The sequence below is a fragment of the Monodelphis domestica genome, chromosome 4, assembly GCF_027887165.1.
Source record: "Monodelphis domestica isolate mMonDom1 chromosome 4, mMonDom1.pri, whole genome shotgun sequence".
Classification (NCBI taxonomy): domain Eukaryota; kingdom Metazoa; phylum Chordata; class Mammalia; order Didelphimorphia; family Didelphidae; genus Monodelphis; species Monodelphis domestica.
In genome coordinates, this window is record NC_077230.1 from 315,975,749 (window position 1) to 316,109,331 (window position 133,583).

The 133,583-nt window shown below is 37.2% G+C and overlaps 1 protein-coding gene and 1 long non-coding RNA gene across 5 annotated transcripts; one reads left to right on the plus strand and one right to left on the minus strand.

Moving 5' to 3' along the window:
* The first annotated feature begins 11,750 nt into the window (after positions 1 to 11,750).
* LOC103103358 (uncharacterized) lies at positions 11,751 to 119,352 on the plus strand. 2 transcript variants are annotated; one of them, XR_008911409.1, is made up of 5 exons: positions 11,751 to 11,849; positions 43,940 to 44,120; positions 59,511 to 59,714; positions 72,459 to 110,600; positions 110,995 to 119,352. It is a non-coding gene; the product is annotated as an uncharacterized LOC103103358 (long non-coding RNA). The 2 variants fall into 2 exon arrangements; XR_468224.3 differs by having other exon boundaries at positions 72,459 to 110,499.
* THSD1 (thrombospondin type 1 domain containing 1) lies at positions 45,684 to 72,893 on the minus strand. 3 transcript variants are annotated; one of them, XM_001368317.4, is made up of 5 exons: positions 72,755 to 72,893; positions 65,937 to 66,087; positions 61,440 to 62,402; positions 57,112 to 57,270; positions 45,684 to 48,023 (listed from the first exon to the last, which is right to left on the minus strand). In XM_001368317.4, exons 2-5 carry the CDS (start codon positions 65,992 to 65,994, stop codon positions 46,642 to 46,644), a joined length of 2,562 nt encoding a protein of 853 aa, XP_001368354.2. In that variant the 5' UTR covers positions 65,995 to 66,087; positions 72,755 to 72,893; the 3' UTR covers positions 45,684 to 46,641. The 3 variants fall into 3 exon arrangements, with proteins under 3 accessions (XP_001368354.2, XP_056650788.1, XP_001368389.2); XM_056794810.1 differs by lacking the exon at positions 72,755 to 72,893 and adding an exon at positions 71,600 to 72,468; XM_001368352.4 differs by lacking the exon at positions 57,112 to 57,270.
* Positions 119,353 to 133,583: the final 14,231 nt, after the last annotated feature.

Consider the following 133,583-nt stretch of genomic DNA (forward strand, 5'->3'; position numbering starts at 1 on the left):
GTTGAAGGCCCAGATCTCTTGCCTTTCTGAAAATCATGTTCCATGCCTTATAGTCATTCAGAGTGGAACTTGCAAGGTCTTGTGTGACCCTGATTGGCATTCCTTTATATCTAAATTGTCTTTTCCTGGCCTCTTGTAAGATTTTTTTCTTTTGCTTGAAAGCTTTGGAATTTGGCAATTACATTCCTGGGAGTTGTCTTTTGGGGATTTAGTGTAGAGGGTGTTCTGTGAACTCTTTCAGTGTCTGTATTGCCCTCTTGTTCTAGGATCTTTGGGCAATTTTCTTTGATTATATCTTGTATTACGATGTCCAATTTGCTGTTTATTTCTGGCTTTTCTGGTAGTCCAATTATTCTTAAATTGTCTCTTCTCCCTCTATTTTTCAAGTCTATGACCTTGTCAGTGAGATATTTTATGTTCTCTTCTAATTTCTTGGTCTTTTGGCTTTGCTTTATTAATTCTTGCTCGTTGTCTTCCAGTTGCCTAATTCTGACCTTTAAAGCCTGGTTTTCCTTTTCAGTTTGGTCAAACTGGTTTTGTAGATGCATGAATTTCTTTTGCATTATTTCCCACTTTTCCTCCCAGAAGGTTTTCATCTTTTTGATCCTTTCCGATTCAAATTCTTCATGGGTTTGTGGAGAGTTTCCATTTCCTTTGGAAGGGTTCGGAGCATTTGCTTGTGTTTCCTATTCTATCTCCTCTGTATTTTGTATTTTTGCTCCATAAAATGTGTCCAAAGTCGCCCCCTTCTTCTTGTTTTTCTTGGAGTTTTGAGGCTTTTCTGTGGCGCTTGTCATCTCTATCTGAGTGGGGAGGTCTAGCTTTTCTTATCTCTGTCTGGTGTTCAGAGGCATTAGCCCCAGGCAAATTGTCCGTTCTATGCAGTTGTTGTTTTGTCTTCCCGGGGAAGCCAGGAATTGCTGGTGTTTCTGTGTTACTGCCCTCCTCAGTTCCCTCCCGATGCTTCTCTGCTTCTCCGTTGCCTTACTTCCATGCTCTGAGCCTGGCTTGGCCGTTTCCGCGGGGTGTTTGTTTCTGTGCCTTAGCCAGCCAGAAGAGCCAGCACTCTGAGGGGGGAGGGGCCAAGGCTTCCCAGAGCTCCGAGGGCTCCTGATAGGATTAACTTTCGCTGGGTTGAACTGAGTATGCCCTGAGGCAGGGACCCTCCGTGAGACTCGGATAGAAGGATCCAGCCAAGGGGTTACAGGCTCCCCCCGTCTCTCTCTGTTTTCCTGCTGTCTGTGTTGGGTGCCCCCTCAACTGAGTCAGGTTGTTTTCAGAGGTGGCCTTCAGAATAGCCGGCCCTGAGGCTCTGAGGTTCCCTCTGCTGCCTTGGACTCAGAGCTCTGGGTTGGGGGGGGGGATGGGTACTGGGACCTTCCCTCTGCCTATCCCTTAGATCTGAGTGATCTCGGGTTCTGGCTTTGGGGGGGGGGGTGTACCTTTTGATCCAGATCCAGGAGGAGGATTCCTGGGGTCTATGCTGTTGTTCATTTTGAATTTCGGTGCCCTAGGAGCATATAGCTTGAGATTGGTAAGGACGGGTTTCCGGAGATCCAAACTCCAGCTTTCTCTAAGCCGCCATCTTGACCAGAAATTCCAAGACATCAAAAATTATCATTATGAGATATAAAATAAAGAGCACAAGTTGAAGAGGAAAAGAGATTGTACTTAAGAAAGAGTAAAATAAAGGGGGGAAATTAAATAATCAGATCAAATCTGGAAATAAAAATTAACTTCTATATCAATTAGGAACAGTGTTACAAAGAAGCCAGAGTTATTTGATCAAGGAATATAAAAACTGGGGCAGTTTAAGGAAATTTTGTAGTTTTTCTTATGGGCTACTTATGTGCTTGTATTCAGGCTATTACACATGACAATTAATAAATTTCTCATTAACTTGAAATCGTTTCTGATTTTTATGGCTTAACCAATCATGGCAGCAAGGATGGAATTATCCTGATAGACTTGAAGTGGAGCAGAACAATTGTGTGGAAAAGCAATCACTTCTAAGTTTACATCTAAAAAGCCTCCCACAGTTGCTTCTGCTCTGCCATCATTAATCAGTCAGCTTAAAATGTTCTAGGCTAGATATTATAAGCCACTGCCTATAAGGCTGAAGAAAACGTTTTTTAATAGTTTCTTTTTTTTTTAAACCTTTACCTTCAGTCTTGGAGTCAATACTGTGTATTGGCTCCAAGGCAGAAGAGCAGTAAGGGCTAGGCAGTGGGGTTTAAGTGACTTGCCCAGGGTCATACAGATTTGAACCTAGGACCTCCCATCTCTAGACTTGACTCTCAATCCACTGAGCCACCCAGCTGCCCCCAATAGTTTCTTATTCTTATTTTTCCCTGATTACATGTAAAAACAGTTTCCAACATTTTAAAAATAATTTTGAGTATCAAATTTTCTCCTTCCCTCCCTCTGAGATGGTAAGCAATCTCACAAAGACTTTACAAGTGCAATGATGTAAAAACATTTTTCCATATTAATTCTTTTGTGGAACTTGAAGGAAAAAAATTAAGAAAGTGAAAAATGTTTGCTTTGGTTTGGATTCAGATACCATCAGTTCAGGATGATTTCAGAAAAACATGGAGAGAATTATATGTGTATATATATACATATATATTCATATGTGTGTGTGTAATTACATAAATATATACATAAGTATAAAGTGAAGTGAGCAGAACCAGGATAATGTAGACATTAATAGTAATGATGTATGATGATCAGGTGTGATGATCAGCAATGCAATGTATAAGTGGAAATTTTCTTCCTTTGAATTATGTTCCCCAGAATTCCTTTTGTATCTCCCATCATCCCTTTCCCTGTGTCCTCACGTATACATTTTTACATTATTGGTTATAACTTTCTGGGACACCTCCCTCTCTCTCTTTTTTCTTTCTCGAGATCACAGCTTGAGTTAGTTAGCTCCTTTGTAACTCTAGTTTTTATTTTAATAAATATATTATAAGTATTATTATATTATTATTAGTTATTGTATTTTAACTTTAATTCTCACAGCAATGATCCAAGACTACTCCAAGAGACTCATGATGGAGAAGACCATAAATTGTTTGGGATATGGAATAACTACATATTCAGATTGAAAATAGTAAAAGCTTACATATTTGCATTGTGTGCATATCTTCTGCTGACCACTTACTCTGATTAGAGAAATTTGCTATAAAAAGAAAAAGCAGGGACATGATTATAACAGCATTATAACTGGTCCTCCAGGATAAGTCTTAAAGGCATAGAGTGATTTAATGTGTATAATTCTGTTTGACTTCAGGTTAGGATTTACAGTTGACAATTAATCATGTAATAACAATTCCACTTTACAGCCAGAGGAAGGAATAATCAGGTAAGAAACATTCCTATTCAAAAGAAAATAATCCAAAGGGATCCTACCTTCAGGTGTGCTGAGGGTAGTTACCCAGCCATTTTTTCCACCCAGATAAAGACCTCCACCTGTAAAGTTCAGGATCCCACTTCTGATTAACTTGTGGCTAAAATACCTGGAAGAGTACTGGCCAAGACAAAATCAGGAATTATATGAACACAACTACAAAACACTTTTTAAAAATATAAAGTCAGTTCTAACAACTGGAAAAACATTGATTGTTCATGGGCAGGCTGAGTCAATATAATAAAAATGACAATTCCATCAAAATTAATTTACTTATTCAGTAACATGCCAATCAATTGCCAAGTAATTTTTGATAGAGCTAGAAAAAAAATTAAATTCATATGGAAGTGCAATAGGCCAAGAATATCAAGAGAATTAATGAAAAAAATACAAAGGAAGGTAGCAATAGCTATACCAGATCTCAAAGTATATTATAGAAGCAGTAATCATCAAAACAATCTGGTACTGGCTAAGAGAGTAGTGGATCAGTGGAATATGTTAGGCACTCAACACACAGTAGTAAATGACCATGGTAAACTAGTGTTTGATAAACCCAAATATCTCATCTTTCAGAAGAACTCACTATTTGACAAAAACTTCCAGGAAAATTGGAAAACAGTATGACAGAAACTAAGCATAAACCAATATCTCATGCCATATACCAAGATAAAGTCAAAATGGACTCATGGCTTAGAAGTAAAAGATGATACCATAAACAAATCAGAGGAGTATAAAATAGTTTGCCTATGACTATGACACCTATGACTGAGAGAAGAATTTATGACCAAACAAGACATAGAAAACATTATACGATATAAAATGGATAATTTTGAATACATTAAATTTAAAAGAATTTGCATAAAAAAAGCAATGTAACTAATATTAGAAACAATGTAATTAAGATTAGGGAAACAAAAAACTAGGAAAAAATTTATAACAAGTGTTTCTGACAAGAGATTTCTCAAATATATAGAGAATTAAGTCAAATTTATAAGAATACAAAAATTTAACTGATAAATGGTCAAAGAACATGAAGAGACAGTTCTCAGATGAAGAAATTTAAACTATCTATAGCATCTGAAAAAATGCTCCCAATCACTTTAATTAGAGAAATGCAAATTAAAACAACTCTCAGATACCATTTCATACCTGTCAGTCTGACTAATATGACAAATAAGGAAAAAGATAAATGTTGGAGGGAATGTGGGGAAATTAGGACACTAATATACTGTTGATGGAGCTGTGAAATGATATAATCATTCTGGAGAGCAATTTGGATCCATGCCAATAAACCAACAAAATGCATATTGTGAAGATTGGATTTAGCTATCTCCTGACTATAACAATGAAGGTACTTAGCTCTTCCTTTATTGGAAAGATTGAATTGTAATCCAGTCTATTTTTAGATTTTTTAATCCCCAGAAGGTGATAACTCAGTATTTTAAGTAGATCTACCCATTTTAACTACAAAAAGGTGTTAAGTAACTACAAAAGGTGAACTAGCCAAAAAGGGTATTAAATAACCCAAAAGGTATAATCTAACCAAAGAAGGTATGAACTAAAGAGTGGGCAGTCCTAGAGAAAAACATCTGCTGTAATTGGTAGACGTGAAATTTAGGGGAGGTGATACAAGAGAAAAGGATCTTTAAAAAGAGGATGAAAAGCCAGAAGAAGATGATATTCAATTTGATATTCTACTTGAGGAGATCTCTGACTCACAGGACAGACTGGAAGACAGACACTTGAGGAGCGACCAGAAGACAGGCACCGAGACTGCTTTCCATTTTAGATGGTCACCATTGGTGAGTGAAAGGCTGGCTTAGTAACCCGGCCTTTCTTGGAGGTGTAGGCCTCCAAGAAAGGCCCATCATCTTGAGACTATTTTCCCTGATTTGGACCTTAGTATTTCTACCTGGCTCAGAGGAAGTTGGAGTTTCCTCTCTCTCTAATTCCTTAATGCCTTCCCTCTATTGTAAATAAAACTACCATAAATTCCATTTACTTAGTAATTTATTTTGGGATTTAGAAAATAAATTCCTGGCAACCACCAAATTAAATATTTACAGTCCAACCACAAACAAATTTTAACAATATCCTTCAGTGCCACTAATAATACCACTCCTAGGTCTATATCCCAAAGATATCAAAGATGAGGGAAACAATATGCTTGTACAAAAATTTTTATTGCAGTTCTTTTTTGTTGTGGCAAAGAAATGAAAACTGGAGGGATGTCCATCAGGGAATATCTGAACAAGTGATGATATATGATTGTAATGGAATACTATTGTGCCATAAGAAATGACAAGCAGGGTGATTTCAGAGAAACCTGGAGAGAATTATATAAATGATACAAAGTGAAGTGAGCAGAACCAGGAAAATGTTGTGTAAAAATGGAGATTCGAACCCCGGACTTCAATCCCCAGAAGTCCTTGACAGTTTCCAGAATTCCAGAAGACAGACACAGAGACTGCTTTCCATTTTAGATGTTCACCATTGGTGAGTGAAAGGCTGGCTTAGTAACCCTGCCTTTGTATAAGTATGTGTCTCTTCTTTTACAACATAAGAACATGGAAATATGTATTGAATGAAAGCACACATATAATCTATATCATGTCACCTGTCCTCTTATGGAGGAGAAAGAGGAAGGAGGTAAAGATATAGAACAAAAAATGTCAGAAAATGACTATTAAAAATTGTATCCACATGTAATTGGGGAAAATATAATAAAAGAAAAAAGAAAAAAATAATTGGGGAAAAATAATAAAAGAAAAAAATAGTGCCTATAGATCTCTAGAGTCCATAAAGGTAGTTCTTTCCTAACTTTTTTTTTCTGCAGTCTTATGGAGCTTAAGTGTATAAATCTCAAATATTTATGAATAGGATCATTTAGGCAAAGAAAAACTTATTAAATTCAGGAGAGTAAAATTTTTTAAATGGCTTTACTTTTAAAAATACAACCAAAAAATGTACATTTCCATATATAAAGCAGACCCCCCAAAAAAGATGGCATTTGAAACTGTGAATTTCTATCACATACAACTTTCTTTAAAATGTTTTAAAGTTTATGATAAATTTGACATGCTATTTTTAAACTGTCCTGTTTTTCAATACCTCCTTCTAAACCTGCTTTTGGGAAAGACTGATGTTCACAGCTATTATCTTATTCACTTTTCACTAATCAAAGTGTTGCATTTTATTTTTTACAAGAAATTAAAGAACTTTTTATAGCAGTTCTTCGAGTTTAAATCCCTGTAGTGTCCATTTGTTCCACTAGGTGGAGAAATGAGGAAAGAAACTTACCACAGCCTTGAGGGAAGATTTTACTCCAGTGCAGGGGCCAATAACACTTCTACTTGTGGGAAAATACATGATTTTTTAAATATGAGATTTAAAGAAAACATATATTACAAGGTCTAATAGATAATATTCTGTAGAAATAGTTCCAAATTGGGTATTAAAAGTTTCGTCATTAACTACCCAATCATAGAATCTCATAATTGGAAGAAGCCTCAGAAGCAATCTAGTTCAACCCAGACCTGAATTCCCTCTATAACAGGACTAATGCAGTCGTATCCACCTTCCACCTAAATAACTCTAGTTAGAAGAACTACCTCTAATTATGATCTCATTCTACTTGGTTTTAAACCGATTTTTAAAACTATTCTGATCCAAGAAACAAGACCATTTCCAGAAACATAGAATACAAAAAGGGGATTTTATATGAAAATGTGAATCTTCATTTTATGTCTTTTTTAAAAAGAGTAAAGTATATTTCACATTACTTTTTAAATTGTGTTGCTTTTCTCTTCTTTCATCTGAGCTTCTTTTTTTTTCTTTTATGCATTTAAAAAATGTTTTAATGGCCCTCCTTTTTGGCATCGCTATTTTTACTCCTGCCCCTTCCCAGTTAAAAAACTCAGAGAAAGAAAACTATTTTGAAACAACAATACGACTATCCCCTGGATCCTATTGCCCAAAGGTCAGGTATATTATATTTCACCCTTTCCTCAGGATTCTCTGGTTCTCAGTACCCTGAAGGAGCTTGAGAGTGGAGGTGTCTAGGTTTTCTACAAATGGCTTCAACTCTCTAGTCTTGTCCATGGCATTCCTTCAAATTCAGGGATGGGTCTCCTGTGTGTATCCCAGTTCCATTTGGTCAAATAACAGTTTTATTTGCTTCAAAAGTTTAATAACAAATATGCAGAAACGCTTCCCAACATATAAAGCATAAGCCTCTGCTGCTTTGTATCACCTCAGCTGTGGGGAAGGCGAAGGGGTTAGGTTTACAGTCTAGCTTGGTTACTATAGAGTACAATCCCAGTTCAAAGAAAAAAAACTCCACTCAGACTTGAGCTCCAAACACCCAGACTTCACTGCATTTTCCCTCTGTTATGGAGAGAACTGTCCTGATTTGGGAGGATTTTCCCACCTAAAGAATTACAATCACACCCAATAAAGTTAAAAAAGGTTTACTAGAGAGACTGATGAGCTCCCCAGTGGGAGTCTGACTATCTAAAGCAACAAAAAGTGGAGGTTTTATTGGTTTTTTGAGAGAGCAGATTACTTAACAAATAAGGGGGGGCAGGAGACATGTGACTTTTAGGTGACTGGGGGCAGATGGCTGGAGGTGGTAACTTCCATGACTTTGGGAAGGCTTTGAGGTTGACATGCGTCTTCAAGGATGGATAACTTTGGGGAGAGGGAGGCACCTGAGGTTGACATTGTGACTAGCAAGGGCAGGTGAGTGGGGAGAAGGGCTAGAGGTAGAAGAAGTCCTTTCTCAGGAGATATGCAGATCTCAGGAGAGGGGAACATGCAAGCCATCTTTATCCATTTATTGGTGGTCAACATGTTCTACTCTGGGGGATGTCCTACTCTGGCTAGGTCGGTTTAGACAAATCCTTCATTTGTCCCCTGAAACTTCTGGGTTTTCTGTATCTCACTCTACTTCCACACTGGCTACATTATCCTAGCTGCAATCCTGATTCCAAGGTCCAATAGGGATCACTGATAACACCTGAAACTGTGGAGAATAAACTATGTAGGACAGAAATAAATGTCTCATTTCTTGAAGCCAGGGTAAAAGGAGGAGGGCAGAGAATGAAGTCTTTCCCCTCTCATCAGTTTAGTTCATGGCACTTGCACTGTTGGTAAAACAGACCTTCTGAATGCATCAAGAAAAAGCTCAAAAAAAAAAAAAAGAGAAAGACTAGCTTAGTTTGGCCAGTTCAGAAGATGCAGCCACAGCCTTTCTGGTCCCAAAACCAATCAAAGTAAGCTAGGCCATGCACCTAGTAGGGGAGGCAGGGAGACTTCTATTCTGAGAGCGGGACAAGCCAAATAGGCAAGCTCCATTTCACATTTCCCAGACTGAAATGTGCCTTCAAGACAAGTAGGAAGAGGTGTATTTTTTTAAACACAGTCGTCTTTGAAATTAAGGTCCGTAGGGGCATCTGGGTATCTCAGTGGAGTGAGAGCCAGACCTAGAGATGGGAGGTCCTAGGTTCAAATCTGACCTCAGACACTTCCCAGCTGTGTGACCCTGGGCAAGTCACTTAACCCCCATTGCCTAGCCCTTACCACTTACCACTCTTCTGCCTTGGAACCAATACACAGTATTAGGTTTTATGTTAAATATGAGAGTTCTAAAGTAATATTGTGGTTGCCAATTTTAAAAATTAACTCTTAAGTCATGAGTCTGTTAGCTGCTCTTAACAATTTAGCTTAATAGAGATATAGTAAAAGAAAGAAATGTAGGAAGGAAATAGAAAGTATTGCCTACCCAATAATTTCTGTCTAGCTCACCACTCAGCAAGGGCTCCCAAGTCCCGATCTCCATGTGAAGTTGTGGGTAGTCTCTTAAGCCAGGAGTCTCCGTGGTGTCTTCAGCAAAGGTTCCACCAATGCAGCCTCCTCTAGGAAAGGAAGGTCTCTCTGGAACTAATCTCTCCAAAATCCAGGAAAGGAAGGCCAGCTATTCACCCAGCAAGCTGACACAGGATCCAGGGAAAGAGTGTTCTCCTTCAGTTCAGCTCACAGATGCAATCTCCAAAGACAAACTCCAAAGGAGAAGAAGTTCAAAGAAGTCCAAAGAAGAAGCTTGAAAAGGAAGTTCAGGACTTTATAGTCCTTTTTCCACATCACTTCCTGTCCCTTTCCCACTTTATGGGAACCAATCACAGTCTTTCAATTTGCCTAGCACTGCCCAGGGGCGTGGCAGTAGCATTTGGAGGTGTGAACTTAATCTAGTAAGTAACTTGTGAATTCTCTAACTTAGTGTTAAGTAGGTGTGCTTTGAGTTCTTGATTTGTTTAGCTAAAAATAGGCAAGGGGAGAGTTAATCCTATCTTCACAACCCCACAAGACTAGTATTCCCAATGAATCATTTAACATAACTAGTTTATACCTCTAAAGATCTTCCAGCTAAAGATACATACAATATTGCACTTTCTAAGAGGAAACTACAATAGTTGGAGGTAAAAGGGAAATAGAAGAGAGAGAGCAAAACCAATGTTTGCTAGGTTCGTTGACAAAAAAACAATTAAGGGGAAGTCCCCTTTGGCATAAGAGTTTACATTTAGAATAAATGTATTCAATCCCCTTCAGTTCAATCAATTACATCCCAAAATTCATTCTGATACAATATAGATTTCTTTATGACACTTGTTTCAAACAGTTCACTTTTTTTGATTTGAGGAGTTAGCAAGTTTCTTTTCCTGAAAATTTTCTCAAAAAAATTTTGTCTTGGATTTTACAAAAATTATACAATGATCTCTAGGAAAATATAAGCAATGTCCTTTCATTTGATTCTCCACTGCCAAAACATCCAATTTTGCAAGTCATTTATATGTGCAATTATATGTATCATATGTGCAATTCTGACACACAAAACCTGACACCCAGCTCTCACTTGTGGCTCCCAGTAGCTGCTAGCATGCGGCAGCGGCCACACCCCAGGCAACAGCTTCAACAGGTCGGCTAAACCTTGTGAGGGTAGCCATCAGGTTGTTGACCCCTGGTGAACCAGGACTTTGCTCACCCAGCATGTGAAGACTGCTTCAGCGGAACAGGCGGAAGAAACCAATCAGAGGGTTCAACGGCTGAGAGGGCGACGCAGCAAAGCACTGTGGAGTGCTCAGGGCGTGTTGGAGCACAAAAGACAACACAGCCATTCAATGCACCTGAGGAAGTCTCCAGGTGTAAAGACTTTTCGTGCCACTGGACCCAGGCTTCCAACACCGAGAGAGTGGGGCTGTCTCTGTGCATTGGCTTTTCCACTTAAATCTCCTTCACGCACAAGTGTCTTTGTGCACACTCATCTATACACCATAGATGAAAACGCACAAAGACAATCATCATCCTCGGTTACTGAGAGACTACTACTATGTGCAATTCTGCACATACAAATGAATATCATCATTATCCCCAAATTTAAAGTTTTGCAGATTCACAAAACAAGGAACCTTTCACAAAATTCCCCAAATATTTTTGCTTGATTAGCTTTATAGAGCCTTTTTCAATCCACAAGCAAAAACAAGGAATTAAAAAATAAAGAAAATTGACTTTTCTTACAGAAACCTAGTTCATACTGAGCATTCCAAACCACATAGAGCTCTCTCCACAGAGATTTGGGATATGGGGTTAACTTGACATCACTCATTTCTCAAATGACAAAACTCTCCTGGTTGGAAATTCTTACTATGATTTCCTTAGTCCATCCAACCTGGCCATTCCCTTAGCCATCCAACCTGGTTTAGCTGTCTGATGGTTTTACTGGGATGTGGCCTCTGCACATGCTGGTACAACTTCTTGGAGCCACAGGAGAAAGTTAGGTGAGTGATAGACATCAAAGGTGGATAAACATCCCTGAAAAGGGTTTGGCAAGCCCTTACTTCAGAGGTGCTACTCCTCCCTGAATACTTCACATATCCATAAAACTGAGTATCACATTATATCATATTATGTTATATTATAAATGTGTCACATAATATTTTGATAATTATATATAATATGATATATACCATGATATATACTCTGCTATTTAGCTACTACTAGCTTTGCCCCCTTAGTGCAAAGTCATCTGTAATGAGTTGACCTCAAAATTTAGGTGCTGAGATGTCAAGGCATTCACTTTGTTGATGTTTCAAAACTCACAAAGTTATGGTGTCCAATCCTTTCACCTCAAATAAAATGAACAAATGCCAAGAGAGACAAAGAACTAAAGTCCATTTTCCTGTAGACACATGGCCTCAGAGAGGAGAAAGTCTAAGGTCTTTCCCCTTAAAGCACAGTGTCTTGCCAAATTAAATAAATAGAGCAGCCAAAAGAAAAATGAGAATAGTCTAGGCTGATTAATGTAACATGACTACGCCTAGCATCCACTGCTTCCTCCAAGTTTGTATAATCATCAGCTCAAGTACTCCAAAAATAAGAAATAGTAAGTTCTGTTCCCTTTTTCTATAGTTATTACTTTACTCTTTCTATACTTTCTCCCCTTAAAACCATCTACTAGTAGATCCTTGGTTTCTCTTATTTGTCTCAATGCTTTTTGAAGACATTAAGGTACTGAAAAGATAGATGTTTCTTTTCCCTTATTTGAATGATAGCACTATATCTCTATTTAGTCTTTTGTAATCATTCAAATAATTTTATATTTTTAGGTTTCTCTTTACTCTTGTGTTTGCATTTCAAAGTTCCTATTTAGCTCTGATCTTTCAATCAAGAATTCATAAAACTTCTTTATTCCATTAAAAATCCATTTTACCTCCATGAAATTAAACTGAGCTTTTCAGGACAAGTAATTCTGGGTTGTAATACTCTACATTTTACTTTTTGAAATATTATACTCCAAGGTCTACTCATTAAAGTTGAAGCTGTCAGGTCTTGTGTAAACTTAAGAGTAGTTTCTCAGTGTTTAATTCTTTATTTCTGACTTTTTGAAGTGCTTTTTTCTTTTTCTTTTTTTTTTATTTTATTTGGTCAATTTCAAACAGTATTCCTTGGTTACAAAAATCATATTCTATTCCTCCCTCCCCTCCCCCTGCCCTTCCCGTAGCCAATGTGCAATTCTACTAAATATTACATGTGTCCTTGATCAGAACCTATTTCCATGTTGTTGATGTTTGCACTAGGATGTTCATTTAGAGTCTATATCCCCAATCATATCCCCCTCAACCCATGTAATCAAGTAGTTGTTTTTCTTCGGTGTTTCTACTCCCACAGTTTGTCCTCTGAATTTGGATAGTGTTTTTTCTCATATATCCCTCTGGGTTGTTCAGGATAACTGCATTGCCACTAATGGAGAAGTCCCTTACATTCGATTGTACCACAGTGTATCAGTCTCTGTGAACAATGTTCTCTGGTTCTTTTCCTTTCGCTCTGCATCACTTTCTGGAGGTTGTCCCAGTTCCCATGGAATTCCTCTACTTTATTATTCCTTTGAGCACAATAATATTCCATCACCAACATATACCACAATTTGTTCAGTCATTTCCCAATTGAAGGGCATCCCCTCATTTTCCAATTTTTTGTCACCACAAAGAGCGCAACTGTGAATATTCTTGTACATGTATTTTTCCTTATTATCTCTTTGGGGTACAAACCTAGCAGTGCCGTAACTGGATCAAAGGGCAGACCATCTTTTAGTGCCCTTTGAGCATAGTTCCAGATTGCCCTCTAGAATGGTTGGATCAATTCACAATTCCACCAGCAATGAATTAATGTCCTGACTTTGCCACATCCCCTCCAGCATTCATTACTTTCCTTTGCTGTCATGTTAGCCAATCTACTAGGTGTGAGGTGATACCTCAGAGTTATTTTGATTTGCATCTCTCTGATTATAAGAGATTTAGAACACTTTTTCATGTGCTTATTAATAGTTTTGATTTCTTTGACTCAAAATTGCCTATTCATGTCCCTTGCCCATTTATCAATTGGAGAATGGCTTGATTTTTTGTACAATTGATTTAGCTCTTTATAAATCTGAGTAATTAGACCTTTGTCAGAGGTTTTTGTTATGAAGATTGTTTCCCAATTTGTTACTTCCCTTGTAATTTTGGTTACATTGGTTTTGTTTGTACAAAAACATTTTAGTTTGATGTAATAAAAATTATTTATTTTACAATTTGTGACTTTCTAAGTCTTGCTTGGTTTTAAAATCTCTCCTTTCCCAAAAGTCTGACATGTATACTATTCTGTGTTCACATAATTTACTTATAGTTTCCTTCTTTATGTTCAAGTCATTCACCCACTCTGAGTTAATCTTGGTATAGGGTATGGGGTATAGATCCAAACCTAATCTCTCCCTAACTGTCTTCCAATTTTCCCAGAAGTTTTTTTTTTATCAAATAGTGGATTTTTGTCCCCAAAGCTGGGATCTTTGGGCTTGTCATAGACTGTCTTGATGAGGTCACTTACCCCATGTCTATTCTACTGATCCTCCTTTTTGTCTCTTAGCTAGTACCATATTGTTTTGATGACCACTGCTTTATAGTATAGTTTGAGATCTGGTACTGCAAGGCCACCTTCCTTTGCATTTTTTTTTCATGATTTCCCTGGCTATCCTTGGTCTTTTATTCTTCCAAATGAACTTTGTTATGGTTTTTTCTAATTCAGTAAAAAAGTTTTTTGGTAGTTCAATTGGCACAGCACTAAATAAGTAAATAATTTTGTGTAGGATGGTCATTTTTATTATGTTTGCTCATCCTACCCATGAGCAGTTAATGTTATTCCAGTTGTTTAGATCTAGTTTTAATTGTGTGGAAAGTGTTTTGTAGTTGTGTTCATATAGTTCCTGTGTTTGTCTCAGCAGATAGATAACTTAGTATTTTATATTGTCTAGGGTGATTTTAAATGGAATTTCTCTTTCTAATTCTTGCTGCTAAAATGGGTTGGAGATATATAGAAATGCTGATGACTTATGTGGGTTTATTTTGTAATCTGCAATTTTGCTAAACTTGTTGATTATTTCAACTAGCTTTTCAGCTGATTCTCTAGGATTCTTTAAGTAGACCATCATATCATCTGCAAAGAGCAATAGCTTGGTCTCCTCATTGCATATTTTAATACCTTCAATTTCTTTTTCTTCTCTAATTGCTACTGCTAGTGTTTCTAGTACAATGTTAAATAATAGAGGTGATAACAGGCATTCTTGTTTCACTCCTGATCTTATTGGGAATGAGTCTAGTTTGTCCCCATTGCAGATGATGTTGGCTGATGGTTTTAGATAGATACTGTTTATTATTTTTAGGAAAGACCCTTTCATTCCTATACTTTCTAGTGTTTTCAATAGGAATTAGTGTTATATTTTGTCAAAGGCTTTTTCTGCATCTATTTAGATAATCATGTGATTTTTGTTGGTTTGCTTGTTGATATGGTCAATTATATGGATGGTTTTCCTAATATTGAACCATACTTGCATTCCTGATATAAATCCCACCTAATCATAGTGAATAATCCTTGTGATGACTTGCTGGAGTCTTTTTGCTAGTATCCTATTTAAGATTTTTGCATCTACGTTCATTAAGGAGATTGGTCTATAGTTTTCTTTCTCTGTTTTTGACCTGCCTAGCTTTGGAATCAGTATCATTTTTGTGTCATAAAAGGAATTTGGTAGAATTCCCTCTTTGTTTATTGCATCAAAGAGTTTGTATAGTATTGGGATTAGTTGTTCTTTGAATGTTTCATAGAATTCACTTGTGAATATATCAGGCCCTGGGGATTTTTTCTTAGGGAGTTCCTTGATGGCCTACTCAATTTCTTTTTCTGATATGGGAGTATTTAAGAATTCTATTTATTCTTCTGTTTATCTAGCAATTTATATTTTTGTAAATATTCATCGATATCACCTAGATTGGAATGTTTATTGCAATATAATTGGGCAAACTAGTTTTTAATAATTGCCTTAATTTCTTCTTCATTGGAAGTGATGTCACCCTTTTCATCTATGATACTGTAAATTTGGTTTTCTTCTTTCCTTTTTTTTATTAGATTGATCAATACTTTGTCTATTTTGTTTGTTTTTTCAAGATACCAGATTCTAGTCTTGTTTATTAGTTCAATAGTTCTTTCACCTTCAATTTTATTAATTTCTCCTTTAATTTTTAGGATCTCTAATTTAGTTTTCTTCTGGGGATTTTTAATTTATTTCCTTTCAAATTTTTTTGATTTGCATGTTCAATTCATTGACCTCTCTCCTCCATAATTTGTTAATATATGAACTCAAGGATATAAATTTTCCCTGGAATACTGCTTTGGCTTCATCCCATAGATTTTGAAATAATGTCTCATCATTGTCATTTTCTTCAATGAAATTATTAATTTTTTCTATGATTTGTTCTCTAACCGATTTTGGAGAATCATATTATTTCAATTAATTTTTTATTTGGCTCTCCATGTACCCTTACTGATCATTATTTTTATTGTGTTATTATCTGAAAAGGTTGCATTTATTATTTCTGCTTTTCTGCATTTGTTTGCCATGTTTTTATGACCTAGTACATGGTCAATCTTTGTGAATGTACCAAGTGCTGCTGAAAAGAAGGTGTATTTCTTTTGGTCCCTATTTATTTTTCTCCAAATACCTATTAACTCTAATTTTTCTAAGATTTCATTCATATCTTTTACGTCTTTCTTATTTATTTTTTGAATTGATTTATCTAAATTTGATAGTGGTAGGTTCAGGTTTCCCACTAGTATAGTTTTACTATCTATTCCACTAGTTTCTCCTTTAGAAATTTGGATACTATACCTTTTGGTGCATACATGTTGATTACTGATATTTCCTCATTGTCTATACTCCCTTTTATGAGGATGTATTTACCTTCCCTATCCCTTTTAATTAGATCTATTTTTACTTTGGCTTTGTCAGATATCATGATTACAACTCCTGCCTTCTTTCTATCAGTTGAGGCCCAATAGGTTTTGCTCCAACAATTAATTCTATCCTTGTGAGTGAATACCCACCTTGGATGTGTTTCTTGTAGTCAACATATGGTGAATTTTGGATTCTAATCCACTCTCCTATTTGTTTTCATTTTATGGGTGAGTTCATCCCATTCACGTTCAAAGTTATGATTGTCACTAGTGTATTCCTCAGCATTTTGACATCCTCTCCTAGTTCTGTCATTTCTTCTTTTGCTATATCCTTTTAAACCAGTGGTTTACTTCTAATCAATCTCCCTAATCCCCTCCCTTAATATGCTTCCCTTTCTGGCCCCTCCCTTTTTGTTCCCTTCTTGTTTTTTAGGGTCTCTTAAGTTCCCCCTTCTCTTTCCCTCCCTTTTTGTACCCTCTCACCCCCACCCCCCTTAGTTTTCCCTTCTCACTTTCCCTGTAGGATAAGATAGAATTCAAGACCCCAATGGATCTAGATGCTTTTTCCTCTCAGAATTGATTTCACTGAGAGTAAGGTTTAAGTGTCACCTATTAGCACTCTCTTCCTCTCCTTCTTCTAAGAGTATTCTTCCTCTCCCCTTCCCATGTGTATCTTTGTGTGATAAAGATTATCCTATTTATTTTATTTCTTCAAGTATCTCTTGGTGCCATCCTTGATTCCCCCCACTCTTTTTCTTTTTTGTATATCATCTTATAGCACTTATTTCCCTAATCTCTTCCTGTGAATGATTCCTCTAATTACTATAATAGTGACTATAATTTTTGAGAGTTGCAAATAACATTTCCCCCATATATTAATATATATAATTTGATCTAATTGTAGCCCTTAAAGAAGAAAGCTTGAATAAAAAGGACATCCCCCCCTTTTCCCTCTCTTTCTTATTTACCTTTTCATGTTTCTCTTGATCTTTGTGTTTGGATATCAAACTTTCCACTTAGTTCTGCTCTTTTCTTTAGAAACACTTGGAAATCTTCTATTTTGTTGAATGCCCATACTTTCCCCTGGAAGTATATAGTCAGTTTTGATGGGTAGGTGATCCTTGGTTGAAGACCCAGTTTTCTTGCCTTTCTGAATATCATGTTCCAGGCCTTGCGGTCCTTTAGTGTGGAAGCTGCCAGGTCTTGTGTGATTCTGATTGGTGCTCCTTGGTATCTGAATTGTCTCTTTTTGGCTTCTTGTAGAATATTCTCCTTAGCTTAAAGGCTCTTAAATTTGGCAATTACATTTCTGGGAGTTGTCTTTTGAGGATTTAGTGTAGAGGGTGTTCTATGAACTCCTTCAATGTCTATTTTGCCCCCTTGTTCAAGAACATCAGGGCAATTCTCTTCGATGATTTCTTGTAGTATGATGTCAAGATTTCTGTTGATTTCTGGCTTTTCAGGTAGACCAATGATTCTCAAATTGTCTCTCCTTCCTCTGTTTTCCTGATCTGTCATCTTCTCAGTAAGATATTTTATGTTTTCTTCTATTTTGTCAGTCTTTTGATTTTGCTTTATTAATTCTTGCTGTTTTGCAAGATCATTATCTTCTAATTGCCCAATTCTGGTCTTTAAAGACTGGTTTTCCTTTTCAGTTTGGTCCATCCTGCTTTTTGTGGTTTCCAGCTGTTTCACCAGTTGGGAGTTCTTATCCTTTAAATTGTTATTTTCTTTTTGAACTATTTCTCACTTTTCTTGCCAGAAGCCTTTCATCTTTTTGATAAGCTCCAATTTAAATTCTTCAAGAGCTTATGGAAAATTTCCAATTTTTTTGGAGGGTTTTGGGTTCATTTGAATTTGCTCCTGAATTTCCTCTGTAGCCTGGGGTTTTGCTCCATAAAAATTTTCCAAGGTCAACTACTAATTTTGATGAAGCATCACTTTCTTCCACACCTTAGTTAGACCTAAAAGAGATAGATTTCAGCATGTTGAGTTGAGAGCATGTTTTCTACATATCCAGAAATGGCCTATGTGAATGAATATAAGAGGCAAGAGAATATAGAAAAAGAGAGGGCAAAAGCTAGTAGTGTCATTTGGTTAGAATATAGCATATATAAAAGGAAATGTTGGAATAAGTAATCTAGAAACATAACTCAGAGTTAGATAGTAAAGAGATTCAAATTCCAGGATGAGGAATTTCCTAATGCTTAGGGCTGACTAAATTTGGTCTGCCTCAGAAGAAAGTTCTCCATACTTGAAGCTCTTCAACTGGAGGTTGGATAACCACCTTGTCAGGAATTTGTAGAAGGGGTAGCTATTCAAACATGGTCAATTAATTTATCCTTGAGTAGTTGAGTAGGCATAGTGGATAGAGTAACCAGTCTGGAGTCAGGAAAACTCGTATTTCTGAATTCAAATCCAATCTCAGACCAGCCTTCAAGTCTCTGCATTCTACAAAAAAAAAAAAAAAACTTTAGTCCTTTCATCCCCTTGAAGTATCATTCTATAGCTTGTCTCTTTTTCACTCAAATAAACTTGGTGAGAGAAAATGCCAATTCTTTATTGAAAAAATAATTTTAAAAAGAAAGAGTGGCCAATATTGTTGCTTATACCACTTTCATTTCTTCATCCTTGTCCCTCAGCAATCTGATTTTTGAGCCCATAACTATTAAAAATCATCTTTCCAAGGTAACCAATGAATAGATAAGTGCCAAATCTAAGGATATTTTCTTAGTCCTCATCTACTTTGACTTATCCAGGGTATTTGACATTGTCAACTAACCCATTTTTGATACTTTCTCTTCCCTTATCGTCTACAAAATTGCCCTTTCCTGTTTTTACTGATTAACCCATTCTTTCTTAGTTTCCCTTACTGGTTCACCTTCCTCCTCCTATTCTTCAAGTTTGAAGGTCCTCCAAGGCCCCATACTCAGGCATCTTCTCTTCTCTGTTTGTACTCTCTTGGTGGTCTCATGCTCCAACAAGGGTTTCAAGTATCACCTCTATTTAGATAATTCTCAGAGCTCTATTTCCATCCCCCAGGACTCCAATCTTATATTTCCAAATGTCTGCTGGATATTGCCATTTAGATGTCCCACAAGCAGCTCCAAATCAACACAATCAGGATGGGACTCATAATCTTCCTGCCTTCCCTGCTTCCCTCAACCAAATCAACCCTAATGCATGATTGCTAGTTTTGCTGATGTCACCACTACTGCCCCAGAAAATCATCATCATCATATAATCATCTTTGAACTATCCTTCCTCCCTCTGAGAATTTATTTTCCATATACCATATAAATACCTTTTATTAGGGAGAATTACTCTATATTCCTATATCTAGGATCTGGGTCAGAGATAGCATCTAGTCTGCTCCTTTTTGAATTTTCTTTGAATGTGGGAATCACAAAGAATGACTTCCTTTTTAACAAATTTTGGTTAATAAGTGAAGAAAATAAGGGTTCTTTTCCTATGGACTTGACAGTCTACTCTCAGTTTGGCTATCATCATTTAAAGATGTCTTGGAATGGTCAAGGAAGGAGTTGAATAATGAGTTCCTAAAAATCTATTTATTGGTCTAGAGATGGGAGGTCCTAGAATCAAATCTGGCCTCTGATACCTCCTAGCTGTGTGACCCTGGGCAAGTCACTTAATCCCCATTACCTAGCCTTTACCACTCTTCTGTCTTAGAACCAATACACAGTATTGGTTCTAAGACAGAAGGTAAAGGTTTTCTAAAAACCTATTTATTATGCTGCCTTACCTAGCTCAGGTGGTCTCTTGTTATGAGAGACAACCATGGAGATCTATACCACTATCGTTTATGATGCTAGCCTAACCAACAAATCTGCTATAATAAATAAACTTATATTCTTACCCCAAACCCAGTCTCTTGATATAATTTTAATTATAACTTACACACAGACACAAAATCAGTTACCATGTCTTGTCAATTTTAATTCCTGTCATTTCTTTCCCATAAATTCCTTTTATTCACATTGCTACCACCATAGTTGAGGACTTAATAGTTTTACAATTAGACAATAGGATATTCTACCAGTTACTTTCCCCTCTCTCTAGTCTCTCTCTTTACAAACTCATCTTTCAGAGACTTGTCAAATAAGTTTTTCAAGTAAATAGATCTTATAATATTCCATTTACTCAAGAACTTTGAATCATTCTATTACCTATAGAATAAAATACAGAATTATAGACTCATGAAGTTTGAGTGGTATAAAATTTCAAAGGTAAATTTGTTGTTGTTTAGTATTTTCAGTTGCATTTGATTATTCATAACCCATTATGAGGTTCTCTTGGCAACTACTGAATGGTTTGCCATTTCTTTCTCCAACTCATTTTACAGATGTGGAAACTGAGGCAAGCAGGATTAAACGACTTTGCCCAAAGTCATACAGCTAGTAAGAGAAAAAAAAAATTTTGAAGATGAGGAATTGCTGGAATGTCAATGGGATAGGTAAAAAAGAATACAGGGAAGGATAGGATCAAGGGCACAAGTGGTGTTAACTTGGGGAAAACAAGGACAGGTCATGTCATTATGCAGTTGTTTTTCAGTCAGGTCCGACCGTTCATGACTCCATTTGCAGTTTTCTTAGCAAATACTGAAGTGGTTTGCCGTTTCCTTCTCATTTTACAGATGAGGAAACTGACACAAACAGAGTTAAATGAATTGCCCAGGGTCACACAGTTGGTAAATGTTTGAAGCCAGATTTGAACCCAGGAAGATGAAACTTTCTGATTCAAGGACTGGCATTTGATCCACTATGCCCCATAGCTGCCCAAGGGAATAATACAGTACTAAGGTTTTCTTATAAAATAGAAACGGATATGGAATACTGAAATGAGCACCTAGAAGAAAAAGTTTCTATCCTAGAAAAGAAATTTGAGAAAGGTTTTTTACCTCTATAGATTATCAGAAAGAATTTTATCACTGTTATCCTCAGGTCCTAGGCTTTTGACTCCTAATTCTATGGGTTATAGAAATACAATGTATAAAATATGGGCCACATTTCTAAGGAATAGAATTATTACAAGACTCTCGGAAAACTTCTTTCCTGAAATGCCCAAATCCTATCTGTCAAAGATAATTTCCATAGAGTCCACGAGAAGTAGTGGGATGGACCAGATACTCTCTCTCTCTCGAGATTCTTTCAGGTGCTATAATGGGTGTCTCCAAAGTCTTCTTGCAATTTTAAGCTATAAAGCTTAAAAACTTTGGGGAAACCCTGCATTGTTTTATGCATAGGGCTAGAAAGGAATCATTCTAACTCAATTCATGCTTTTCAATCTTGTAGACAAGTCTAAACATCTGTAGATATCATTTTCTCCATCATGGCATGCACAATATTAAATACCTGACAGTTTTCAGGATTAGTGAGCTCCAGGACTAGAGTGTCCTATGAGTCATGCCAGAAAGCTGCTAGAGATAGCATGGGAAGAACTAGTGCAGATAAAGGAAATTTTATTCATTTGTTGTGGGAGGGGTTGCTTTATCAATGGATTTTGGTCTCCTCTCAGGTGATAGTCACAGAAAGCAAAGGGGAGATAGCAGAGGCAAGGAGGTAAAAATATGTTTATCCAACTAAGCCCTATGTCTCCTGAAGTGTGAAAACATTTCTTTAATTGAATTGGAAGGGAAGGTCAGGTTCAGCTAGCTTAAAAATAGTTACTCAGCTGGAAACCTTTAAATAAATAATTAAGCCTGTCAGCTTTAGAATCAGTATAGTTGAAGAATTTGAAAGAGTCCTTCTGGACTCAGTTTTGTGGAGTGTAATTGTACTTAGCTATATCAGAGGATGGGACGGGGGGCGGGGGGGGGGTTCTCTCTTCTCTTCTTCTTTTTTTTTCCTTTAAACCCTTACCTTCTGTCTTAGAATCAAAATCAAAACTTACCACAGAAGAGTGGTAAAGCCTAGGCAATGGGGGTTAAGTGACTTGCCCAGGACCACACAACTGGGAAGTGTCTGAGGCTAGATTTCAACCTGGGACCTTCTGTCTCTACGCCTGGTTCTCAATCCACTAAGCCACCTAGCTTCCACCTTTCTCTTCTCTTCTTAACCATAGACAACAGCATTTTGAATTGCTAGACACTGAATCCAATAGTGCCCCCCCTCTCTGTCTCTCTGTCTCTTTCTGTCTCTGTCTCTGTCTCTCTGTCTCTCTCTCTCTGTCTCTCTCTCTGTCTCTCTCTCTCTGTCTCTGTCTCTCTGTCTCTCTCTCTCTCTGTCTCTCTCTCTCTCTGTCTCTCTCTCTCTCTCTCTCTCTCTCTCTCTCTCTCTCTCTCTCTCTCTCTCTCTCTCTCTCTCTCTCTCTCTCTCTGTCTCCATACATAGACTCAGAAACGTAGCAAAGTAGGACCTTTAGCAGCAAAGAAAAGAGCTAACCCTGGCAACCAAGAGTCAAGGCTTTGGGCAAATCAATCCACCTCCCTGGTGCTCAGTTATAAGGAAAGTGGAGAGGAAACCTTGGAGGTTCCTTTGAGGCAGCTGGTGGCACAACTGGACCTGAAGGCAGGAAAAATTGACTTTAAATTTGACCTCAGACACTTACTAACTAGACCCCGGCAAATCATTTAATCTCTGTTTGCCATAGTGTCCTCTCCTGTAAAATGGGCTTAATAATAGCACTTACCTCCTAGGGTTGTTTTAAGGATCAAATGAGATCATATTTATAAACAGTGCTTAGCATAATGCCTTGTTCATAGAATCTTTTAATATATTATTATGTAAATTCTTATTCCTTTCCATTCCCTTGTTATGTATTATTATATAAATGCTTATTTATTTCTTTCTCTTATCTTCTAGCTCTATGCTTATGGTTCCATGATTTGTCCTCCATTTATTAAATGTTAGCCACATCTAGCTAACAGGAGTAAACTGCTTCAGCAGACACTAGATCAAAAGGACTCACCCCCTGTCAAAACTGCATAGGTGAAAAAAGTGAATTTTTCATATTAGAGAAACAGATTATTGAAGCAGAACATTTTACTGATATTCATAACTTGGGAGATAGCTCCAGGAATGTTTTGGTGGTGAGGGAATGGCAGCTTGGCAGTGCTTATTTCCCATGATAATCACCCACTCACTCACAGAGAAGCTTCTCTTGATTACTATGTACATTCCATCCCTTCTCCTTCCTCCAGTATCCGCCTCCATTCTATTATTCCTCTCAGAAGCCCTTTATTCTGTGCATCAACAATTGGCATCAAATTCAAACATGAAACTTATATCAAAGATCAAATGCCTCAGACTTTCAGAGAATGCTTATGTTATTCACTCTCCAAGATCAACAGTCTTTTTTTAGTCACTAGCAAGAAGCATCTTCCCATAATAGCTGGCTCCTGCTCTTTCCTCTCCTTTCCTCTACTCACCCCTCCCCTCTTCCTCCTTTCCCTCCTCTCTCATCCCTCTTCTCCTCCCCTCACTCTCTCTGTCTCTGTCTTCCATTTCTATCCCTCCTCCCCCTCCCCCATTTGCTTTTCTCCCCTTTCTCCTTCCAAAGCCCTATGGTAGATTCAAAACCTGTACAATATGGATGAGATCTTAGCAATTGTATCTTTTCCCTCTCCCAGAGGTATTTCACACAAATAAGGAATTTTTTAAAAAAGAAAAAGATCTGTAAAACTGATGAATATGAAAATGAACCTACTCCTTTGGAGCCCTTTGAAAAGGAATTGGAGGTGTCTCTCATATCTCTACTCTGGAACCATATTTGTTCTTCACAATTTTTCTACTTTTGTTTTCCATTGTTTTGTAGTGATTGTTCTTTCCACTTATAGTCCCAGAATTCCTACAGTCCTACAATCCTACAGTCACACAACTAGCAGAACTTGTGCCCAAGTTCTTTCATTCAATATTAAGCTGCCTCCCTATTCTACACTAATGTTTTTTTCCTTCTGCAAAAATCTTACAAGCAACTCTGTGCCCAATGGACAGGAGTTAATAGCAAGTACCTACATAGTCCTTTTCAAATGCATCTGGCCAGACACCAGTAGACTGCACTTGAGGGCCCATGATCATCACCAATCCTTGATCTGCCCTCAATAAAAGCCTTGGACTCACTGTTCTTGAGTAACCTCCCTCTTCTGTAAAAGATCCAGGCTTCCCCAAGTTCCAACCCCAACCCCACGTCAGGTTCCGGAGGGACAATTCTATTTCTGTATTTAGTCTAAAGGATTCTGACTAGTATGGAGGAATAGGAGGGAAAGGGTCCGAAGTAAAAAAAAAAGGCATTCAGTATACAAACATGAATCAGATATAGAACAGGCAGTTTTATTTCCCCAAGCAGAGAAGCGAATGCTAGAGCTAGGCAAGCCAGAATTATGAAATATTTACTGCAAGTGAGAGGCTAATTATCGGAGCCTCACTGGGACATTTGTGAATAGCTTCTTCCCCTAAACTGCTGTTATTTTACATTTCATTTCCATTGAGTATGGTCTGATCAAGATTATGCAGGCTCTCCCTTTTGGCAATTTCTCTCTATGAGGATAACTGTCCCTTTCCGCTAGCCTAACACTGCCTCTACCAGTGTAGTCACCACAACTGCTCCAGTGTGCAGAAAGGGAAGAAGTCACCTGTTCACTGAGATCTCACAAGGTATCAGAGGAAAGCAGGCACAAACAATAGGGAGCCTAGGTAGTCCATGAACTAAGGACTTGCTATCCAAGTGGAGGAAGGGCATCCTCCCCATTTACTCTCCAAAGAACAACTGATAGCACTTATATAGCCCTTTCAGGTTATCTGCATCTGTTCCATCACACATCTCTAAGGAAGTAGATATAAAAGGAAGAAGCTTGTGGTTTTTTTAACATAGTGGCTTGTTTCCAGAAGCTTTTCCCTAGCAGATTTGTGTATGAATTTGTTCTGTCTTTGACTCTATTCAAGGAGATTTAGTTAGTGAAGTATTAAGTGAACCTTGTTAGAGTCTCGCATTTAAGGCAGTCCAATAACTTGTACCCCAAGGATAGTCTATGATTAAAATGTGATCCAGCCCTATTTTGCCAGAAGGGGAAGCCACATCCAGGCAGTAAGTAGTACAAGCTGAGAGAATATTAACTTTTGAACCTTCTAGAGTTCCACTTGTTGCTCTGTGGTAGCAGGAATCAACTCATTTCCTTAATAATAGCTAGAAAGAACTCTTATGTCTCTCTATTCACCACATACACTAATTTCTAACAAGGAAGGACAGTCTCCTGATAGGATAGAATCTCTTCATCTGTTTTCAATAGGAGAAAACTGTGGGACCATGAAAGAAAATTTCTTAAAGTAACAAAACCCTTAGGTTTCAGGAATATTAGATCTTGGGCCTTGCAGCCTGAGAATGCACATGGAAGTAAATGTCTGATAATATAAACTTGCTTTTATATAATTTTCAGACAAGAATAATGACAATGACCTAGAAAACTAAAACTACTTAACAGGACTTGAAAAAAGACCCGCTTGAGTTTGGCTGATTGTAGGTTCAATGAAGCAATAATGTGTCCCTACAACCAAAAATACCAATGTAATCTTGGGCTACATTTTAAATAATGTGTTAACTATGGATGACTTACTTATTCTCAGTATTACAGTGACCCAAGATAATCTGAGACTCATGATGAAAAATGTTATCTGTCTTCAGAGAAAGAACTGAATCTAAATACAAACCAAAACATACTATATTTCACCTTTTTTTAATTTGAGATCTCTTCCACAAAATGACTAATATGAAAAAGTGTTTTATGTGATTGCACATGTAAAATCTATATCTGATTGCTTATAGTCTTAGGGAGAGGGGAAGAGTAGAAAGGATGGAGAGAATTTGGAACTCAAAACATTTTTTAAAGATTGTTCAATTTTTTTACATGTAATTGGTGAAAAATGAAATATTATGGGGCAGCTAGGTGGCTCAGTGGATTAAGAGCCAGCCCTAGAGATGGGAGGTCCTAGGTTCAAATCTGGCTTCAGACACTTCCTAGCTGTGTGACCCTGGGCAAGTCACTTAACCCCCATTACCTATCCTTTACCAGTCTTCTGTCTTGGAGTCAATACAAAGTATTGATTCTAAGGTGGAAGGTAAGGGTTTTAAACAAAGAAATATTATTTTAAAGAATAAATATTAAACTTTCAGAACAATGCAGAGGAGGTTGAGATGCGAAGTACAAGCACACCCAAAGTAAAACTCAGCAGAAGGAACAACTTCAGTCCCCATAACATCAGGGAGAAGTGGCAGCTGAGGATTGGAATCCAGCTAAATCCACTGCCCATGGCACCTTGGGGAATCCAAGGATAGTACTTTCTCCACCTCAGAAGTGGAGCTAAGTCTCAACATATAGTCAATATCACAGGGGGAAAAGCCCCCCCAAATGAGTAATAAAAGATAAAGAAAAGACCCGACCCTGCAAAGCTACTTCAGCAAAAGGGAAGATCAAAATGCAAACTCAGAAGAGGCCAGCAATGTCAAAACAGAAATGTGTGGACCCTTAAAGGCAAAGGTGAAAGAAAATAAGGCCCAAAATGAACTACTAAGAGTTCTGTAAGAGAATTAAAAAACAAACAAATAATAAGAAACAGAATAAAAAATAGAAAAGAAACTCATTGAATAAAATAGATTCCTAAAAAAAGGAAATACAAAATATCAAGTAGGAACATTCCCTAAAAAAAGAATTTCAAAACATCAAAAGAGAAAATGACTCCCTAAAAATTAGAATTTGACAAACAGAAACTAATGATTCTATAAGACACCAGAAAATAATGAAACAAATTCAAAAGAGTAAAAAAAAAATAGAAGAAATCTGAAATATCTCACCCCAAAAAGTGACCTAGAAAATAGATCCAGGAAAGATAAACTAAGGATCACTGGACTGCCTAAAAGCCATGATCATCAAAAGTGCCTGGACACCATATTGCCAAAAATTATCAAGGAGAACTGCCCTGATATTTTCAAACAAGAGGGGCAAATAGAAATAGAAATAATTGAAAGAGACCCCAAATTTAAAAGAGTATTATATCAATAATTCTGAGATTTTTATCTTTGAGATTACATTTTGACTTGTGGTCCATTTATTATATGAAACCCTTTCTTATTCCCTTAACTGTTTTTGTTTTGTTTTTAAATTCTTGCCTTCCATATTAGAGTCAATAATGTATATTGCTTCCAAGGCAAAGGAACAATAAGGTCTGGGCAATTACAGTTAAGTGTTTTCTCACATAGCTGGAAGTATCTGAGGACAAATTTAAACCCAGGACCTTCCATGTCTAGGTGTGGCTCTCAATCCACTGAACTACCTACCTGCCCCCTCCCTTAACTGTTAATGCTTTTCCTCTTTATCTTGCATTTATCATGTGTATATAAGGTTCTTTAAGGTCCTTTTCATAACGTACAAATTTCTTTCCTTTATTTCTCTTAAGGCATTTTTTTCTCTTGCACCAGATGTTTTAAATTTTTTGCTTGCCTTCCAGATGAGTATTAATTTGCTTATTATTTGTAAAGTTTTATTTTTGGCATTTCTGAGGCTATATTGAATGAGATTTCAAGATGTCTCCTTTCAGGTCTTCTTACTTTAACATATTCCCAGAAGTAAAAGTCCAGTGACATTTTTTTTAAAACCATAAACCTCTTTTATATACAGCTTGGTTTTCAAAAGTATTTTATTTTTTCCCCAATTACATGAAAAAGTAATTTTAAACATTTGTTTTTAAAGTTTTTGAGTTCCAAATTTTCTGCCTCCCTCCCACACCTTCTCCCATGCAGCTTGATTTTTTATAAAAGCACATAATATATTCAATATGATACTTTCAAAACTTTCCTGCTTGTCTGTTTCCTTCTGACCTTCCTGCAGTTCTCTTCTATGCATTTTAGGATCCTATTAAACTCTTTCACTTTAGGACTATTCAATGACCCTCTTTTATTTCTTTTCTTTTCAGTAGTAATATTGATAGTTGCCCCATTCCATCCTCCCTTAGTAAAAACAATAAAATATAATCTTTGCAACAAATAAGTATAGCCAAGCAAAACATTTATATATTTGCCATGATAAAAATGTATGTATGTCCAGAAATTTTTACATGAGACTCTAATATGGGTTATCTGGTGCCCACAATGCAATTATAATTATCAGAGAGTAAGAAGATTAAAATGATAAACATTTCTAACTAAGGCAATTTTCAAAATCAACTAATATTAAATATCATAAAAGAAAACCAAGGGATAATGAGATAGAAAAAAGGAGATTTTAGAAGTTATCAAAAGTAGAAGAGGCAAATGACCCTAAAGGACATCAAAGACAAGGACTATAACTAAAGAGACTCTTACTGGACTTGTTTTAATGGTGAACTGATATTTTTAGTCGTTTTTCTCAATTTTCACTTCTTTTTCCAGGAAATATTATTTTTCCTAACCAAGACCTGTTAAATGATATAGTATTTCTAGAAAAAAACTCAAGCTGACCTCACATCACCACCTATTGCATGTAATTACATTCTTACACAATTCTGTGGTATTCACACATTCCAACATGGCATTCATCATTCAGTGTTGCTTTGGAAAATAGCTATCTTCAATGGCCATAAAGTCCAAATAAATATCCACTGTCTAAACATTGCAGAGCTTGACAATCCATAAAGGGAGAAAGGAAGAAAATGCACATTTATTAGGCATCTACTATGTGCTAAGCACTTTACAAATATTTATCTGATTTGACCCTCACAATGACCCTGTCAGGTAGATCCTATTGCTCTCCTCATTTCACAGATGAGGAAACTGACAGAGTTTAAGAGACTTGTCCAGGATCACACAGCTAGTAAGGGTCAGAGGCCAGAATTGAATTCAAGATCTTCCTGATCTCTAAGCCCAGTGTTCTAAAAACTGTACCACCTAGCTACTTTTGTGGGTCTTTCTAGGGTTCATAGTGATGATATTTTTGTATTGGCTATGAGCCTCTGCTCCCTGACACAAAACCCCATCCTTTTATATAAATATTTTTCTAATAATATTAGATAACTGTGAATCACAGACCACCACACTCTCTGAGAAGAAAAATTGTTTGCATGAACTAATGAGCGTGGAGAGACGTACAGGGCATATAAGATGGTCAGCTAAATCATATTACCTTCAATAATTTGTATTCAAGAAGTGGCCTAAAACAACACAACACAACACAGCACAAAAAGACATACAATCAGAAAAGCCATGAGGCTGGCTTGAAAACAAAGTGTAACAGGAGGAAAAGCCTTTGTAATTTAATTGTCTCCCCATACAACTCTCTACATAAAAAGCTACAAGACCTAGGCCATCTCCAGCATTTTGGACAGCTCCAAGAAAGCTTTAAGGGGAAATATGAACAAGAATCATTCTGGATAAGAAAGTAAGGATGAACTTGTTACAATCTGAAATATGAAACACTGGAGGCTGCAATATTCACATCAGAGAGATCATGTATCCATTTTAGTACTAAAGTATAATAGTTTCTCATTTCAGTGGAAGACTGGCTAGAATGAATATAAACACATATTTAATAAATCAGTCAACAAAAATCTGTTAGTTGCTGGGCTTGGAGTCAGAAAGACCTGAGTCCAAGTCCTACCTCAGATACTTATTATCTATACAACCTTGGACAAGATACTTAGCCCCTATTTGCCTCAGTTTCTTTATCTGTAAAATGGGGATAATAATAACCCTCGTGGAGTTTTTGTGAGAATAAAATTAGATACTTGTAAAGCAATTAGTAAGATGTCTAGCACATAATAAGTCCTACACAAATGTTAACTATCATCATCATCATCATCATCATCATCATCATCATTATCATAATGACAGGCAGTTCAGGTTTGAGATTGGAATGAAATGAGATACTAATATACCTAAGAGTTAACAAAAGGAGGCTTACTTAGTCATAACAGAAAAGGGTTAAGTGAGAAAACAGATTTAATTTAACTAGGCATAGCTTCCCTGTCTTTTCGTTGCTCCTGATGGACTGCTGGTCAGAAGTGATGCCAAAAGAGAGGAACTACTGACATTTCATGTGCTGTTAGTTTTTTGGTTTTTTTCTTCCTTAGGCCACCAGGAAGCTATATCAATAATCTAAGCCTTAGAACTTTGAGTTTGTTTGTTTGTTTTTATTTGAGGACAATACTGTTTAAGGGAAAACTGGACTAGCTAGGTAAGCCCTTGAAATATTGCTTCTACCACAACAACTTGCCATGAACTGTGCTAAGCACTGGGGATAAGAAGATAGAAAAACATCTTTGCTCTTAAGAAGCTTACATTCTAGGCTTATTTTATTAATTGAATGAAATGGTTTACTGAATCCTGGTGCTCATTCCTTCCTTCCCTCCTTCCTTCCCTTCTTCCTTCCCTCCTACCTTCCTTCCTTTCCTCCTTCGTTCCCTTCTTCCCTCCCTCTTACCTTCCTTCCTTTCCTCCTTCCTTCCCTCCCTCTTTTCCTCCTTCCTTCCCTCCCTCCTTCTTTCTTCCCTTCCCTCTTTCCTTCCTTCTCTCTTTCCTTCCTTCCTTCTTTCCTTCCTCCTTCCTTCTTTCCTTCCTCCTTCCTTCCTTCCCTTCCTCCTTCCTTCCTTCCTTCTTTTCTTTCTTCCTTCCAACCCTTCCTTCCTTCTACCTCTTCCTCCTTCCTTCCCTTCCTCCTTCCTCTTTCCTTCCTTCCTTTCTTTTTTCCTTCTTGCCTTTCCTTCTTTCTTTCTTCCTTACCCCTTACTTTCTGTATTAGAATCGATAATAAGTATCAGTTGCAAAGCAGAAGAGCAATAAGAGCTAGGCAATTGGGGTTAAGTGATGTTCTGAGGGGCACACAGCTAGATAGTATCTGAGGCCAGATTTGAACCCTCCCCACTCCAGATTTGGCTCTCTATCCACACATGAGATGATGTGCTATAAAGTAAAGACAGTGGTAGAAGCTTTCATCTCTAGTTCTGACCAAATAGGCAGCCACCACTCCTCAGCCGTGTGACCTTGAGCAAATGAGTCAATCTTTCTGACACAGATTCCTCATGTGCAAAAAGGAGCTAATAACATCTGAACTCTCAAGGTTGTTTTCGGAATCAAGTGAGATCCTGAATTTAAAGCATTCCATAAGTGTACTATTATCATCAACTTCTTTTCAGCAGCAGCATACAAATATGTGATGTCTTTTCCTTTGCTGAGCCCATGTAAATTCTATAAAAATCCGCCAACAGCTGTTTGCAATTCACAACCTAGATGGGAGTACAATTTCCTGGAATTTTTTGTTTCACAGTTTTAAGTTTTAAAATTGTTCCTTTTTCGTTCATATTATGCCTTATGTTTCAAAGTTAAAAGAAGCGATTGATAAAAATTTTTGCCCTTTGAATAAAACTTTCTGGAAAGTCATTCTAGTACCCAAAGTGTCTGTATTGTATTTATTAATTAATATATTTTCCAAATGGCTATCAGTAGCCTTCTATTTATGAATATTATATGAGGATACACTGAAAACAATGGGATTCACAAAACAGTCTTTGCTAAAATGTTACTTTCAAATATTTGAGCAAAAAAAAAAAACTCCATTGGCAGGCACATTGTGCTTGGTTTGGACTTTCTACCATATATTAGGAGTAATTATTCCCCTAGTGTTGCAGGCTTGGAGTGTGGACCATTTTTCTAATAGGTACAACTCACAGATTGTTTTTGATAAATGAATTTGTCCTAATGCTAGCCATATGGTGTAGAGGCATGAGCAGATGGCTGGGACTCAGAAGGCTAAAGTTCCTGGTCCCTGTTCTACCACTCCCTTGCAGTGTGACCTTGGACAAAACACTCAACCTTAGTGGGCTTTAATTTCCTCATCTATAAAATTAGAACCTGGGTTCGAGGATCACTAAAAGTTTCTTCCATCTCTAATAGCCTATGAGTCTGAGATGGCTAACTCAAAAGCAACAACAACAAATGTCCTAGCAACAATGTATTATAATAAATTGTTAAGAGTAGCTTATGTCCAACATAAAATATTGAATCTTTGACTCTTCTCCAAGGAAGAGTTCCAGCTGGGAAGTGGTTATTTTAGAGTTTCCTCAGAGGATCAGAGCATCTGGAGTCAGGCTGAGACTAGATGGAGCAGAAAGTCATCAGTTTTCGTGGAAGTTTCATGGACTACAGTTCTCTTTTCTGCCTCTCAGACTAAAGACTTCCTTTGTTTTTTATTACTTTGTTAGCAATTTTTCTTTAAAAAAATCATAAATACATTTTGTATTTAAGGTATTTATTATATTTATATTACTACATTGCAGAATGTATTAATATAAATAAGTATATTATATTAAATATGTAAATACATATATAATACAAATCTATTTATATTATTATAATAATGTATTTAATATTCCTCTCATCTCCATCCCAACCATTGAGAAAAAATAAAAATGAAACTCTTTTAACAAATATGTATAGCTAACTAAAGCATATTTCAATGTCAGCCATATTCAAAATATATATCTCATTTTGTACCCTGAGTCTCTCATCTCTCTGGCAGGAGGTGAGTAGCATGGTTGCTCAATGGATGATCAGAGTTCTGAAATCTGTGAAAGTTGTTTGTCTTTAAAGCATTATTGCTAACAGTATGATTTCAGAAAGAGCTGGAAAGACCTCCATGAACTGATGCAGAGTGAAATAATCAGAACCAGGAGAACATTATACACAGTAACTGTAATATTGTGGAATGATCAGTTCTGATAAACTGCTACTAAAAGCAATGACCCAGGATAATTCTGAGGGACTTATGAAAAAGAATGCTATTTACCTCCAGAGAAAGAATTGTTGGAGAAGAAATGGAGATGAAAACATATGGTTTATCATTTGTTTATTTGGATATATGTTTGAGGATTTTTGTTTTATTTGATTATTCACTTACAAAAATGAGTAACATGGAAATATATTTCATATGATAATAAATATGTAATCTAGACTGAATTGTTTATTAGCTTTGAAAATTGGGAGGGAAGGGGGAGGGAGACAATATGGAGCATATGACTTTGGAAAATTAGTGTGGAAATTTGTTATTTAAAATTAATTAATTATTTTTTAAGTAAAGTATTATTGTTAGTGTATACATTTTTCTTTTGGTTCTATTCATGTCACTTTGAATAAGTTCATATAAGTCTGGGATACCTGCAAAGATTTTTCCCACCTCAATTATCTGCTTCTCATCTAATTTTAGTTGCATTGATTTTATTTTGGCAAAACTTTATGCAATCAGAACTGTCATTTTATCTTTGGTGGTCCTCTCTATCTATTTTTAGGCCATGAACTTTTCCCTTATCCATAAATTTAAACGGTAATTTCTTCCTTACTCCTACATAATATGATGTCACCTTGTATCCATTTGGAGCTTATCTTGGAATACAGTATGAGGTCTCAGTATGTTCCCAGTTTCTGTCAAGCTATTTTCCAGGTTCCTAAGTTTCTGAGTTTTTATTAAATAGTGAGTTCTTACCCTAGTTTGCAGTCTTCAAACTCATCAACTAATTGCTTCTGTATGTTATATATCTAATTTGTTTTGCTATTTGACCTATTTATTAATATATTATATTGTTAATATAATATATTAATAATTTGACCTATTTATTAAATAATTTTGATGATTACTACTACACATAGTGTAGCTTGAGATCTAATACTGCTAGACCCCTTCTTCCCACTTTCTTCATAATTTTCCTTGAGATTTTTTACCTTTTGTTCTTTCATACAAATTTTATTTTTTCTATTTTTATTATGTAATTCTTTGAGTCTCTTGGTAGTTTCATTAATATAGCAGTAAATAATTAAATTCATTTATTGTCTTTTTCATTCTATTGGGCTAGGCTACTAATGAGTAAATAATATTTCTCTAATTATTTAGGTCTGTTTTATTTTTCATAAAGTGTGTTTTATAGTTGCATTCATATAGTTCCTATGTGTGTATTGGTAGGTAAACTCCCAAGTATTTTATATATTCTGAAGATATTTTAAATGACATTTCTCTTTCTCTTTTTTGTTGGCAATAAATATATAGAAATGCTGATTATTTCTGTGAACTTATATTTTGCTACTTTGCTGAAGTTGTTTCAATTAATTTTTTAGTTGTTTCCTGGAGATTTTCTAATTAAACCAGCATATCATCTACCAGAAAAAGACAGCTTTCTTTCTTCTTTACTTATGCTTATTCCTTCAATTTTTTTCCTCACAGCTAATATTTCCCTTACTATATCAGAAGTAGTGGTGATAATAGATAGCCTTGCTTTACCCCTGATCTTACTCAAAAGAGCTCTATTCTATCCTCAGTACTTATAATTCTGGCTCTTGATTTTAGATAGCTACTACTCATATTAATAAAAGGTCAATTTATATCTATTTTCCCTAGGATTTTTTCAAAAAAAAAAAGGAAAGTGTATTATAACTTGTAAAAAATTCTTGTTTTGCATCTATTGACATTATTATATGATGTTTGTTGTTTCTGTTATTAATATGTCCTGCCAGGTAAGGAAGTGGGGTGTGCTTCTTTGCATCAGGGACCAGAAATTACCAGTGAAGAACATGTTTCACTGGCAGTACTCTTATAATGCTAACACCTGATGTCACATCACAGTAAGTCCTTTCATCTACCCACCCCACCTGTAAAATGAAAAAAATCCTCTGTAATATCCTAACAGGTGGTACTTGAATCCTTCCATTTTTGGAGAACTTAGCATGATGGGGCAGAAGCTTCTTTTGTTGATTGATTAATTTCAAGTTATCAAAATACTGAAACTCTTTGTGGTATTCAAATGTTATAAGACAATTTCTCAATGTACAAATTAGAAATAAAAACATGGGTAAATAAATCATGATGAACACATGATTTTTTTTTGCATTTACTAATGTATCTATATCCCTAGAGATTAAGATAAATTGGAATAAGAAAAAAAGTGCATTGATCTGAAAAGTCAGCTCAAACCTATTTAGGAGGTTTTAAATTATTTTTATAACTAGAATGGATCTCAAAAGCTATCTATTCCAAATCCTTCCTGTTAGAAGGTCCAGAGATTTTAAGGTTCATAGTCTCATGTTCAAGGTCTCACAGATATTAAGAATTAGAGATAGTTAAGAGATATGAGAAGATACCTCTCCCCAACTACTTTGCTAGAATAGGAGATCCCAAATTATGGAATATTGCATATATTTTCAGATTTTTTAATGTATTAATGTTTTTAGTGATTTTTTTCTCCTTTTTTGTTAAAAAAGATTGTTTCATAGTAAAGAGATACAAGGAGAAATTTTGGCAATGTAAAACCAAAAAAAAAATCTATCAAAAAAAGTTTTTAAAGAAAGGATCAGGGGCAGAATTCAAGTACAAGATCTCTGACTTCATAGCCAGTTACTTTTTCCACTCTATCTTGTTGTTCAGGGTTAGTTTGGCACCTGAACATCTATGATTTCTGCTTTCTCCAAGCCCTACTTGCATCTATCTTGCTCTGACTCACTGTGTACTTTCTAATATTATTTATTATTGTGTCTTTTCCAATACCTAACATGATGTTCTGCATAGTAAAAACTGAATAAAAGTTTATTTGATCTAGAATTTAATGCAGGACAACCTGTCCATCCCCCCCCCCCCCATATTGTTGAAAAATCAGAATCATAGAACCTCATCATTGGAAGTGTCCTCCAAGGCCATCTACTCCAATACATATCCGAATAAGAATTTCTTTTACCACATACCTGACAAAAGGCTATCTGCCCTCTGTTTTAGGATGTCAAGTACAGGAGTTCTCACTGTGTCCCAAGACAGATCATTCTACCTTCTGGAAACCTTTACCTGTTTGGAAGTTTTTCCTAATAACTTTCCTTTCTTTACAATTTCTACCCATTGATCCTAGTTCTGCCTTCTGGACCAAGCAGAACAAGTTTAATTTCTCTTTACTGTGATAGTCTTTCATGTACAGCTATCATGTGTACAAGAATTCTTCTCTTCTACAAGATAAATTGCCCTATTTCCTTCAACCAATCCTCACATGCCATAAACACATGGCCCTTCACCATCCTGGATGCTTGTTTCTTTGGAACTTGCTCCAAAATATCATTATCCTTTCTCACATCTAGAAATGAACATAAATTCCAGGGGTGATGGGATCTTGTTTGGGCAGAATACAAAGGGACTATCACTTCCTTATTATTAGAGGTCATAACCATCTTAGTCCACGTTCCAAAAGAAAGTATTCTAGTCAAGAGAAATTTGGTTATGAATCCTTTCTCTGTCACTTATTAACTATAAGACAATCTTAACTTTCCTCAGTGTCAATTTCCTCATGTGTCATATGGGAATAATAATAGCATCCATCTCACCTCATTATTATAAAGATAAAAAATGAAATCATGTACATGAGTTGATAAACTAAGTTCTATACATCATTGTGGTTGTTCAGTCATTTTTCAGATATGTCTGACTCTTTGTGACCCTCTTTGGGTTTTCTTGGCAAAGGTACTACAGAGGTTTGCCATTTTCTTCTCCAGCTCATTTTACAGATGAGGAAACTGAGGCAAACAGGGCAAAGTGACTTGTCCAGGGTCACATAGTATATGTTTGAGTCTAGATTTGAACTCAATCTACCATACCATCTACTAGTCTTTTTTATATATCAGGCTACACTTAAATATCACCTGCTGACTCTGACTAACCTTGCAAACCTCTAAAAAGTCATGAAATTTTTTCACAAAGACTGCTTTCTCACCATATTTCACCCATCTTTGACTTGTGAAGCTGATTTTTTTAAGTGTGAGGCTTTGCATTTATCTTTATTAAATTTTACTTATTAGATTTAGTCTAACATCCTAATCTATCAAGACCTTTTTAGATCCTGAGTCTATCATGAAATGTGTTCTACATAATTTATAAAAATGTGATAGTCCAGGGCCAAGAATAGATTCCTGGAGCCCTCCAGTGGAGATCAAATTGACATCAAATCATTAGTATCTGCTTTTTGGGTCTAATTTTACTCAGCTTTCTCTTCTGTTTAATCCTGTTTTATTTATTGAACAACAGTTGGAAATTGATTAATTCACCAAAGAAAAGAGCCTCAGCAAAGGATTTTAACATCAACATTTGGGTAAAAATGGATATGCTAATGAAGTAACAAGTAACATTTCCATTAGAAGCACCAGTTGGTTCACTCTCTGTACTTCCTCCTTATTTTGAAGGATTTACCCAGTGTTTGACAAGCACTTCTGGTATTCAGAATTAGTAATTTCTCACATCCTGAAAAACAGGTCCATATTATTATCTTCATTTACAGATGAAAGAATAAAGGCAAACATTGTTCCACCCATTGAGATGACCTTAGATTAGGAGACACAGATGCTAAATTCCCAGTCTAAAAAGCACTACTAGTTTAGGGAACAACAGAACTAGGATTTTGTTCCAGTTGTATGAACTCATTATATAAGTCAAGCAAGTCATTTGACCTATCTGTATCTCACTTTTTACATATGTAAAATAGAAATGATAATAACTTATCTACCTCCTCCACAGACTTGATGTTATCATGGGTTAGTGAAGTGAAATTTAAATTAAGGAGCTAGCCTATAGCAAAAGTTCCTAAAGTGCTTTACACACTTGATTGTTAACTCACTTGATTGTCATATTAACTCCATCTGGTAGTTGCTATTATTATCCCCATTTTTTCACATGAAGTAATAGAAGTTAAGTGGCTTGGCCAGAATCATCCCTCTAGTGTCTGAGTCTTCAAAGATTCTAATTCAAGCCTTCCACACTCCCAAATTCTTTAATCTAAGGTGAACCTATGGCACAGGTACCAAAGATGGCATGCAGAGTGCTCTCTGTGGGTACTTGGCCACCCTCCCCACCACCCCCAGTTCATTACTAGAAAGGCCTTGAGCAAAGGTGCTCCCCTCCCCCTTCCACTGTGCCTGATGACATTTTTTCACATCACCCATCCCTCTGCTCAGCAGCCCAATGGGAGTGTATAGGGGGTAAGGCGAGTGAGTCATAGGTGGGAAAGCTGGAAGGGAGCAAAATGCTTAGGCCACTCCCCTACCCTCTTCACCTGCTCTGAGGTTATTTCTCGCATGACTTACCCCTCTGCCCAGCAATCCAATGGGAGCACTTCCTCCCTTCCCAATGGGGGATAAGGGGGGAAGGGCAATCAGTCTGGGGCGGGGTGCCCACCATATCTAAAAGGTTCACCATCACTGGTCTAACCACTCCATCCCTTGCAAATGACAATGGATTTTAAGCCATAGAACCAAAGTTTGAATACCAGCTCTGCTTATTTTATGCTATGGAAGCATCATCAAGATTGCTTCCTACAGAATTGGAAAGACCTGGGTTCCAGACTTGCCTCTACCACATATTGGTGATGTGATCCTGGGAAAGACACTTAACATTTTTTTAACTTTTTAATTAATTAATTAAGTTAGAATATTTCCCCATTGTTACAAAACTCATGTTCTTTCCCTCCCCTTCCCCTACCCCTCTCCCATAGCTGACGTGCAATTCCACTGGGTTTTACATGAAGACACTTAACTTATTAATGCCATCAGGAGATTCTCTAAGAGTGTAAGCTGTGGAGAAGCCAACTGCTCTGTGTCACTAGATGGTCTGTATTGAGATTTCTAGAATGGCGAAATCATAAGTCAGATAAAAAAAAAACCCTTAGGCAAAATGCTTAACTCTGGTCCTTGCTGAAAAATCACTGAGAATGAATCTTTAAAAGCATTGAGAAATCATTTGTAGTAGGGAGGGGGTTGTATTGATGATCAGTAAGGCTTCTTTCCACTCTTAATTTCTGATCTCATGATATAAATATGAAATGAGCTCATCTATGGAAAATAGCATTTTCTATACAAATGAAAGCTATTATTGTTACAGGATAACTTTTTTTTTAAAAACCCTTATCTTCTGTCTTGGAGTCAATACTATGTATTGACTCCAAGGCAGAAGAGTGGTAAGGGCTAGGCAATGGGGGTCAAGTGACTTGTCCAGGGTCACACAGCTGGGAAGTGTCTAAGGTGTAAAGATTAAAATTTAAGGGAGACTAAGGCAGGTAGAAATTAGTTTCTCTCTGCAAGGAGTATTATATTTTTTAGAGGTTTATTAAAGGTTAAGTATTTAAGTATATACAAGTAAGAAAAGGCACGTGCCAGGTGGGCCATGAGGCCCACCCAAAATTTCACTCACATCATGAGACTTGTCTGTTTGCCAGCGGAGACAGAAAGTAAGAGAGCCCCGCCTATGGGGAAGACCCTTTAAATAAAATTTTGCTCTCGTCCCAGGTGAGAATTCAGTGAGATTAGAGGGCATTCTGGAAGCTAGCAAGGACTCCTGGGGAATGGAGTCCAGAGTTCAAATCTCAATTTTACATTTCCCCGTTTGATCCTCTGGGAAGAAGTCCTTCCCCAAAGGATCATAAAAACATAATCAATTTAAAGATTACAATAATTTGAGGATAAGAGAAAAAAAGAACAAAACCAATAATTGCTGGACGCATTGACAGAAAGCCAGTTAGGGGGCAGTCCCCTTTGGCATGAAAGTATACATACAAATAAATGTTCAATCAACTACACCCAAAGTTCATTTTTGTGCAGCTTGTGGTCTGGAGGCTTCTTCAGGGTGGCTTCTCCAACAGTTCAGTTCTGGATTCAGAGTGGTAGCTTCTTTTTTACCTAAAATTCTTCTCAAAAGGAATTTAAACTTTGCAATTTAAATAATGATATTTTTTTTACAAAGGTCAAATTTGAACCTAGGACCTCCCATCTCTAGACCTGACTCTCAAATTCACTGAGCCACCCAGCTTCCCCCACAGGTTAACTTTTTAAAGCATTTTTCATCATGCCCTCTTAGAGTTGGCAGGTACCTTTAAAGGTACCTCCTACCCTGTGATTTTGGTTTTAGAAGATTCAAATCTTTGCCCTTTTACTTATTGTCTGCAGGAGCTTGGGTGTATCAGTTTACTAATGATCTCCAAGTTCCCTTCCAACTTCATATTCTATGATCCTGTAAGTCTGTGTTTGAACACTTCCCATGATTGAGAGCTCAATACCTCCTAAAGGGGCTCATTCATCACAGAAGTCCCACTACACATTGTACACACAGGGGTGAGCCTGTAGGGACCACATCAATGCTGCAGGATACAGGAGCTCCCCTGGCAACTGGCTACTGCCTATACATGGCTTGGTGCTGAAAGGATTTGGTACTGAGAAATGATTGAAGTAATGCTGTGATTGGCCACTAAACAAGAAGAGCTAGTGACTCAGTGACCCTTTAAAAAAGAGCAGCCATGCCTTTTGCCTTTCTCTCTCTCCCCATTTGTCAGGCATAGCAGGACTCTGAGAGCAGAAAGGTTAGGGCTGCTGCCCTTCCCTGACCCTGGCAGCACAGCACCTCCAGAGAGAAGTTGCTGATGCTTCCTGCCACCCCACCCCCCAGCTGTGACTGAAGGACTTGGTATCTCCAGATCTCTCTGACTCACAGGGTTGCCTACAAGACTAGAAATGTCCATCTTGGGATCTCTTAATAGTCACCTAGATTCAGGAGAGAAACCCAACAGAAGAGGCAGACCAGAATCAGGACTCATGATTAGGATACTTAGGCACAACTCGTGCCTCCTCCAACCTCCAGAAAGAGACAGAGTCAATGATGCTGAGTAGAGGATAGCCCGGAGTAGGGAGAGATTTGATCTAGGGAGATCAGTCAGCAAACAGTAGGTTATTGCAATAGTCCAGGCATGAGGTGATGAGGAAGTTAATTAAGCCAAAACCCATCTCCTTGTTGTAAAGCACTTAGCACAGTGCCTGGCACATAGTAAGTACTATATAAGATTAGCTACTATTACTTGCTAGTTGTTCACTAAGGAACTGATTCCAGGACATGAGGAGTTAACTCACTGCATAAGTAGGTTAGTGAAACAAGCTTTAAGGAGGGAGAAGTGTAGACTTAGCCAATATGCCTTGTGGAGAGAACCTTGCCTCCCCATCTACCTCCTTTTTGGGTCTCTTATAAGGAAAGCTCCTTGCTAACTCTCAAGTACTATATAAATGAGATCCATCATATAAGCTGTCATAAATACCTCCAATTTCAGTTAATGACAATGCCTAAAGTTTTTTAAGCCTCTTATGATGGGGGGGTTTTCTGAGCCAGGAGCTTTTTAATTTAGAACTGCTAGATTTTTCTCTACATATCCAAAAATACTTCTAGCTTCATTAATGATAACTCTTGTACCTTTTTTTAGGTCTGTCTTCTTGACAAAGAAGACAAATTGTCTTCTTGACAAAGAAAACAAGAAAGATGTGTGATGAGTAGTTCTCCTCCCCTCTGATGTTCATTAACAGAATACAACATATCTCAAGTGAAGGATCTTTTCCTTTCTCCTTCCTTACCAGATATCAATTTCCTGTAATTTGACATATAGACATCTGAGACTATGCATGTTGTTCTTGTCTTTCTTTCCTATAATTTTCTCTTGTGAATTACAGGACATTACTTTTGTTTTTCCTTCGATGAGTGTCATAGCTAATGTATTTCGTAATATCTGGCTCTACAATTTTATCTGAACATCATTTTCCCTACCCTTCTAATTTTATTTTAAAACAGTCTTGAACAGATCATCAAATCTGTGGCCAAACACATTCTTCCCAGTCCTCATGAGATACACTTCAACTTTAGCCAGAAGTTCATCTCATTTTGGAATTTTAAGCCATGATCTGGAATGCAAATCCTATTCTTTAGCACCATCTATGTAGCCAGCTGTTCGTTTTCCACATCCTTTTCCATCCACGGTCCCCAAAGTCACTTAGAAACAGTAATAAAAACCCCATCTGTGCCCCTAACACTTTTGCATGTTTGTATTTTTGAGTTCTATGGTATCTAATCTTTTTAAAATAATTTTTTAATTAACAAGAATTTCTCATTATTTTATGTTCTCTCTAAGGTTATAGGTAGGCCTACTAGTTCATCATTGAGTGAAGAGGTATGCAAAGTTTGGTAACTTTGGGGGCATAATTTCCATTTTTTTACATTTATTATACTAATCTACAGCTATACCAATAGTGTATTGCTGAATATTAGTAATAGTTCAGTTGTCTTTGACCCTAGTTGGAGCTTTCTTGGCAAAGATACTGGAGTGTTTTGCCACTTTCTTCTGCTCATTTTAAAAATGAAAAAATATGAGGCAAATAGGGTTAAGTGACTTACTCTGGATCACAGCTAGTAAGTATCTGTCTGAGGCAGATTTGAACTCATATTTTCCAGGCTCAGCACTCTATCCATCGAGCCACCTAGCTGCCATTTAATGCATTCATGTACCTGTTTTCTCATGGTCCCTACCATATTTGTCAGTTTCCTTTTTCCTGACTTGGCCAATATGGGCATGAGGTAGAACCTCAGAGTTGCTATAATTTGCATTTCTATAATTATTAGTCATTTAGAACATTATTTTTTATATACCTATAGATATCTTAGATTTTTCCCTTAAGAATTTCCTATTCATAGCTTTTGACCATTTATCAATTAGGACATGGCTTTCATCCTTACAAATTTTAATCCTGTCCTTAAACAAGTACCCCCCAAATTTATTGAAGCTTAAAACTGCACTAAGACTTTTGGGACACCCTACATATTGTGGAAGTTAGATTTGTCTTAGAGAAATTTGCTGCAAAAATTTTTTTCACTTGGTTAATTTTCTTTTCTAATCTGACCTGAATTAGTTTTTCTAGTGCAAAAATTTTTAATTTTATGTAATAAATATTGTCCATTTTATCTTCTCTGATTCTTTCTCTTGTATGGTTATAAACTGTTCCCCTATCAAAAATTCTGATAAACAATTTCACTCTTGCTCCTTTGTTTCTGATATGATATTTTATATTTGAGTCACATCCCCATTTGTAGTCTCTTAGCATAAGGTATGACTTTAAACTGCCTTTATAAGAAGGAAATTCTTCCAGTTCAGACAAATCACTGAGATAAGAGGAAAATTGAGATTGGGATTCAAGTTCTTAAGTTTTAACTAGCATAGCTAATGGTGTTTAATTCCATAAAGTCCACTGCTTTTCTGGATCCAATAAGGTCTTTGGTTTCATTTGTTCATTCAGCAAACATTTATTATGTGTTAATTAATTTCCTGTCGAATGCAAAGCTAGGCAATGGCAGACACAAATATAAAATGTAATCCCTGTCCTCAAGGATCTGTAATCTCTCAAAAAAAAGTACAACAGACTTAAAGTTTAATCTGCATTATTAATGTTTTCTCCATCACTTTCTTAAGACAATAAACCAATTAATAAATCAAGCCCAGTGTTGTAGCATTTGCTGATTTTTGAAGTTGAAATATTCCCACTGAAAGTTTCATAATTGACTCTCCAAAACAGCCAACTCTTGCACACCACTGGCTATAAGTAAAAGGGATTGTGTACAGTGATCAAACCAATTCAAGGATGAAGAATGGTTAGGAAACACATAGTGACTCAAATGTAGGTTCAGTGATCAAGGTTGTTGAGAAAGTAGTGAAAAGTGAAATCTGTGGGCCAAAGGCAAAGGTCTCCCAGTCTAACTGGTGCTAAAAGGCAGAGCTGGTGCCTCTCAAGATGCCAGTGTGGTTTAGCAAGTCCTCAGACCCAAAGCTGGACCTTTCATCAGGTGAGGAGATGATTGCCTAATAGTTTGGTGGTTGTGGAGCCTAGTAAGCAGAAGACTCCCTCACTAATAATGCCATTGTATTCTTTCAGAGTTGGACAGTGTCTTGATCATTTAGGTCATTGCAAGGACCAATGCAATTATGTCAGGATCATAAATCTTGAACTGGAAGTAACCTCATAGGATATTTCATCCAACTCTTTCATGAAGAAACTAAGGATCAGTCAGATTCAATTACTTTGCCCAAGGTCATAGGAGGAGCACATATCCAAGGTAGGATTTGAACCCTGATTTCAGAGTTATTTCAGAGTTGGGACTCTGTCCATTGTACTACCCATAAGTCCAGTACAATGTGGCATTAGCTTAGAAAGCTGATCAAACATGGATGTATCTCATTTATCTGAAATTCCCTCTGTTGATAAGTTTTATTTTTCTAACTTTCCATCTTTCCAGTAGTTGTTTCAATTGCCTCTAACTATGACTGTGGAGGGGTGCCTTAACTTAGAAGTCCGGAAAGAGTGTGTATGTCCTCTTTCCTCAAAGGCTGGCACACAAGCCTGTGAACTGGGAAAGAGAACAAAGGCTTCTAGTTTGATAAACAAAGAGTGGAGATTAAAAGGCTTGGTTTCCTCTTCTTGGGGTCAGCATATAACTATTTTTCAAAAAGATCAGAAAAACCGACCCCTTCCCTACCACGTCTGTTAGAAAGCTCAGTCTGGCCCTTGAGGGGCTGTGATTAAAACAGTTCCAAAGTGAGGCTTATTTTTAACTGACCTCCTAAATGGTGCAAGTGAGTGAGAAAGAAGCCCATTTAAATCTGACTTTTCAAATATTGTTTGGAATGAGTGATTTGGGGACTTAGAACACCCAAAGTCAGCTTACTATTGATAAAGGAGGAAGGAAAAAGGAAGACAGAGAGCCGGTGGGTGTGGTAAAATAGCAAGGTCAATGTCAAAAAGAATGATGACAGCAAAGTCTGTTCAAGCTCTCTAGATAACAGATTCAGTACTGTAATTGGTAAAACAAAAGGAAGCAACTCAGACAGCAGAGAGACATTTTATGGTAGCTCACTTTCAAGCTCTACATCTGAACTTAGAGAATTTGGGCTAATACCTTGGCCTCCAAAGGTGGGAACTCTAGTGAGCAATAAGAGCATCCTAAACATTCCTTCATTGGAGAGCAGAAAGCCTGCCTTCCACAGGAGAAGCAGCCCTTGGCTCTAGTGGTAATGAGACTCTAACAGGGTCTCTAAGCTTGCTGTGAAATGAAAACATTCCATCTCCCTTGTAGAGTGCCAGGAAAACTTCTTGCCAAAAAAAATGACCCTCCCATCTTCCATTCCCCACTGCTTCCTGCCAATTAGTAAATTATGCAGAATCCCATTGCCATTATCTCTTTTTTATTATTTATTGTTATAATTATTATTATTTTATTCTCAGATGATGGTAATGGTGATGGTAATGATGATGATGATGGTGATGATGATGACATAAACAGCTAGATGGCACAGTGCATAGCATTGGATTTGAAGTCAGAAAAAAAACAAGTCAAATCCTGCCTCAGATATTTACTAGCACTGTGACCCTGGGCAACTCATTTAACTTCTCTGAGCCTCAGTTTCCTCAACTGTAAAAATGGGAATAATAGCAGCACCTACCTCACAGGGTTATATGAGGATCAAATGAGATTATATATATATATATATATATACATATATGTATATATATATATATATATAAAGCACTTTACAAACCTTATAGCACCAAATAAATGCTAATGATTACTACTAATAGAAAAGTAGGAGACTAATTCCACAGTAGGCCAGGAGAACAAGGATTTTTCCATTTTTTAGATTTTATTTTAAATGACCCGGACAATAATGAATGTTGGGAGAAACCCAGATTTGGCTCACCCTCTGGACAACTATCCTGAGGCTTTATGTCTCCAGTCTAGAACTGAATGTGTCTATCCAGCTGGGCTTTGTGCTCCACACAAAACTCTGTTAGCTCCTCCTGTATACCTCAAAGAATCATGTTGCTGTAGCAGCTCATTAAATGCCAAATTACTCCTAGTCTAATCACTTGGCTTCCAAAAAATTCCCTTATCCTGAGTGTACTTGTCATATATATGGAGCATGTTAAATAAGCTTTCCCTGATGTTATCTGATTCCTGAACCTTCTGCAAAAATGTATTCGTTATGATTCAGCCTTCCATTGCCAAGGTCTCCCCTTTGGAGCACTGATGGCTCAAGGAATGGCTCAAAGGGTTGGCATTAAGTTGGAAGCTGTCAGTGAAGCTTCCCAAGAAGCTCACCTTCCTGAGCCAGATCTTAGCATGCTGCATACCCCAAAAGAAACCAATCCCTGTTAACTATTATTATTACTTTATTATTCATTAGCCAATAGTAATAGGATAACATTGGAGACAAGTTTAGGGTAAATAACTCCTTTCCTCAAATCTTTCTTTCTCTCTCCCCTCATTCTTTTTCTTATGCTCTCCTCTCTCATTATAGCTCTCATTCCATTCCATCTTGCTTGCTTTCATTCTCTTTCATTCTTTCCTTTCTTTCTTGCTCTTGTTCTCTCTGTTTTTCACACACACACACACACACACACACACACACACACACACACAGTATACATCCCATAGATCATTTCTTTCCCATTCTCTGTTCAGTGGTACAAAAAGTGGTACCAGGACAGTGTAAGGAATGATGCTGAAAGCAGAGAGGGAGAACACAGCCTGGGAGAGTGGCAGGATCCCATACAGTTCTGCCCTTGTTCTTATGCTTCCTTTAGATTACCAACTTCTCTATGCTCAGTGTGCTTGTTGTCTCATCTTCTTCATTTGACCCAAAATACCCGGGCAGGTCAAGCATCCTTTGCTCTAGTTCAGTAAGGCCAAAAGAAGTATTGTCATAAAAAGCATATTCCGGGTGTGCTGGGAAGCTCTGACACTTGTCTCTTCTGTACTGGGGAGGACTCAAAGGACTGCCCCTCTGGTAGCTGTCCTTGGGGGTGGTAGGGGAGGGCTGTTTCCTTGAAACACTCTTATGACTCGGTGAAGGTCCCCTCTTGTGTCTGTGGGGTTCCACTCTATCGGTGCCATTCACCAGTCCTGCTGGACGGTCATTGATCAAGTCGGGTTTTCTGGCTGGAAGCCCCATGGGGTAGGATTTGGAGAGAGGGCTTAGTGGTTCAGTGACTATCCTGGTACCCTGGGGATGCTCCAGCTTCTCTGGACATGGGTAGGCTCCCCGAGCCCGAGCCCTAAATCTATCTTCTCCCTGGTCCCAGGTTCGTGTTCTGGCACTATAAGCTGGAATTTGTCGCGGGGTCAGAGTGGACATGCTCCTTTCCCTGAAGGGCCTGACTTGCTTGGTTTCATGGAAACTTGCAGTTCTCCTGAAGTGGGAGTGCCGGGGATAGCTCCTTTCAGACTGGCCCCCTTTGCTGCCCACATATTTCAGTTGTGATTTGCGAATGAGGGTCTGGCTAGGGCTCAATGCGGGATTGGTCAGAGACACATTAAAATCGAGCCTGGAATGAGTCCTTTCCCCGGCGTTGATGGACGGCTGGTCCAGAAAAGGGGACTTGATTCGAAATTTGTTTGTTGAGGCTTCTTCTGGTCCTTCTGGGTCTAAGGCCGCACCAGCAGCACCCTCCACGACTGTGTCCGTCAGAGGACTCTGAGACACATGGTACACTTTGGTTGTTTCCGTCAGACCCTTCCTTTTCATCTCTTTAAGCTGCTTTTGTGCGAGGCGGTAGCTAAATAGAGGGGGGATTATCTTCTGGGCGCTGGACTGGAAGCTCTCACTGCCAGAGACTTCTTCTTCTGGAGTCAGCTGCATGCTCCTCCGATAGGTCAAAGGGATACTGATCTCCGCAGGGCTCCCCAGGGCTCCCTCGTCCCCATCAGAGAAGCTTCCCCTCTGCTCACTCAGCTGACAGATGTTCTCTTCATCTGAGTTCTTCCGGAAGTTGGGGGAGTGGATTGAGTTGTGGCGTGCTGGGGTGCTGCACTTGGGAGGGCGGCCAAACTTCCTCCAGAGGGTAATGAGGACAGTGGCAATAATTATGAACAAACACAGAGAGATCCCAGTAACAGTCACAATGTTATTAGCCTTCAGGGGGCCCTTTGGTTGGGCAGGAGAAGGGCTGGAAGGATTGAAGCCTGAAACAAATTAAAAATAAAAAATTAAAAAAAAACATTATTTACTAATGCTATCTCCTCTAAGGGCCTCCGATTTTTATTAAACATATGACAGTTAACCAAGAAAGAAGTCAAATTGATACAAACTGGGATTCTTGAAATATGCAGTTGTTTCTATATGGACAGTTCAGCCTACAAAACTTTCACTAAGGTGTAGCTTATTCCAAATGCAGTGTCCCATAGACCACATGATCACCAGAATAATAGAACAAGATAGGATGCCATGTCAAGGATAACATGCTAGAATCAATGCTCAGAAGCTAGAATTCCTGCCTTTCCTAAACCACAAGATGTGTTTAATATATGCTTGATCCTTTCCCCCTTCCCCCTGATAATGGCATTTTTAGAAAGCATTTAAAGAGAAAAAATAAAGTTTCCAATTAAATGAAAAAAAAAAATGACATTGGCCACCATCTCAATTTCCCTATCAGATAGTTTTACTTAGCTGTTTTTGGGGAATTTGTTTTGTTGGGGGATGATTTGGGTTGGGGGATGACTGGTTCTCAAAGTGCAGTTTGAGAGCCTCTGGAAGTCCCCAAAAATATTTTAGGGGGTCCATGAGGTCAAAACCATCCTCAGAATAATACTAATTATCAGTCCTGACTGACAGTGGTTCAACTTGACACAAATGAAACCAGAATGGGGTGGTATAGCAAAGCTTTATTGGAATAAAGAAGGGGCAAGGGAAGGAAGGGAGGGAAGGAGCAGTGAGAAGAGAGACCCAGTGCTAGGAGAGGTGGCTTCAGAGTCCCATCCAAGTTGGGGGAGAGGAATGGGGTAAAGGGGTAGTGAGGGGGGAGATCAACACCAGTAAAGATGGCTTCTGAGTCTCCACCTGAGTGGAGATGGGTTAAAGCTCTTATATGATTGTTGTCAGGAATGAGGTAATCTGGATTGCCTCTATTGGTTCAGGTAAGGTACCTGAACCAATCTTATTGGATGGTCCTGTGGGGGTGTGAAACCTCAGTCTCTGGAGGTGAGGGGAAGCTCTCAGGCCTGCTGGTTAGCCATGCAGGATGGATTAAGGAATGAACCAAGAGTCTTGATGTCATCAGGCAGGTGTTGGGTCTGGCAGGTGCTGGGGTTGGGGGCACCTATTAGTTTCAGAAGGGATGTTCTATCATTAAGACGTTTGAATTTCTTATATGGGCAACTAATAACTGATATAACCCGGATAAACCAAAGCTATCTGGAAGGCCAACAATTTTTAAGAGTGTTATGAGGGAGCCCTCAGACCATCTGGTAAACTAGTAACAACCCAGAATATAAGCTGAGAATAACATTAAGGAAGGACTGAGGAAGGACTGAAGTTTAAGAAGGTACCCAACTTCCCAGAAAACAGAGCTTACCTATAATTTGATTAGAAAAATAAGCAAACAACAAAAAAAGCACCTAACTCTAAAGAATTTTTGTGGAGACAAAAAGCAAGGTACAGACACATAAGGGGACAGTGAAAGCAAAGGAAACACACACAAAGTCCAAAAGAAAAATATGGATTGGACACAGAATCTGAAAGAGCTCAAAAAAGACTTCAAAAATCAATTAAGACAGGCAGAGGAAAAGTGGGGAAGAGAAATGAAGGGGATGCAAGAAGAAATGGGTCATTTGAAAAAGGGAAATAAAAAACTAAGAGAGGAAAATCAGACCTTAAAAATCAGAATTGACCATCTAGAAACTAATGATTTCATAAGAAATCAAAAAACAATAAAGCAGAATCAAAGGAATGAAAAAAAAAACCAGAGTAAAATATGAAATATCTTATTGGAAAAAGAAAATAACTGACCTAGAAAATAGATATAGGAAAGGCAATTTGAGAATTATTGGACTACCTAAAAGCCATGATCATGAAAAAACCTTGGACATCATATTACAAGAAATTATCAAGGATAACTGCCCAGAGATCCTCGAACAAGAAAATAAAATTGAAATTGAAAGAATTCACTGATCACCTCCAGAAAGAAATCCTCAAATGACAACTTCCAGGCATGTAATAGCTAAATTAGAGAGCCACCAAGTCAAGGAGAAAATACTTCAAGCAGCCAGAAAGAAACCGTTAAAATACCATAAAGCTATAATCAGGATCACACAGGACCTAGAAGCTATTACATTAAAGGTTTGAAAGGCATGGAATATAATATTCAGTAAGGCAAAAAAAAATTGGGTTTACAACCCAGAGTCACCTATTCAGCAAAACTGAGTATATTCTTTCAGGGAAAAAAATGGTCATTCAAAAAGAGAAGATTTCCAAACATTCCTGAGGAATAAGCCAGATCTAAACAAAAAAAAAATTGAAACCCAAACATGAAATATAAGAGAAGCTCAAAAAGGAATAATGAACTGGAGAATTTCTATGTGAACTGGAAAGACTTCCAGGAATTGGTGCAAAGTGAAAGGAGAAGAACCAGGAGAACATTGTACACAGAGACTGTTATGCTGTGGCACAATCGAACACAATGAACTTTTCTACTAGTAGCAACGCAATGATTCAGGACAATCCAGAGAAACTTATAAGAAAGAACACTGTCCACATCCAGAGAAAGAACTGTGGGAGCAGAAGTGCAGAAGAAAAATATATGATTGTTCATATGATTCAATGGGGATGTGATTGGGGTTTTGATGTTAAAAAATCACTCTACTACAAATATGAATAACATGAAAATAGATTTTGAACAATGATACATGTATAAACCAGTGGAATTGCTTGTCAGCTCCAGGAGGGGGAAGGGAAAGGAGGGGTGAATTGTGAATCATGTAACCATGGAAAAAAATTCTAAATAATTTTTAAGTGTGTTAAGGGGTCCTGAGATTTAAAAGTTTGAGAAATACTAATTTGAGATATTTTTGGGGAAATATTCATTTTGTTTAAGCAAGATTTTCTATAGAAAATATGAAGGCAATTCTTGGAGTTTTGAGCATGTAGTTGGAATTATGGTTATTGTTGAAATGGTAAATAAAAAAGTTAAGTATAAAATGAAGGTGTCTCAGGAATCTCTACAATATGACTCTTTTATTAGTTCCAAGCCTCCCCTCAAGTCATACTGTGGCATTTAATCATAACATGGAGAATATGATTCTTGAAGGCCAAGCCAGCTGTGTACAAACACTGGTGAGTCCTGCTGAGCTTGAAAGCCTTTGTGAATGGGTCTCACAACAGACTCTGCCCATCTTCCAAGTATGGAGATGCTTAACACCAGAGATTGAGCTGTCAAGTGGTGACTTTCTCCAACAACATTAACTCACAAAGACCATTCTCTAAACCATAGAAGGTCATGTGATCTGTATATAGTGGACAATGAAAACCATACTTCCTTGGAGTATGTGTTATATGTCTCTGAAGCTGAGATATCAACAATTCTGAAATTGTTTCTCCTATCTACTTCCCAGAAATATTCTGGCCCTTTCAGTGATATGCTTCTAACCCTTGTTCTGCTTTGATTTTTCTCCTTTTTAAAAATCTTTATCACCTTTTCCCTTACTTCTAACCCACATTTTGGAGGCAGTGGAAAGAAGCCTGATCCTGGAAATAGAAGATCTAGGTTTAAATCCCTTTTTACTTACTACCTGTGTGACTTGGGCAGACCATTTTATTTCCTTGGACTTCACTTCCTCATCTGAAGGGAACTAGACTATACAGCACCTGAGGATGTCTATGTCTCTCTGTCTCTGTCTCTGTCTCTGTCTCCATCTCTGTCTCTCTCTCTCTGTCTGTCTGTTTGTCTTTCTATCTCTCTCTCTTTGTCTCTCTCTCTGTCTCTCTGTCTCTCTCTCTGTATCTCTATCTCTGTCTCTGTACTCTATCTCTGTCTCTCTCTCTCTGTCTCTGTCTCTGTCTGTCTGTCTCTCTCTCCCTCACCTTCTGTCTTAGAATTGCTACAAGTATTGATTCTAAGGCAGAAGAGTGGCAAGGGCTAGACAAATTGGGGGGTTAAATAACTTGCCCAGGGTCACACAACAAATAAGTGTCTGAGTTCAGATTCGAGCCCAAGTCCTCCAGACTTCAGGCCTGGCTCTCTAATCACTGAGTCCCTTATTTGTCCCATAGCTATAAGTCTTTGTGAACTTATGATCTCTACTCCATTAAGCCATCTGCCCTAGGTATTATAATCACTGTTCTCTATCATTAACAGGTAAATAATGAATATTCCACTAGATGGAGCACCGATATAGCAACACTCACCTGGCACAATCTCTTGCTGAACTAGACCAGCCAGTCAGTCAGTCAACAAATAGTTATTAGGTACTTACTATGAACCAAGCATTGTGCTAAGTGGCCAAAAGAACACCCAGAACCAGAGTCAGCCTACAATGCAAAATATTAGTTTTAAAGCTAAACCAAACCTGTAACCAAATATTGATAAATTAATAACAATAACTTTTTTTCTGAATTAATATATTTTAGAATTACTGATTCTTTAAACTATAAGTTTCTTTGAAGGCAAAAGTTGTTTCCCTTTTGCATTTGAACCCTCAGTGCCTAGCACAGTTGTTTAGTTGTTTTAGGTGTATCTGACTCTTTGTGACCCAATTTGGATTTTTCTTGGCAAAGATTCTCAAATAGTTTGACATTTCCTTCTTCATTTCACTTTACAGAAGAAAAAATGGAGTCAAACAGGATTAAATGACTTGCCCCAGGTCACACTAAGTATCTGAGTTCATATTTGAACTCAGGTCTTCCTGGCTCCAGGTCCAGTGGTCCATCCACTGTGCCACCTAGCTCCAAGCACCAGCCTAGCACAGTGTTAGCATATATCTGGTAGTTTATAAATGTTTATTGCCAAATTAATTGTATAGTAAATTTGATGAAACTTAATTGAGGCAAATATGACTCATAATCTTGGCTAGTTATGTTATCTTTTGAGTCAGAGACCTGGGTTCAGATTCCATTTTTGCCACTCACAAATCTTACACAAGTCTCTCAGCATCTCTAGTTACCTCATCTGTAAAGCTGAGGGTGGTCGGATGAAATTACTACTCAATTCCTTTCCAACTCACAATTTATGAGCCAACTTCCTTAGTTTTCTTAAAACTTGTAGCTTGAAACTTTCCTGAAAATATTATCCTAGTCTATCTGTGGCCTATACACTGGCTATAGCCAGTCAATAAATACTTACTAAACATCTACCATGTTCTAGGCACTCTACTAAGTGTTAGAGATAGACACACACAGAAGGGCAAAAGACAGTTTCTGCCCTCAAGGACAATCCAATAGGGAGAGACAGCAAACAAACAAATATAAACAAGCCATGCATGGGATGAATAGGGAGAGAAGGCACAAGAATTAAGAACTGGATCAAATCTGGGCTCAGACACTTCCTAGCTGTAGGGTCCAGGGCAAGTCACTTAATCCCAACTGCTTAGTCCATGACTCTATTCTGCCCTAGACTGATACTTAGCATTGATTGTAAGGTAATGCTTTAAAAAAAAAAGAATTGGAAAGGTTTCCTGTAGAAAGTTGGATTTTAGCTGAGATTTAAAGTACCTAGGAGATGGTTTGATGATCTGTGATAATCTGAACATCCAATTTAGGAGAGTAAAGAGTAAAGTAGGGCAGGAATTAAAAAAATTTTTTTCAGAGGACTTCTGAAGATATTTTTGCCCATCTTAGAATTCAATCTCAAGAGACCTAATGCCAGAAATAATTTACATCTGTGCCACAAGTCCATTAGAAATTAAAGAATGTATATGCAGTTACCACCTCCAGTTGCAAAAGAATATTCCATGTCCTAAAAAAAAAAAAAGATTATAACTGTAAGGAAGATACCCAGATACGTAGTTGCAAGTCTATACATTGTAGTGCAAAAATAAGGTGGGATGAAGGGCTAGGAGTATTGCAGGCTACATATAATGTTGGGCTTGATTGATATGTTGGTTAGTTTGGTTGAACTGGATTTCTAAAGTGCTTAACAGGGTGTCTGGCACCTGGTAGTTTTGTATAAATGCTAGCTATTATTGTGGTTGTTAATAAATTTTAAAGTATAAATATCAGGTCTTAAATGTAGAAAGCAATTGGAGTTGCCTTTAAAAGTTAGGTGGGTATTGTGAAGCCCTGAATAAAGATACGAGAAGAGAATGGAATATCCTAGAGTGGGATAAGGGGAACTTCATTGAGGCCAGGTAGCACCTGGGTTCAGAATTAAGGAAATTTAAGGCAACTCATAGAGAAAAACAAGGGAAGAAAGTCTGCATGACCAATTGGAATTGCCTGTAATGGGGAGGGGGGAAGAAATATGGAAGAGCAGCATGTATATGGTGATTTAATGGAGAGAACAAGACCTATGTCACAGACTGAAAATAGAAACTAATAAAAGGTTTTCCTAGAGATAAAGACAAGGACACCAGCTGTGTCAGAGGGGAAGGTGGCTGCTAGATAAATGAGGTTTTGGAGAGAAGATAGGGTGAAACCTGGAAAGAACAGAGAAGAACCTTGAGAGATAAGAAGGTCAAACTAAAGGGGATCCTTTGATCTAGAGGAAAGATGCATAACAGGGTTAAAATGATGAACTACAAAATGAAGGATCAGGGACCTAAAGTAGAGGTCTAAAGACTAAAAAGAAATGACAAAAAGGAATGCTTGGAAGTGGTTGTTTGGATCCAATGCTTTAAATATGAGCAAAGTTGATTGAAAAGTATATACTTACAACTTTATATAACCAGTAAAACATTTACTTGGTACTTACTGATTTTTGCCTCTGGAATTTTCTCATATTAAGTTTAGTTGTGCACCTAAACTCTCTCTGAGTGTTTATGTTATATATGTTGAACCCCAGAATATATGATAGAATAGAGGACAACAGCCTAAAGAGGAACAATTCTGATGAGGAGGGACAGGGAAGATGTTTTCAAAAGAGATGAATGTGTAAGCATTTGGAATCCCTCAACTAACTTGATCTTTTCTCCCTTAAACATGTACAAAAGATGGGAGCAGGGGTAAGTAACAGAAGATAAATCTAAAAGTGCAATATGGTTCAGCAAGAATTGTGTAAAAAGTGATAAAGCTGAGAATGGACTAAGGCTGGTGAGGAAAGAAAGGGTGACAAAAAAGGAGAAGGATCAAAAAAGGAACAGGGTCCCTGTTCAAGGTGAATGGCATGAAAATTAATAAAGAAGCTGCTTGAATCTTATTTTGCTTATTTTCTCTCTTAAGAAGAATGGTCTTTGGACTAAAGGAGACAAAAGGGGGGAAATGGCTATTTGGAAGCTGATACTCAAGACAAATTATTGTCTGTCCTTCATTTTGGGGGAAGACCATCATAGGGTGATGTAGTGTCTTGAACATGAACTAGATTTAAGTGAGGTAGAGTTCACAGAGTCATCATTCTCATTCTCATTCTCTCTTCCAGAGTCATTGAAGTCCAGTGGTGGGACAAAAGTCAGAATGACTGACAATGACCCAGGATGCAGTGGATGATCTTAGCATCTTCCATGTTTAAACAAGTTCTAAGTTCTAAATGCTCCACAGTGCCTGCTTCAGACATTTTTCATGACTATTGGAACAGTTGTTCTCATCTTTCCATTCTACTGAAGGAAGTCTTTACTTGCTTGGGGTAGTCATTCTCCTAAGTCAACAATAGGTTTGAGGGCTGTTGGTTACCCTCATCCAGGTTTAGCCCATCTGCCAAGATAGTTTTACTGGAGTGCGGCCATTGCACTTGCTACAACTTAGAACTACATGTAAAAGTTGACAAAAGGAAAATGAGTAGCTCTGAAGAGGGCTCAGCAAGCCCTCACACCAGAAGTGTTAGTCCTTCCTATACATCCCATACAGCCAAGATAAGTAAGGTGATGGTATGAGAGTGCCTAGCTCTTCTTGCCACTTGGTGTAGATGAGCTATATTTTTGGGTGCCATGATCTTCAAAAGAGTATCGAGAACTGAAATGAGAGGCAGGACAGGGGAAGAGCTCATGTTGTCCTGATTTTCAAAAATACAAGGAGAAAAAAGTCTACAAACTCTAGGCAAGTGAGCTTGACTTTGATTCTTGAGAAGATTCTAGAGCAGGTCATAAAAGGGATATTTTGTGAATATTTCAAGAAAAAAAGCAATGATTACATGGCTTCCTTGAGAATGGATCGTGCAGACCTGTATGTAGTATTATGCAGTAAAAAAGTGAAGCCAGAAGAACAATATGTACAATGACTATAATAACATTACTGAAAACAACCCTGAAAGGTAGCCAAACTCTGACTAATTATAAGGACCAACTTTGGCCCTGAAGAACAAATGATGAAACTTTCTTCCCTGCTCTTAGTAGAGAGGTGAAGGACTATGGATACGCAATGTTGCATATGCTGGCAGATGACATCATTGTGTTGATTGTATTTATTTAACTATTCTTCTGTGTTATAAAAGAAGCTTCATTAATGGTATGAAGGGAGAAGGGGATATTTGAAAATTCTGTGATGGACAATGATAAAACTTTTTTTTAAGGGGAATGATCAGAGAATCTAGAATTGAAGAAAGGCTCAAATATAAAAATTTGGCCTTTAAAGGAAGAAATACCCTCCTTTCTTAGTTTTGTTGTAGTAATAGAGAGAATAAACATTTGTATCTAGAAAGAAGACGGGATGCTATTCCCTCTTTTGTGACATAGATAGAGTCTTGACCCTCTCCCCAGGTTTATGCATCACTATATTCAGACTACAGACATGAAGGTCTAGAAACACCACAACAAAAATCTCTAGAAAGAAAGGGAGAGAAAGAAGAATTCCACCCCCATCCCAACCATCACCAAATTTATCATGCTTCCCCTTCCATACTGTTCCCTCTATCCACCACTAAGTAGTCCTTCACATCTTTAATTCAATTCAATCTCCTTGCCATTTCCCTCTCTTTTGCATCATATACTCTTTCCTTGGCACCAGATAGGAAGGATACCCTTCCAAGTTATGCACCATCTTATATGATGGAAAATATGTTCAGTGGCACTAGGACCAGGCCTGTCTGATTGCCACTTCTAACATTAAAGTAGTTCAGGACAGAGTGACTGCCCAGCCTAGTCTGTTCCCATTTGAAGCCACCATGAATGCTAGGCACACTGGAAGTATACCTACTAGAACACTCTTCCAAAGAACACAAGGAGGTCTCTGTAGATGTTCCAACACAACCAGGCTTGGAGGGGGAGGAGGTGAGACAGGTTCGCCGCCTATCACGTACGCCATCACCACATGTTACACTGCACGGGTTCCAGGCCTGCCACAAACTCCATGTTTCTGTGAGGACACAAGGTCAAGTATGTGATGCTATGGCCTCTAATGAAAGTTATGAAGCTCTCCTTAACTGAGCAGAAGGATAAAGGGGAAAAAGAACATCAGAAAAACAAGCAAAATGCTTCATAGCACCATTCTAATCCCACAATACTAGATCATAGGTTTCACCTAATCCCTTCATTTTACAAAGGAGAAAACTGAGGCAGGGAAGTCGAGGTTTATACAAATATGTGTCCAAGGCAAGATCAGAATTTAGGTTTTCCTAACTCCAAGTCCAGAGTCTTATCTCCTACTACTTCTTTTCTGAGGAGGCACAAAAGAAATGCTACCATCTTACAACAAATTCACTTTAAAATTAAAAGAGGCATGGCTACCCTGCACTGATAGCTAGAATAAATTTACAAAAAGCTTTGAAAAATGCAGCCTATATCCTTATAGCCACCAACCCTCCACTAACACTTCTCTCATAACATGTATGACCCATAAGAACATGTTAACATTGCCTCCCAAGCCAACCCAGTCCAATTAGACCTTGCTTCTGCTCATCAGCTGACAGAGAATTCCATAGCAACCCCCAGTGTTGGGTAGATGCACTCTTGAGCTAGCCAGGAGGTACTTTCTTTAGGATGAGTCATGGAACTTGAATTCTTGGCCCCTTCTGGTAATTAAAAGTCTCTGGGGACTTTCACAAGAGCTGGAGCATTTACAAACTAATTCCCTGGGCCAGTTCCAACTCAGGTGTGGTAATGATGTTCCTTCCAAAATTTCAACAGAACCCAGCTTTGTGCTCTAGGTATCACAGTTGGGTCAGAGAAAACCCAGGGATGTAGTTTTTCTTTTTTGTTGCTGCTGTTTTGAGATTGGGTCTCCCTATTTTGCTCAGGCCAGAAGTGTGATGGCCACCCACCAGCCTGATTCCAGTACTGATCACAGAAATATTAACTATGCCATTCTGAACTGGGCTAGTTTGTCTCTTCTTAGTCAGCCTGGTGGTTCCCTACACTTGGGGATCCACCATATTGGTGTCAGATTCAGTATTGACCTCCACTCAGTTTTAACCCTCTTGAAGTTCAGAGTTCCTTAGTTTGAGTGATCTGCCAGCCCTTTAAGACCCTCCCCAACCCCAATAGCTGAGATTTCAGGAATTTGTTCCACCACACTCAAGGAGCATGGTTTTATTCTTGTTTTTCACAAAATCTCAGCATTAGAAGCATCCTCAGAAGCAGTTTAGTCCAACCAGTATCTAAATAAGAATTCCCCAACAACGTCCAGCCTTTGCTTGAGGGAGAATTGATGACTTCACTACCTCCTTGGGATACCTTAATTGTTTGACAATTTTTCTGGATCTCAACTCTAAATCTGACTCTTTGCAATGTAAGTGCTCCTGCTTCTATTCTTTCTTTATCTGTTTCTATTCTTTTTTGTATTTCTATGCTTTTACTTGTTAAATTGAACAAGTGTAACCCATCTTCCACATAACCTCCCCTCACACCCTTGAAAAGACCTATTGTATATTCCTTGAATCTTCTCCAGACTCAATATCTTTCAAGGAATTCTAAAAATTTTTGCATTATAGTGATACTTCCCTGCAAAGAGTGGGGAAAATTCATTTTTAAAGCATTTTTGTATAAAAATTCTATATATACTATAAAGCCCAATATACTATTATTGGTGTTTCCTTTTTCCTTTCTTCTTTTAATTATACAGAGAAGCAATAGTACTTTAGTGAAAGGTAAACAGAGTCTTCACTGACATAGATTTGCCTTAAAATGAATAAATAGGGGAACGATCAAATGAATTCCATAAAAGTCACACATACAAACCAGAGTGGTTATATTTTGGTCGTACCACTCTATACATATGTGTATATCAGACTGGCTTCTTATACTCTGCGCCAGCTGCAAAATCTAAAGACTTATTGATATTATTTCTTGAATCTTTCCAAATTGCATATAAGTGCATGAACCTTTAAATATAGGTCAGTTAACCCAATTAATGTGTTTTAACTGGAAAAGTAAGAATTCAATTAGCAGGTGCTTACAAAGTAGGCAGTTTGTATGCAGAATAATCCCCTCCTCCCCTCTTTCCCCAGGGATCTAAAACCATGAACTGAGCCAGGCAATAAAATTTTAAATGGATGTACAACTTCTAACCTTAATTTGAGAAGTGCAGATTCCTTTCTACCCCCATATAATACTAAGGGATTATTCTCAGAAAAAGTTTGATTTTATGATTTTTTCCAGAAACCAGCAATATCTAAACAAGATGTTTATAAGAAATTCTAAGGGAAATGGGAAGGTCCTACTGAAAGGCTGTTGTTATTAGAAAGTACAATCTGAAGCTAGAGATGAAGAGCCCTCTCCTTCTACTGTGCTGCAGACGCTTTATAGGAATACTAGCAATGGAGCAGTGTGTGTGAAAACAGAAGACAGAATGGCCAGAACCAGGTTCTATTTCTCATTTTTTACTTTTCTTTTTTTTTTTAAAGCAAAAGTACTGAGAAAATCGTGATTATTCCTATAGATCTAATGAGTGTGAATTGAGTGAGGAATTCTCAGTTATGCCCTCAAGGAGCTTACATTCCAAAGTACCTAAAATGTACCCAGAAAAGAAGACATGGACATACTCAAGATCATTACATTTATAAAAGAAAGAAGGAATTTGCGTCACTGCCCAACTAAGGTTTATTGAGCACCAATCCAAATTCGTATATAGCTAGACAGGAATGTGATATTTGCGGGGAATTAAACAGATGCCACCTTAACTGGCTGCCTAGAGCATTAGGTTACATTTTTAAAACAAATAAATAAGAAAGAGAAGAGCAGAAAAAGAATTCAGTCACTCTCAAACTTTTAGTAGAGAGGGAAACCTAAAAATTACTATAAAAACCTGAGTAGGCACCAGATCTAATGGGAATAAAGATTCCTATTTTAGCCACTTAGATTCCAAGCCAATATTTACTTGCAAAGGTGGACACAAAAGAGTAAAATTCATGTAGTCTCTAGCTAATTTTACTCCTCCTAATTAGATACTTATGTTCAGTTTTATTTTTTATTATGGTTGTAGTATGCCGTGATGAAGATAACTGACCTCTAGGCAAAACATATAAATACTTTGTATTCATTTAAAAAAATATATTGCTTCTATGATCCAATCAAGTTCACTAACATTCTACTCTGATATCCCATTGTAGTGCAAAGAAGATTTGGTATTTGTTGGTTTTTAAATTTTTTGTTTCTGCTTTTTGTTTTTTATGCCACAATTATTTCCCAACTAAACTGTTGCCCCTTTTCTCTCTCTGCCCCTACACACATATGAACTTTCTTTATATATGAACTTTCCTTTGAAAATCAATTATAGGTTTTTGAAGACCCTGGAACCACCAATGGAAGTGGAAAGAGCACTGATTCTAGATTCCAAGGATCTGGGATCAAATTTCATTTCTGATGCTTTCTTCTTGTGTGACTTTGGGCAAAAAAACTTAACCTCTCTACTAATTTTTCTCATCTGTAAAATGAAGGATTTAACTAAGATGGTCTCTGAGGTTCTTTCCACTAAAGATCTACGAAAACTAGAAGGTCCTCTTTCATTCAACATTGGACCTAGTGATGATCTATGTCTGACATCTGAAAACAATCTTAGCTAAGTTGAGGGAGATGCATCCATCAACAAAAGACTGGCCACCAGGTAAAGAATTTTTGTCTGCAGTAGCTAACAAAGATCATTTGAGAAGGCAAAGGACTATGATCTGGGAAAGAGCAATCCCATTTGATAAAATCACAGATATATTGAAGTATTGTCCTATAAGAAGAAGACATCCAATTAAAATAGCTTCAATTCTCTAAATTATGATGGGAAATAGGCACAACCTATGAACCATTGATTAGTAAAGCTCAGTGAAGACATGCCAAAACCAGTTTTGAGTTTCCATCCTAGCTCTGCCATAGACTTTTCATAGTAAATCACTTTAGGGGAGTTTCTTGGCCATTTACTATTTCCTTATCTTCCAAAATAAGGATAATAATAATGCAAATTATCTTCCTGGAAGGAAAAAAAACGATAGAATGGAGGTGGCACACATGGAAAATGAAGGTGTTTTTAAAATGTTAAGCAATAAAGCCAACTGCTGAGAAATGCCAATTCAAGATGTTATAAGAAATTGCAATACCAACCTATATTTCTCTGAATCACCATGCAATTCTCCCCTGAGGAAAAATGGCTTCTGCTTGAAAAGCTGAACTCAAAGCAGTATTTATTTTTCCCCATAGCAAACAAAGTACAATTAAATGCAGTTTTGCTGGCTCCCAAGGGCACGATGTTTTCAGCCAACCAACCAAGCCTTTCCCCAGAATGCCTAGTGGTGTCCTTGTAGACAGTAACCATTCCTTGGGCAAAAGTACATGGAGGAGGCACTATCATCACATCCACCAAGGACTCACACTTTAGTTCTGGCAACGTCACCAGCTTGTAGCCAAATCTTTGGACCAAATCAATGGGTCCTGTTGAGGTAATGACTGTAGAAGTATCTTGAAGTTTCAGTAACACAGTGGCATAGGCTTGGGGACCAATGGGAGCACAATCAAACTCTATCCACTGAACTGGAGCAAGGCTAATCCTTTTGCTGATTCTTATTTCCAGTGGTTGATCCCTACTTTCTTTCAGCTCAGAGATGCTGTTAGTGAAGATGAGTTCCACCAAAATGTCCGGTCTGTCTGTAGTAAAAGAGCATAGTGGTTGATTTGTAAAAAGTCCCACCTGCAAGGTATCTCCTGTTGCCTTTGATGTCTGATTGAAATCAATGTGGAACACAGGCCATTCCACCTTCAGAAAGGCATGCTTCTCTTGCCAGGAGTCCCTTGTGCTATTGTCCATTTTTGCTGGGCTCAGTATAAACCAGTAGTCACCAGCCTCCCTGAAATAGAAACACTCAAACTCCAGAGTGCCCTGGAACTGGTTGGTCAGGAGGTGTTTGGTGGCAATGGTCTGATTTTTGCTGGCATCCAGCAACAGGATAGACACATTCCTCATGGTTGCATTATTTCCATCAGAATACAGGAAATCTACAGAGACTGTCTTGTTGCTTAAAGCTACATGATCCAGCTGTCCCAAGAAGATGTACTCAGCTTCACCAAGGACTGAAAGGAAATTACACAAAAGTATTTAATAATCCAGATTAATATCTACAGCTACCAGTACCTCGGTGGGAACACAAATGAGAGAAAATGCTCTAAATCATTTTTGACAGTTTTATTTAATGTTGATGATACCCAGAGGTTCCCCTACCTTCAATCAAGGCAATTCAATTCTACTCAACAAATAATTGGCATCATAAACTATTTGTTCAGTCATTTCAGTTGGGTCTAACTCTTCATAACTTCATTTGGGGTTTGTTTTTTTTTTTTTTTTTGCAAAGACACTGGAGTGGTTTGTCATTTCCTTCTCTAATTCTTTTTATAGATGAGGAAATCGAGGCAAACAAGGTTGTGACTTGCCCAGGGTCACACAGCTGGTAAGTGTCTGAGACCAGATTTGAACTCAGGAAACTGAAACCTGACTTTGGGCCCAGAATTCTCTACTGTGTCACCTAGCTGCCCCATCAGAGACTAGTAAGCAAAGGATAATTGCACCAGCCTAAGCATCAAGATGTTCCATGCATTATATGACTGCATATATAAAATCAGTATCAGATTGCTTACCATCTCAGGAGGGAGGAGAGATGGAAGGGAATAAGGGAGGAGGGTTAGGAAAGAGGAAGAGAAATTGGAACTCAAAAAAAAATTTTAAATGAATGTTAAAAATTATTTTCTAGTGGGCAGCTGGTTAGCTCAGTGGATTGAGAGCCAGAACTAGAAGGAGGTCCTAGGTTCAACTCTGGCCTCAGACACTGTGTGACCCTGAGCAAGTCACTTGACCCCCATTGCCTAGTTCTTACCACTCTTCTGCCTTGGAACCAATACACAGTATTGATTCCAACATGGAAGGTAAGGGTTTAAAAAAATTGTTTTCCATGTAATTGGGGGGAAATGAAATAAATTTTTAAAAGATGTTCAGTGCAGAACTCAGGAGTGAGAGCTTAAACATTGTATAATGAGATCAAAGTCTGGACTCCGGTTAACTGTTTAGAATTGTCCAAAGATTAAACAGATTGTTTTGGTAGAGAGTGAGTAACTCATCATTGCAGATCCACAGATTCTTATCCAGGTTGGGCTAGATAACCCCAGAGGTCTCTCCTAACTCTGAGATGCTATGATTTCACTTCTCTGCAGTGCCATTCCGATCACATCCTCAAAGGGATTTAATTATTGCCAAACACATTGAGATTATAGCATATAAAAGTAATCTCCCTCCATATGTATGTACATAAACATATATATATATATACATACATACACATACAAGTACATCTACATATAAGAAGCAAGGGAAATGTTTTAAAATTCTAGAGAAGAAAAGGCAAATCTTATTTCTAGCACTAATCAAATACTGGGTTCTTTTTACTTGAATTTGGGATTTCTTGGGCAATTGTGATTTATGTATCAGAAGAATATTTGTTTAAGTAATAGAGTCATAGACTTGAAGTTTGTAAGGATCATAAAAATCACTTTACACAAGAGAAAACTGAGGCCCCGTGCCAGTTCAAGTCTCTTGTCATCCAGTTTAGTTCCCTTTCTAGACCATGATCAAGAATCAACTGTGTTTGGATCAGTGTAAATGAAAAGAGGGGAAATCTAAAACTGATTTGAAATTCACAGTTTCCTGAAGAGATAGTTCAAGTGTTCTGCCCTACTGGGAATTTTTGGTGGCAAAGAAACCAGTGTCAGGCTAGCTAAATGTGGTGCTGAATTTTGGATGGGTATAGAATGTTGGTGCTTTGTTCTGCCAGGCTAATAAAAGGAATGTTTACAAAATCCAGTAAGAAATGAATGGATACTGTGATTTTTTTACTTACAAGTAAACTGATCTCTGAAAATTTCAGTGATTTTATAGTAAATGGCTTTATTCTAGTCAGGACAGATACACATTAGCCTCTGAAGGATTAGTTATATCTTATTTTTTAAAACCAAACTCAACTTGGAATGATTAAAGTGAAGTGTAGAAAGAGAGCATACTGCTACGACACACAAGTATCCTTGTTTCTCTTTTGAAATGTATCCAAAAACATATCACAGGAGACAAAATCTGGCTTTGTAACAATTAGCTGTAACCCTACTGGGATGAGAGCTCCTTCTAGAAATGAGAGCTCTACAGATTCTGAAGAATATTCATTCTGTTCTAAAAGACCCACACATAAGTATGAAGTGATTTTTCATATTATTTGAAATATTAATAGGAAAAAAATGGAAAACAGTGATTTTATGCTCTCAGTTTATTTTCATTTTTCTATGTGTATTTTTTCCTATTTGAAAAGTGTTTTAAGATAAGTTAGAAGGATTTTTTGCTAATTTTTCTCACAAGTCTTCTGATGCTGTGATGAAATAAGGTGATAAATCAGCTAAGTGGCACAGTGGCTAGAGCACTGGGCTTGGAGTAAGGAAGACTCATCTTGGTGAGTTCAAATCTGGCCTCAGACGCTATGTGAGCCTGGATAAATTATCTGACCCTGTTTGCCTTGGTTCCTCATCTGAAAAATGAGCTGGAGCAGAAAATGGCAAACCACTAATGGGGTCATGAGGAATTGAATACAACTAAAATGACTGAACAACAGCAAAGTCAATGAGGCATATCTGACAGTGAGTTGGACAGCAGTTGTTTCTATTCATTATTATTACTACTACATGCCAAGCACTGTGCTAAGTGATTTTTTTTCTTTAAGTAAAGCATCCATGAAAGAAGAAGAAATTGAGTTTCAGCTCTGAGTTTCTACTTCATTATTTTTACACCATGCTTTCTGATTTTGATGTTAGTTGTTGCCCCAGTTTTTAACCTTTAGCAACAGCTACATCTATTTCACACTTCCCAGTGCACTCAAAGGACATTGATTTATTCTTAATTGTGACTCCCAAATGTGGAGGAAAACCCCAACACTAAAATGACACCATTCAACACCCAGTCAAGAAGACCCAACATCTCTGACCATATTCTCTAGATGCCCATAGTTGGTCTTCCTTAACTGGATCAACATCTCATTCTCTCACTTAGATTATGTGAAACATCACTACACAACTCTAAATAAACTCTTGGATGGCATTTAATTGAAAACGATGGGACAATGAAGTTGTATTGTTCTCTTTTTAAAGCAAAGCAACAATGGAGGGAAATCCTCTGTTTGACTGATGGCTATAAATGGTTTGAAAGGGTGAGCTGAAGCCCAAGACAGTGGTCCTAACTAACCATGTTTACTCTGTCATTGAATTCAGGGTGATTTATAATTGCCCCGCATTAGTGGCTTGATTTCCTTAATAATTTTGAAATAAATTTCTTCTCTACTTTCAATTACTTAGACATCTCGATGGTATTTTGAAATCACCCAAAGGACACTTAACTCAATGCAAAGACTGGAGGGTTTTAAGTTATTTCCCAAGTTATATACAAGTTTTCTACTCAACAACACAATCTTAATCTTTGAAAGGGATCATCAATCAGCATTACTAAGCTTGTAAATTTCATGTTAAAATTCCTTTTTTTTTAAAGCTTTCTTTTTTGGTAATAATTGTGTATATTATACTCACCATAGTCACAGAGCACCACTAATAACAGATTTGAAAAGTCTTTCAACATTTGTTTCATTCTGATCAGCAGAACCCCAAGTCCTTGGACTACTCATGTCCTTTCTCACACCCAAGTCACATGTACTTTTCTCAAGAACACCTGCAAATACAACTTCAGAATATGACAGCCTTGATCAGTACAATTCATAAATTAAAGTTCCTTCAAAAGTCAAACCCCCTTGATAGGAAGTATATTCATTTTCTCTCAAATAAGGTGCCTCCATTTCCTTCTTTTCTTTTATCTCATTACAAATACGTCACCTTCTTAGAACTTGACAGAAAACCCAAGATGTTTTTAAAACATAGAAGTTGTGTTCTTATAGCACAGAGTAGAGACACAAATTTGACAATTATCTGGCAAATCTGATCAATATAAATAGCCAATCAAATCAATACTGGGAGGAAGTGGCAGATAAGAGCATTAGATATAGAATCAGAAAGACCTAACTATAGGGGGCAGCTGGGTAGCTCAGTGGATTGAGAGCCAGGCCTAGAGACAGGAGGTCCTAGGTTCAAATCTGGCCTCAGACACTTCCTAGCTGTGTGACCCTGGGAAAGTCACTTGGGCCCCCATTGCCTAGCCCTTACCACTCTTCTGCCTTGGAGCCAATACACAGTATTGATTCCAAGACGGAAGGTCAGGGTTTAAAAAAAAAAAAGACCTAAGTTTAAGTCTGGCCTCATAGACTCACTAGCTTTATGACCTTGGTCAAGACACTTAATGACTGCCTGCCTCAGTTTCATTATCTGTAAAATTGGGATAATAATAACAACTCTCTCCCTCAAATCACCTTGTGAGGCTAACTAAAGTTATTTAAGATTTGTAACAATTTTGCAAACCCTGAAGCACTCTATAAATGTTAGCTAGCCATTGTTATTATTATTAAGTAATGCTATCTTGTTTGACCCTCTCATGTTGCTCAAATTACTGGATTTTGGCTAAACTTCCAATTCAATCCGACAAGCATTATATTAAGTATCTACTATGCATGCAACACTGTACAAAGACAAACAAAAAAGTTTCTCAGTCCCTTCCCTCAAGAAGCTTACATTCTATCATTAGGAGAATATTTCATGTAAACAGGTGTGTGTGTATATATATATATATATGTATATATAATATACCATTTCTCAAATGGTCATGAACATATATGTATATATATATCTATCATGTAATATATATATGTAAGTATATGACAATTATATTACATATAAATGTGTATATACAATATATTATATTATAATAATTACATAATAATGTTCTATATACATGATCATTTGAGAAAAGGGCAGAGAGAACTATCAACTAAAAGGCTTAGGGAAAATTTTCCCTAAGGGGTGATCCACAAAGTGAGCTTTAAAAGAAGCTAGGGAAGAGGTGGTTGCAATAGTCCAAGCAAGAAGTGACAAGGACCTGAACTATTGTGGTGGGTAGGTGAGTGGAGAAAAGGGGATGGATGCCAAAGACTTTGTGAAAACAATCATTAAGGCTTAGCAAAGGATCAGATTCAGATCATCCATAAGGATCAAAGATGCCTCTGCCACTGCAAACCTAGGTGCCCAAGCAGATATCAAAATAAAGAAGCTTGGGCAAGAGATGATTTGAAGGAGAGAGAAATTCTGTTGGGAAATGTCGAATTTGGGGTATATATGGGATATCCATTCTGGAGTTCAAGCTGTATAGATAGGCAGATATACATGCATCTGCATAAAGCTGATGACCAAACCAATGAAAGTTGATGATTTGACTGAGAGAGGGTGTGCAGAGAGAAAAAATGTGTGTCCAGGATAGAGCTTAAGGGATGCTTGAGGAGGAAAGAACACTCAGACAAGTGGACTAAGAGAGCATGAAAATGCAGGGAGGAGCAGTCAGAAAGAAAGAGTGGTTAATGGTGTCAAGTGCTGGAGTGACAGGTCAAAAAAGAAAATCAACTCTACTTCTTACTGGGCTATAAAAGTAAAATTCTAGACTTACTTTCCTAGCCTAACACTTTGGCCCATCAATCAGTATTCCATCTGTACTGTTGCATAGCTTTTGCTAATAAAAATAATAATAGCCAGCATTTATATAGCACTTTAGAGTTTACAAAACACTTTACATATACTCTCTCATTTAATCTTCACAATAGCCTTGTGAGATTGTTGATATTATTGTGCCCATTTTATTTATTTTTTATAAAGATACTTTATTTTGCTAATTACATAGAATAACAAATTTCCACATAAGTTTTCTGTAGTTATTTGGTCCAAATTGTTTCCTTCCCTCCCTTCCCTTCCCTCCTCCCAGATCTGGCAAGCAATTTGATCTGGGTTACACAATGTATTATCATGCAAAAAATGTCCATATTGTTCATTTTCATAAGAGAATAATCATATAAAACACAAACCCCAAAATAAAAACTCAAATAAACTTAAGTGAAAAATGTCATTCTTTGACCTACATTCCTACTCCAAAGTTTTTTCCTCTGGAGATGGATAGCATTCTTTGTCATAAGTTCCTCAGAAGTGGCCTGGATCATTGTATTGCAGAGAGTACATTAGCCCCATTTTATAGAAGAGGAAGCTGAGACTGAAGGCAAGTAACTTGCCCAGGTTCACACTGCTAGTTAAGTGTCAGAGACAGGACTCAAACTCATGTCTTTCTGACTCCGATAGTCTATACATTATGCCACTCATGCTAAAAAATTGAATCATAGCTGTTGATTTTTTTGGATAAAGTAACAGTTTTTACAAATAGTTATTAAACTTGATGCTCAGTTTCTTTCGAGGAGTATTTGTTTCTTTTTTCTCTTTTTCTTGCCCTTGGTGCTTCACACATAGCAGACTCAAAATCTGGGTTTGGTACAGAAATGAATGACATTTTTGTAGTTCTTAACCACCAGACTTCTTTAAGGTGACGTAATCTAAAGAAGGGATAGATAAATAGCAATTATCTTATATTCTAAAAATTAAATACTTTTACTGGGTTTTCTTTTGTCAGTGTTCCAAGATTTGTTGTTGCTGAAGCATATTGGCAGAAAGATGATTCATACAACCTTTCATTTATTTATTTATTTATTTGTTTATTTATTTTTGCCGGCCACCTGGGAGAGGAGGGAAAGTAAGGCTGCCTGTGGCTTAGAATGACTTGAATGAGAGGCTCTCCCTAGAGTCAGGTCAGACTATTTGCCTGTAGTATAAGATTGAAGGCCCATTTCTTCTGGGAAAAAACAACACGTGCCTTTTGACTTGTTAATGATATATATGCATATAATATGTATATATTTTGCATACATATATGTATATCTATGTGTATAATTTAAATACAGAAAACATTTATAGGTTTGTTTTAAAGTCCCTCATTATTAGCACTTCACATATCTTATATCTATATACATGTATATATATGTGTGTGATCCTTCATAGGCATGTATTATGTTCCTATAGCCAAGAAACACTTCAATCATTGAAATAAAAAATAAATCATTTCCCTCAGGAATGGATTATTAATTATTAAGTAATTATTTATTGGTATTTAAGAAAAAAGAGGTGTTGATATCAGATTTATCTTTTTTATATATATTTAAATGTAAAGCTTAAATGTTAAAAACATTTATAGGTTTGCTTTCAAAATCTCTCATTAATTAGCAATTGGCATTATATACGTGTGTGTTTGAGATTCTGCAGAGGGATGTTTTATTCTCCTATGGCCAAGAAACACTTCCATCATTGAAATGAAAAATAAATCCAGTTTTTTTTCAAGAATGGATTACTCTGGGGGCAATTGGGTAGCTCAGTGGATTGTGAGCCAGGCCTAGAGATGGGAGGTTTTAGGTTCAAATCAGGCCTCAGACACTTCCCAGCTGTGTGACCCTAGGCAAGTCACTTAACCCCCATTGCCTAATTCTCACTCCTCTTCTGCCTTGGAACCAATCCACAGTATTGATTCTAAGGTGGAAGGTAAGGATTTTTAAAAAAGAATGGATTACTCAGTATTTATGGAAAAAAATGTCAATATCAGAATTTATCTATTTATGTATATTTATATTTTAATGTAAAAATATTTATAGGTTTGTTTTTTAAATCTTCCATTAATTAGCAGTTGACATTTTGTATGTGTGTATGTGATCCTTCATAGGGATGTATTATGCTCTCACAGCCAAGAATTCCATTAATCATTGAAATTAAAAATAAATCCAGTTTCTCTTAGGAATGGATTACATAGTGTTTAAGAAAAAAGAAATATTGATATCAGAATTTTATCTGATTGATATCAGAATCTTTTTAATATATATTTATATGTAAAATTTAAATGTGAAAAAAATTTATAGGTTTGTTTTTAAAATCCCTCATTATTAGCAAGTGACATTATATATGTGTGTGTGTGTGATCCTTCACAGAGATGTTTTATGCTCCTACAAGCCACTGAAATGAAAAATAAATCCAGTTTCTCTCAGGAATAGATTACTCATTATTTAAGGGGACGGAAAGAGATATTGATATCAGAATTCATCTTTCTCATTCAGCAAAAGTGAATTTAAAAAACAAACATAGTTTCCAGCATTCCAGGTAGCAGAGATTTGGATGGCAATTAAAACAAAATAAAAACTCTCCTATAGAGAATGATGGAATCCTCTACAGGATAGCTCAGATTCACATCTGAACCATGGAAGGGCCGACCTGGCCAAAGGACACAGTAAAACCTTCAAAGAAAACATCATTATGATCACATGTCAGTATAAGGCTTTATGCAATTAGGATTCTATGTATGTGATATTCAATAACATGGACTGAGAAAGATTGTCCAACTCCAAAAAGTTGTACAGTTGTGCCAAAACTGCCTGTTTCCTAGTCAAGACCATTTAAAAAGAACTCTTGGATTGAATGCTATTGATTGTGATGACAGCAATGATGACCAACTTGCTTATTTTTCCATGTGATGAAAGTCTTCCTGAGGTTTGTAGTTTATGACTATCATGTGGTATAACCTGGAGGAATTCTAGTCAGACTCCACTGAGGTATATAAAAGAGAAGGAATATGCTTAGGTTTCTAGAAGTAAATACGGACATCCAGCTAACTAGATCACTGACCACAAAGTAAACAATACACCCAGAAAAAGAAAGGACTGTAAAGAATAAGAAAAGAACTTTGCTGAATGCTAGTTTTCATTCATTCATTTCCTTTTTAGCTGGTTCTTAGTGTGTTTCTTCTAGTTTACTCTGCCTTCTCACCAGTCATTTATGAATGTTTAGCTTTAAAAAATCTCAAGAAAAAGAATGTTGATATGTATAGTACGGATATAAATATGCACTCACATTCCCAGAAAAAGCAATTCTAAATGTATATGTTAGAGATGGGCAAAGATGCTGTTGGTAATTACTCTCACTGGCCCAAGTTATCAAGTCAAAAAAGAAAATTAAGCAATTATGAGATCTGCTTGGACCAAAAGTAATAGCTTGGAGCCCCACAGACTTCCCTTTTAATGGGAGAAAGGAACTACTCGTAAGTAGCTTCCACAATATAGATATAAGTGATCTGGACTGTTGGATACATGAAAACAGAAGGAAAAGTGGGTTTTGACCCTGCAGAAAAGAAACACTTCAATTAGAAGAATGGGAAAAATATTCTAATGCCAGAGTCTTACTTCATGGAGGTCTTATTTCATGCTATGCCCGGTCTTATTTGGTCTGTTTCCCAGGTGTCCTCTTAGCGCCTTCCTTCATTCACTTAAGGGTCCCCCGGGAGGCCAGTTACAAAGCTATACAATATCAGTCCACCTTTGGTGCAGGTTCTAAAGATTGTTGTGGGTAAGTCCCGTCCTACTCTTCGTGATCGTGCAGATCATAGCATGACAACACTGTCCGGGGGGATTTCTTGGCCAGGATATTCGAGTGGTTTGTCATCTGCTTCTCCTATCTTTGGTAGAGAAAGTCTTTCTGAATTGTGGCCAAATAAGGTGATCACTTGTAATGAGTTCTTCCAAAGGGAACTAAGATCGTCCTTAGAAAACTAATGGATAGCCTGCTCATACTTTTTCCCTTTTGGTAAAAATCTCACAAAGCCCGCTTCTGGCATAGCCTGGGACCCCCAACAATCGACATCAGAATGGGGGAGGTCGCGGAGAACTAAACTGCCTCCGCGTCTCCACAGAATTACGGTCATCGCCTTCCTTGTTATCATCATCCACAGCAGCGATGCATCACTGTAGAAAACTCCCGGTTTGGGAATTCTCTCTCCTGCTGATCAATACCTCCTAGAAATTTAAGATTCTAGGACTGGGGGGGAGGGGGGGGGAGGAGGAGGGGAAAGTTGGGGATTTAAGTGACTTGCTACTGATTAAAAACCCACTAAGCGTCAGAACAGAACTAGAACGCAGGTCATTCGACTCCACTATCCTACTTATCCTTACAAGCCACACTTTTAAAGTTCTGCTACAAAAGGTGAATTATTGCATATGTTTAGGTATTTCTGATTTCAATCAAGCTCTACTACCTGTTTCACAGGGCATAGCAAATTGGAATCGGAACTGGACAGAAGGAACAGAAAAAAATTCTCAAGAAAAAGGTCACTGAAGATGTGCAAGTCCTCTTTCGGCGGATAAAGCTGCTCTCGTTCAGATAAAGTTTCTGATCGAAGCAAGAAAGTTCCAGTAAATCCGGCAGACCGGTGGGCACCAGGTGGGCACCCCGCTTCCCAAAGCGAAAGCGCGCGGCTCCTCGAGGCTGAGAGTAACGCATGCACTGGATCACTTTATAGGAAGAAGAAGGAAAAAAAAAAGGCAGGCAGCATGGACTCTTACCTCCACAAACTGCAACCTTTCAGTATTTTCCTGGGACATCAGGGTACTCCTCCCGTTCTAAAGCGCTGCGTGTTCTGAACCAGGGCGACCAAAGAGCAGAGTCTCTAAAGCCAAATCCGCTTGCTACCCCTTGGCCCTGCGTCTGTCCCCGAAGCATCTGGGAGTCAGTCCTTCCCGACTAGGCACCTCCCGGGCTCAAGCTAACTGGGCAGCCAGCAAACAGGAAAGAAGAAGGCGAGGAACGCCCTGCCCAGCTCAGCCCCCGCCGACACGCCCCGCCCGCAGACTGCCGTCTGCAGCTGCTCTGGGTGGGAGTGGGGGGAAGAGGGAGAGGGCGGACACACAACAGAGGGGAAGTTTCATGTGAGCGTGTGTGTGTATGTTTTCTCTGCCGGGCATCGCATCCTTTCCTCCTCTCGCCCCCTGCCCTGCAGGAAACAGGACAGGAAATATGCAGAATTCTGCCTCCCATCTCCCCATCTCCCCACCTCCCAGGCGAACTGAGGAGCCGCCAGAAACCCAAAGTCATCTCTAGCCCTTCTTCAAGTCAAGGGCATTCCAAGAGTCGGAGCCAGACGGAGTAGACCCTACTCACTCTATCCATCTCCAAGGAATTTCAGGCAGTCATCAGTGGTCTATCAAGACCTGGAAATTCTAACCACCATCTCTTTGCGTAAAGCTTTCTTTTTCTTGCTGGTTAAGATGGGGAAGTTAATCTAGGCAGAGGTGGGGAGCACTCAGCCACAGAGACTGAATGCTCATTTCTAGACATTGGTCTCGCCCGACCCCGGGAACTCCGACATCCTGGGCTGAAACAGAAGAAATGGGATTTCCCACTAGGAAAACCGAGGAAGTGGCCAGAATTCAAGAGGATTCGTGGATGTGGTTTTGAGGGCTAGAAAAATATCCATCACTGCCGATGTTTCCATCTTTCAAAGCCCAGGAATGATTCCTTAAGGTTAAAATGCATATTGGGGGGAAAAGCTTAAAATCTGCACATTCCTAAATCTTAAATCTAAAAAGGCAGCGGAGTTGATAGTTCTCTTTTAAGTCTGTCCACATATGTATTTGCTTGTGGGTTAGAACCGTTTGGGTTTTGCCTTTGTATCTTGCCAGATGCTTAATAACTGATAAATTGAACTGAATTAGATTAACCCTTTACATAGGCTACTTACAATTTCTTTTGCTCTTATGAAAAGTACCATATTTTTCATTGGAGCCAAAATCTAGCTTTGGTTCCTTAAATTTTTCAATAGGATTTTAAGAAAAATTAGAATAGTTTAAATCATCTCAAGAGTTGGGAGATTACTAAAATGCTTTTCTTTTAAAGGAATTTAACTAAATAGCACGAATGAAATCTATTTTGACCAGCAAAAAATAACCACCATTCACTTTAACTCTTGATAAAGATTAGTTTATTTGGTTATATCAAGTTTTCAATTTTATAATCAGGTTTTCCATGTATAATATTTTTTAGCTCAGCCTATTCTTTGGAATATTAACACTAGAAACCTCCTTTCTGGAAGAATTGGGTACAGATAGCCCAATTCTTATTGTATGCGATTTTATAGGCTGAGAATTCTTTCTGAACTGTACTTCCATTAAGCAAATTGTACTTTGGTTAAGAAACTTTTAAAAAGTGATAAATAACATTACTCATTTATTAAAGGGTAGAAGTAAAAGAGATTAGCAACAGGGTCTTGTCAGCATTGGGTACTTAATTCTGTTCTTAGGGGGATGACATATTTGGCAAAGTTTTGCAAAACCAGTATCCATGCTCTACTGTTACTCCAAAGTACCTGAGACCTCTTTTCTTCCTCTCTCCTTTTTTTCAGTGATAGTATGTGAAAACAATGAGTTCAATTTTCATCTCTCTACAGATGTCTCAGAAATTCAAATACCCAGTTACTCTCTATTTCTCCCCTGAGCCCCAGTCCCCCATCATCAACTGCCTTTATTGCCATATATCTTCATTTAGACATCCTCAAACTCAACATGTACAAAACGGAAACCATTATACCTTCCCCTTTCCTAATTTCCCATTTCAATTAAGGGATCACTCTCCTGGTTACCCAGATTCACCTCAACATCATCTTCAGTTCTTCCTCCTTCACTTCTTTCTCTATATCCAGTGAGTTGCCAAATCTTGTACTTGTATTCATTCACACCCATTCCCTTCTTTCCATTCACATGGCCATTGCCCCAGTTTGTTCCCTCATATTTTTGCCTAAATTATCACAGTAGGCTTAATTGATATCTCATTTTAAAGTTCCTAACAATCTTGTTTGATTCTCCTTTTCCAGACTCTACATTATTCTCCCTCACTTTCTACCTGCTTTCCAGACAAGCAAGCCTTTGTGCTGTTTCCTGATATATATTCCATAATAAAAAAATTCTATTTCCTACTGATGTATCTTTTGCAAAGGTTATTGTTACCACTTAACCCCAGATATTTCTGACACTGCTGTCTCACTATTCTGTCCCATCCCTGCATGTGTGAAGTTGATTTTTTTTTAATCCAAGTATAACACCAGATGTCATTTTTTAAAGATTCAGCCCAATCCTTTAGTAGCCTAAGATTTTTCTGGTCTTATTGTCTACTATTAGCTACTCCTTAGTACTTCTACATCTTTATCCCAGACACTGATAAGCAAAGGCCATGGGCTATCAATGAGTATCGATGTTCACCGGGGGGAAATGGGAGCAAAGAGATGCTTTGGAATAGGAATTGGATAGATTGGATTGGCTAGATACAAATAGGCCTTGACATGATGAAAGTCATGTCTTGGCAAGATTGGTGGATGGGCAAGATGGATTTAGGGTCACTTTAATATATACTCATTCACAGAGAGCAAGTTGTTTTTTAAAGAGTTCATTATAAGAATAGCTCTCTTTTTAAATGATTAAAATCGAGTTTGAAAGCATCCTTAATGTTTGTAGCAAGCATCTGATTGTCTAGGAGGAAAAGGGTGACCATATTTTATACTTTCTCATGCTTTAAAAAAAGAGAAGAGAATATCAAGTTAGGAAAAATCTCTTTTTATTATGATGATTTATTAATATATATTATATATCAATCATTTAATTTAACCCTGAAAAGATCTTTACTTACACAAAGTAGAAAGTTTTGTCTTGACAATAAGTGGCTCAAGAAGTGCCATTATAATAAAGCTAAGGATACAGGTCTGTGTCTTAATGCTCCTAAGAGGTAAGTCATGAAAGCACTAAATAATAAATATACCAATTATGAAAAGCACCGAGACAGCATTTTAGGTGGGAGTCAGGGTCCAATAGTTCATACTTCAACATAAGCCTCCCAAGAGCAAGACCTGAATGATGCCCCCAAGAGAGTTCAAAGTTACAAAAAAAACAGAGTTTGGGACAAGAAATAGTGGAAATAGGTCCACTTAAAAATGCAAAACAAGAAATACCTAAAGTTGTGAAATATACTTTGTTTCAAAAGATAATAATGCCTCCAGAATAGTGTCTATATGCAATTTCCCCTCCTTTTCCAGTTCCCTTCACTTTGTAGTTGCGTTATTGGTACCCCACTCATATTTTGCTGCTGTCGTATGAAAGTAAACATAATGCCTGAATCACATTAATTTGTTGTGAATGATCTTAACCCTTAAAGCTTGAACCATTGCCTAGTATCTACAACCTGTGAAACAGCTTACTATTCAAAAGTAAGAAGGAACAGGGTGGAAGCATTTGTCATTACAAAAACCAAAACGTGACAAATGAGATTTTTCTTTGTGTTGTGTATAAAAGCATCCTTTGCATCTTTGGAGGTCTAAAAACCATAGGGATACCTAGGAACAAACTTAAGCGTTTGAATGAGGGAGTTCACTCATCAGTGAACTGTCAGCAAATGGTACCTAGAACAAAGTTCTCTAGAGGCAGCACTTCTGTTGGTACTCTACAGATATTAAATACCTAAAGCTGATACACAGGAGCTGACACTTGTGTAAAGAGAGTGGCCGGCTGGCCTAGCAGGAGGTAATTTCTGAGTGTGAGGCTAGAAATCCCTTGAAATCTCCACAGCAGGATCCTGGAATGGTAGCCAGCAGTGATACACAGACTGATCCCACACATCTCAGAAGCCCCTTAGAGAGACTCAAGCATAAACTTGGGATTCCTCTTGGGCTGGCTAAATATAAATACTTAGTCACTGAAGGTGGGTTCTCAGAGTACGGGTACTGATCATCCTGTAAAATGTGTGTACACATACTACGAAGTCCCAGTTAAAAATTATCCTCACCCTCCTACTCCAGCTCCTTGGCCAGTCTGTACAGGGGGGGGTCCTATCCTGACCTTAGGCACATGGCCTAAGTTATGCCATTTTATACTATATTGTATATTTGTAAAACTGGAGCTATTTTCATTAGTGGCAGCATTTTTTGGTCTCAGGATCTATTTCTCACAGTAATATTTTTCTAAACAGAGCAGTAATAACAAGAAGCAGGCTTTTTTGCATGTTGTTAAGTAAATCAGGGCAAACAGAAGTAAAAAATATTGCTGGAATATGGTAGAATGACTTGCTAGTAGTGCACCAGAATTGTTCATTGCTGAAAAGGAAGAAAGGATGGAGATATGGGTGTGTAGGGGGGTGTGTGTATGTTCTAACTTTCTTCTTTTTATACTCTGAGAAAAAAGACAATCAACTTTCCAGGTTCCTGATGGCTAGTTCAGGGTTCTCTACAGCAGACTTAATGTATCCCCAGGGCAGCTAATTTCCAAATTTGGAATCATCCCTTTACACATGTCTAAACAGCTTCTTAATTCAATTTCAAAATCCAATGCATTTTAAAAGTAAAATGACATAGGTGCATTCTTTAAATGCCAGTCATGAATTCACCACTAGAAAATAGAAATTACTGCATCAAGTCCCTACATAAATAATCCAAATAAAATGCTAAAAAGGATACTTGATCTGGCCTCTGAAAGAGACATAGCCTATGACTGCTTCCAAAATCCCCTCAGAGGAGGTGTTTAATATGGCATCCAGTTTACCTTGTGCTTCACTGGTGCCATAGTTCTAGCACTGCACTGCAGACATGGCATATTTCAGATACCCCAGATAGGTAAACATTTGACACAAACATGAATCCTACTGTGATTCAATCCATTTCAGACACATTGTCAACAGAACCATTACGAGGCCAGGTTTATTCACATGAACTAAACTCCCTTCTTTCTAAGCGGTTGAATTAAAGGATCTAGTTAGACACTCTTAATTTACATTGACCCAAGAAGGGTCAACATAAACATAACATGATTTAATTTTCATGACAGATTTTTTTCTCTAGTTTTTTTCTATATTAATCCTAAATAACCTTCCTAGGATATTCTATTTAGGAAAAAACATTAGAAAATCTGTCCTGTATTGCAGTGCTCTACCAAAATTCCTAAGCGGATAAAAGTTTATCCCTTAGTTTTCTGTCATTCAGTCTTTGCATGATGAAAGGATATGGGTAAAGAATATTACAATTACAAAATCTTTAACTCTGGGTCATGAACAAATTTGGATAAAATCGCAAGCCTTCTACTGAATCATCTCTGCAAAGATGGCCCATCTTTTCAGCAAGAAGCAACCTAAAGACAAAGGTGAAAACAAAATCATTTATACATTCATTCAATCAATCAATCCACAAGGATTTATTAACTACACACCATGTGAGGTTCTAGAGATATAAAGAGGAAAGGGAAATAGTCTTATGCCTCAAGGAGCTTCAATTTCATACTGAGAAGATCCACAGTTAAGATTAAAGATACCACACAGCAGGTGGCAATTGGGCTGCATCTTGGAAGAAAGCAGGGAGTCTAAAAGGCAGAGGAGAGGAAGAAATGTATTCCTGGTAGTGAGGAACACCAGTTCAAAGGCACAGAGAGGGAAATGGAGTGTCTTTTATGAGGAAGTCTAAGGTCAGTTTTGGATGACTGTTAAGACTATGAAAAAGGAAATAAAGAAAAGAAGGCTGAAGAGGTAGAGGTTTTAAAGGCTTTAAATGCTGCAAGAAGGAGCTCATATATGCTCTTAGACATAACAGAGGGATCTAGGTGGCTTGGTGCTGGGCCAGGAATCAGGAAGACCTGAGTTCAAATCCACTTCAGACACTAGCTATGTGACCTTTGGCAAAGTGACTTAACTTGTTTGTCTTATCTGCTAGAAAAGGCAAACCACTCTGGTATCTTTGCCAAGAAAACCCCCTGGACTACTGTCATGCTGGTCCACAGGGTCACAAAGAGTCAGACACATCTGAATAAATAACGAGGTATATTAGGAAAACTACTGGAGGTTACTGAAGAGGAATACTGGCTGGAGTACAATCAGCTGGAAGTGCCCTTTACGAACATCTCTGACAATTGTGTGGAGGATGGAGGAGACGAGTGAGAGATTCAAGGGAGGAAATGACTGTAGCAGTCTAGGCAAGACATGATAAGGGGGGCGACTGCAGATGGAGACAAAGGGACAGACACAAGAGATGCTAAAAGGCCAGATCTGGCAGCCGAATGGATACATGAAGTGAGAACCAGTTGAAAAATTAAAAGCATGAACAGGAGTGACTAAAAAAATGGTGGCACCCATGGCAGTAATGAGTACATTTTGGATAGTTTGAGTTGGAGATACTTATGGAGCATTCAGTTCACAAGGTCCAATGGTAGAGGTGAGAGTTCAGGAGAGAGACCAGAGCAGGATATATAGATCTGGGAGTTATCTGCAAAGCTCCCATAACTAAATCCATGGAAGTTAATGAGATCACTAAGTGAGAGAGGTATATAGAGAGAAAAGAAGGTGGCCTAGGACAAAGCCTATGGATGTGCACGGCTACAGGGTATGATATGAATGATGATCCAGCAAGAAGGAGTCAATCTGGCAAGAAAAGATCCCAGAGAGAATAATGTCATGAAAACTCATAGATGAGAGAATGTTTAAGGGAAGACGGTGGTCAGCAGTGCCAAATGCTGTAGAAAAGTCAAGATAGATGGAGATTAAGAAAAAGCTATCAGATTTGTCAATTAAGAGAACACAATTAATAAAAATGAGCATCATCACCCCAACCTAATTTACCTTTCCTTGGCTAAGAGAACAGACATTCCTACAAGTTTGGCAAATTCTTCAGATGTAAGAGATCCCTTTTCTGATACCTGTAACAAAGAAAATCAAATAAAATATGAATTTAATTGACAAGGCATAACCCTTAGTCTTATGAATGTGATCAAATAAGACATTTAAAAACATACAATAAGTTCTTGATTGTATTACACATATTCAAATAATATTAGCAGTTGAATTAAATTTTCTTTACCAGTGTTTGACTCTAAGTGCCATGAGGAAAGCATTATGTAAACTTTAAAGAGCTATGCAAACATGAGGTAATACTACTACTAAGATAAAGACTCCAAATTTCAAAACCTAATAGCCTAAATTGTAGTATATCTCTATAATACATATGACAGAAGGTCTGTAGGGTAACATAAAAGGCTAGACTGAACATTCTGTAAAGGAAGAGGGTAAAGAATTTAATGAATCAACTTAAGTTAAAAATGTGCATTATAGAAACATTTGAAAGTCAGAGAGGAGAGAGTGGAAAGAGACTAGGGCGATCATCTAGTACAGCCTTCCCTTTTAACAATGAGATTACTATAACAAAGAGAAGTTCAGTGCTTTTCTCAGAGGTCCCATGGTTAATAAGTAAATTGTGCAAGTTCAATGAAGGCAATAATATGTCAAGACCTGAAATGAGCTACATCAACAGAGAAATCTGCTAAACTGCTCTGACCTAGGTTTATGGAATATTATGTACACAGTAAGCAACAATCATTTATGCTGAAACTGAACTGAAGCAAATTGTTTGACACAGTTGCCTGGCAATCAGTAGTGATGTCTGTGTGTGCCCACTATTGACAGAGCTCAGTTATGTAATGCTTTGATTGAAAAAACAAAACAGCCAAAGCTAACAAGCCTCAAAGAAAATACCTTGTATAACATTAGTTTATTCATCCTCCTTATTTCTGAGTAAAATGGGATCGATAAATTGAGGTGCCAGAGAAGCACTTAATTATGGGTTTGATAGAGGAAATCCCTAGACTGGGAACATCCTACCCCAACACAGATTGAAACCCATCAATGACTAAGTAATAAAATCATCTCTCAGAAAGCAATTATCAAGTGTCTATGATGTGCCATGTATTGGAAAGTCAAATACAAATGTGAGAGAGTCTCTGTCACAGCAATGGGCCACATGTTAATAGATAAATAAAAATATAGGATAGGCACTGACTTTTGGGGGTGGGGAGAGAGAAGAGAGGTGATCAACTGTAGGAATTTTAAAAAGCTTCAAAAAGCAGGTGGCACTTGACCTGGCAGAGGTGGGGAAACAAGGAATTCGAGGCCTGAGGGACAGAGAGGCAGTATTGAGCTCCTGGCAGTACAAAGGTCAGGGACTTGACTCAAGTCGCACAGCTCAGAGGTGAGATACAACACAGGCCTATGAGACTTCATGTCATGTGGTGTTACCCACCATTCCAAGCTACCTTACTCATTAAGATCAGTTTTAAAACATTAGAACATGTATATCTAAAAATAACTTCTTAATATGGCAAACTTCAAGTTCTTCAAATTTTACATCTAATGTGTTTAAATCTTCTTTGAAAACAAACTGTTAAAGGGCATACTGTCTCTAAAGCTGAGGCAAGCATTTCCTCCTCATTGTGGGACTGAAGTTCAATGACCATTACACCGCTGTCAAAAATCCGGAGCCTGAAACGGAAAAATGAGAGTAAGAGAATTAATTATTAGGGCAAGAAACTTCAGCAACTAAAAAACTCTGGGATTTTTTAATATTCATGTATAGGAGTGATATCACAGCAGAAATAATATTCAAAACATAACACTCCAAGGAATTGGGAGCAAAGTTTTGACCAGTGAAGTACAGATTACTTCGCGATATTTTCTCTTAATATATAGTCCCAGTGGAAGAAAAGACTTCAGATAATCCCAGATCATACAGACAAACCCTGAACAGTCCCATTTGAGGGGAGCAGATCATTTTACCCTTATATCTTACCTCACTGCCAAATTCTTCCTGCCAAAGGGTCTGTTCATCTCCCCATTTCCCACTCCCACCGCCCCACCCCCAGAGTTCTAATAGACAGAAGCAGGAATGATGGTAAGACGTGAGAGCATTGATGTATATCTGTTTCTATCAACCTCCACTAAAATCTATTATCATGTCTAATATGGAGGTGACCCTGAGTCACTAAAGACTGTGCCAGGTACTGAAAGCTCTGGTAGAGCTTACATACTCAAGCAAGAAAGGCTTCAACTAATTTATATCCTTGAGTTCATATATTAAAAAATTAGGGAGGGCAGAAGTCAATGAATTGTACATGCAAATTAAAAAACCTAGAAAGAGAACAAATTTAAAAATCCCCAGATGAAAACTAAATTAGAGATCCTAAAAATTAAAGGAGAAATTAATCAAATCAAAAGTGAAAGAACTATTGAATTAATAAACAAGACTAGAAACTGATACTTCGAGAAAACAAATAAAATAGACAAAGTCCTGGTCAATCTAATTTAAAAAAGGAAAGAAGAAAACCAAATTAACAGTATCAAAGATGAAAAGGGAGACCTCACCTCTAATGAAGAGGAAATTAAGGCAATCATTAAAAACTATTTTGCCCAATTATACAGCAATAAATATGGCAATCTAGGTGATATGGATGAATATTTACAAAAATATACATTGCCTAGATTAATAGAAGAAGACATAGAATAAATAACCCCATATCAGAAAACAAAATTGAAAAAGCCATCAAAGAACTCCCTAAGAAAAAATCCCCAGGGCCTGATGGATTCACTAGTGAATTCTATCAAACATTCAAAGAACAACTAATCCAAATACTATACAAAGTCTTTGACATAATTAGCAAAGAAGGAGTTCTACAAAATTCCTTTTATGACACAAATATGGTACTGATTCCAAAGCCAGGCAGATCAAAAACAGAGAAAGAAAACTATAGACCAATCTTCTTAATGAACATAGATACAAAAATCTTAAATAGAATACTAGCAAAAAGACTCCAGCAAGTGATCACGAGGGTTATTCATTATGATCAGGTGGGGTTATACCAGGAATGCAAGGATGGTTCAATATTAGGAAAACCATCCACATAATTGACCATATCAACAAGCAAACCAACAAAAATCACATGATTATCTAAATAGATGCAGAAAAAACCTTTGACAAAATATAACACTCATTCCTATCGAAAACATTAGAAAGTATAGGAATAGAAGGGCCTTTCCTAAAAATAATAAAAAGTATTTATCTAAAACCATTAGCCAACATCATCTGCAATGGAGATAAACTAGATGCATTCCCAATAAGATCAGGAGTGAAACAAGGATGCCCATTATCACTGCTATTATTTACCATTGTACTAGAAACACTAGCTGTAGCAATTAGAGCAGAAAAAGAAATTGAAGGTATTAAAATTGGCAATGAAGAGACCAAGCTATCACTCTTTGCAGATGATATGATGGTCTACTTAAAGAATCCTAGAGAATCAACTAAAAATAATCAACGACTTTAGCAAAGTTGCAGGAGAAAAAATAAACCCACATAAATCATCAGCATTTCTATATATCTCCAACACATCTCAGCAGCAAGAATTAGAAAGAGACGTCCCATTTAAAAATCACCCTAGATAATATAAAATACTTAAGTTATCTATCTGCTGAGACAAACACAGGAACTATATGAACACAACTACAAAACACTCTCCACACAATTAAAACTAGATCTAAATAATTGGAAAAACATTAATTGCTCAAGGGTAGGATGAGCTAACATAATAAAAATGACAATTCTACTCAAACTTATTTACGTATTTAGTGTCATACCCATTGAATTACCAAAAGCTTTTTTACTGAATTAGGAAAAAAACATAACAAAGTTCATTTGGAACATTAAAAGATCAAGGATATCCAGGGAAATCATGAAAAAAAATGCAAAGGCAGGGGCCCTAGCAGTACCAGATATCAAACTATACTATAAAGCAGTGGTCATCAAAACAACATGGTACTGGCTAAGAGACAGAAAGGAGGATCGGTGGAATAGACTTGAGATAAGTGACCTCAGTAAGACAGTCTATGATAAACACAAAGATCCCAGCTTTTGGGACAAAAATCCACTATTTGACAAAACTGCTGGGAAAATTGGAAGGCAGTATGGGAGAGATTGGGTTTGGATCAACATCTCACACCCTACACCAAGATAAACTCAGAATGGGTGAATTACTTGAATATAAAGAAGGAAACAATAAGTAAATTAGGTGAGCACAGAATAGTATACTTGTCAGATCTTTGGGAAAGGAAAGATTTTAAGACCAAGCAAGAGTTAGAAAAAATTACAAAATTTAAAATAAGTAATTTTGATTTCATTACATTAAATAGTTTTTGTACAAACAAAACAAATGCAACCAAAATTAGGAGGGAAGCAACAAATTGGGAAACAATCTTCATTACAAAAACCTCTGACAAAGGTCTAATTACTCAAATTTATAAAGAGCTAAATCAATTGTACAAAAAAATCAAGCCATTCCCCCAACTGAAAAATAGACAAGGGACATGAATAGTCAACTTTCAGGTAAAGAAATCAAAACTATTAATAAGCACATGAAAAAGTATTCTAAATCTCTTATAATCAGAGAAATGCAAATCAAATCAAAGTATCACCTCCTACCTAGCAGATTGGCTAACATGACAGCAAAGAAAAGTAATGAATGCTGGAGGGGATGTGGCAAAATTGGGACATTAATGCACTGCTGGTGGAGTTGTGAAATGATCCAACCATTCTGGAGGGCAATCTGGAACTATGCCTAAAGGGTGCTAAAAGAGTGTCTGCCCTTTGATCCAGCTATAGTACTGCTGGGTTTGTACCCCAAAGGGACAATAAGGAAAAAGACTTGTACGAGAATATTCATAGCTGTGCTCTTTGTGGTGGCAAAAAATTGAAAAATGAGGGGATGCCCTTCACTTGGGGAATGGCTGAACAAATTGTGGTATATGTTGGTGATGGAATACTATTGTGCTAAAAGGAATAATAAAGTGAAGGAATTCCATGGAGACTGGAACAACCTCCAGGAATTGATGCAGAATAAAAGGAGCAGAACCAAGAGAACGTTGTACACAGAGACTGACACACTGTGGTACAATCGAAAGTAATGGCCTTCTCTACTAGTAGCAATGCAACAATTCAGAAGGACTTATGAGAAAGAACACTATCCATATCCAGAGGAAAAACTGTGGGAGTAGAAACACAGAAGAAAAACAACTGCTTGATTACATGGGTCCAGGGGGATATGATTGGCGATGTAGACTCCAAATGATCATCCTAGTGGATCCATCAATAATATGGAAATAGGTTTTGATCAAAGACACATGTAAAACCCAGTGGAATTGCGTGTTAGCTACAGGAAGGGCTGGGGGGAGGAGAGGGAAAGAACATGATTCTTGTAACCATGGAAAAATATTCTAAATCATCTAATTAAAGTTTAAAAAAATTAAAAAGAAAATACAAAAAGAAAGGTTTCAACTATGAACCTTGCAACAAATGGTACTTGTATGCCTGTATCTAAGGATCAATTTTACTAAGATTAGATGCTCAGCATAAGAAGTTATCTAAGTAATGAGCATCCACAGCAGCAATAGCAATTTATGAAGGCCTCTACAAAGGCACAGAGAAATTACAACCCAATTTGGTTGGTGCAATATAACACCAATAAAATCAGAGATTCTTGTATACTTGCCATGTATCATGTACTCACAATTCTTAAGAGAGATTCATGGGGTAGCCTTGAACTGATATTTAGTATGATTTTAACACAGAAAGTAAGGGTTTAAAAAAAAAAAGAAGATAGTTAAAGACTACACATCACTGATGACTTAACAAGAAGAATCTGGGAAAGCAAGAGTAGGATTTGAAGGTTAACAAAGTTAAAAGAGAAGCTACTGACACTGAGATTTAGTCAACAAACATTTTATAAGTGTCTTCAGCATGGAGAGCATGATTCAGGGCCTTTACTATGTATATTTCTAATGATAACACTCTTCAATGGACGCACTACTGTAATTCAATCTGCAAGGAATTATAATTCAAATTAAATATACATCTTAAAAAATTCCCTTACCTGAGAGGTAATTTCAGTGCTTCCAACATCTTACATGCATTTACTAAGTCCTCTGGTGAGAGCAGCTATTAAAAAAAAATGATCTTGTTGGTTTTATAAATGAATAGATATGATGTTATTTAAACAAACACAAAAGACTACAAAGAGAGAAACTTGTAACTCAAAAGCACATTTATTCAAAATTTAGGTGATAAGACCTAACTACTTAAAGGGCAATATGAATCTCAAAAGAAATGAATGGACTACTTCCTCTTTCATGACTAGGTCCTTTGTCAGCCATAAAGTGAAGCTGTGAATCCAACTAAACTAATCCCATCCCCATTCTCTCCAGGAATAGAGGGAGGGAGCCTATGTGTTCCTGGGCATGCGTCCATGTGGTTTCCTCTGTGTCAAATTCTAGGGATAATTCCTTTAAGACACAGTTCAAGGAGAGGCATCTAGTAGCTCTGTGGATAGGGAGTCAGGCATAGAAATTGAAGGTCCTCAATTCAAATCTGGTCTCAGATACTTCCTTCCTGTGTGACCCTGGGCAAGTCACTAAACCCCCATTGCCATGCTCTTAATGCTCTTCTACCTTGGATAGATACACAGTATTGATTCTAAGACAGAAGGTAAACGCTTTTAAAGGAAAAAAAAAAAGATGCAGCTCAAGGGCCACCTTTTATAGGACACCTTTTATGATCCTCTCAGCTGCCAGTACTCTCCCTTCCAAACTACCTAGTACTTAACCACTTTGTAATTGTTCCATGGGGATTATTTTATTCATTATATTCATATCCTCTGTACCTAGAATGGGGCCTAACATTTGGTAGAAATTACTAAATGTTTACTATCTGATTAAAGAGAGCATTTAGTAAGGCATGTAAAGTTGGACCTTCAACTTTCCTATTATATGTTAAATGATAGGAGGTTTAAAAAAAAGTCAAGACATTTATAAAGTGCTCAACAATAAACTTATACTCATACATATACACAAGATTATAGAAGCAAAATTCCTTTAGAGCACATGAAAACTGTTCTATTTTAAATGGAATTCTGTTAAACAGTTACAACACTAAATCATAACATTCAGTCCAATTTCTTCATTTCTTAGATTGAAAAAAGCAGAGAAAGCACATTTTTAAACTGCAAGAATGAGAGAAGAAGTAAAGATGATGTCCACCCAACAGTACTTTAAACCAGGAGGAAAAAGGTGGAGATATCATAACAACAACAAGAAATGTGTATTAAATGCCTACTATATGCCAGGAACTGACTGTTGGGTAATGAAGACATAAGTACCAGGAATAAAACAAACCTAATCACAAGGAGCACACATTCTACTGGAAGAGACAAGGCCAACTATAGATATAAATATAGCTTAAATATAAAGTGAATAAATAAAAATAAATATAAAGTAGTTAAATACAAGACCATTAGGGAAAGAAAACACTAGCAGTTAATGAGTTAAAGACAGGCTTTATGTAGAATATGGTATTTGAGTAGCATCTTTTAGAGTAAAAGAGGGAGTCTTTCTACACAGGACAATTAATTCAAAGGAACAGATATGGGAGATGGAGTATTGTGTGTGAAGAACAGCTAGAGGGGAAGTTTGGCTACATTATTGAGTACAGGAAGGAAGTACTGTCCAGTAAGGCTAGAAAGACAGGCAGTGAAGGCTAAATAGAGTTTATATTTTATTCTTAAGGCAATAGGAAGCTGTGGAGATGAATGAAGAAGGGAATCAGATGCTCATATTTCTGCTCAAGGCAAAATTATTTTGGCAGCAACATGGAGGGTGTATTGAAGTGGTGAGAGACTTGAAACAAGGAAGTCATTTAGAAGGCTAAGAACCTGAGTGGAGAGAAATGGGGTAAGATGAGAGAAATTGTGAAGGTAGAATTGGCAAGATTTGGTAACTGAATGAATATGTAAGGGGTGGGAAATTGAGGAGTTGAGGATAATGCCAAGGTTACAAATCTGGGAGACTAGCAGGATAGCTGTACCTTCAAGAGAAACAGGGAAGGGTTTTGGGGAAAATAGAATGAGTTCAGTTTTGTACATTTCCAGGACTTTAGCTATCTTGAGAACATCCAGCCATTCAACCCTTTCCTTGTCTTAGTTCCTTTTGTATTGGTATGTGGCAGCTTTGTTTAGGTGACTGAATTTTTTGAAATGGAAATAGATGGGAAATATGGGAAGTCATGTAGAATGGGGAGACTTGAAATGTAATTGTCACTGTACAACAGGTCAAATGAAGTTTTCCTCTTTTCATTACTACTTACTCTTACCATACACTTAAGGTCTTTGGTATAACAAGGAACCAGAAGGCACTCTTTACACAACATTATCTAATCACATAATTTGATATAACTAAGTTAATAAAAGATTGATCCTCTAGGCAACTCCTCAAATTAGGAAGAAACCTTTCTTTAGAAATAGAATCTATCTTTGAATAATATTCATCATAAGAGGATTTTCTCTGTATTACATCAATAGCATCTAGACATAGAAGGATGTCAGAACTGAATCCTTACTTCCATTCCTCGAGCTCGGTTCACCAAACAGTACACTTCCGTGAGTGACATTATTCCTCCTCGTTCCTATTTAAATATGAAATAAGTAAATTTAATATAAAATAGGGTTAGTAGCAAAGATTCCCCTTAATTTGCATAGCAGTATTAAAGATGCATAAGAAAATATGAAGACTAGAGTTATTTAAAAAGTAAAACCTATTGATTACGATGAGATCAATTCCATATTCATATTTCAAAACTTCTTTTTCAAGTTCAAAGACAGTGTTGGGATTTTCTTGGCAAAGGTACTGAAATTGGTTTGCCATTTCCTTCTTTAGCTCAGCTGATAGATGAAGCAACCAAGGCAAAAAAGGTTAAGTGATTTGCTCAGGGTCACCCAGCTAGTATGTAAGACTAGATTTTAAGTCATGAAGATGAATCTTCCTAATTCCAAGCCCCCTGCTCTATTCATTGTGCCACCCAGCTGCCACATGATAGCAGAAAATAAATATAAAAAAGTAGAAAACTGTTAGCAATTTCATACAAACAAAATAATGGCATATCATCTGAGGGTAAATAAAAATAAGAGAAGGGGCACTCCTATCAAGGTTACTGTTAAACACTACCAAAAATAAGGGGTTTTAAGTCTCCATTTACCTCTAAAGGCACCTGCAGTATTCCTGCTAGTTGTTTTGCCAGCTGCATATGGTAATGTGTGCCTGAGCCATGTGTTTCCCTGGTAACTGGATTAGCTATACCCATGCTCAGTAAGTAGGATTTAAACCTGATAGTCTAAATGGGAAAGAGAAAAAAAACACACACACACACATAAATGACATGGCAGTTAAAATTTGTTTTCTTTTAAAATTAAAATTTTTACTAAACATCAGTTAAATGTTTAATTAAGCACTTCTCTATTCACTCTCCCCATCTCCCTCCCCTCCTAACTTCCAGAATCTTGGAATGTGAAGGGGCCGAAGGAGCTGTCTAGTCTAGTTAGTACATGAATAAGGAATCCCTTTTCTAAGATTCAGCCATCTAACCTCAATATGAAGAACTTCAGTGAGGAGAACTCACTATCTTCCACGGCAGTCCATTCTTTTGGCAGTTAGTTCTTTCAGTTTTGTCTTACTCTTGGTGAATGAGGCATTGGAGATTTTCTTGGCAAAGATACTGGAGTGGTTTACCATTTCCTTCTCCAGCTCATTTTACAGATGGGGAAACTGAGACAAACAAGGTGAAGTGACTTGCCCAGGGTCACAGAGCTTTATAAGTATATGAAGCCAGATTTGAACTCAGGAAGATGAATGTTCCTGACACCAGACCCAGCACTCTATCCACTGTACCACCTAGCTGTGCCAGTTCTAATCATTAGGAATTTTCTTCCTTAAGCTGAAGGAAGAGTAAATCTGCCTTTCTACAAATTCTTCCACTGCATTTATTATCTATCATTATTTGAAATAGGAAAAGGATTTCCATTAAAATTGTGGATAAATTTAATAATTTATTTCTTTCTTTCCTTTACCTTGTCATCTTATTCCTTCCTCACCTTACTAGCCTGGCAATTAAGAACATTAAGGCAACAACAAAACTATATTTAATACCAATCACAAGGTTATCATTAGAATAAATGTCCTTAAAAACTTCACCTTCAAATAATTTTTGGCTAAAAATTGACTTTCAAAACAGTTGTAGAAAGCAATCATCTTTTAATTTTTTTATGATATTTCTACCACACTGATATCTGTATTCCAAGAAAAAAAAAACTTAAAAAAAAATCAACCTGTTACCTGTTACAGCTAACACAATGACTTTAGATTCGACATTTGGGACTTTTGAAGTATTTTCATTCTATTTCAAGGCCCACAAACAGAAACCCCATGTTAAAAGGCAGACCATCAAAACATTTCGTTATACAATTTAAACAGATATTTATATTTTTTGGCTTTTAATTTAAAAAAATACAAAACTATTACTTACTTCATCTTCTGTGATGTCACCTTGTTTATCCTTAATTTTATTAGCTATAGATTTGGATAATTCAACCATTTCCTTTGCCTGTCAGAAAAAAAATAGTAACCATATTTTCTATTTACAAAATATGCTTAAAAGCAACATAATTGTTATGAATATAACAAATATAAATTAATATACCTTGACCATGAGTTTGCTGAGATCTTCAAAAGCCTGAAACAAAAAACAATGAAGTTTTAATGGAGTGGATCTAAAAGGATTCAAAGGAATTAAACAATGAAATAATGTTCCTTTGATATTTTCATTACAATATAAATTGGGTATGAAAAGAAGCTTTCTCTAAGAAATATGTGAAACTTTCTATTAATTTGAGGAATCTGAAAAATCACCATTAACACAAATATGCTAAATTCAATTAGTAATATTTTTCAAAACTTCCTCCTTTAGAAGGGAAGAATTATGATCAAACAAAAGATAGAGAATATCATAAGATGTAAAATAAATAATTTTGATTATATTAAATTAAAAAGGGTTTGTACAAACAAAACTAATCTAACCAAGATTAGAAGGAAAACAACAAACTGAGAAAAAATTTTTATAACAAATGTCTCTGATAAAGGCCTAATTTCTCAAATTTATAAAGAACTAAGTCAAATTTATAAGAATAAAAGCCATTACCCAATTGATAAATGGTCAAAAGGATATAAACAAGCAATTTTTAGATGAAGAAATCAAAGCCATCAATAATCATATGAAAAAATGTTCTGTATCACTCTTGATTAGAGAAATGCAAATTAAAACAACACTGAAGTACCACCTTACACCTATCAGATTGGCCAATATAGCAATAAAATAAAATGGTAAATATTGGAAGGGATGTGGCAAATTGGGGCACTAATGCATCATTGGTGGAGTTGTGAACTAATTCAACCATTCTGGAGGGGAATTTGGAACTATACCCAAAGGGCTATAAAACTGTGCATACCCCTTGATAATGCCACTACTGGATCTATATACCAAAGAGATAATGAAAAACAGAAAAGGACCTACTTGTATGAAAACATTTATAGCAGCTCTTTTTGTGGTGGCAAAGAAGTGGAAATTGAGGGGATGTTCATTAAATGGGGAATGGCTGAACAAATTGTGGTACATATTGGTAATGGAATACTATTATGCTATGAGAAATGATAAGCAAGATGATTTCAGAAAAGTTGGATAGATCTGAGGGAACTGATGCAGAATGAAATAAGCAGAACTGGGAGAACATTGTACACAAAAGCAGCAATATTGGGCAATGATTATATGTAAAAACTTGGTTACTCTCAGTAATGCAATGATCTGGGACAATCCTGAAAGACTTGACAGGGAATGCTATCCACCACCAGAGAAAGAATTGTTGGAGTCGTCTTTCACAATTGTATATCTTTGGTTTTATTTTGTGGTTTTGGCTACGTATAAGAGTGTTCTTACAACAATAATCAATATGGAAGTATGTTTTGCATTACAATTAAAAAACGGAAAAAATTTTCCTCTTTTTTTATGTTCAGATGGTCATATCAAACACACACATAATGACAAAATAGTATTACTAGATCTATACAGCTAAAACCTGTTTTAATTATTTATTCAGCTTTTAATGTTACATTTCAACATACTTCAATGGACCCATCAATATTCCTTCCAACACACCCATCATGACTCATACATCACATTACTTAATTTTAAATGTTGAACATCAATTACCCCAGACTTGCCCAGGACCACACAGCTAGCATCTAAGGCTGGATTTGAATTCTGGGCCCTGACTCTGGGCCCAGCATTTTTTCCATTGCCCTATCTACATATTTTTACATGGGAGGCACTGGGGTATGGTAAGCACCAAATAATATTTCAAAAAATAAAAGCTTACCATATTCTAACAGGAAATGTCTAGTTATTGATGTGGTAATCATTTCTGAATCAGTTGTCTATACAAACTATGGACATGTTACAGCAAAAATTAAAATCAATGCTAAATTAGGAGGGAAAAAGATATGACGCACAATTTGGGCAACTTCAACCTGACCTACTTAAATAAGTTTTTGATGCCAAAAAATGGATAGAAAGCAGATATTAATATAGATATGATCATTCCTAAGGAAGTTTAACACATAAATCAATCACCATAAGGAGGAGACCAAAAAAAGCCTTGAAACCTCCTCTGGTAGCAAACACTTGATCTTCTTGCCAAGCAAAAAATAAGGCAGCCAAGGGCAATACCAATTTAGAATATAAACTCATTTGTGCTATCTGATAGAGAAAGATGATAGAAGATTATGAGAAGTACTACCTTGCAAAAACAGTAAAAAGCAATAGAGAAAAAACCAAGACTATAGAAATCTTGAAAAGAATTCCCAAAGGGTAAAACTTGGGGGTATTTAAGTATGACATTAGAAGAGGGAAAGCAATAAATGAGAAGTTGAAACAATTTCTAAAGATCAGAACAAACCTTTTCTTCGATCAATGACAGTGAAGATACCATAAATGTACTCTAAAATCATAATGCCTGACGTACTGCATGAGAGAGGAGAAAGGACACTAAAGAAAACAGAGATGGGATGAGACCAAGTTTAGCAAAGTAAATCTGTAATACTGTTATTCTAGGATGATGAGGCTAGCCCTAACAAGGATCTCAAAGGCCCTTTCACAGAGGAGGAAACTGAAATCCTGGGAGATTAAGTTACTTGCCCAAGATCACCCAGGTAAAAAGTAAGTTCTGAACCGAGGCTCTCTGACTCCAGAGTCTCTTCCCACTATGCCACCAATCTGGAGGGCTATGAAGGACAAATTCTCAGGATATCTGAAGGAAGAATGTACCAAACACCTGGAAAAATCACAGATATCACTGATACCACAAATAGGAAAATCAAGAAACTATCACCAACCAATAACAACTAACCCTTCTCTCTCCTATAAAACTTTTATGAAAAGAATCCATACTTTCATTGAAGGCCTCCTTGTGGAGAAGGAAACAATGAGATTTTCATAATTGCTATTCAAGAGTAAACACATCACTGATTCGAAGACGTGGAAAATACTAGATATTCCCATAGTCACTCTTTGATAGCTCTAAAAAAATTATATTTGGTGGACCAAAACATTACCTTTCTTTAAACCTCTCTACCAACAGGTTACATCCCATTCAATTTTCAAAATCATATGAGATTGTTTGAAAGATAAATCTTTATTCAGTGATCTTGTAATTATTAATAACAATGAAGAATACAACAGGAAGATGGATGTGTGCTCAAAGTGTTTGCCACTGCTATGGACAATCTTCAGTGTAAAGTTCAAATAAAAAGATGGTAAGGTTTTTTAATATGTTTCCGACATTTCTATTGACTAAAGGAAGCATGCTTTAGAAATTACAGATCCTATTATAAAAGACCCATAATCACTCAAAATAATTGGGGCTAATCATCTATGTAAGGGAAAAAAGTGGAAAAAGAATTACTTATCTAGAGCATGGAATGTATTTGGATGTTGAAGACCCATATTGCTTAGTTCATCAGTACATACATGTATCTTAGACTTCCAATCTTAGACTTTGAGATGGACAATGAACTGAGCAATTAAACATTAAATTAATAAATGGAAGATCAGGCTGGATAGAAACAAACATCTGTCTTTTAAAAAAATCGATATTCTTTCAGTGAGATTGCATGGCAAAACTAGTCTCCAAAATATTAAAGCTGTGGGTCAGCCAAGTGAAGGGCCATGAAAAGGCACATGGCAGATGTGACTAGGCTACAACCTCTTACCAAGGATAAATGGCTTTGAGGATATTGCCAGAGAGACATAAGGAAGGAAAGGAAGTGGGCTGGTCATATATCAAGAACATAGGATAAGAGGACAACCATATCCCTAGTCAGGAAATGTCAAGAGCACAAGCATTTATTAAGTAGATGTCTGCAGGCTCTGTATCAGGAGAGCTGGAAATGCATTGAAAGGCAAAAAGTGGCTCCTGTTCTCAAGGGGCTCACAGTAATTAATGGGGAGATAAATGCAAATGACTTTATACAAATAAGACATATATAGATACAACAGGTGTAAACATGATATAAAATGGAGATCTCAAAAGGAAGCTAAGTTAAAGGGGAGCAGGAAAAGCTTATAGCAGAAAGTGGGATTTTAACTGAGACTTGAAAGAAGCCAGGGAAGTGAAGCAATAAACAGCCTAGGGAACGGCCAGTGAAAATGCACAACATTGGGAGATGGAGTGTGCTGTCTAAGGCTCAGTAGGGGGCTAGTGTCACTGGATCACAGAGTATATGGAAGAGAGTGAGGTGTAAGAAGCCTGGAAAAAGGAGACAGAGGCCAGGTTATGAAGGCTTTAAAAGCCATAAACTATCTAGTGATCCAGAGAAAGAGCATTATTTTGGAAGGATTTCCCCAGGGAGACTTTACAGGAAGACACTGATACGAATCACCCAGATTGACAAGAAATGGATTGGTTGCAGTCTGCACAAATGGAGGAAGTCCTCAGAGCAATAAGTCACAGATTCATCAAAGTATCCAAAAATACTGAAAGTGTACAATAGTATAAGAGCACACAGGTTTCACTGAATCCTGGTGTTTTAAAAATCAGAAGAAATCTTCGGAGTCATCTAATGCAATTCTGATCTAAAGTAGACAACCCTTCTACAATATCCTTCAATAAATGTGTGGCCCACACAAATGTTATTTCTCATTTAACTAATCATCATGTCTTTAAAAGAATTGTTTTGAGTATTTTTTAATAAGTTAATTACAGTAAGCTTATGGCCATTTCTATATATGCAGAATAATGTCCATCTGCAAAAGGATTTTGCTAAATGAATGGTGTGCTCTGTAAAACTCTTATGACCACCAAGGGCAGTCCTGGAAACAAAGGGGAATATGCACACACCTAACAGGAATTTCCTCAGATAAACAAAGGCTAAAATGTTGGATTCTTATCAGCAACCAACAGCAGATGCAGGAAACCTTTTGTGGGAAACTCTGGGCACCAGCTCCAAAATTAAGTCATTTCTAACATTTAAGGCCTGGGGCAAACTATAGGCCATGCTTTTTCTTTGAATATACAACCTACACACAAAAAGATTTCATACACATAAGCTTTGGAAATGCAAAGCACTAATAGGATTCTTTCCTTGGCAACAAAGAAAAAGAAAATGAACAAGATAATATATTTATTTTCAAGTTACCTTATTCATATACTATATCTTCAGTGGAAAATGTAATTTATATCTAAACAGGATTAAATCCATAAGGATAGCATAAATATAAATGTAAAGCAATTCTAATTTACAAACATTTAAAGTTGGAAGGTCCCTGAGAGATAATTTAGTTCAATACCCCCATTTTAGAGTTTTGGAAAATAAGATCCCAAAGATGAAATAACCAGTCCAAGGTCATACAGTTAGCCTATGGCAGAGCAGGAACTTGACCAGAGGTCTTTTGACACAGGATCCAGTTCTCTTTCCACTTAGCCATTATAAATTAAATATAGATTTGAAGTTGCTATATTTTAGTAAACACATAATTTATTTAAACTGATTATGAAAATATAAATGAAAGTGTCTTCATTTCTCCCTCCCCCATTCCTTTAATATTTAAAGTCACCTATCCTGTAAAGTAAATGAAAGAACTTTACTCACATTCAACTAAAAGTAATTTATAGGGGCAGCTAGGTAGCCCTGTGGATAGAGTGCCAAGTCTTGAATCAGGAGGACCTGGGTTCAAATATGACCTCAGACACTTCCTGGTTATGTGACTCTGGGCAAGTCACTTAACTCCAATTACCTAGCCCTTGCTGTTCTTTGGTCTTAGAATTGATACTTTGGCAGAAGGTAAGGGCTTTAAAAAAAGTATTTACCCACTTGCTAATGCTGATTGTTCGTTATACATCTGTCAACTTGTAATCTGGGGGACCCCAAAGGTTGTGTCAATTTGGCATCCAGCAACCCCAAGTTTAGTCAGCTTGATAGCTGGAGACCTCCAAGTTTGCCTTTTTGTCCCATGAGAGTTTGCCTCTACCGAATAATAGACCTTAAGGTATTGAATGACCTTAGTTAGATGGAGTTAGCAGACTTTAATCAAATGCTAAATATCAATATCCTTTTGTCCTAGAAGTTTCTCTTATTGTATCAGAGTCCTTTTCCTAGGTGGCCCACCCCTTGTCCAGATTTTTCCCCTCAGTATCCATTGTAAGGTAGGTAGGTGCCCTAGCCTCTGGCTATGGTTCCTTTCCCAAACTTGATTGTATCCTGTCAGTGTAGTCTGAACACTCTCATTTCTTTGTAACCATGGTAATGTCAATCAATCATATTTCCCTGTCCCTCAGTTTCCCTAAAAGGTATATAAAAGTTCCCCAAATTCTTTTGTTCCTCGGAGCTATCATGTCATGTGGTGATGTCTCCCATGGGTCTGTAGCCAGAGTCTTGGGCTCTATGTAGATTTTGAGCATATATATGACTCTGTGTGGAGGCCTGAGGAAATTGTATTGCACTACTCTCTGATTAAAGAGGTAGCTTTTCTGACTATTTAATAGTTCTGTGGGATTTTTTCCAGTTTAACAATCCAATATTCCAGTTTTAAATTTTTATTTTTTGCTTTGTCTTTTTTTCAGTGGGTATGAGGAGAGGTTCAGTCTGTACTTCTGATTTCATAGGTTTAGGGCAATTATAGTGAATAAGTTCCTTCTTAGCAATGTAGGTCTATATCTATTGAATTTATAGTCTTGGACTTTTGAAAGGGTGATTAAGTGACTTGCCCAGCATCACAAAGTCAGATGAACATGAATTTCAAGTAGCAGGGGTCCTTTCCTCCAGGACACCCTGACTTGGGATCAGGCCTTCTAGCTCTTCTACATTTTCACTTTCCTCTGACTACACACCAATTCCAAGTTTCCCCTGAAATTCTGCAGAGGGCCAAGTACACATAGCTGAACAAAGGGATTGGTTTGAGGGAAGCCCTGGCAAAGCAGATCCAGCATATTGCGTTCAAATCCTGACTTTGTGTTATCTGTGGCACCATAGGCAAGTCACTTAACATCCTCTTTGTAACTCAGAGAACTCCTGAGATGTCCCCTATATGAAGTTATATGCAGGGTACTTCCTTGGTGGAAAGAGTAAACCCTGAGAAACAACAGATAATCAAGCACCTCCTTCTGCTCAAACAAGGCACCATTTCTCCAGGAGTTAGAGTGAGTCAACTCCCAATGACCTCAGATCCATGCTAACTAGCCAAGGTAGCACAGTATAATGAGATGAATGCTAAAATAAGACCTAAAAGGCCTAAGACCTGGTCTCAAATTTACCATATTATCGGCATGACTCTAGGCAAGTGAATTCATCCTTTTACATCCTTGATTTCTTTAACTATAATTAGGTGGATCATAAGACCTGCTCCACCCTCCTTCTAGGGTTAATATGAGAACTGAATGAGAATATGTACCTAAAAGCATTCTGTAAATTGTATGCTACAGATAAATGAGGTATTCTCACCTTTATTATTATTATTATTATTATTAATTTTAGGATCATGTTCCCTAGGACATCTTCTTTTTCAAAAGATACTGTCCTAGATGGATAGCTATAATGCCCTAGAAATAGTATCCATCTAAGAATTTCTGAGGGACCAAGGTCTTCATATAGTAGATATTCCTTGGTAGTAGAATTAGAATTCTACTTGGTAGTAGAATAGTAGAATTCCTTGGTAAGAGATATTATCTCTTTCACAGTGTTTGAATCCCTAATACCTAGTACAGTGCCTGGAAGAGAGGGAATTTAACACTTCATCTATTCAAAAAGACTATAAATAAATCTTGGAAATAGGGAATTTTACAAGAATATCTTAGTGAATCTGTGCTACAAGCAATGATGTGATTATAAAATTTAGCTGCTGTTAGGGGGCTGAAGAAAATCTGTTTGAAAGTGGCTTGCTTGCCAAGGGGCCTACTGATCCCAACATAAAGAATATGCTAATTAAAAAGCATCTTTCTTTTAACTTTCAGATTTGAATATCTCTGTATCAGAGCTACAGAGTTCCTCTGTGCCTGGAATGTCTTTTCCCACATCTCTGCCAGTTGTAATTCTACCCATTTTTCAAGGCCCAATTCAAATGCCAGTTAGCCTTACATGGTCCTCCCTAAATTAGAATTCCTCCCTCCTACAAATTTTCATGGTACCTACACCTCTCATTCTCTTTCACATTCTACTTTGTATCATATTTATTTGCATTTTGTCTAAATGTTGGTATACTGCCTATTTTGTAGTTTTATCTAAATCTCCCTATTAGACAATAAGATCCCTCCAGGTTTATGTTACTACTCTTACATTGACTGTGGAACCGAAAGAAGAATGCTAGAGCAGAAGTCAGGAAGATTTCAAAATCCACCTCCAAAATTGGCTGTCACCATGGACAAATCACAACCTCTCAGTCAGTTTCCCCATCTGTAAATACCTGTAATACCTACCTCACAAGACTATTATGAGGATAAAAAGAAATAATACATGTAATGTGCTTTGCAAACACTAAAGTGCTATATATGAACATCAGTGATTGTATTTTATCTACCTTCCCCAAGTTCTATAATATTGGACTTGTTCAATAAATACATATTGCAATGAACTAATTGCCAACTTAAGTCACAAAAAGTTAATCAGTGGAATCAATATGAATAAATCAAAAGAATTAATACTTGGAACCTTCTACTCAAAAGCATATCCCTAACCAATTAAGCTAAAACTTCAAAAGAAGTAGATATATCTTCCTTTAATTTCTTTCTGAAAAAAAGTGTTTGATTAAAATCACACCTGTGATTTATGCACCCACATACATAGCAGTTTATAGAATAAAATGAGTCACAGCAGTATCTAAAAACAACAATAATTGCAAATAGGCTCAAAGGAAAAGGCGACCTGAAAACAGAGCAATAATTACCTCAGAAATGTTTTTGTCTGTTTCTTTTCTCTTTTCTTCTAGCTTCCTTTCAATTCCTACAATTCCTACAGCTCTTACTCTTCCTGGCTGAAAAACAAACACACACAGGATTCAGGAAGGAAATTTCAGACCTTTTTTACCCACCACACAGTGTTTCCAGTAGAGGAAAAGGGTCTACAAAGAACTCAAGTAAAACCATGAATGAGGCTGTCAAGAGAGTATACTCTTTTATCCAACTTCCTTTCAAACATCCCTTTATCAGATGGGTAACTAGCTACATTCTCTGAATATTCAGAGAAAAAAATAAACATAAACAAAAGTACCTATTTACCCCAATATTTTTAGGTATGTTATCAAAGCTTCCAACTTTCCCCCCATGTTTCTGTTTCTTGTAATTCTTATGATGAGTGTAGAATAGAAATAAAAATGCTAAAATGGAAGTCAGGAAGCCTTCAAAATCCACCTCCAAAATTGACTGTCACCATGAACAAATCACAACCTCTGAGTCAGTTTCCCCATCTATAAAATATCTGTAATATCTACCTCACAAGACTGTTATGAGAATCAAAAGAAATAATATATGTAATGAGCTTTGCAAATAATATAGTGCTATATAAATGTCAGTAATTGCTATTTTTATTATCATTATCTGAACTAATTATACAATATATACAGGCTTTTAAATGAAGGGGTCTCAAATTGTCAGCTCTTTTGTCTTTTGTTATTACAGTAATTACAGAAGCAGTTTCTATGTATGTCAATATCCTTATATAATCATAGCAATTAATTTAGGCTAGTTTGACAAATTCCCTTCAATACAGGACTCTTTCTAGGCATCAATAAAGAAATAAAATTTAAAATGTTTATTTCCATTAGACAATAAAACCTTGTTTTTTTTTATCATGAATCATTTGGGGGGGGGAAAAAGAAATTATATTACGTTACAGTATTAGGATCCATTAGGAAATGTCAATAGTTTAAAAAATACCTCTTGTCCATTCTTCCTTTGCATTAATTGGGACACTGGCATATTCTCCCATCTTCTGTGAGTCATTTCCTCTGATAAACGCCTATAAAACTGTGTGTGTAAATAAGCAAATTTAAGATCATCAATCTATAGAATCCTTCTATGTCATTACTTAAACTCTCTTCATTTTGTTACAATATCTTAACACTACTCCAGTCTCTCTGCATGGTGCTCTCATAAACAATTCTTTTCTGAGGGCACCAGCAGAAAGAACTAGCTGTTTATACAAGCTGAACTATTCTCAACAAAAATGTCATTAAGTTACAGAGCTCTTTCAAATTACATTTTATTTGCTTACCATGTAGTTTGTATTAAAGTGAATATAATGTCAGAAATAATGTATAAACATTTTTCAAAAAGGGAACTGGAAAATAATATATCTAGTTAAAATCTGAAGGCAGGAATCAGGAACCAAAGACTCCTATCTTTGCAAAAAGGAGATGGTGACTTTTAGCTACACTAATGACTCCAATCACTCTATAATCTTTACTTAGTATCTACTGTGTACTAGATGCTCTAAAAAGATTTTTTTTAAAGGCATGAAAAAAATAGCTGGAGAATTAAACCATAAATGCAAAATGACTTGTAAATACTTTTTAAAAAAGCAACATACCAACAATTAGACATTAATGTAGTAGAAATTAAGTATACCAAACACCAAGAGGGCAAAATGTCAAGAAATTAGGTCATCAGAATGGGGTGAGGTAAAGAGAAATCAAGGAAGGCTTTGCAGAAGTGTGTTTTGGTGAAGTCTTTCAAGAATAACTGCCTCTCCAAAAGTTATGAACCATGCTCTTAGAAATCAGTTTGTCAATGTGCTCTAGGTATGTGTGTGTATATATCTGTATCTATATCTATTTTTTAATGTGTATATCTATCTAGTCACAAATGTATGAGTAGTTGTCTATATTTACTTACATTTACGGTTCTTTCATCAAGCCATTATAAAGGTTTTCCACTCTAATCTCTTCCACTATCTTTACTTCCCCAATTCCTCTGTACTTAACTACTTATGTGTAGGCCTTTAATAACTTTTCATACTTTCTCCTAGTAAACAAAAGGCACAATTGAAAGAAATGAGCAGCCTGTAGCCTTCCATATAACTGTCACTGCATCATGCTTTCACCTTCAAACCTTAACCTGATTAAGTCTATTCTGTCAGGGATCTGGTGAGAATAAATGACATGCACTAGTATCTAGTTCTGGTCTACCTTTTATTCTCAACCCTCCATAGCTGGTGAAGGGACAGTGGAATAAGACATCACCATGGGATGATATCTAACTAGCTGATTCTCTGAACATGCTTAGGACAGTGTGTAATACACTAAAAAGAGTAATGGAACTGGAGTGAGGAAAAACCGGTTCAAATCTCATCTCCATCACAAATCGCTGTTATGTTGCTGTGTGAGCTACACATTGTATGTAACTGAAACATGCAATTGCATGCCCAAGGCTCTCTCAATCAGTTGTCAATAAACATTTGTTTAAGCACTTACTAGGTACCAGGCACTATGCTAAGCAGTGGAGATACAAGAATGGCAAAAGACAGTCCCTGTTCTTGAAGAGTTCATAATCTAAGAAATAACTATATACAAACTACATACACAATAAATCAAATTAATCACCAAAGGGAAGGTACTGGAATTAAGAGGGATTAGGGAAAAGCTCCCTATAGAAGGTAAGATTTTAGCTAGGACTTAAAGGAATCCAGGGAAGCTAAGAAGCAGAGATGGGAATGGAAGAATATTCCAAGCATGGAGGACAGTTGGTGAAAATGTCCTGAGTCAAGACATGGAATGTCTTATTTGAGGAACAGCAAGGAGGTCAATGTCACTGGATCAAAAAGCATGTTTTTGGAGGAGTTGAGAGGATATGTGTGTAATGTGAAATAAGAATAAAAAAGTTGGGGTTAGGGAAGAGGTTATAAAGTGTTTTGAACAACAAACAGAGGATTTCATATTTTATTTTGGAGGTAATAGAGAGTTATTGGAGTTTATTGAGCAGGGGAGCTGACATGGTTAGTCCTGTGCTTTAGGGATATCACAATGATAAATGAGTGGAGTATGGAATGGAGTTGAGAGATTCATGTAGGAGGCTAGGTAGCACAGTGGATTAAGTGCCAGTCCTGAAGTTGGGAGGACCTAGATTCAAATCTGATTCTAGACACTTCCTACCCATTTGAACCTGGATAATTCATTTACTCCTTTTGCCTAGTCCTTGCCCTTTTGTCCTATAATCATCACTATGACAGGGGGTTTAAAAAAGAGAGACTCAAAGCAGTGCTACAATTCCACACAGAAAAGAATAATGTGGTCCAAGTAAAAAAAAATTCAAGAAATTGTTATGATTAAAATTGTCTGGAGACTGTATCCTAGTTTATAATTATATATCAAATAACAAAAAGCAGGCCAGAAAAAGAAAAGGAATAAGCCATGTATGGCCAGCTACCTTCCTTTCCAAAATCCAGACCTAAGGGCATACCTACTCACTCCAATTTCAAGTGGAAAAGCCGCTATTTCTTCTCTGAACTCAAATTTATGCTCTTCCTGATGTCCCTTTCCCAATGTCTTTGATTGAAGCACTTGGACCTCACTCTTGATAAGAGATGGGTCTTCACAGAAGACAGACCTTTAGAATGGCCAAACAACAGGCATGTCCACTTTTCTCTGCCACACTATTTTAAGAGGTTTGCTTACAGGTAAACAAAAAGTTTTGTCTCCACCCTTATTCAGCAAAGGAGTGAGAAAAGCATGTGGTAGCTTCAGTCTTAAGATTAAACTTTTTTTTCCTTTAAAATTCAAAGGTTATCTTGGGGTGCCAAAAAGGGGGTAGAGGCTAATGTTAAAATTTCTACAAAGCACTATTCTCAACCTTAAAATTACATACAAGGATTGGCTATTATTATTATTATTTGGTCTTTATCACAATTAGTTCTTCGCCCATTACAATACAGAGAAATGTAGAATTCTTTTTTTAAACCCTTGCCTTCCATCTTAGAATCAATACTGTGTATTGCTTCCAAGGCAGAAGAGTGGTAAGGGCTAGGCAATGGGGGATTAAGTGACTTGCCCAGGGTCACACAGCTAGGAAGTGACTGAGGACAGAAATGAAACCAGGACCTCTTGTTTGTAGACCTGGCTTTCAATCCACTGAGCCACCCAGCTATCCCCTATATTTCTTATTATTAGCCTATAAAACAATATTTTAAGAAATAAATTAAAATAATCATGAGGGGGAAATGCACACTGTATGATGTTAATTTCTAATATGTACCAGGTATTTGACATTTATACTTTTTTTTTTAAACCTTACCTTCCATCTTAGAATCAATACTATTTATTGGTTCCAAGGCAGAAGAGTAAGGGCTAGGCAATGGGGGTTAAGTGATTTGCCCAGGGTCACACAGCTAGGAAATGTCTGAGATCACATATGAACCCAGGATCTCCTGTCTTGGGGCCTGACTCTCAATCCACTGAGCCACCTAGCTGTACCTAACATGTATACTTCTAATCAAATTGACATCTACATTAACTTACCTCAATCTGGCCATGCTCTTTGAAAGAAAGTTTAATGTAGGAGCTCTTGCTGCTTTGGAAAGGGCCAGGCTCTTTGTTGGAAGAAGCTGGGTGAAGATGAATCACTATTTTGGCACTAAAGAAAGAACATCCATTAAATATAACATTGCCTTTAATAATAATTTTGACTAATATTGAGTATATTTCAGATCACATCTTATAAAAGTTCAAAAAAAGGAAACCCAGGATATGGTTAGTGCTAAAGAACAAATAAGAATGGCGTTCAAACCTAAACATTTATGGCATAAGAATCAAAAGATTCTAAGAAATTGGCTTTATTATGTAGATTAAATAAGACTTTTTTAGAAAATAAAATCAAAGTGAGATTGCTATACTTTAGGCAGTGCTCATTCAGGGCTTTTCATTAGTAAAATCATCCCTAGAAGTTATAAAATGACCTATAACTTCTGCCAAAGCATACTACCTTAGTTAAATGAAAATAAACTGGTTTCATTAATAGGACATTAACTTATCTGCATAAAACCAGCCAGCCAACATTTTTTGAATACATCCAAAACTAATATTTTACACTATCACTTATGGGAAAATCCTACATCAACAACATGATTTAGAAAGATACCTCAGCAAAAACAACTCTGGAAACATTATTGCTCTCTGTTATGAAAAAAGATTACTATATTTGCTATGCTTAATTTACTTTATCTACTTCCTCCCTCTTTTTCCTAACTGACTATGGATAGTCAATGAGTCAAAAAACTGTTCCTAATGATTAGGAAAGAAATCCATACATATATCTAGTTCACGGCCCTCATAATTCCTTTATCCTCTAATAAAGTCCTACTCCAATGCTTAACACTGAGACACAGAGGAATCCTGCGCTTTCAAACATTAGGCCAACAGAGAACAAGCTCTGGCAAGTTCTACAAGCAAGCTGGGAAAATGGCAAGTAAAACCTTTCCAAAGACTTTATGTCTACTAACTCCCAACCTTATAAAGCATGGAAAACCATATTACCAAGAGGTGATTAAATTTTTGAGTCAGAGCAATCCATAAAATGGTCTCCTAAGGCATAGAGGTACTGTGATTTTCATTGGTGTAAAGAACACCCAATGAAAAAAATCAAGAGACTTTCTGATGTACCGAATTCTTTTTTAAAAGAGTAGTTTACTCAAAATGGGTCAGTTGAGCAACTGCTTCTCTATTGGAAAGGATGATTTGATCAGATCCTATCCACACAATTGCCCATAATATTGTCTGAATAATACCAAGCAACTGAATTTATTGAGTAAACATACTGTAAGCCTACTGGAGGTATCAAACATTTTAATGGTACAGTGAAAACTATGTAAAATATTTTGGCACTTAGAAACATTGTGATACTCAGCAATTCACTTAATCTCTACAATCCTTGGTTTTCTCATTTGTGAAATAGAAATGTATTCCCTGTAACAATGACCTTGCATAGTTATGTAAGGATCAAATGAGATAACATCTGCAAAGCCAACTGCAACATTCAAAGCTCTATGTGTTTCAATTTATGTTTGATTGATTCTTAAATAACAGCTACATGTTGAGCTCTGGGAAGAAAACTAAAAGAAAAAACTGGGCAAGAGTAATTGTAGTCATAATTTGAAATCATTCATCTTGCAAGGCACCAAAGCCACAGACATAGAAATCATAGCTAGGTTGGCTCTGACTGGACAAAAGCATTATGCAGTCTCTAAAAATGGGCTGTGCAATCTGAAGAAGCTGTGAGATGTGCCAAAGACCACAAAGAGAAGCAGAGGCAAGAAAACTAGACAACTTGAATACAGTACCTAAAAGAACCACAAGTTTTGGATTAAAAGAGAATAGTTTTCTGGTGCTTAAAATAGGGGAATGATTGATTTTCCCTCCATTTCACTGGAGAAATCTGAAAACTAGACAATCATTTGACAGTAAAGAGAGACACATACTACATGATTTGTATTTCCCTGCAACAGAGTAACATTACTCAAAGCACTCTTCACACACAATTTTCTATTATTTCATTAAGTGAGGACTGAAGTGATAAGCAGCAATCATAAAAAGTTGAAAGTCTAGTATGCTACCATTCTACTAGGACTACTGGACACACTGGAGGCAGACTGCCCAACTGCCCATACCTCCAAAGTTCACACCAGACAGAAGAGAATTCAAGAATTCTACAGAGGAACTAAACTCCAGTAGGCGATTTCTTCCTCCTCAGAACCATACAAAAGGTCACTGGAATGGGGGCTGCAAATAAAGTCCATGTCAACACAGTGAAGCCTCCTAGCATGACCAAAGTGGCAGAGACACAGCTCTGTGTTCAGAGGCAGCAAGAGTACATGATTCTTTTGAGAAAGTCTCAGGAAAAGGTTGTGGATGCCCAGGGAGCCTAAAAGACAAGTTACAAAGCAGTGCTGCAGCACTCAAACCAAGAAATCTCAGGACTCTGAGGTCCCAAATGTTCTGACCTAAGAGATCAGAGTGAGCCCTATGATTAGATAATAATCTAATGCTCGGAACCTCAGAGATCCAGAGGTAGATTATGAAGGGCTTTAAAAGCCAATTAGAAGATTTTATATTTGATCTTGAACATAATAGGAAACCACTGGAGCTTTGTGAATGAGGCTTAGGGAGGGAGTTAAATGGCCAGATGTGGTTTACAGTAAGGGCAGAAAGTTGAACAAGGAAGGTTATGGCCATAGGTATAAGATGATGGGGATCTGCCACAGACCTTTGGAAGAGGAGAGAAGGAAACTAAGACAAAGGATGATGTGAAGGTAGAGTGGCAATGAAGAGAACTTAGGTAACACTGGAAAAAAGAGTTTTAGCTGAATACCAAGGTCAGAAGTCAGAATGCAGACAGAAAGTAGAAGGGCTGGGAAGATGAGGGAGAAATGGGCAATTTGTAGGCAAGAGTAGCAGAAAGAGACTGAAGATGAGTGAGAAGGTGGTATAATAATCTGCTGAGGGAGACAGGATGCTATCATTTGTGCACACAGAGGGTTTTGCCTTGGCATTTCTTTATGTGCATGAGAGTGGGGAAGACATCTGAGATGAGGGGCAGGAGAGAAGAGAGTTCAAAGCAAACAGGCTTCAAATTTTTCAGGGAAGTATGAGATAAGGGTTTCATCTGAGGGGGTAAGAGAAGTAAAGGAGTTTTGAGGATGGAAAAGTCACTGAGAATGGGATGATTAATCCATTGAGGAGGTTAAAAAGGATACTTGCCTACAGTGAGGGTTCAGAATATATAACATAAATTGGTAGTGGATTCAATCAATAGTTTCTCCAATTTCATTCAGCAATATGTGAGCAGGAATGAAGGTTAACAGAGGTCACAATGAAGACAAAGAACAGAATTAGAGGTTGTAAGACAAAGAGAAGGTTGAAATGATAAAAGATTATGATCTGATAAAAAGGAATTTCAAAGTTCACAAACATGCAAGTGGAATGAATACTTGTGGAAGATGTCAAGATAAAGGATATGATCAGCTCTTTATTTAATTGAGGTGGAGTGGATGAGGTAAGTAGGTCATGGGAAATAAGCCAACTGAAGAATTTGGAAATTAAGGTGTCCATCAATTTCATGCTTTCAAAAACAAAATCTAAACTTATTAATACTGGGCATATTTGGTCATTTGAGTCAATGATGTCACTTATAGCAGCCTAAAAAACAGAAATTGAGAAGGAAATATTATAATCAGCTTCAAGGAGAAGATATTTTTTCCCTTATATACTTTTACAAGCTTTTATATACGTGTTAAGACATCATTTTATGCCAAGCAGACAAGTATAATCTCAATTTTACAGATGAGGAAACTGAGACAGATAGAGATATCTGAGGCTGAATTTGCACACCAATCTTCCTAACTCCAAGTCTAGCAGTCTATCCATTGGGCTAGCTAGTTGCAACTCATTATGACATAATAGGAAATCAACCACCAAAGAGAAAAGTTTAATAAAAACATATTAAACAAACAAGGATCACATGAAATCTTACCTTTTTCCAATACCAGCTGCTTGCTCTTCAATGAATACAATTTGGGAAAGAGGAATAGCAATGCAACATTCCTATGGTATAATCAAAACAAAAGAAGAGAGTGTGAGATTCAATTTATCTGGACACTTTGCTGTACAGCATTCAGTACTCAGGGTCAAATTAGCATTTATACAGCATATACTCTGGGCCACATTGGGAGTATTACCAATTGTACTCTAAGCAGCATGTGCCATCCACCCTGAAGAGGGTCCTTTTGGGAGAGGGAGAGACCAACTCAAAACCAAAGCAGAAACCTGTCATATTCCCTTAGGTGATGGCAGGGGATGTTACCAGTCATTCCTTAGTCAAATTCATTCAGACTCAAGACTAATTTCATGTTTACTTTTGACCATAACAACATGTATAATACCATATATTGCACAATGAGTACCACATATTGAAACTCTTTTTTGCAATGTATATTAAATCAAGAATTTTTAAGAAATGTAAAAAAAAAGACTAATTTCATCGAATTTATACAAAAAAGAATCACAAAAACCCAAGTCCTTAACACAGAAAAAAGTATGAATATAGAAAAGAAGCAAGAAAATTTGAGGATAGTGAAGAGGGAGTGAAGGGACCTGGGTTCTATTTTAGTTCTACTAATGTGTGACAAAGACAATAAAACAATCAGATAACGAAACAAAGTAGTAACGATTAAATAGCAAGGTGAGAAGTAGAGTCAACAAGAGTCACTGAAGTTCAGAAGAAGGAGAAATCAGTGATTAATAAAGCCTTTCTGCAAACTCCTTACAACTGCTTTGGTCCATCTTTTTAAAAACAATGCTCTGATGCCACCTGGCTGTAAATCTTGAATACCAAACTTCTGGGAGAATTAAAACGACAGAGGGTTTTAAAACATCATATTTCTAATAATATTCCCAAGAAGTAGATTATCTTAGAAGGGGGAGTGGGTCTAATGAGCATGAAGTGTTTTAACCTCTTCAGAATTAGGGTATTATATAAACAAAACTCAGAATCAACCTGTCCAAAAGTCTTTTAAAAATAGGAATATTTTGAATCCTGCTGGATTAATTCAAACTTATTTCAAGCTTATAAAGTACTTTCCTTGTAATTATTCTGTTAGTTGGTATTGCAAGTATTATTATTCTCATTTTACAAATGAAGGAATGGAGGGCCAAAAAAAGTGTGGCTTGTCTCTATCATCCAGCTAGTTAAGTGCCAATCAGTCAATCAATAGACAATGATTCAGCACCTCCTCTTTACTAGACCCAGCACTAGACCTTGAATTCACAGGATATTCCAATCCCAATATCAGTACCCTCTACAGTTGGGGGAAGAAACGGTCATTTCTCAAAGTCATTACAAAGAAAGGCCTGATTTTATCTAGCTCATCTTCTCCCATGGAAATGGGAGAAGATAGGCAGTTTTGTTTTGTGCCCTCAGTAATAGAGGGAAAACTATTTTTCCTTCCACATATATAGTAATGCTGTAGCATTACTGTTTATATATTTAGAAGCAATGCAGTTCCAATAGAATTATGACAATTGTGGAAAATTGGAGAACTTCCATGATTCTTCCTAGTTTCTACAGAATATCCAACTAGGTCAGACTCATGTGGAGTTAAATGAAAGTAAGAGCAGATAACAAAATTCAGTGTCAGCTTCATCCTAATCCAGTTTCCTCAGGAAAGTAATGTGTAACTTTTGTAAATCCAAGATTTAAACAATTTTTGAGATAAACTTCAGGAAAAGAAGCTTGCTAACTCCTCAGATCAAGAAAGTGAACTGTTTGAAGAAAGTACCCTAAAGAAACCTACACTGCATCAGAAGATCCAGAATGAACTTCAGGATGTAATTGATTGAACTGAAGGGAGTTGAACACATTTATTCTGAATGTAAACTCTTATGCTAAAGGGGATTGCCCCCTAATTAGCTTTTCTCTTCTATTTCCCTCTTATCTCCAACTATTGTAGTTTCCTCTTAGAAAGTGCAATATTGAACGCACCTTTAGCTAGAAGGTCTTTAGAGGTATAAGCCAATTATGTTAAACAATTCATTGGGGAGACTAGTCTCCAAAAGAATCACAGGGGGAACTGTGAAAATAGGATGCACTCTCCCCTTGTCTATTTTTAGCTTATCAAATCAAGAACTTAAAGTATTGCTACTTACCATTAAGTATGAGAATTCAGAAGTCACTTACTAGAATAAGTGACAACTCCAAAGGTCACTGACCCTCCTGCCCCACCTTGGGCAGTACTAGACAAATTGAAAGACTGCCATTGATTTCTGTGAAGGGGGAGTGACAGGAAGTGACAGAAAGTGACATGGAAAAAAGGGGTATAAAAAGAGACCAACATGGTCTAGCATGCATTCCTTTCCTGGCTTCTAGAGAGACTGATTCCTTTCCTGACATTTGGAGAGATTGGTTTCTGAGATTCCTGCTTTGGCCTTGGAGTAGGCTGCATTGGTGGAACCTTAGCACCCTGGTTGAAGACACCACTGGGACTTCTGGCTTGGAGAGATTCCTGCCTTGGTGGCTCCGTGAGTAGACCCTCTCTGCTCATTGGCACTTCAGTGGGACACTCCCTTCAGTGTGAGTTTGGTGGAGAGACTCTTTCCTTGGATCTTGTATCAGCTTGCTGGTGAGTGACTCAGACTTCCACACAGAGATTGGAACTTTGTCAGAGGAGCAAGCTGAATTTCAATGGATCAGCACTTAGGATAGACTAGGCAACTCCTTACCTCTTTCCCTCCTATATTTCATACTTCAATTCTTTCTCTTCCTCATTATAAATAAAAGTTGCTTTTTAATTCGGTGACCACAACATTGAATTTATAACTCTTATTTAGTCAAAACCCCAATTTAACATGGGCCATAATCCCAACTGACTAAAGATGAACAAATATTAATATATTTAGCATATTAAAATATTAACATGTGCGTTAGCCATTTGGGGGTAGGGAGAGTTTAAGGTAAGTAAGTCACATAACTCATATTAAAAATTTAGACTTACATGATTTTTCTGATCTCTCCAGATTAGTCGATGTGTACTGAGAAGAAGGACCCCGGCATCAAATTTTATCTAGAAAGAAGCATTGGATAAAATTCACTGATGGTATTCAAAATTCTCATATGCCTAAATTACTCAATAATATACTCAAATACTTAACTGGATCTGTCATCTAATCAATTTAGGAGCCACCTAGCTGCCCCCTGTGGACATTTTAAAAAGAGCTACAGGCATAACTGATAATGTAGTAAGTGTTCCTTTGTTATGTAAAGTAACTTATTGCAAAATGATTCAATATAAAATTTTTAAGGGCAGGTAGGTTGCTCAGTGGATAAAGAGGCAAGCCTGGAGACAGAAAGTTCTGGATTCAAATCCAACCCCACTTTCTAATCATGTGACCCTTAGCAAGTCATTTAACTTAAGTCATAGACCTTACTGCCCTTCTGACTAATCCTTGGTATTGATGCTAAAACAGAAGGTAAGGATTAAAAAAAAAAAACTTATTAAAAACCAACTGACTGCTAAAGTGGGTACTAAGTTCTAAAGTGCTAAAATGGGTACTAAGACAAAAGAAGAATCAGTTTACTCTCAAGGAGCTGCCATTCTATTGATTACATTCTAAGTCTAATCAAAGAAAGTGAAATTAATTTTTATAAAAAACACATGTAATTCATCCATAATTCATCTATAAATAAATGTAGGTTTTATAAATAGTCATTTCTTGACATTCTTGGGTTTCACATTCATGTTTTCATTATTCTCCATTGAATGGCCACTGATAAATAGATGAGAATTTTTGGAGATTTGCTATGTACTTTAGAATATCACAGGTATATGTAAAGAAAACTAAAAATAAAACTTAGTCAATCATAAATGCATAAATACTGTGTTATATATCTAGTTTATCATTTACTACCGTAAGTAGACCCACATTAATTTATTATAAGCAGTTAAATTTTATTAAGTTTCATTGTACTAAAGGACTACTCTCTTTGGGAATACCTTTTTGTCTCTCTACAATATAGACCCAGTTAGGTGATATTCTCCTGCAATAATCACTGTATCTTGTGCTTGATATAAGTAAATCCATGAAGCAGTTGTTAAAGCTACAAAAGCTGCAGGAAAAGCTCTGTATAGTGGTTAAGATATTAATTTCTCCCATAGAAATGACAAATTTTTAATGGATGTGATGTGTTGTTTTGCTTTTGTTGTGTGTTAAGTAAATATGATTGGAATGATTAAAAATAAAAGTTTGGGATAGGGCCTAGAGTTATTCTCCATTTTTCACATTTGAGGGGGTACAGCATCCCTAGCCATTGTGAATATCAAGGGATGACTAATATTTTCTTAGTGTAAGATTATATTAGAATGGGGTCACATTTTTATTTCTAAATGATAAAATTAATAAGAAGAATAAAATAATGTCATTGATATCAATACAGATAATGAACCTTGAGTTTGTTCCCTGACTGGGCCAAATTATTCCTCATGTAGCCCAAATCTTCAGAACCTCAAAAGGCAGGAACTGTACATGAAGTAAATATCTCCCACTTAATTGTTAATAGTATTGATATAAAACTTCCTGGTGCATTGTTAAGTTTGATTTAAAATGTCTTTATTAGAAAAAACTCTGGACAGTACATGTTCTTCATCTATTTTGTTTTTCCACTGTAGATGGTCAAAACTTTGAGAGGACAATTTTTGTAGACTAATAGAAATAAAATCCAGATTAAAAGAAAGGAAAAAATAATTTTAAAAGTAGCTGAAATTTATATTGTGCTTTTAAAGTTTACAAATACCATTTCACTTGAACTTCCTAAAAACCCAATGAGCTAGATAATATAGTATAACCCCGAATTTATAGATTATGAAGTTGGGCCATGGAAAGGTAACATTATTTGCCTGTTCTCACACAAATAATTAGGATAATAAACGGGCTCTGAATTCAGGTCCCTCCAGATTCCAAATCCAGCACTTGGGTGTGGTTGGGTTTTCCTCAGGAATTTAGTAGTGAAAGGAGGAGAGAAATGACACAATAGCCAAAGAAGGTACAAAGGTCATAAAAAAAGAGATCTGAGCATTTTTACAGGAAGATAAGGAGATAATAGAGAAGCAAGAATTGAAGACTGAGGAGAAAAGGGATAGCTATCAATATCTTGGGAGTGGTGAGGGATGAATATCAAAGATACAGGTAAGAGGGGTCATTAACAACATGTAAAGATAAAGTGCTGCTATTTTAAGTGACAGAAATTATAATAGTTCCCATTAATGTTCATAAGAGATACTACACATATGCATATAATATGTATGTCTGAAACTTTCAGAACAATCTAGTTAAAAGTATACCAGTTCTAAAAAATATTTTAAAAGTTACTTTTTAAAGGCACAGTCGATGTGACAGATAACTCAATGTTACATGGAAAAAGCCAAAGGCCTGGGATCTAAACTTCATAAATAATTTAGGTTTCCTTCTACTACAGGCTTTTAAGAGTTGGTCAAATTCTATTTTAATTCCTTTGTTACTGAATTACTCTCATTAACTTTAAAACTAAATGAGGAAACTGCAAGAAAAGTAATTTAATACATGAACTCTATCTAGTGGCCATAAAAGGAACATCAAGTGCTTCCCAGGCACTGTGCACATACCCAATAATCTCCAGGTAAAATAACTGGGTCTTCTAGAGTGGTCCAATTGTAAAACCAGAGAAAGGCTGTAATGCAGGAAACTCAGCTATGCCAACAATCACCCACAGTGACTAGAACAAGGCTAAGACGTCTAAGCTGACAAATATGATGGAGTATACCCCAATATGATGGGGAGGAAGGGAGGGTCCTTGTGAAAAGGATGGAAGGTGTAAAAAATGGACTCGAACTCTGGACTTCAATCCCCACAAGCCCTTGCTCCACTTCCCCAAAATGCTTTGTAATCTCAAGGAATTCTGAGGTGGGCCGAGATCGAGAAGGGATTTAAGCTGATTGCAAAGGCTTTTGGCTCTTTTTTTGGACTTCCATTTTGGAGCAGACGCGTCTCTTCCATGATGTGAGGTTATCCTGTCTAGGCCTCTGGCCTAGGCACGTGTTTTTTCTTACTTGTATATTCTTAAATCCTTAATCTTTAATAAACCTCATAAAATATAATACTCCTTGCAGAGAGAAACTAATTTCTACCTGCCTCAGTCTCCCCTAAATTTTAATCTTTACAAAGGTCAGTTAGAAGAAAAAGCCAATAGTCCAACTTGACCAGGAGAGAGAGAATGCGAGTGTGCACTTGTGTATGGGGGTGTGAGAGGGAGGTGGAGAATAAGGCTGGAAAAGTAGATGGAAGGCTTTAAAAGCCAGGTTAAAGATTTTGTATTTTATCCTAGAGTTGACAGTATTCTTTTTTTTTAAACCTTACCTTCCATCTTAGAATCAATACTGTGTATTGGTTCCAAGGCAGAAGAGTAGTAAGGGCTAGGCAATGAGGTTAAATGACTTGTCCAGGGTCACACAGCTAGGAAGTGTCTGAGGTCAGATTTTAAACCAGGGTCTCCCATCTCTAGGCCTGGCTCTCAATCTACTGAACCCCTTAGCTACAACCCCCCCTCCCTGCCGCCAGGGATTTTTAATATACATATCTGAGGATGTAAAATAGCATTTGATTAAAGGAACTAATAGATAAAGTTTTTTTTCAAAGCTTAAGCCATAAGAAGGATGGATTGAAGAGTTAAAGGAACAGTTAAGAGGGTTCTGCAATCAGGAAAAAAGGACATGGGCCTATAAATGTAATGAAGGGGATATATGTAAGGAATGTTGTGGAGGCATTCTTTTTAAAGAGTGGCAAAATATGCCTGTTGATGACATTATTGGCACTTTATTGGCTGTAAAATGAGCTTGTCTGAAAATAGAAATTGTCATTTTAAATCCTGTCTAAAGACAATCTTTTCTTTTTAATGGTTTCACTAATTTGGGCAAAAACAATAATGACTTTGCTTTTCTTACATATGAAGTATAAGACAACTAAGATAACCTAAATATGGTTGGTTTTGGTTTCTATTAACACTGTATAATTTAAAATTTCAAGTCTTTCATCATAAAAAAACTTATTGCACTGACAGTTTTAATTATAAAAATAAAATACTTTATTTCTTCTTCTTCAAAAAAAGAATCTTGACAAACAATTAGATGTGGGGGTTAAGGAGAGTTGAGGCATACAATATTTTGAGAACCTGAAGACTGAAATGATGGTATGACAATCAAAGAAAGAAATGGGGGAGCTGGGAGAAGCTTGAGGTGAAATAGGAATTTCATTTTAGACATAATAAATTTGAGGTGCCAGACAGTAGATACTATCAGTTCCTAAGGAATGATGCTAGCACATACTTGTTAACATTAAAAAAAAGGTCTTGGTAATATAGGTCTGGAGTTCAGAAGAGAGGTGGTAGGTGAGCTGGATATTGGGGGAGTCATCTGGAATCCATGGAAGTTGATGAGGTCACCAAGACAAAGTAAAAAAGAAATGAATAAGCTGAGTTTAAGGAGATAATGAGAAAATCAGATAGAAATATTCCAGTTGCGGGTGTTTGAAGATTTTGGTTTAGAGCTTAAGAGAAATCCAGTTCTGTCACTGTTTACCTTTGATATTTCCTGAGAAAGTTTGTCAGTAAAACAAGAATTTATTAATTACTTACTATTTGCCAGGCACTATGCTAAGTATTTAGGATAGAAAAAAAGGCCAAAACAGTCCTTGCCCTCAAGGAACTCACACTCAAGTTAACAGAGAGGTAACTTGTCCAGATCAGATGTCTAAAGAGTAGGTGAACAAGCAAAGGACAGAACCAGGAAAAGCCCCCTGCAAAAGGAAGAATTTTAGCTAATTCTTGAGAGAAGCCAGGGAAATGATGAAGGAGGAGAATAGAAGAGAGGAGAACATGCTAGGTCTGAGTACAGGCCAGGGTAAGGGCACAGATGAGGGATAAGAGCATCTTGGGAGAGGAACAGCAGGTGGGCTAGGCTAATTGGACTGGAGAGGGCATGGATGGGAATAAAATCTAGGCCCAGAAAGGGAGTAAAGACCACATTATGAAGAGATTTTGCATGTCACATCCAGGACTTCATATTTGGCCCTGGAGGTAACAGGGAGCTCTTGGAGTTTACTGAGTAGGAAAGTAACATGGGCCTATGCCCAGCTTAGGAAAACCTCCTTGACAGCTAAGTGAAGGATGGACTGGAATAAGATGGACTGGAATAGGAAGGGTGATGACAAAGTCTGGGTAAGAGGTGTTAAGGAATTGAAATAATGTGGTGGCTGTGAGTGAAGAGAAGGGGATATAGACTTGAGATGTTATGGAGAACAGTTTGACAACAGATTGCAAGTCAGGTGAGGAAAAGCAAGGAATCAAGAATGACCCTGAAATTATAAGCCTGGGTGACTGGGCAAATGGTAGAGCCTCTAACAGTATCAGGGAAGTTTTGAAGAAGGGAAGATTGTGGGGGAGTGTATGTGCAGGAAATAACGAATTCTGCTTTTGACATGCTAGATATGTTGAGTCTGCGATGTCTATGAGACATCCCTTTGTGATGTCTAAAAGGCAGTTGGTAATGCAGGACTAAAAATCAAGAAAAAGACTAGGACTAGACTGAGATCTGGAAAGTATCTGCATAGAGATGATAACTGACCAACGTGAGCTGATGTGATCTTCAAGTGAAATAATATAGAAGAAAAGGAAGAAAGGATCCAGGACGGAGGATTGAGAGACACTCATAATTAATGGGTATGACATGAATGAAGAACCATCCAAGGAGACAAAAGAGTAGCCAGATAAACAAGGAGAGAACCAGGCAAAAGAGAGCAGTATCATGAAAATCTAGACTGCAAAAAGTATAAAAGAAAAGGTGCAACAGAGTCAAATGCTACAGAAAGATCAAGATGAGGACTGAGAAAAGGCTATTTGGAAATCATTGATAAAAAGAGCAACTCCTTTGGAGTGGAAGGAATCTGACAAATGAAAATGGTGAACACAAAAATTTTTTCCTGATAACTAGAAATTGTGTACATTTCCTCCTGGCTGATCCACAAACAAGATGCCCCTTCTTTTAGCTACTGGCATTTTCTGACTATCTCCTCTGCCTCATCTCCACCTACTGCCTTCCGTGGCTTCCTTTAAGTCCCAACTAAAGCCTCATCTTCTACAAGAAATCGTTTTCAGCTCCTCTTAATTATACTGCCTTCCCTCTCTTAATGATTTCCTATTTATCCTGTATGTTAGATTGTTTTTCTTCAGAAAATTTGGATCCTAGTTTGTCTGGAGTTCTTTATCTTAATGTGCAAATGTTTTACCAAGGTTTTGTTTTTTTTTTAGGATAACTTTGAGACTATATAACTAACTAAACTTCTGTTTCTCTACAATTCATGCTCAGTTTTTTTTATGCTATGGGAATGTTCTCAACTGTAAAATGGGAATAATAGAATCTACTTCACAGGGTTATAAAAATTAAATAATATTTGTAAAGCATCTTGCACATAGTAGACATTAATAAATGCTTGCTCCTCTCCCTTCTCGTGGTGTGGTAAAGAGCATTATATTTAAAATGAAACACATCAGTTTAAATTTCAGATCTTATACTCACTAGCTATATGCCTACAAGATAAGTCACTTAATCTTTCTCTGCCTCATTTTTCTTATCTGTAAAATAAAATGGGGATAATATCCTACTTAGCAGTCAATGGACATTCATTAAGCTTTCTATATACCAGACACTATGCTAGGTACTGGGAATACAAACAAACTAACAAAAAATAGCCCTTGTCTTTAAGGTGCTCACAGTCTAACAAACAAATATATAAAAACAATCTACATTACAGGATAAATAGGAAATAATGAACAGTTGTTGTTCAGTCATGTACAACTCTGTGACCTCATTTGGGATTTTCTTGGGAAAGATACTAGTGGTTTGCCATTTCCTTCTTTAGCTCATTTTACAAAGGAGGAACTTAAAAGCAAGCAGGGTTAAGTGACTTGCCCAGGGTCACAAAGCTGCCAAGTGTCTGAGGAAGGATTTGAACTCAAGAAGATGAGTCTTCCTAACTCTAGGCATGGCACTGTGTCTACTGTGCCACCTAGTTTATATAACTAAGGGACTGGAATTAAGAGGGAGTAGGATTTAGTTGGGCTTTAAAGGAAGCCAGGGAAAGTAGTAAATGGAGTTAAGGTGAGAAAGTATTCCAGAGAAAATGCCCAGATTAATGAGATGGAGTATCTTGTGGCTCAGCCATGAGGCTGATCATCACTAGATTAAAAAGTATGTGGCAGAGACTCATAAGACTCATGCAAAGAGATCTGTACATCATAAATCACTATATGTAAGTGAACTACCACTATTTCATTGAATTCCTTAGACATTTTATGATCTATTAATAGTAATTTTTCAAATAGTCATTTTCTTTTTCTTCTTAAAGAAGAATACTCCCAGGGATAAGATAAAGAAGTTACAATCTACTGAGTACATGAACTTTAAATAACACTGGGTCGGGTGGCTCCATAATGATCCCTTGTTCACTCAAGAACAAAAGGGAGTGGAGAAGTTTATTATATGATTATTGTATATGAAATAATGTTGTCACCATTATAACTAACATTTTTAAAAGCATGGCAGCACAAGTCCATTATAAATATTATTTTAGCAGGGTGGAGGGGAAATACTAATAATCAGTGGTGGCTGAAAACAGAACATTACAGCTAAAAACCATCTGCTTTGGTATATAAACCTGCCCCTTGGGGAGTATTCTAAGTGTAGTGTAGTGCAGGGGCTAATGAATGTTGCTAAGCATTCAAAGAGCAGAAAGAGCTCACTGAGCCTTTTTAAGTATAATAATTATTTGATCTCACCTTTTTTTGATTCATGTAACTTTCTACTTTGTATAATATTTTTGTATATGCTATATTTCTCCTTTTCTCCTCCTTCATTAGATTATGAACTCCTTGGGAGTAGAAACTTTTAAAAAATCTTTGTATTTTGTGCATAGTAGGCACTTAAAAGTCTGAAGTACTCGACTTGTTCCAGGAAAAGAAGGAAGGGGAGAGGTCACGAAATTAGCTTTGGCTGATGAGGTACAACTACCATAAATATTAAGGTGTGTTAACACAAGTTTAATTAACTGGAGGCAACAGGAAGGACTAGCAGCCAGGGACTCAGTGTCATCCTTAAGGAAATTGACTGACTTCACATTTTGGCACTCAAGCCCAAGCATCTCCACTTTTCTACTAGGGGGGGACAAGAGAGGGAATCCTGTAGGGAAAAACAGAAATTCAAAGGGGAAGGGAGCAAAGAAGATCGAAGAAAGGAAAGAGGAGAAGAGGAGGGGAGGGGAGGAAGGAAAGGAAGGAGAAAGGGAATTAAGGAAGGAGGTGGAAAAGAAGGGGGAAACAGGGAGAAAAGGAAGAAGGGAAAAGAAAACGAAGGAGAAAGGGAGGGTAAGAAAGGAGGGAGGATAGGAAGAAGAGGGGAAACGTAAAAAAGAAAGAGTAAAGAAGGGAGGGAGAGAAGGAAGGAGAAGGCTAAAACGAAGGCAGGAAGGAAGAAGAGGTGGGGCAGAAAAAAGGAAGAAGGGAAGGAGAGAAGACTGAGAAGAGGAAGAAGAGATGGGATGAGAGAAAGGAAGGAAGTTAAAAAAGGAAGGAAAGTGAAGAAGTAAGGGAGGAGGGAGTAAAGGAAGAAGAGGAAGTGAAGGAGGAATGTTAGAAGAGGAAGAAAGGGTGGAGGGGAATGGTGGGAAAGGGGAAGAGGGGAAGAAGGAAGGGAGAGTGATGGTTGCACACAGCCATGTGGCAGTGCTGGGGAGCACGGGTTTGGAGCAGGGAGGGTCACAGTCAGAATTCAGAATGAACACGGAACCAAGCTGGGCCGCCTGAGAATCCGGAGGCGCGTAGTGGGCGCGAGTCTCAGAATAACCCGAAACATCAAGAAGGGCGGAACCTCCCCACTAGTTCCTGCACTTGGGAGGGGGGAGGGGCCGGGGCTTCTCGAGGACCTCCCTCAAAGACCGCGACGGGAGCCCAGCCGCCGCAACTCCACCCCGCCCCCCCAGGACAAAGCGCAGGCAAAGGGCCGATCCTCTCCCCTTCCAGGCCTCCTGAAGCGGAGCGCAGCCGCGCCGCCTGGGCCGCCCGCATGCCCGCTCCGCACCTTCTCTTCGCCGTCGTAGATGCGGACCCCACGCTGCTGGATCACCAGCGTCTCATTGATCTCCAGGAGGCCGTTGGTCCACACGAACCGGTCCATGACCTGCCGCCGCCTCCGCAGTTCCGGGCCCGGCCCAGCCTCTGCTCTCTCTCTCCCCGGCCGCGGAGCCGCCAGCCCGGCTGCCTCCCGCACTACGAGGGCGAAGCGCCCCCTGGCGGCCCGGCTGCTCCCCAGGAGCCGCGACGCGGGGGCGGGGCGGGGCTGGCAGAGAGCCAAGGAACGCTAGAGCTGCGGGGGAGCTCCAAGGAGGAGGAGGAGGGGGTGGGGAAGAGGATCCTTAGATCCGCTGTTCTGCAGCTGCTTGAATCTGTCGGGCAAAGGCAGTCCGCTACGAATCCCTGTAGTGGACTTGAGGTGGAGAGAATAATTATGCTAGCTGACATTTTAATTGTTTTATACAAAAATCTAGTTTCTCCTCTCCCCACCCTCCACCCCCGAGAAAGAAAGAAAAAGTAAAACAAAACAAAAAACATGTGTGAATTCAAGCAAAATAAATTCTAGTATTGCCCAAGTCCCAAAAATCATCATCTTCATCCTAGGCATCACTGTTGTCACCTAGATGGTGACATCTAGGAGGTGGGTAACCCATTTCATCACTGGGCCTCAAAAATCATCTAGCCTTTCAGAGTTGTTTATATGTTGTAAACGCTGTTCTGGTTCTGCTCACTTCCCTCAGCATCAGGTAATACAGGTTTTCCCGGGTTGCTAATAACTGACATTTCTATGGTGCATGAAGGCTCCCAAACTTAGGCACATGGTCTCATACTGGATAGTTTTTGTAGGAAAACACACCCAAGTTTGTAGCAGGGTCTGGCCCCAAGAGTGGAAGACCAAACTCTATTCAATCCTGAAGTAAAGAATTTGATTTAAAGAAGTTTTTAAGATGGTATAATAACCTAGGCTGGTTACCTGGCCTAGCAGCTGAGTTGCCTCAGGACTGGTAGAATAGCCTAACAGATGATGAAATGACCCCCAGGCTGATGGATTAACTCTGGGACTGCATATTTATTGAGAGAGTCTGGGAGCTAGTTGCTACTATTCCAGGAAATCGCCACCTTTTCTCATAGCATTATTTAAGGCATTACATCTCAGAGGACATTTTATAAGGTGCCACAGGCAGACAGCTCAGGAAAAAGCATTGAGAAGGTGGGTCAAAATTCAGGTAGAGGTGTGGTTTGGGGGTCTGACATGTCCTAGGTGATTTTGAGAACACTAGAAAAGGAAAAAGGAGTATGCTCAGGTTGAGGGGATTCCCCTGGACTGCCAGAGCTCTTAGTGCACATGTCCCTTGTCCCCCCCCCCACCCCCTTGTCATCATTTGCCAGTGTAGAAGTCTCACTGTCCTGGAATGCCTTCATCAAAGATGGGAACATAGGGAGGATATAGTACAGTAAACAAGCCCTCTAGGTAATTAATAATGCCTAACAGTTCAGAACCAACGTAAATACAAAATAATATACACGATTGATAATAAAGAATAGCACAAAGCTAGTGCACAAACCAATATGAGTGATTAATAATACAAATTTTGCAGTTTATGCTTAACTAGTGCTAACTAGTAAGAAATACAAGATTTCAGAACATGAGGGTCCCACTTCTGTCACTGCCTATTATCCACCTCCAATACAATTATGCCTGTTTTTCAGATAAATCTGAGGATCAGCTACAGACTTCCAGTGGTTATATTTCTAACATGTAACCTTGTGGGACTATTATTGATGCAGACAGGGGCATCAATAATAGTACATTGTTAATAAACTTTTGTTAACTTACAGAGAAACTCATTTTTAATCTTTTAACTTTTGTAAATAAAACTTGAAAGTGGCAGGTAATAATTACTGAGGAAACAATCTGGGCAAAAGATGTTTATTAGCTGGGCAGTCAGAATGCATGGGTCAGTGGATTCCCCAGTCAGTCCAAAGACCCTGAATACAGAATAAAGCAGATTTTTATACATAAATAATTAATGAAGTCCAATTAATTATAATAAAACAGGTTTTAAAATTGGGTAATCTAATTTGTAATAAGAGGAAAGATTAGTTTTCCACGTTGGAAGGAGACATGTAGTTTTCCCAATCTTCTATTCATAAAATGAAAAGAAGTTGATTAATTATACCTACCTGCATGAATAAAACAAGAGATGGTTCATATAATCTAGTTTTCTATGGATGAATAACAGGAACAAGAAGGAAGAGAATACCCATGGCAGTACAAGATTTAGTCAATGTTCATAAAATAGAATCTGATCGGTTCTTTTGCTTCCTACACCAAATCAATTCCATTTTGTAACTGGTCTTCATTTTATCTCATTAATTCCCCCCTTTTAATTATGGAGTAGGGACCAGCCCAGTTCCACATCAAAAACTTTTCTTTAAGTCAAATCAAGGTTTATTACATCTTCAAAATCAGAATCAGAATTTTGCAACAAGACCACTAGGTGTCACTCTCTTACCCAGTTTATGGGAACAGTGGATGATGCATAGGGCAAAAATAAAAATTATACTTAAAGCAAGACCATTTGCCTATGGTGAGGACTAACCCATTACTCTGTAATCACATAAACCAAGAATGATAGATTCCCCCAATGGTCTTTTGGGTTAGGTGGTTGTGTTTCTGCTATAACGGTTGATTAATCAATGAGGCTGTAATAAGAGCATGGTCCCTGCAATCTTGTGAGGATGTAGTAAGGAATCAATTTGGATGAAGGAAATGGATTCACAAGCAGTTTGGTCGTTTTTTACTTCTAAGTGATGTTTCAAATGGCCTCCTCTAACACTGCCAGTCTAATGGATAGGAATAGGGACCAGAACATCTTCAGCTCTAGACCATTTTCTTTCACAGGGTTACTCACTGTTTCTCTTTTTTCATGCCCATGCCTCCATGCACCCAGATTTCTAATAGCACTTCTTCCTACCAGTCCTGTAGTATGGTTAAAGACTGAGATCGATAGGACTAAAATAGGCAGTTCCATAAGTTCCAAACAAATTTGGGGAAAGACAGAGAGATAAACCTTATCATTACAGATGAAAATTTTATCTCAGTATGCTAAACTTCATGTAAGATTGGTAGGAGCTAATCTTTGGCAAAACATACCATCTAAGTCACTTCTGGTGAGATTTGCTAAGGAAACATATGTGGGCTTATGATCTAGGTAGTTATTGTAAAGAAAAGCTCTGGCACAAATGAAAAAATCTCCCCCTATTTATATCAGGGTTGGTAATGCTATGGTTACAATTAATTACTTTGTCAAAGTCAAGAGTATTATAAGGGCTGTAGTCTTGGGTTATGCATACAAGAAAATTGTTAATGGTAACAGAAAGAGTCCTGTTATTTCCCCGCAGGAAATGTTGATCTTAAGTGAAATGTAATCACTTCTTAGGGGTGTAAAGGTCATAGATCTGGGGTTGGTCTAACTTAATATCTTCTCTTTGGGCACATACAAATTACACAAAGATAAAACCACAACTTTCCATCAAAGGTGGGGCATAACTAAATCTTGACAAAGTATCACTTTTTTGCAACAGAAAGGACTTCCCAGGAGTTGGGTCTCCCCCACCTTGGTTTATGGAATGACATACTTAGGTACATGAAGCCCCCAAACTTTCAAGTGATATAAAATTTCCCTATTTCATAGTGTAATTTAGCAATAGCATTGAGTCTTTCTCCATATTACTGGAAGGAATAGATGGGGGAGAAGAACACAATAGGTAGCTATAGTAAAACTAAACAACCATAAAAGCTAGATTTGCCCAATAAGATAATGATAGTACTCAGGCATAAGGTAACTGGTATAGCATACACTAACCAGATTAAAAAAAAAATCTGTCAATTGTGGCCAAAAAGAAAAAAAATCCTAAGCACAAAATTCCCAAGAAGCAAGGAGATTCCTTCCTGGGTTCTCCATTCTCAAAATTCCATGAGAAAAGATGACTAGAGAGGAAAGAACAACAGGAAAAATGTCAAAATCAAAATAATATAACAAGAATTGCCAATATCATATGTCACAATTTAATTAATTAAAAATGTGAAGTGTAGGGCAAAAAGTAATGCAAAAGGCATCCATGTTCCTGAATTTCTAAACTTTTCAGAAAAAAAGAGTGCTTATTACTTTTTCCCTCTCTTTGGAAGAGTTAACAGCCTGGGGGAAATTGTCAGGAAAAATAAAAACAATGGATGGCAAAATGAAAATAAGGTAAATCACAAAATGCATTATGAATCTAAATAAGGAACAGGTTTTGCATGAGAACAATGTATCCCAAGACTCATTTTCTCCAATCTTGATTGTAGCAGGAGTATCTGCAACACTTGGAATCAACCTTCCTAGGCCAACTGAGTTCCACCAGTTCACTGGAAATTCTTGATGTAGACTTTTTCTCTGGAATGGAAATCATTCACTGCAAAGTCCAAAGAGCCAGTTTGTTCTATAGCTCTTGTATCCAGGAGTTTTCTTAGTCTCTTCTGTAATTCCTGTATATAAGAGGGAACAGAAGTATCTCCTCTTAATAATGATATACAAGAGGATGACTAAAAAGCATTTCGAAAGGAGAAACACATCATTCTCCCTGGGGGTCTGCTCCTGAGATGGAACAGTGCAAGGGACAATATGTTGGACCATTTAAAATGTTTCAGAACAAAACTTGCCAACATTTACTCATACATGTAATTTGACCAGAACTCTGGGGATAAAAAGACATGAAATTTATGAGTTAACCACAGACAAGAATAAATCTGGAAAGAGATCATGTCAGTAAAATGAAACCTATCTGAGTCAATGTGATCTGGAGGGCCAAACTGGGGAACAATTTCTTTGTGCATGATTTTAGCTATAAGACTAACGGTAGCTTTTGCACTAGAGATAGCTTCTACCTAGTGAGCCAACTGATTCATAATAACAAGACAAACTTTGTGGTGACCAGATTTTGACATGTTAATAAAATCAATTTGCAAATGTTCAAAAGAGATGTAAACTAGAGGGCAGCTGCCAAAAATGGATGGCACAGAATGCATATTGATTAAATGTCTGACAAATGAGGCAAAAGGAACACATATGGGAAGCAATGAGAGTAATACCAGGGGCAGTCCACAACCTGATTGTATCAACAATTTCTTGTGTACCAAAATGGCCCCCTTTATAACCTGGTGATAGAAACTCTGAGGAAGGAGTGGTTTGTCTTCCACAGGTATCTAGACCCCCGCCCCCATCCCTACCCCCCAGACAACTGCTTAGCACAAAAATACTGTTTCCATTCAGAGTCACTGTAAGATAAAGCAAGTCCAATCTTGTCGGCAGCATTAGAAGTAGTAAATAAAACATGTTTATGGTCATCCAGAGCATCAAGTTTTATGGCATCATCTGTTTCCTCTCAAAATAGGGTCACTTCCATAAGTGTAGGCAGGACATATCCAGAGCAGTGGGTAGCAATAGAGCAGATAAAAGTTCTCTAATATATTTTGTACAGTTGGTAGAGCCTCAGGCCTAGAGTCAGGAAGATCTGAGTTCAACTCTGACCTTAGACACTAGCTGTGTGGCTTTAAGCAAGTCATTTAACACTATTTGCCTCAGTTTCCTCTTCTATAAAATGAGCTGGAGAAAGACATGGCAAACTACCCCAGTATCTTTGCTAAGAAAACTACAAAAAGGAATCCCAAAAGTTAGACATAACTGAAAAACAACTAAATAATAGATAATGTAAATTAGAAGTCAAGAAACCCCTCTGTAACCACAGCATCACAAAAACATGAAGACTCCAAAAGCACAGTGGGAGTCAATGTAGATGGGCAGATGGTAAGCCCAGGTAAGTACAATTAATTCAGCAGATTGGGTATTGAGATTATATGGTAGAGAAGCTACCTAGACAATGTTATGGTCATTAACCAAAGCAGTGCTTGTATAGCAAGCACCATCTCTCATAAAAGAGGAACCATCAGTACAGGATATAGTCAGGATTTTGCAAGGGACTGTCAGGTCATTTCTGGGTCTCTCAGCCATATCAACCACCAAGGAACAATCATTGAGAGACTTCTCTGAGATTGGGAGATCAGGAAGCAGTGTGGCTGAATTGAGAGTAGGACAGCATTTTATTTTATTTTATTTTTATTTTTATAACCCTTACCTTCTGTCTTGGAATCAATACAGTGTATTGCTTCTAAGGCAGAAGACTGGTAAGGACTAGGGAATGGAGGTTAAGTGACTTGACCAGGGTGACACAGCTAGGAAATGTCTGAGGCCAGATTTGAACCTAGGACCTCCCATCTCTAGGCCTGATTCTCAATCCACTGAGCCACCCAGCTGTCCCCTAGAATGGCATTTTAAAATTACATTTTCCTTGCCCAATAAAGTCATTTCATAATTAGTAAATTGTTGATCAGAAAAGGTTTGAGTGCAAGATCTCACCAAAAGAATATCAACTTTATGGGGACACTGCATCATGAGTGGAGCCCCCAAAACTCAAAGGGCAGTGGCAGCCTCTATTCATTGGCAAGGGGAACTTCTATAGCCACAAAAACTAACTGAACATAGTAATGGGCTACAGAGTGAAAGGAGGATCCAAAATATTGAGTGAGGACACTTGAAGCCACCCCCCAATATTCATGAACAAGTATTAAAGAACCTAGGCACTTATGAGAAATAATTAGTGCCAGCAGACAAAATGGAACCAAGATATTCAATTTGAGGAACATAGCACTGTGTCTTTGATCTGGAAAATTTGACCTCTTAGATTAAGCTAACGAAGAAGATGATAACTATTATCTAGGCAAATCTCAACACCTATGTGCAGGTTCTTCATGATCAAAAGAAATTAATCTCTTGTCACAACAAGAGCAGGAGAATTGATTAAAATGGAAGAGCAAAAAAAAAAGGAGGAAGAGGATGTTTGTTTAATACCATGTCTAGCAGCGTGAAGAGAAGTTCTAATGGCTGAAAAACTCTTGCTGGATGGAAGGGGTTGAAAAAGAGTAGGAAAGACAAGGTATAAAGATGAAACCTTTTTGCAGTAAGATAGACAAAAACCATCATTTAAAGCTGCCAGGCAAAACCAGTAGTTCTTCTAACCAGAAGATTTTTCAGTGGAACCTTAATTTCTATAATTTGAAATAAAGAAAAAATCCAAATTGGGGAAATTACAACTATCAATATGAATTAGAGGAACTCACTGATAGAATAAATTAATACATGATCAAAGGGCAAAAAACAAGAGTTTTCAGAAGAACTCAAAGCCATCTAGAGTCATATAAAAATGTTCTAAATCATTATTGATTAGAGAAATGTGAATTAAAACAACTAACCATTTATCAATTGGGTAATGACTCATTCTTAAAAATTTGACTGAGGGGGCAGCTGGGTAGTTCAGTGGATTGAGAACCAGGCCTAGAGACGGGAGGTCCTAGGTTCAAATCTGGCCTCAAACACTTCCCAGCTGGGTGACCCTGGGCAAGTCATTTAACCCCCATTGCCTAGCCCTTCTTCTGCCTTGGAGCCAATAAACAGTATTGACTCCAAGACGGAAGGTAAGGGTTTAAAAAAAAAAAATTGACTGAATTATCTATACATTTGAGATAAGAAGCCTTTTATCCAAGAAACAAGATATAAAAATTCCCCCTGAATTTTCTGCTTTCCTTCCAATATTGGCTACATTGGTTTTATTTGTGCAAAACCTTTTCAATTTAATATAATCAAAATTATCCATTTCACAGCTCATAATGTTTTCTATCTTGTTTATTCAGAAATTCTTATCCATTTTGATCTGATCTTGGTAAACAAAGTAAAATTTCCCACAATTTTTACCAAATAATGAATCCTTATCCCCAAAGCTTAGATTTTTGTCTTTATCAAAAACAAAGATACTATAGTCATTTACTACTGTGTGTTGTATATTTAACTCTATTGTAGTTATCAACCATTTTGGTTTTTAGCCAGTACAATATAGTTTTGATAACTGTTATTGCTGCTTCTTCTTTGTCTTCACATGCTTGGACACATCCCTAGATCAGCAGTGGGTTTGTGGCCCATAAAATTAGCCACAAAATACTTTAGCATATCTGCCAAAAGGGTTTAACAGGAGTTAAACTGTGCATCCATCTTTTTGAAGCCCAAGGTGAGAGTTGGGTGAAAGGTAGACACCAAAAGTGGAAAACAGCCCTGAAAAAGTCTTGGCAAGCCCTTACTCTAAAAGTGCTAGTCCTCCATGAACACCCTATATATACTTCTTTGATAATTACTGCCTTATAATAGTTTGGGATCTGATTCCTTTGATTATTTCTTTTGATCAATTCCTTTGATATTCTTCAAAATGAACTTTTTAAAACCCCCAATAAAGTAGATAATTTTCTTCCTCTGTTTTTATTCTTCCTGACTTTGATATAAATAGCACATTTGTTTTCATAAAAGGAAAGGAATTTGGTAGTACTCCTACTTTACCTATTATTCCATGTAACTTATTTACTATTGGAATTAGTTGATTTTCAAATGTTTGGCAGAATCCATTTATAAATCCACCTGGCCCTAAGGATTTTTTCTTAGGGAATTAATTGATGGCATGTTTAATTTCTTTGTCTAAAACCTTAGATATTTTATTTCCTTTTCTGTTAATCTGGGCAGTTTATATTTTTGGGAAGTATTCTTCCATTTCACTTAGCTTATTAAATTTATTGGCATGTAATTGGGCAAAATAATTCCTAATAATTGCTTTAATTTAATCTTCACTATTAGTGTATTCACCTTATTCATTTTTGATACTAGTGATTTAGTTTTCTTCTCTTTTTAAAAATCATATTAACCAATAGTTTATCTACTTTATTGGGGGTTTAAAAATGAAATCAGCTCTTAATAAATTTCAAAGGTTTTATTATCTTCATTTTCATTCATCTCACTTTTAATTTTTAGGATTTCCAATTTGATACTTAATTTCTAGCTTTTTAAATTGTATACCCAATACATCGATTTATTCTTTCCCTATTTTATTCATGTAGGCAATGAGAGATATGGATTCTCCTCCAATTACTGCTTTTGCTGAAGTCCATAAATTTGGCTACATTGTCTCATTATTATCACTTTAATAAGATTATTTGTTTCTATGATTTGTTCTTTGGCCTACTCATTCTTTAAGATTAGATGATTTAGTTTCCACTTCCTTTTTAATCTATGTTTCCATGGTCCTTAATTTTTGTTGTATTATGATCTGAAAAGGACACATTTAATACTTTTACATTTCTGTATTTGACTATAAGTTTTCTAAGGCCCAGAATATGGTCAATTTTTGTACAGATACCATGGACTGCTGAAAAAAGTTATTTTCTTTTCTGTTCCCCTTCACTTCTATACAAATGTCTATCATATCTGGCCTATCTAAGATTCAATTAATCTCTTGGACTTTCTTGTTTATTGTTTGGTTACATTTATCTCGTTCTGAAATAGTTCTGGATTTTTTTTTCTATTTCCTCATAAAATTCATGTACCTTTTTTTTGAATGAATTTGGATGCTATAGGATTTGGTACACAAATGTTTAATATTGATATTACTTCATGATCCCTATAGGGTACCTTTTGACATATGTATTATTTCTGTTTACCTATTTTCATTAAATCTATTTTAGTTTTGACTTTATCTGTGTCATTATTGCTACCCCTTCTTTTTTAACATCACCTGAAGCATAATAAGTTCTGCCTTGGGTCTTTATTTTTACTCTATGTGTATCACTCATTTTTGTTTTTTGTTTTTTTCATTTTAAAAAACCGTTATCTTTCATCTTGGAATCAATACTGTGTATTGGTTCTAAGGCAGAAAAACAAAAAGAGCTAGGCAATGGGGATTGAATGACTTGCAGAGGGTCACACATCTGAATCAAATTTGAACTCAAGACCTCCTATCTCTGGGCCTAGCTCTCTATTCATTGAGCCACCTATTTCTACTCCCTGTCTCTCATTTTAAAATGTGTAGGGTTTTTGTTTTTTTCCAACCCTGTTAACTTGGAAATAATACAGAATTACCAAGTAATTAATAAAATCCACATTTTAATCAGGAATAGGGATAGGGTTCAAATATTTTGATCATTAAACAGAGTCTAATGTTAAACACCATACAAGACCAAAAGCTCTGGGACTCTGAGAACTGTATCCCTGGAAGAAAGCACTGTGCTAAGTACCAACTCCACCCTTGGAGAAGACATACTAGATACTTTTTCCTGGGAGAAGACACCATGCTAAGTTTCAACTCTAAAGAGAAAAGGAATCTGGAAGTCCTTATATCTTCTGGATAATTAGGTATCACTGTATAAATGGAGATTTTGAACCTTTGACTTCATTCCCCAGAAGTCCTTAGTATTTCCCCAAATTCCCTATAATCTCTTCTGAGTCTCCACATTGGCAGGATCACATTATTGGCACTTGACTAGCGTTAACTCTGCCCACGTCCTCTTTCATTCTTTGGGATGATGCAGCAGGTATAGTGGTAAGCTAAGTGAGGGGATTTTAAATGAGCTAACCAGCCATGGGCACCTGGTTTTTATTTTGTATCCTCTTTATTCCTTGATTTCTAATGATCCTTAATAAACCTCATAAAATACAATATTTTTATTAGTAGAGATATAATTTTAGATTTTACATCACAAACAGATTTGTAAACCTCTTTGCAGACAGCAACCAGGGCATTAAGAAGCATTAGCTGTAACAAATCAAAGGCAAAGGTCAAACTAAGAAACTGGGCTTCATGAGAGGAAAACTTTCATCCAATAGAGAAGCCTTCAAAACAAAAAGGTGCTTAACATTCAAGCCAAAATAGGGATACTTAGCACTGGGATTTCTCAAAGGTAAGGGTAAACTGAGTCATCCAAAAAAAACATGTTGACAACCCTTACCTTATATCTTAGAATTGATACTAAATATTGGTTCCAAGGCAGAAAACAGCTAAGGGCTAGGCAGTTGAGGTTAAATGACTTGTCTACTCATTTAACTGGCTCTCTATCCACTGAGCCACGTAGCTGCCCCTAACGATGTGGATTTTTGAGATAACTTTATCCCCACCACTACCATAAGAACAGCTGAATCCTATTAGGACAGTTCCTACCCGACAACTCCTAATCAATTGCTCTATTTCCATTGGTCAAGTTTAGGGAAGCCTTTATGACTCATTTCTATGATATCTCCTCCCTTTCATCTTCCAAGAAATTGTGTCTTTCCATGGCAGTTGCTGGTCTCAAAGAATCACAGTGCAAAACTTCAGGAAAAGATTTTAGCTTTAGGCTTACAGGACAATCCTATGATCATAAATCTTGAGTTAGAAGAGTACTTATAAGTAACCTAGGTGGCACAATAGACATAATGCAGGTTAGACATGTGTTCAAATCATCATATCTCAAATACTTATTAGTTGTCGGATTAGACAAATCACTTAATTGTTGTGCCTCATGTTTATCTGAAAAATGGAGATGATAGCACTGACCTCACAGTTGTGGGGATCAAATGAGAATTATAATATGGAAATTATTTTCCTCTTCTTAAAGAGCTAAATAAATACTACTTATTATTCTATGTAGTCCTCATTTTACAGCTATAGAAAATGAGGTCCAGAGAAGTTAAATCACTTGCCCAAGGTCAAACAGATTATAAAAAGGTTGAGCTGGGATTCTTACTTAAGTTTTATGACTCCATGTTCAGCATTCTTATGTTTAGTGTTCCTCTAATTTGTGAGAGAGATGCTGTGTTAGGGATATTTTGCTGTTTTGCCAGTGTCATACTGTCAGCCTGAAAAACAAGCCTATTTCCCCTCCTGGAAAGATTTCTCTAAATTCCTAGTCTACTTATACTAGAAAAAATTCATCAAGGAAATAAAATGAAGAATGGTATGCTTCCATCTGTATTCAGATTCTGTCAGTTCCTTCTATGGCAATGGATAGTCTTTTTTTGTCATGAGTTTTTCCAGTTTTTTTTTTTATTTGTCCTTTTCATCATTTCTTATGGCACAATAGTATTCCATTACACTTATATACCACAATTTGTTCAGCCATACCCTAACTGATGGATCTCATCTTAGTTTCTAGTTCTTTGCCACCACAAAAAAGATGCCCTAATCATTATTGTACATCTAGGCTCTTTTCTTTACCTTTAATCTCTTTGGGTTATAGCCCTAGCAGAGGCATTACTAAATCAAAGGGTATGCACAGTATGATTAGCTCTTTGAGCATGGTTCCAAATTGCTCTCCAGAATGGTTTTACCAGTTCACAAACCAATCAATGGTGTATTAATGTCTCATTTTCCCACATCCCCTCCAACATTTATCATTTTCCTTTTTTATCATTTAACCAGTCTGATAAGTGGTACCTCAAAGTTGTTTTAATTTGCATCTCTCTAATAGTTACTTGGAACATTTTTTCATGACTACAAATAGTTTAATTTCTTCATCTGAGAATTAACTTGTTATATCTTTTGACCATTCTTAATTGGGGAAAGCCTTTTATTCTTATAAATTTGCCTCAGTTCTCTATATATTTGAGAAATGAGGCCTTTGTTAAAGATAGTTGATATAAAAAAAATTTTTCCCCAGTTTGTTGTTTCCCTCTGAATCTTGGTTGTATTAGTTTTGTTTATGCAACTCCTTTTTTAATTTAGTATAGTCAAAGTGATCTACTTTACATCTACATAATGTTCTTTATGTCCTGTTTGGTCATAAGTTCTTCCTTCATCCATAGGTCTGGCAGGCAATATATTTTGTGCTCCTCTAATTTGTTTAAGGTATCACTATTTTTAAATCGCATGTTTTTTGAAAATGATCCTATTCCATATCCTCTTTAGAAGGGAGTTCGGCAGTGCAAGGGAAACAAGACCCCTCCCTATTTAATAATATGGCTTTGCCTAACTATATTGTAATAAAGCCAGTAACAAATGAAATTAATAAATGTCTGCAAAAATATAAAATGTGCAAGTTAACAGAAGAAAAGGTGAATTTATATAAACCAATCTCAGGGGGTGAAAAATTGAACAAGCCATAAGTGAACTCTTAAAAAAAAAAACTAATCAGATATTTATTAAATGTCTACTATGTGCTAAGCACTGTGGTAAGAGGTGGAAATACAAAAAGGGGTAAAAGACAAGTCTCTGTCCTCAAGGAGCTTATAATTGAATTGGGGGTTGGAGGGGAGAAACAACAGTCAAACAAATACATACTAAGCAAACCTCATGCAGTATAGTTAATAATTAATATAGGAAAGGCTCAATAATTAAGAGTTTGAGAAAGGTTTCCAGTAAAAGATGGGATTTTAATTGGGACTTAAAGGAATCCAGAGAAGTGGGGAGTTGGAGTGGGGGTTCGGAGGAGGGGGCTGTCGAGGCATGGGAGACACTATATGACTTTAAAACCGATTTTTAGCAAACACTCATAGCACAATAAATTACACAG

What these genes read in the sequence shown, in the direction of transcription:
- THSD1 (XM_001368317.4), bottom strand. Translation starts at nt 65,994, where the DNA reads ATGAAACAAATGTTGAAAGACTTTTCAAATCTGTTATTAGTGGTGCTC. An exon ending in AGTGGTGCTCTGTGACTATG is followed by an intron (nt 62,403 to 65,936) that starts GTGAGTATAATA and finishes ATTTCCTTTCAG; the next exon opens with TCCTTGGTGAAGCTGAGTAC. An exon ending in TTCTTTGGAAGAGTGTTCTA is followed by an intron (nt 48,024 to 57,111) that starts GTAGGTATACTT and finishes AATTTGTTTCAG; the next exon opens with GCTTCAATCCTTCCAGCCCT.